General features: G+C 45.0%; 1 protein-coding gene across 1 annotated transcript; it reads right to left on the bottom strand.

Annotated features, from left to right (window-relative positions):
- Positions 1-38,990: 38,990 nt before the first annotated feature.
- On the bottom strand, positions 38,991-137,948 carry LOC144892109 (uncharacterized). The gene is made up of 7 exons (XM_078777322.1): positions 137,861-137,948; positions 137,720-137,782; positions 135,426-135,539; positions 133,305-133,448; positions 96,456-99,309; positions 96,185-96,257; positions 38,991-39,230 (listed from the first exon to the last, which is right to left on the bottom strand). The coding sequence occupies exons 1-7, from the start codon at positions 137,946-137,948 to the stop codon at positions 38,991-38,993; spliced, it is 3,576 nt and encodes a 1,191-aa protein (XP_078633448.1).
- Positions 137,949-144,179: the final 6,231 nt, after the last annotated feature.

Raw genomic sequence — 144,179 nt, 5'->3', positions numbered from 1 at the left:
GATAAATGGCAAGTAAATTATATTGTGGAAAATTAAAGATTTCAAATAAACCTATTTAAAGTGTATTCGCACATAACTAATTTTAAAAAACGAAGAAATATCTCTCGGTAATTTCCTGAAACATATTTTACTTCCGGCTAATAATGTTGAATTAAATAAAAACGAAGAAATATATGTCGGCATCATTGTTGACGTTTTTGTGACGACTGTCATCAAACGAAAAAGTAATATATCTTAACGGAAAAGCAAAAGCGAATTTTTAATATATATCGACACGTTGCCGTCGGTGTCATGTTGGGCGGTGTATGATACACCATGACGCGATTTTAAAAAATATATCTGCCTTTTCCCGCGTGTGTGGAATGTTCTCAATTATTGCTGACACCGACTCTAAAACCATCGATAAAAATGAAATCATATGGTGAGTTAGATTGGAGATAAAGGCGTGAGAGAGACTCAATGGCCTTGAAGTTACAGGCATTTGAGAATTCATTTCGTTCTATAAACGGCAACTTTCATCGGATTTTCTTCTCGTTTTTTTTCAACCGAGTCTAAAACTATGTTAGCGACTGTGAAAAATGAAATGATATATCGAATTTAAAATAGATATCGACACATTGCCGTCGGTGTCATGTTGGGCGGTGTATGATACACCATGACGCGATTTTAAAAAATATATCTCTGCATTTTCCCGCGTGTGTGGAATGTTTGTGGAAAATTAAAGATTTCAAATAAACCTATTTAAAGTGTATGCGCACATAACTAATAAAAAAAACGAAGAAATATCTCTCGGTAATTTCCTGAAACATATTTTACTTCCGGCTAATATGTTGAATGAAATAAAAACGAAGAAATATATGTCGGCATCATTGTTGACGTTTTTGTGACGACTATCATCAAACGAAATAGTAATATATCATAACGGAAAAGCAAAAGCGAATTTTTAATATATATCGACACATTGCCGGCGGTGTCATGTTGGGCGGTGTATGATACACCATGACGCGATTTTAAAAAATATATCTCTGCATTTTCCCGCGTGTGTGGATTGTTCTCAATTATTGCTGACACCGAGTCTAAAAGTAAAACCATCGATAAAAATGAAATCATATGGTGAGTTAGATTGGAGATAAAGGCGTGAGAGAGACTCAATGGCCTTGAAGTTACAGGCCTTTGAGAATTCATTTCGTTCTATAAACGGCAACTTTCATCGGATTTTCTTCCCGTTTTTTTTCAACCGAGTCTAAAACTATGTTAGCGACTGTGAAAAATGAAATGATTTATCGAATTTGATTTGAAATAAAACTGGGGGAGAGCAAGACACCACGGGCCTACAAAACAGGACTCAAAGCTATGCGAGTTAATAAAATGGTGGATATTTGTTTATAGCCACTCCCAGAATGGGTGGAGCTATGGGTGGAGCTACTCTGCAAACCGAGTAAGCCACACCCCGGACAGACACCCAACAGATAGACAGACAGACAGACAGACAGAATCATCTACGGCTATTATAATATAGATGGAATTAATTGCTTTCAACAATGCAAAGGGTGACAAAATATGGGATTTTAATGGGATTTTTTAATGGGATATTGGTTTAGGAATGTTTAGAGGTCATTGCAATGTGATAATAACTTGTTGGAACTTGCTGTTGGCACTTGTTGGAACTTGCTGTTGGAACTTGTTGGAACTTGTTGTTGGAACTTGTTGGAACTTGTTGTTGGAACTTGCTGTTGGAACTTGTTGTGGGAACTTGTTGGAACTTGCTGTTGGAACTTGTTGTTGGAACTTGTTGTTGGAACTTGTTGTTGGAACTTGTTGTTGGAACTTGTTGTTGGAACTTGCTGTTGGAACTTGTTGGAACTTGTTGTTGGAACTTGTTGTTGGAACTTGTTGTTGGAACTTGTTGGAACTTGTTGTTGGAACTTGTTGTTGGAACTTGTTGTTGGAACTTGTTGTTGGAACTTGCTGTTGGAACTTGTTGTTGGAACTTGTTGTTGAAATGTTGGGTTTTGCTAACGTTTCCACAACGTCGCCACAACGTTTCACTTTCGTTGTTGCAACGTTTTGCTCCAACGTTTTGGGGACATTCGAATGTCAAGTGAATCGAATGAGAATTCAGGAATTATTTCATTATTAACGATTAATGAAGTACTTATTTAATTAATTACATTTCTTATTACATTACAGTAATTACATTACAGTAATTACCTGAGGTAATTACAGTAATTACAGTTCCGGTAATTACAGTAATTACAGTAATCATTACAGTAATTGCAGTAATCTTATTACAGTAATTACATTACATTAACTCAGGCACCTTTTGAGTAAGGAAGCTGATATTTGGACATGACACTGACCAAGTGATGTGGCTGTCAAGGAAAATATTGATTTATTGATTAATCATTTAATAAATTAACTCGTTGATTTATAAATGACTTATTTAATTAAAATTCCTGAGAGATACATCTTCGGATGAAATACTTGCAGATTGGTTATGCTATGAGCCAATTGATTAAGGAAAATATTTTGTGATGGCCATATTGGCAATTTCGTGGCCATATTCGTGGCAACTCAGTTAGTAACACCACACCTTTAAAATGCATCCCTGCGTTCATTTTTCGATCGATTGAGTTGAAATTTTGAACAATCGGATCTGGACTGTCGTTGTTAACGACTCTAGCACGCACTCGTCCAATCAGGATGGAGCGGTATGGTCCCCGGATCATCACTGCCCGCAGTTTTAATTAATTTTACTTTTTCTCTTGGTCATATAATTTTGAAGACATGCGTGTCATGATAGAGGAAATGTTTGTTCTGTTGAACGGAATAAATGTTGTTTATTTGTGTGGGAGTGTATTTTTGTGTATTTCTTGTGTATTTTGGATATATTTTCACGACTAATTCCAGTTAACATCCTGCAAAATTTGCTCGTTTGCTGGCCGAGTCGAAATTGCGTTGAGTTTCTATGGCATGCGCCATTAAAAGCGCTGTGTAATGGTTGAGCTCCTTTTATTTCGGTTTGGTCATGCGGATGAGCAAACAAAGTGACAAATGCTGCGGCTGGAGCAGTAGAAGCGATGTTTTTTTTAATGGAAACGATGTAATGAGTAATTAAAAGTGGGAGGGGGCAACACCACGCATACCTCTTTTAAGGTGTGTATAAACCCTGGAATATTTCAGCAATCAATACAATGCTGAAACTATGTAAGTTAAGTTAATGAGTAATTTAATGAGTAATTTAACGAATAAGTTAATGAGTAATTTAATGAGTAATTTAATGAGTAATTTAACGAATAATTTAATGAGTAATTTAATGAGTAATTTAATAAGTAATTTAATAAGTAATTTAATAAGTAATTTAATGAGTAATTTAATGAGTAATTTAACGAATAATTTAATGAGTAATTTAATGAGTAATTTAATAAGTAATTTAATAAGTAATTTAATAAGTAATTTAATGAGGAATTAAAAGTGGGAGGGGGCAACACCACGCATACCTCTTTTAAGGTGTGTATAAACCCTGGAATAAACGTGGGAGGGGGCAACACCACGCATACCTCTTTTAAGGTATGTATAAACCCTGGAATATTTCAGCAATCAATACGATGCTGAAATGATGTAATTTACTGTGTAAGAGGGTCGACCTTGGGTTTGTTTGGGTTTGTTGTTTATTTTGTGGATGTGTATTTTTTGTGTATTTTGGATATATTTTCACAACTAATTCCAGTTAACATCCTGCAAAATTTGCTCGTTTTCTGGCTGAGTCGAAATTGCGTTGAGTTTCTATGGCATGCGCCATTAAAAGCGCTGTGTAATGGTTGAGCTCCCTTTATTTCGTTTTGGTCATGCGGATGAGCAAACAAAATGACGAATGCTGCGGCTGGAGCAGTGGAAGCGATTTTTGAATTGTTCAATGATTATTCGATATTGTTATGATTTATTGTCAATAGGTATACTGAGTGGCCATGAGGTAGCCTGTTGCTATGTACAGTTTTATTCTATTGTTGATTATACCACATAATTGTGGTGATAAAGGAAATGTTCGTTTTAAATAGATGATTATGATATGACCATGACTATAAAATCATGATGATTATTATGAATGATATCATAGGGTTCAAATGCAGAATGATTGCATGAACTTGGGAAAGAACTTTCAAGCCCTATGGGATAAATTGGGTGTTACAAGCAATGGAGCTTCAAAATTTAGCATGATTGAAGGAATTTTACAGTCTTATTTCAGTAGTTTTACGAAATTTAAATTGCCAAGAGATTTTGGGTACTATTAAAGAAAAAAAAAAATGATGAGATATTTTTTCCAATGAACTTTAATATCTGCCATCCATTTTGGCTGTCTCACGAATGAAGGATGAGTTGCCTTTAGTGGTTGCAAAGAAAATTTGTGGAGACCAGGCAAAATGGGGAAATATGTCAGATATGACCCTAGGACAGGACGGTGATTCATCAATTGACATGAGGTACGAACCAGAGGTGACGACCGATGAGTCGATCTCAGTCAATGGATGGACCTGTCCTGACATCATTGGGGAAAGGGCTTATGCAAGGAGTCATTCAAAATGATTAATTTGATTTATTGATGAATATTGATGAATTAATTGAAATTGAATAATTGATTGAATTGTTAATTGATTGAATCTAATTGATTGAATTTAATTGCATAAATTGAACTGAATAAATTGAATTGAATATATTGATTGTTTGATTGATGAAAATGCGGTCTCAAGAAAGAAGCTTTGATATATTTGCGAGATATTATCAATGTGGAGACAACCTGGGAAAATTGAGCAAGGTGGTGAGTTTATATACAGATATATATGTGCGGTTACCATTGTGTGATTTCCCCGTCAAACAGAGCGGACACCTGAGGATTCACCCATTTCATACTGACCCTCCGGCTCATCTGCAAATGCTGATCTGTGAGATTGGATTGTGCAAAAGCCACAGCTGAGGGAGATTCTCTGGAAATCACCGTGTGAACAGGTGGAGAGATCCTTCCTGGAGGTACGAGTGAAGCTTTAGAGGAACCTGGAACAAGCTACAACACATCCAACGCTACTTTGATAAAAGGCAGAATGGGAAATGGAGCCTGCAAGAATACACAAGGACAACCAGAAATTCCACAAAAAGGTACTTGTACACATCATATGTACGACCGTTATGGTGCCGAAGCTATAAGACAGGTCGAGAATTGGTATTTGTGGACAAAGGGACATGATGAGGAGTTTCCAAGAGATGGTACATTCGAGCGAAGTCGATTGGAAAGATTGGAACAAAGATTGAAAGCCAGGAAGAGACAGAATCTAACGGTAGACTGGCTTGCATTCCATCTTTGGGATGGTGAATCCAGACAACGGGAACAGCAAGAACGGATAACGGATCTAGAACTTAAAATAAAAAGGATACAGGATACAGTGGAGGAGACAAATGCACAATTGCCCTCGAAATTAGGAACGAAAGTGACAGTTGTCCCATCAGATTTCCAGTTGTCTCCCCAAAAAGGACGGTACAGAGAATTTTTTCGTGTTTCAGGAGATAACGAGAGATTGCAGTGGCAACTCAGGGATGTAGAGATGCAGCCCAGCAATACAAGTGCACAGGTGCACAGATCAGACAACGACAGAAACCGGTGTTTCAAATGTGGACGGATGGGACATTGGAAAAGAGGATGTCCGTATACCAAAAGGAAGACAAGTTAATAGGGTAAACCAAGATCAAGGGTACCAGTGCTGACCGATACCTCAGACAATGATTAGGCCTTCATTGCTGCAAATCCCAAATGATGATTGGCCTCAACAGATTCGATTACTGGACAAACATGAATAACTGTCGATGATTCTTGTGTCTGAAAAGTTTTCAGAGCAAGAATGATTCATTTTTTCTTTTTGCTTGTTAACAAATTAATAATTAATTGATCAAATGCCAAAATTGGATCTTCTATTTTGGGCACAGCAATTTTAAATTTACAAAGTTTGGAACAATTGCGTTGCAATTTTTGGCAAACCAAGTAACAAGAGTCACATGATGATCAGGTGGGAATTTCGGACTATTGTTCCGCACGATTGATAGGTCAATGGTCGACTGACATGCAAATGGGTGTGTAGTCAAAATTTGGATAGATTATTGTGAAGGCAGAAAGGGTAATTTCAATGTGACATCATAAGGGTTTTCTAAGAATGGACTTTTGGTTTATTTGTCTATAAGCATTTTGAATTTGATTGACAAATTTTATGAAATTGAAATAAAATTGACACCCATCTGATCTGTAAATAATGGTTCCAACGCAAACAAATATGCATAATGCATGTGTGTGTGTGTTTTTGTGTATCAATCTTACAAGATTGTTGACACCGACAGTGTGCCTGTCTGGAAATGGATAGTTATATGTGGATGGGATTGGGATATGTGGATGGGATTGAATATCCAGAGAATCCGTAAAATAAAATAGAAATATAATTTGATTATGAGCATTATCTCTTTTGTCAAGGGAAATGGAATATAAAAATTTGATGTGCTGGGTTATGAGCAGCCATTAATTAATAGTAAAATTGTGAGTAATTTTGGGATTCCATTTTTGATAGAATGTATATGAGAATAACATCTATTTATGGATATGAGCTTCATAAAAGGAAATGAGGAAGTACAAAATCATCCAAATTTGGGAGAGGTCTTACACTGACTTCCCAGAATACTCTGCTCATGGATTTTATATATATAAACTTGAATTTTATCAGCATATAAATTGTGCTGTATGTATGGATGTGTTTTAGGCATAGATGATATGGGAAAAGAGTAAAGAAAATTTTGCTGGTTTGAACTATTGTGGGTTTTCAGTTCTGGAGTTTAAACAAAGTCACTGGTTAACAGATGAGAAAGGATAGTAAATAAATTATTCTCTGCTGGGCAAATTAAGTACGATATTACTAAGACTTATGAGAGCTATTGTTCCGCCTTACAGCAGTGGAAAATTATTGGAAAAAATTAGATCCAACATAATGAATCTATAAAAGAATGTGATAAGGATAATATCCTCAATTTGTACTAATTATTTGATTGTGGGTAAAGGAATTAAGTCATCGTAGTGGATTGTTAACAGCAGCCTGAAAATGTCCTGAGAGTGTGCATCCATGTAATCAGAAATCCCAGATTTGTTTTTACAAACAACATTTTGGTAGAGGTCTTGTGTGGAACACTTCCTTGGTAGATAAAAAACGGTACTGCATGCTGGCAGCCACTTTTGCGGCCAGTTAGGCCAAACAAATTGAGAGGAAATTGTAGTTAAATACGTAAGTTACACATGGCTATTTGTAAAAAGGAAATTTGTTGAGATGGGAAACATTTTTTCGAAGGTTTATTAAGGTGTTATAATATGACATGTGGCAAGGCAAACTATTGGATGGGAAAATTAGATCTGGCTATAGAATAAATTTATTGACCCCTTGAAGTTAATCCTTCGAATCATTGTTTCACTGGCATTTTTGTTCAAATTGGAAATAGTTTGGTAGAGCTTTGGTTAAAACCTTTGGTTGCGGTATCTTGGAACGAATTGATAAACCATAGGAGATTGATAAGAATAGAAACAAATATGGACCCAAAATAGAAAGTTGGATTCATGCCTCTCATTGCAAGCAAGCACATGGGGCTAAGGTGGACGATCCCACAGAAAATGAGGCTGCACCTAGCAGCCCAGCAGAACATTCAGTGGTAGAAAAATGATAGTCATGATTTACAGTCATTTGAATTACATTTTAACACCCCTTGCATTGATAAACATTACATTTTCAACATGTGATATTCCTACTTGGAATAGTGACATTTATTTGCCTACATGACATACAATTACCTGCTGATATTAATACAGCATGAGTGAAAAAAATGTATCACAACTACACCCATGATCAGGGGATTGAGTTCAACCCCGGGAGATAGGGGGATCAGGGTAAGACAAATAATCTGATTATGTTACATATTAAGGGATTTTCTTTATTTACCTTTTAGGAAGCTTGTTAGTTTGGTATATAATGTTAAATGTCATCGACATATAACTATGTCATAGATATGAATATATACAAGGAGTAGCAGACTTGTTTGTTGGTTTAGTAGTTATATTGGCAATTGTTTTAGTGGTGGCTTGCTTGAAAGCCTTAGTGACGGTGTGTTTGAATAAGGTAACCAACAACACGATGATAACACATGAAGTGACAAATGAGGAAAGAAATGTGGAACCAAAAAAGGAAGACTTTTATGGCGACATAAACAGTAGAATTAAGATAATGGCATAACGACAATGTTATGAGTTGTGTCAATTACAATATCAATGAACTCATATCACCACGAGTGACACACTGTTAGAAAAAAAAAAAAAAAAAAAAAAAAAAAGAGGGAAAAGAAAAAGTGGAGAGGAATTATGGTAATTATACATTATGCTTAATTTGTTGGTTTGGGAAAATTGTTGTTGGGAATTAGGTATTCCCGTTTGTGATTGTAATCATATACAATGCTATTCTTAGTTTAGTAATAAAATACATACCTGATTGAATATTATTTGTGTGACGCATATAAATGAATATAACTTTTTGTGTTAAGGAAAAACAACAAATTGTTGAATGTGAAACTGTCGGAAGATATACATGATTATGCTGATTTCATGGTAAGATGTACCCTATCTGATTCAGTGTGTGCGGAAAGCAGATTCAGATATGACTGAGCATAAGGATAAGACGAGATCACATTTTGGAGGGATTGCTAACGGAATTGGGAAGAAGAAAGAAAGAAAATTTGTGGCTAAAATATGAAGTTAATCGTGGCATACACCCTCTTTCTCAAAGAATGATGAAGACATTCTCCCGTGTAACTTGGAGATGGATGCTTACCTTCACCAAGGAAATTTATGTGACCATCTGCCTGGATCACACTGCAACATATGAAAGAAAGGCGATCACTTACTCTTGTTCGAAGGCTTGGAACATTCATCACATCAGAAGTTGCAGGACAACGACATTTTACCTGCAACCTCTGTGAAATGCGGGAACATATGTTATTACTTCACCAACTTGCGGGGAGCCAGCATGGAGCTGCAAACAAATGGCTGTGCCTTTTCACAACAGCTGTGCACAATTCCGCTGGTTGCTCATGGTATGGACCATGGATGACCTGAACACCATGGTCCCAACATCATTGTGGATGCATCCGGCATCCCTGTTCCACATCTTGCTGGCCAATCAACGTCACACCAATACTTGCTGCCCACTCATAATGAGGGAAGAGGCAAGTCGACTACAACTGGGCGAAGGCCTTGTTCAGGAATTATTATGGTTTACAGCAAAAGTGGCAAGAATGCTACATGGAGAGCAGGGTCAGTCTATGACTCCGCACTGTTACCACAACAGCGAAATCCTACACGAAGTAGTGCAGGTGTTATGAAGACAGAAAATGTTTCATACCTGGATTCAAACACAAGTGATCAGCCCTTCCTTTCAAACAAAGAGTCAACATTTGTGTGGAGGCAAACGTTTTTGCCAGATGTTGCAGATGCTTTACAAAACTTGAAAATGAAGTGAAATTGTTGTATCTTGGTGATGGTGAAGTGTTGTTTTGAAAAGATATTTGTGATGCAAATGCAATAGATTGAACAATATGGAAGGAGTCAATGACCAACGAAATGTTTTGTGATTCTTGCAGGATGACGGTGTATGCCCAAGGGAATGTAATTACCAAAGTAGTGGTTTGAGTACTTGTATTGATATTTACTTATACTTGTATTGATATTTACTTGTAGTGATTGATTATTTACTTATACTTGTATTGATATTTACTTATACTTGTATTGATATTTACTTGTAGTGATTGATTATTTACTTATACTTGTATTGATATTTACTTGTAGTGATTGATTATTTACTTATACTTGTATTGATGTTTACTTGTAGTGATTGATTGTTTACTTTTATTGATGTTTAGATTAATGGTTAATATAAACAAAAACACAAAGATGAGGGAATTGTGGAAATGTAACTCATTGATTGTAACTCAGTATAACTCATTGGTTGGAAGCAGGTACTAGCAGGTGGTTGTAAGAATGTCAGGAATGTATCTCGCTCTGTCGAAGCTGGGAGTCCTTTTGTCCACCTTTATTACGACCCCGGGCTAACACACATTCCCAAGCCCGCACTATTTGTTTTTGGACATCGGGATGCAAAGAGGGTGAAGAACCTCCCCAGCAGGGAGGCGGTTGTGGATGACCAAGGAGCTTCAGCGCACGGAGGATTAACATTCAGCGCACGGAGGATTAACTCCAATTTGCCCATATAAGCAAGAGCAAACTTTGAGTCAGGAGGACTTGCCACGAGAACATCTGCCCGACGGACGAACGAGTATGCAATGGGAAAGCAGCGCCAGGAGAGCACCGGCCAATGAGGAAGAACCAACGACTTGAATTACTAAATTCGTTATGGTATTGTAGTTCCTTATTATATTCAAACAAGTGAACTAGTAGTTAATAAAGTCTTGATCTTTTGTAAACCTGTTTCCGGTCATTGGAGTCTCGAGTCCCAAACACACTTCCACGACATAGGTTACCTGGTGGGGGGGGGGGGGGGGGGAGCGTACGGTAGGAACGTACAGTCGTACATGTCTCACCTGGTTCCCATGTGCCCCTAGTGTGCATTACCTTGTGTTGCGTGCACTTTTTCGCCCTTACCACCTTACTCACTTGTCTGCTTCTTTTGTCTCCCACCTCCGAGGATCTGGCTTTGGGGCAGAGAGAGAGGAGAGAGAGGTGCTGGCTCCGCAGTTGTGGGCCTGCACTTTCGCTGCTTGCTGCCTGGATCGATACACCATATGGACCGCAATTTTGGTGGCCACCCACAATGGACCGCAGTTCTTTTGCGGCCAAGCACCACCCGTGGATGGACCTATGGGTCAACGTGGCACCTATGCCATACAAGGTGAACCACTTATAGTTGGCCCCCTGACGGCCACAATACAGAAATGGACGCGGTTGGCGCCTTTCTTTATTTTTAAAGAAGTAAGAAGGCCAAGTGCACCACACGAAGGCAAGACCAGCGGCAGAACATCGGCCGGCTGCGACACCACACCATGATCATTAAACATTTTATTGGTGCACCGGATGGTGCTGACTGTGTGATGGGGTGGTGCTTTTGGTGCTTGGAAGGGGTGCTCTGCACATTATTAAAGGCCGTAAGGCCACAGAGCACTCGTGGGTTGGTGTATCGATGCTGGCATGCGTGCTCTCTCTATGCATAACATCTGCATGTGTTCCTCCAAAAACAGGTCCTGGATCGTAGTGTAAATATCAGCGTAGTCTTGTGTAAATAATGCTCCCTACCGGCTGTATGTTTAGTTTGCGAATTCTTTCCGCGATTCGGTTATCCTGTGGGCGTGTTTCTGTGAGGAGAAGGGTGCAGCGTCGCAGGGGGACATATTTACTCGTTTGTGAATATCTGTAAAACTGTCGCACTCAGGGTAGAGTTAATAGTAGAGGGAACTACATCTGAGTGCCACACTAAAATAGGTAAAAATTTATCGGGTCGGGACGCCCCGAGGGTAGAGAAGGGTGCAATGTTGCGGATATGGCATTTGGCCTCCATATCCGCTTGTAAATATTCCCCTATTTCCCCAATACTCCCCAACTATCCCCAATCCCCCATTCCCTAGTCCCATTGCCTGTAAATAACACTCTGTAGAACCGACCTTCCCCTTTTTCCCCCATTAAATGTCGTGCCCAGGTCCACCGCATCTCACGTAGACAACTTTCGGACATCTTGCTAGTTATTCTTAGTCTATGTCAGTTAAGGACTCGTTTCCATTAATTCTGACTCTTCGTTGCACCAGAATGTGATTGTATGGCACCAGTAGTGAGTTTAGGACCTCCCCTTACCTCCTCCCATCTTCCCCATGAAACAACAACAACAACAACAACAACTACAACTACAACAACAGAGGAGATTGGGGGCGGCGCGGCGCGGGGAGTGTGCGTCCTCACTCCGGCGTGGTTAGCCGCCATTGCCCATGCGCTCCACGGGGTTACCACGAAGGGGCTGGCTGTCAGCTCCTCGTCAGGGGCGGAGCCGGTAACCCCCCCGCACCCAATAAGAAGGGCGGACCGATTCCATCTGGGGCGGAGCTAACTAGCCGAGGGCGTGTCACTCCCCGCCGGATATACGCAGCGACTTACCGGACGTGACGTGAGATGCGCCCCCAGCTTGAAGAAGAGACCAGTCGCGACCTCCGAGTGCTGAGCGACCTCCCCGCATCATTGGACCGGACCGGGTCGATTCTGTCCTTGAGCCAAGAGTGCACCTTGAGCCATCGACTACCCGCTTTCCTTGCCATCAATCCCCGTGTGAGTCAGCCTTGTCCCGTTTATCTGTCGTCTGTCGGGGCTAAGATAAGACCGTGTTTAAGTGCCCACCTTACTATGCTGTACCTCTCATCGTTGTAATCTAACCTTCTGCAATATTATAACCTCCTCCGGAGGTCTTGAGAACCGTATCCCTGGTGTCGTGTCATTTTAAACCCAGCCGTTGTGTCCTGTCCTCAATTGATTTAGCGTAGCGCGACTCGGCCAAGGTTCGAGTATAATCGGGTAACTTGTGCGAACACGGCGGCCATTCCGCTCGCCCCACCATAACATCAAAGTCGTGTCCGTAACAATATTTCAACATCCAGCTCTTTGATCTTCATTTCAGCAATATTGAGAGATAAATGCTTGCTCTTGTTGTTCCGCCCCCCTTTTTTCTCGAGCCGACCGCATGGTCAATGGCGGCCAAGGCGAACGCTAACAAAGGCGCGTAACAGAATTGGGAGGGACAAGGCACCGTCTGTAGGGGCGCATAATGGCGCTGTTTGGAGAAAGCGATTGGGAAATGAGAGAATGGGGCCTACCTTATTTGATTAATGCAACGCAGATTCAACTATTGGGAACACGGCCTTATCTAGACACATAATAAGGAAATAACTGAGATTTCTAAGGTGACCTACGTGTTGCATATGGACTAATTAAGGGTGCGACCTTTAACCTTTTAATAATGGAATATTTACAAGAAGTATTTACAAACTGAGGGTTCTAAAACCGCAACACTGGTCAATGGTGTTTGGAGCGAGCGCTAAGGCGACGAAGGCTCAATGCAGCGAACGCTGCTAATCAAACCACGTGACAATTTGGGGAGACTGTTGGGGAGACCATGTGACTGTTGTGGATTTGGGGGTCGGCGCTCCCCTTATCAAGGTGGGGGTGGGGAAAAGGAAAGTGAGAGACAGAAAGACAGAGAGACAGAGAGAGAGAGAACAAATGATGAATTGCGATAGATGATAGGAATAGAGCCTGTGATTGATGCTGTGAAGAGGAATAGGTTGAGATGGTTTGGTCATGTGTTGGGGAAGGATGAAAGTAACTGGTTGAAAAGAGTGATGGAAATTAATGCAGAAGGAAGGAGAGGATGGGGAAGACCGAGAAAGACTTGGCTAAAGCTGGTCGAAGAAGAAATGCGGGCAAGGGGGTTAAACAAGGGGAGATGCAGAAAATAGGGCAAAATGGAGAACATTGTCATGGGGACCACAAGGCTAACCCCCACTCTTGCAGGGAAAATGGCCTTAAAATGTCTGTTGTTGTTGTATTTAAATTTTGTCATCCATTGTATAATTAAATAAACATAAATGCAAATTTCGTATGTGGAAAAAGTAAGTTCACCCTTGGCTGTAATAGGTGGTATTGCCCCCCTTTGGCAGAAGCAACCTCAAGTAGGCGTTTTGTACAACTGTCTGCCAGTCTCTGACATCGACTGGGAGAAATTTTTGCCCACTCCTCCATGCAGATTTCTTTCAGCTGCACGATGTTTGAGGGCTTTCTTGCATGTGCAGCTCGTTTCAAATCCCCCCACAACATCTCGATGGGATTTAGATCCGGGCTTTGACTTGGCCATTCCAGAACCCTCAATTTCTTTCTTTTCAGCCATTCCTTGGTGAATTTACTGGTATGTTTAGGGTCATTGTCATGTTGCGAGGTCCACCTTCGGTTGAGCTTCAACTTTCCGAGAGATGGCCTCACATTATCCTCAAGCACCCTCTGGTACAATGAAGAATTCATAGTGGATTCTATGATGGTGAGCTGCCCAGGCCCTGATGCAGCAAAGCTGCCCCAAACCATAATATTTCCACCACCATGCTTTACAGTTGGTATCAGGTTCTTGTGGTCAAATGCTGTCTTTGGTTTTCGCCAAACATGTCTTCTGGTACTGTGGCCAAATAGCTCTACCTTTGACTCATCTGTCCAGAGAACATTGTTCCAGAAGAGCTGGTCTTTGCTGAGGTGGTCATTGGCAAACTTTAGTCTTGCCCTGATGTTCTTTCTGGACAGCAAAGGTTTCCTCCTGGCACACCTCCCATGCAGATCAAATTTGTGCAGCCTCTTTCTAATGGTAGACTCGTGCACTTTGACATCGACAGTGGCAAGAGCTACCTGTTGGTCCAGTGATGATTTTCTGGGGTTCTTAGAGACTTCTTTCAGCATCTTGCGGTCTGCTCTCGGGCTGAATTTGCTGGGGCGGCCTGGCCTGAACAAGTTGGCAGTTGTTTGGAATCTTCTCCACTTGGAGATGATCTTCCAGACAGTCGAATGATTGATTTCAAATTGTTTGGAGATATTTTTAAATTCCTTCCCAGACTCGGAGGCATCTTCCACCTTCTTTCTGAAGGCCTCAGCGAGCTCTTTTGATCGAGGCATGGTGACGCCGCACACTTGTTGTTGTTGTTGTTTGTTTGTTTGTTTGTTTTTTTGTTTTTTTTTGGTATACAAGATCGAGGCTCGTGAAAGAGCGAACATTAATCACACAGAAAGACAAACCGACACATAAAACATATAACATCGGGAGCGGTAGACAAGATGGGGAGAGAGGAGGAAGGACACAAACACAACATATGAGAGCAGGGACCGAGAGACATGGAGACATCGAGAGATCTGAGAGAGGGCGAGGGCTTTGGGGGGGGGGGGGCATGGGAAGGGGGCGGTGGGAGAGGTATAAAACATAGCTCGTGCCATGGAACATGGACACTGCCAGGACTTCCAGGAAAGAAGTTGGAATTTCAAACAAGGTGGATCTGGGGTGAATTAGCGGGGGTAGAAAAGATCAAGGTTTTGGATGGGGGAAGATAAGAGATGGTGGTGAACAGCTGTTTTAAAGACCTGGAGGGAGGAGTGGGACTGAAGGGAGTGAGGGAGTTTGTTCCAGAGGCGGGAGAAAAGAGGAATGAAAGAGTGAAGGTGAGCAGCGAGCCGAGATTTCGGCAGTTTAACCATCAGAGGGTTGCTGGCAGATCTTGTGTGACCTGTAGGAATATTTGGGGGACAGAGCACAGAGAGAGCTGGGGGTGCAAGGCCGGAGAGGAGTCGGTAGACGACAGAAAGACCACCTACCTGCCTGCGGTGAGTGAGTGAAAGGCCCTCAGAGATAGCTTCACCACGGGAGATTCCAATAATTCTGAAAGCTTTGGTTTCAACAGCGTGAAGCCGAGCTAGGTGTGAGGCAGGAGCACCGGCCCATAGGGGAGAACAGTATTCCATTGAGCTGCGGATGAAAGCCTTGTATGTGGTGAGGAGCTCAGGTGTGCCGAGGACTTCAACAACAAAGAGCAAACCAAACTAAATGTCTGAGGTTTAAATAAGACAGGTTTCTCCAAGATCCTCTCCAGCGATGTTCTAATCATTTGCACCTGAGCTGGTGCACCCGATTCTAATTTTAGGTATTTGAAGTAGTGATAAATGACGGGGTGTATTTACTTTTTCCACATGCAAAATTTGCATTGATGTTTATTTAAATTATACAATGGATGACAAAATGTAAATGTTTCATGATATTTGTTATACTAGGGCATGCCCGTACTATATATATATATCTAAAAGTATATCCCCCCCCCCCCCTCTATTTACATGAAATGGTTTGGTCCATTTGCAAAGCCAAAGCGAACGGCTTGCGAGTACGGTGACAATCCCCCCCCCCCCCCTCTATTTACATGAAATGGTTTGGTCCAAAGTGAACGGCTTGCGAGTACGGTGACAATCCCCCCCCTCTATTTACATGAAATGGTTTGGTCCAAAGCGAACGGCTTGCGAGTACGGTGACAATCCCCCCCCCCCCCCCTCTATTTACATGAAATGGTTTGGTCGAAAGCTAACGGCTTGCGGAGTTTGGTAAAGAAATCGCCATATCGTGCACAAACGCGCAGGAAAGCGAAAGAATCGCAAATTAGTTTTAATTAGTTTTAAAACATAGTTTAACGCCCGAGCGAGTTTAACGCAATCGCAAATCGCATCGCAAAGCGAAAGAATCGCAAATTAGTTTTAATTAGTTTTAAAACATAGTTTAACGCCAACATAGCGCCAACATAGTTTGCCGACGGGAAATAAATGAATACGCTCTCAAATGTGCCGTCCGAGGCAGAGTCTGTTCGCCACGTTCGGCACACGTGATAGCTCGCTGCTCTCTGATTGGTTGAATCGTTTTTTGGACATAGCTCGGTAACTACTTCTCCGATTAATTTAAAACCTTGAAAAGGCACATCCTCGGGTCCCCAGCAATATACCTGGCAAGTTTCAAGTATATCGGACCGGTAGTTGTCGAGAAACAGCGGTCACAGACAAACATACATACATACATACATACATACATACATACATACATACAAACATACAAACATACACACAGAGATTGCTGGAATTATAGATAGATTATATCACCTTTATCTATCAATATTGTTGAAATGAAGATCAAATAGCTGTATGTTGAAATATGTTTTAAAAGTCAAAACTTTACATGGGGTGTACTTACTTTTTCACGTGACTATGTTCAGGATGATGTCATAGGTGCCTCCATTATGACGTTATAATTTAACAAGTCCAAAACCTCATCCGATCAAGATGAAATGCCTTGAGCGTCATCTCGGGATACATTGGTGGAGAAAAATAAATAAAATAATGATGACGTCATTGGTCACGTGGTTGGGCGGCCATATTTGTTTTCACACAAAAGCCTTAAAATCAATAAAAACATGTGTTGGCGAGGGTCTGCAATCTCTTCTTGCTGTTTCTTGTTGAGAGTTGCAATGCTTACCTCTCGGAGGACAATGGATGAGTTCAGGATCAACCATCAGCTTCCTATCAACATTTGTAATAACAAAGTCATGCCGTTGTGTTTTGATGTTATCTCCATCAATGGGATTGCAAGTTTGTAACCGCATGATTTCGTTACAGCCGTCAATAAGTGCATATTCCCCAGAAATATCTCGACAAATATTGTGATGTTTCATCGTGTTGAACGAATTTGGTTTAATATTGAGCTGGGTATTCAAGTTGTTAGACACCCTTTATGCAACCTTCACATACACAGATTATTCTTACAAGTCCTTACGGATCGCACAAATTCGTAAAAGTACACGGATCCTTACGATTTGGCCACTTTTAAGCGCGATTTAAGAGTTGTTACGAGTTATTACGAGCTATTTCCGGTTTATTACGGATTATTACGAGTTATTACGATGTATTTACGGAAAAATCCCACGATTTGTTACGAGTTGTCACGGATAACTACAAGCAACTTACGGGCATTTTACGAGCTTGTTACGAGTATATTACGGAATGTTATGATTCATCGAAGCTTTTGTAGCGGCTACCGCTGGGTTTTCACAATCGCCTTGCACCTATCAAGGACGCGGAGCGATCACCATGCCAGGCTCGTCCAGGACGCCCGGGCAGGCCCGCGTTCAACTTGCCAGGCCTCGGTCGGGACGCCCGGGCATGCCCGGGCAGGCTCGCCCTCAACTTGCCAGGCCGCAGCCAGGATGCTGGGCCACGCCCCCTCTCGCCTTTCCTGGACAAACGCTCCAGGATAATATGTCTATATATTGCTGCCCGATAAACGGGCTTTTCAGAGTGCCTGAGTGTTTGGTTTGATTAAAGCAACTCGGATGAATTCCAGCTTTTTGTCGCGTCCATTCTTCCGATCGACGTGGGAGCCCCAGCTCCTTCAATATTATACATATTATACATTATACATATTATATTATTTATTACTATATTCCTTATTTATTACTATTATTTTGACTTACTGCTGCAGTGGTCGTGGCAGTAGCTGTAGCTGCACCATCGTCCGAAGCATCACTTTTGGAGATCGAGGAGCCACGGTCACGTTCAGTGTCTTCTACATCATCAACAGGGTCTAGCTGCGGTGGTGGTTCAGGGGAACGCGAGCGTGTCCTCTTCTTCTTCCACGGAGATTTTCGAAGAGCAGGAGACTTCTTGTTGACTGCCTTCTTCTTTGGAGCCATGCTTGCAGATATTGTAGAGTAGATATGCAGAGATGTGACTTCTATGACTTCTTGATTACTGAAAATGAAGTGTTCGATTTTGCAGCTTTTATACCTTTCCCCAAATCGTAGACAATACGGAAGAATACGTAACACGATCCGAATGAAATCTTAAACAACACGTAAGTACTCACTCATAATAATCCGTAAATAATCCGTAAACTAACCGTAAAAAATATTCTTACGAGTCATTTACGGATTCTTGCGAGCAGTTACGGATGGTTACGTGTTGTTGCGAGCGGTTTACGATACTTACGGATTGTTACGAGTTATTTATGGAAAAATCAATCCGTGGACAATCGGAAGATGATTTTTGACATGTCAAAAGTTGTTGCGAGTTGTGATGAGTTATCTACGGATACCAGCGAGTTATTTACGGATGCTTGCGATTGACTATGAGTTGGCGATCCGTAAGGACTCGCAAGAATAATCCGTGTATGTGAAGGCACCCTAAGGCAAGTAGATAGAGGGTGGGGGGAGGTGGGGGTGGGGGAAAGGAAAGAGTGAGACAGAAAGACAGACAGAGAGACAGAGAGAGAGAGAACAAGCTCCCATTCAATGTGCACTCATCAATGTCTGCCAATGGGACAAGCAGAATGTTGTTGTGGTTCAGACCTGTGTCTTGAAAAGTTGATTCATCTCCAGACTCAGACTTCACCTTCACTTTCACAATAAAACCTGAAACAAAAAAATCTCTTTAAAACCAAACAACGGTTCGACTGAAACAAAATATATTTTTATAAAAATGTTGAAAATAAATGAGAAATTATTTCAAACTCGAGAGATTCTCATTGTAGCACACGCAGTGCTGGATTTTACTATATCAAGTCATTTTCAGGATTTTGATGAAAGCATCAACATAATTAGAGACTGGTCGACACACGAAAGGCTTACAGTATATCTCTGGATAGCCAATCATTATGTCACGACGCTCTTACAGATCAATTTTAAAGGTCTGGTAAAACCATGTCATCACAACCGAGTATATTGTGGTAAATCATCTCCATATTAATAGGCTAATGCCGTCTATCTGTCCCACCCTGAAACATGGAAACGTTCTTCGGAGAGAGAGAATACAATGATAAAGCAAAGGTCCAAAACCTTTTGTTTCAAATTAATCCAAATTTTTGGAAAATTCAATTTTTTTTCAAAGAGACAAAACATTGAAGCCAGGTGGTGAGGAGGCAACAGGGTGGGTGCTGCAAGGCCGGTGGGAACCCCGGTGGTATCCTCACCTAACCGGAAGGTATTGCAGAAAGCGTTGAATAAAGATTATAGGGGAACATGAACTTTATAAAAAAAACCAAAAAAAAACCACCTTTAGAGGCCATTTTTCCCCACAAGCGGGGGTTGGCCTTTTTCGGGAACCGTGGTTGTTGTTGTTTTTCGGTCCCCTTTTTGAAGCAATGTTTTATGGCCGGATGCCCTTCCTGACGCCAACCCTTTTTGCCGCCTTTAACGACAAGCAGGGAATTACCAGTGAACTGGTACTCAATTTGCCGACCTCGGAAGGATGACAGGCTGAGTCAACCCCCCTGGCGTTAATTCAGCGATTGACCGGGATTCGAACCCAGGATCCTAGGATCCTAAGCCGGCACCCTAGCCGCTAGCCCAACACCAGGGATTAACTTTATAACTTTATAACACCAGGGATTAACTCTAATGAACTTTATAACATAAACATAAATACAAATCTTTATAAGAATAAAGATTGTCAACCAAAATAAAAGGCTCAGAAAACAATATTTTAATAAAATGTTGGAAACTTTATTTTGAAATTCGTTTTCAGCTCTCCTGGACTTTCGTCCACATTAGTTTGTGAGAAACTGCAGTGATCTGAAAAGTATTGGGAGCGACCGGAAGCGAAAGAGAACTTGTCGATCTCATGCTGTCGAAGTGGCCATGATGAAGTGGATCAAAGACGTCACAGAGAAGGACGCTCCACTGTCTGGACCTCTTATCTGACAGAAGGCAAAGGAGTTCGCAGAGAAGCTGAACAACAAGTTCAAGCCAATGAACAGGGGGTTCTGTCGGCTTGTTAGAGGAAGACAGCGATGAAGAAGGGGTGCATATTCCAACTGGGATGGAGATGATTGCGGCAGCGCACATTCTGAGGAATGGGATGATGTTCTGAGGCTGCAGTGACACAGCATTTCTACATCGTATCGAGTCCCAGGTGCAGAGAGTTGCTGCTGATTCACTGAAATAATCTTCGATCGACTCATTTTTCAAAGTGTACATGTAATACCTTTTTTTTTTTTCTGTCAATGACCAAACTATGCTCGTTTTGTTCCTTGACCAATAAAATGCTTCATTGTTTGGTTTCCTGATGTGAAAATGACTATTTTTTTCCAGGAATGGGTGATCCCGTGTATAAGAATCACCCGCTTATTCGTGGGTGCCACTTCAGTACCATAGTGAACCCTCTTGAAGACGATCAATCAGTCACGGAAACTCTTGGGTCTCACTCTCAGCCATGTTCTCTCTTAGAAAAGCCACATTTCAAAGTTGGCCCCCAAAACCCAACCATGGACTGGCCATCTTCCATCGTGCAAAGTCCTTCCTTGGCACACCTCAGCTCCTATCCACCTACAAGTCTTTCATCCGCAGCTTGATGGAGAACTGCCCTCTCCCCTCTGGGCTGGCTCCCCTGCCTCACATCTTGCTCAGCTTGACGCCATGGAAACCAAGGCTTTCAAGATCATTGGAATCTCAGGCGATGAAGTCTATGGGCCTCTCACTTCGTTATTGCCAACAGGTCGAAGTCTTCCTCTGCCTCATTTCTGGTCTTGCACCCTCTGTCCTCTCCATGCTGTCCACCCCATACAGAACCACTGAAATACAGAACCAATGCTCAACTCCACTCTTTTATTTCACACCTGTGGGACCACCTTCCACACTCTTTTCAATCTCATTTTTCCCGCCAGGTCTTCAAGACAGCAGTTCTCCACAATCTCAACTCATCCCCCATCCAAAATCATGATCTTTTCCACCCGCGTTAACCACCTCCGCCACCTTCCTCCATCCAAATTTCCAGTTTCCCTCCTTAGATTTCCCTTCTGTATCCATCTTGTCCACCTCATGCATCCACTCCTGCTCCCCCCACCCCCTCTTTCACCATTCCTCCCCACACCTAATGCTTGTCCAAGTCTCCCTGTATCTTGGTCTTCTATTCTGCTGTTTGTGTTTCACCCCTCTTTCTACAGTTCCTTTTGCATCCTGTTATGTCCAAATATCATCAAAACACAAATATCATCCAAGACAAATGATGACTTGCGAAAGATGATGGGAATATTGCCTGTGATTGATGCTGTGAAGAGGAACAGGTTGAGATGGTTTGGTCATGTATTGAGGAAGGATGAAAGTGACTGGTTGAGAAGAGTGATGGAAGTTAATGTAGAAGGAAGTAGAGGACGGGGAAGACCGAGAAAGACTTGGCTAAAGATGGTGGAAGAAGAAATGCGGGCAAGGGGGTTAACAAGGAGAGATGGAGAAAATAGGGCAAAATGGAGAAGATTGTCATGGGGACCGCAAGGCTAACCCCCGCTCTAGCAGGGAACATGGCCTTAAAATGCATGTTGTTGTTGTTGTTGTTGTTGTATGTCCACTCCTGATCCATTCAGTGTATTAGCTTCCACGAACCCCGACCATGTACAGTCACGTGAAAAAGTAAGGACACCCCATGTAAAGTTTTGACTTTTTCAACATATTTCAACATACAGCTATTTGATCTTCATTTCAACAATATTGAAAGATAAAGGTGATATAATATAACAAATATCATGAAACATTTACATTTTGTAGTCCATTGTATAACTTAAATAAACATAAATGCAAATTTCGCATGTGGAAAAAGTAAGTACACCCTTGGCTCTAATAGGTGGTATTGCCCCCTTTGACAGAAGCAACCTCAAGTAGGCATTTCTTATAACTGTCTACCAGTCTCTGACATCAACTGGGAGAAATTTTTGCCCACTCCTCCATGCAGAATTCTTTCAGCTGCGCGATGTTTGAGGGGTTTCTTGCATGTGCAGCTCGTTTCAAATCCCCCCACAACTTCTCGATGGGATTTAGATCTGGGCTTTGACTTGGCCATTCCAGAACCCTCCATTTCTTTCTTTTCAGCCATTCCTTGGTGGATTTACTGGTATGCTTAGGGTCATTGGCATGGTGCAAGGTCCACTTTCGGTTGAGCTTCAACTTTCCGACAGATGGCCTCACATTATCCTCAAGCACCCTCTGGCACAATGACGAATTCATAGTGGATTCTATGATGGTGAGCTGCCCAGGCCCTGATGCAGCAAAGCTGCCCAAAACCATAATATTTCCACCACCATGCTTTGCAGTTGGTATCAGGTTCTTGTGGTCAAATGCTGTCTTTGGTTTTCGCCAAACATGTCTTCTGGTACTGTGGCCAAATAGCTCTACTTTTGACTCATCTGTCAGGAGCACATTGTTCCAGAAGTGCTGGTCTTTGCCGAGGTGTTCATTGGCAAACTTTAGTCTTGCCCTGATGTTCTTTCTGGACAGCAAAGGTATCCTCCTGGCACACCTCCCATGTCGATAAAATTTGTGCAGCCTCTTTCTAATGGTAGACTCGTGCACTTTGACATCAACAGTGGCAAGAGCTACCTGTTGGTCCCGTGATGATTTTCTGGGGTTCTTAGAGACTTCTTTCAGCATCTTGCGGTCTCCTCTCGGGCTGAACTTGCTGGGGCGGCCTGGCCTGAACAAGTTGGCAGTTGTTTGGAATCTTCTCCACTTGTAGATGATCTTCCGGACAGTCGAATGATTGATTTCAAATTGTTTGCAGATCTTTTTGAATCCCTTCCCAGACTTGTAGGCATCTATAACCTTCTTTCTGAAGGCCTCAGAGAGCTCTTTTGATCTTGGCATGGTGATGCCACACACTTCAACAACAAACAACAAACCAAACGAAATGTCTGAGGTTTAAATAAGACAGGTTCCTCCAAGATACTCTCTCACGATGTTCTCATCATTTACACCTGAGCTGGTGCATCTCATTCTAATTTTAGGTATTTGAAGTCGTGATAAATGTAGGAGTGTATTTACTTTTTCCACATGTGAAATTTGCACTTATGTTTATTTAAATTAGACAATGGACTACAAAATGTAAATGTTTCATGATATTTGTTGTATTATATCACCTTTATCCATCAATATTGTTGAAATGAAGATCAGAGAGCTGTATGTTGAAATATGTTGAAATATGTTGAAAAAGTTGAAACTTTACATGGGGTGTACTTACTTTTTCAAGTGACTGTATCCAAAAAAAAAAAAGGATGATGCCATTTAGCAACAACTTCAACGTGTTGCAGGTCTGCAAGAGCTTCACGTGGTTGTTGTTATTGCTCGTTGTTCTTCTGGACGGGGGTCGATTTTTGAAACGTGTACCCATTGGTCAGCCAGCTGCCGGACCCATGCACCTTTGTCACTTGACTCCACCCATCATGGCACTGTGGAAGTGTAACTCAGCGTAACTTATTAATTGGCACTGGTAACTTATTAATTAACCTGGTAACAAAGCAGATATATTTTACATGCAAACTCTGTGAAAGACGAGTTTGTAAATGAGTCAGGAATGCGCCCGAACATGATAATCTTTTGTCCACCTGGTCACAGCCCCTGGCTGAAGCACCCCCCTATCGTTTGGTAAACGGAACTCACAACAGGAGGGGAGCGAGCTGATACCAGGACTTGGTACATGCATGACCTCGGGGCACCAGCGGAGAGGGGATTAAAATCCAGTTTGTCCATATAACGGGAGCAAACGTGGAAGTCGGGAGGACTTGCTGCGAGGAGCTCTGACGAACGGGAGTGTCGGAGGAACATCAGCCGAACGAGAAGGACCATGCGAAAAGAGTTAATCTCAGCCATTGAATAATGCGGTATTATTTGGTAAATGCTCAGGTTTGTTGCGTTAAATTTCCATTGTCTTTGTTGGGGTTGAGTGTCAGTCACGATAAGGAGCCCCCAAAAATCTAATCAATGTCGAATATAAAATATTCATAAGATTTATGCAAGTCCATCAGCACGCAAGGTATGCGGCTCCCTAAAAAAATTGCGTTGTGTAATTTTTGAACAGCGCCATGTTTGGGTTAAGCGGTCCGTGACCATGCGACAAATCAGCTCGTTCTGATATAAACCTGGGGAGGCTGACATGGATGAGATGTGTCAAGATAATCTTTTATTGCGCTTTAAATGTGTGTTTCCCAATTGCGTTGTTCATCTTTTCAGAGTGCACTATTTTATCCAGTACTGTACAATAAAAAACAATAAAATTTTAATCAACAATTTTTGACTTGCTAAAGGGGCCAGATTGGGAACGTTTTTTTGGCCGTTCAACGATTACCATATTAATCCCTCATATACATTTTGTAAAGTGTATCCAAAAGTGATTTTAAAAGAAACGTTCAGGAAAAGCTGTTTGTCACATCTGAGCCACGCTTCAATCTACGTTATTGCACTGCATTGACAGTCCTCCATGAGCCTTGACAAAAATAAGTGACTCCACCAAAACCAAAACACAACCAAATACAACCATTAAAATACAACCAAAAAAAGATTCAGGACATTTTTAAAACAATTAAACTTGAGAAGTGGAAGTGGGCAGGACACATCAGCAGAAGAGCAGATAACAGATGGACAACAGCTGTGACTGCAGTTACACAAATCAAGGGTAGTAGTCGTCAAGGAAGAGAATTGCCCAAACAGTGCAGACATCAGCCAAACAGTGCAGACAAACACTGTGGGACAGTAAATTGGAATGAGAAGACTGGGGACCGGAACATTTGGCGTGCCGAGGTTTTCGTCCACCATTGGGCTGACAACGGCTGCTCTGATAAGCCTTGACGTCGAAATATTAAATCTCCTTAAATTTTTCCTTTCCATCCTCAATTATTGCCACAAGTGAATTCAAAATTCACAATCGATTGATATCTGTAGCATGTCACCTCTGCAAGATTTATTTTACTTCCACCTCATTTAGAAAAAAAACAAGTCATTCTAAAATTTTAACACCAAAGCAAACCGAGCATTCATGATTTTTTTTTTCTGAACATTTAGCTGAAAGTTTCTGAACATTTTAGAAGGAAAGGGTTGCAGCCAGAAGGGGATAAACCATAGAAAAAAGATTCGCTTTCTTTCCATCAAATGCTTTTTCCGAAAATGTTAATATATAGTAAATCTCATCGTAACACGAATCCCTTGGTAGTGACTGTAAAGTTACTGGAGGTTAAAATATATCATCTTCAATATATTAAAGTCGCGGCAGTTTTGTGTCCGTCCATCACACTACGTCATTATGTCTATGATGTCATTACAGCGTACGACATTTTCATTTACTCGTTCACCCGCTCACTACCAGAGCAACAATAGATCATTCCTCCTTGGTGTATATATATTACAGTCGATCTCTGGTCAGGTCTCAATAACATTGTGTGTGTGTTCATTTACCAAGTTTCTTGTGGAGAGATTGCAAAGTGGTTTAAGCATTCGAGCAAGCACTCCATTCAAAACCATGAAGAAACGGCTGGCTTGGCAAGTGCTAGCTCGCAGCTTGGTAAATGAGCATTGCGCACACCCCCATCTTCCTCCCTTTCAGTTTTGTGTTAAACAGCAGGAAAAGTGGGTTTTATTGGTCGTTTTCAAAACAAAACCTGAATTGGTGGGTTTCAAAAGGCCACTACGAAAAACGCCACTTTAGCGGCAAGGTCATGTTTTATACCCCATTGTGGGGTATATAGATTACAGTAGATCTTCGCTCATCATGTTCCCCCTTTCTCCCTCTGACCTGCTGTTCATGTTCCCCCATTCTATCTCTTCCCTGCCATTCGTATTTCCCCCATACTATCTCTTCCCTGCTGTTCGTCTTCCCTTTTTCTCCCTCTTCTCTGCTGTTTGTGTTCCCCCTTTCTCCATCTTCCCTCATGTTCATGTTCCCCCTTTCTCCATCTTCCCTCCTGTTCATGTTCCCCCTTTCTCCATCTTCCCTCCTGTTCATGTTCCCCTTTTCTCCATCTTCCCTCCTGTTGTTGTTCCCCCTTTCTCCATCTTCCCTCCTGTTCATGTTCCCCCTTTCCCCCCTCTTCTCTGCTGTTCATGTTCCCCCTCTGACCTGCTGTTCGTGTTCCCCCTTTCTCCCTCTGACCTGCCGTTCGTGTTCCCCCTTTCTCCCTCTGACCTGCTGTTCATGTTCCCCCTTTCTCCCTCTTCCCTGCTGTTCGTGTTCCCCCTTTCTCCCTCTTCCCTGCTGTTCGTGTTCCCCCTTTCTCCCTCTGACCTGCCGTTCGTGTTCCCCCTTTCTCCCTCTTCTCTGCTGTTCGTGTTCCCCCTCTGACCTGCTGTTCGTGTTCCCCCTTTCTCCCTCTGACCTGCTGTTCGTGTTCCCCCTTTCTCCCTCTGACCTGCTCTTCGTGTTCCCTCTTTCTCCCTCTGACCTGCTGTTCGTGTTCCTCCTTTCTCCCTCTGACCTGCTGTTCGTGTTCCCCCTTTCTCCCTCTGACCTGCTGTTCGTGTTCCCCCTTTCTCCCTCTGACCTGCTCTTCGTGTTCCCCCTTTCTCCCTCTGACCTGCTGTTCGTGTTCCCCCTTTCTCCCTCTGACCTGCTGTTCGTGTTCCTCCTTTCTCCCTCTGACCTGCTGTTCGTGTTCCCCCTTTCTCCCTCTGACCTGCTCTTCGTGTTCCCCCTTTCTCCCTCTGACCTGCTGTTCGTGTTCCCCCTTTCTCCCTCTGACCTGCTGTTCGTGTTCCCCCTTTCTCCCTCTGACCTGCTGTTCGTGTTCCCCCTTTCTCCCTCTGACCTGCTGTTCGTGTTCCCCCTTTCTCCCTCTGACCTGCTGTTCGTGTTCCCCCTTTCTCACTCTGACCTGCTGTTCGTGTTCCCCCCTTTCTCCCTCTGACCTGCTGTTCGTGTTCCCCCTTTCTCCCTCTGACCTGTTGTTCGTGTTCCCCCTTTCTCCCTCTGACCTGCTATTCGTGTTCCCCCTTTCTCCCTCTGACCTGCTGTTCGTGTTCCCCCTTTCTCCCTCTTCCCTGCTGTTCGTGTTCCCCCTTTCTCCCTCTGACCTGCTGTTCGTGTTCCCCCTTTCTCCCTCTGACCTGCTGTTCGTGTTCCCCCTTTCTCCCTCTGACCTGCTGTTCGTGTTCCCCCTTTCTCCCTCTGACCTGCTGTTCGTGTTCCCCCTTTCTCCCTCTGACCTGCTGTTCGTGTTCCCCCTTTCTCCCTCTGACCTGCTCTTCGTGTTCCCCCTTTCTCCCTCTGACCTGCTGTTCGTGTTCCCCCTTTCTTCCTCTGACCTGCTGTTCGTGTTCCCCCTTTCTCCCTCTGACCTGCTGTTCGTGTTCCCCTTTTCTCCCTCTTCCCTGCTGTTCGTGTTCCCCCTTTCTCCCTCTGACCTGCTGTTCGTGTTTCCCTTTTCTCCCTCTTCCCTGCTGTTCGTGTTCCCCCTTTCTCCCTCTGACCTGCTGTTCGTGTTTCCCTTTTCTCCCTCTTCCCTGCTGTTCGTGTTCCCCCTTTCTCCCTCTTCCCTGCTGTTCGTGTTCCCCCTTTCTCCCTCTTCCCTGCTTTTCGTGTTCCCCCTTTCTCCTGATGTTCCCTTTGTTATGTTGTGTTCTGATCTGTTCTGTGCCCGAGGTCTTCCATGAAATGAAATACTCTGTGCAAAAAAAATGAAAAACAATGAAAAGTACAAGTACAAGTACAAGTACAACTACAAGTACAACTACAACTACAGCAATGTTCGTTTGTGGTTCAAACCTTCATGTTGAGGGAACGAATCATCGACGAATTCGGACTTCACCTTCACCTTCACAATAACACCTGTAACAAAAACAATCCATTAAAACTAAACTTTCAGGAACCAGGAGAAGGTGCCGGTGCGGAGAGAACGACACGTACCTGGTCCCGGGTCTTCATCCTCGGGTGGTCCGACCCTGGACCCGCGATATGAGGAAGAATCTTCCGAAACGGAGAGATCTCGGTTCATGGCGCATCGAAGGGGACTAGAGAGTGTAAACACTGTAAAATGTAGTAAAGTACAGGGATTTAAGGTGGTGTGTAGTCGTGTGTTGCACTCTGACACACGAGTACAAACCACGTGTTCCGACTTCCGGTAAAAACGAACCACGACCACGTGACGCGTTCCCACGACAAACGAGACGATCTCATTCGCGATTTCCACACCACAGATTCTCCACGTTAATCACGTGATCGATACCGGGTACCCACGATGTCTTGTTTCCCCTTGTAAACATTTTTACATTACCTTTTATCATATTAACTAACTCCATATGTTTTATCCGTTTGTGTTCAATCATTGTCATTCCACAGAATAATTTTTCTCCATGTTCTGTGGTCCGTGTGTTCCGGAGCATTTGTGGGTGATACGATTAAAATGAAGTCTCACTCTTTGTCTCAGTCTCACGTCGGAAACGTCATTTCCTGCATTCTTGGAAGTTTTTCAGTTCCTTGTGTTCTTTCCTGGTTCAACAATTCAGCAGATTCGCGATGACGAATGGGTCAAAATGGCGACCTGGTGAGACACGTCCACATGGAATCCTTAGTTAAAACAAGCATTCTGAGTATTGCGCTGCAATACATGTCCCCTACCGGCAGTTTGTCGTCCGGAAAACTGTTGGGGAAATTAAAAAGGGTTATTTACCCACAGGTTCTGAATCGTTCCCAATTGCTAATTACCTCAGGATGGGCTCACCTGTGATTCGCACTCAGGACTTCGATCTATACACCTTGCAGCCAGGTAAGCAGAAGCACAAGAAAAAAAGTTGTTTTTTGGGGGGGTTTTTTGTATACTGAATCGAGGCTCGTGAAAGAGCTAAAAAGTTGATAAAGAACCTTTCAAGTCGATAAGTAACAGTAATTTATTATATTTTCCGGTTCACGATCAATGATCGATGTGTGTATATATGTTGCTCGGCTTGGCTCCGCCCTTCCCGAAAGCGCGCGCTGTGTCACGCTGTTGACGTTCACGAGACGAGGCTGAGGGCACGCGGTGCGGCTTGAGGAGAACTATAGAATAAACAAGTGATATCCTTTAAAAAATATATATTTTCGTTTAATTAACGATATCTGCCAAACCACGTGACCTATCGCAAATTCCAAAAGGACATTTTAGTAGACTGACATGCCGAACAGATCTGTGAAGTTTCCCCTCGATTGGATCAAAAATGAGGGAGGAGCTTGGTTTTAAAGGTTCTTGCTAAAAAACATCATAACTCTGAAACCATGTGACGCATGACGTCTTTTTTGTTCGTCATGGGTATGCGATTCTGCCTGCAAAGTTTGGCCTCGATCTGTTCAGCCGTTGCAGAGAAAAAGGGGTTTTCGTGTTTTCACGAAAACAATACGGCGGCCGAACCACGTGACCTGTGACGTCATAATTACCATTAAAATATTCTCCAGACCGAGTCCCCCCTAAGGGTGCAAATTTGATCTCAATCGGTCCTATTATTACAGAGAAAATCTTTTTTAAAGGAAATTAAAACTTTAAATGGCACTGAGTTAAGGATCATCAGAATTCCCAAAGTTCAAAGTGCCATAACTTTGTCAAAATTGATCGAAACGTCGTGAAGTTCGAACTCGATCTGTAACTTATCATGAGGAAACCATGTGCCAAGTTTGAAATCATTAGCATTCAGCGTTTAGAAAAAAAAGTCCGGAAAACTGTTCTTTGCGTGACGTACTGACGGACTGACGGACTGACAGACGGAGGGACGGCGTGCAAACCTATAGTCCCCTCCGGTGTACACCGGTAGGGGACTAATAAGAATGACTGCACTGTGGTCACAACCTGCGACAAAATCTGGTAACAGGCCGATTGGGAAATAAACATTTTTATTTTTGTATTTTTTTTGTATACATAATCGAGGCTCGTGAAAGAGCTAACATTTATCACACAAACAAATCAAACAGATAAAAAAGCAAAGTATATAAAAAGGGGAGCGGTAGACAAGAGGGGAGAGAAGGGGAAGCACATTTAAAATACTCTTAAAATATGAACAGCGTAAATGGGAAACACACCTTTAATGCGCCGTTGATAGATTTATTCGTCACCAGTCACTGCGTCAGCCTCCACCACGGTTATTCCAGGACGAGCCGATTCGTCACACAGTTATATCAGGACGAGCCGATTCGTCACACAGTTAAGCATTGTTTAACCCAATATGGGCCTTCAAAAATTATGTAACGCTCTATATTTTTCAGTAATGCAAGCTCAATAGTTAATTATTTGAATTCCCGGATCTTCTTGAAGGGACGTCCGGTGGTTATTTTAGGCGCGAAGATGGGACGGAATTGTGTCCTCAAGGTGTTTGAACTATTGGTGTGTGCTCCGCTCGCTTGTAGTATTTGGTTCGCTGTGCGGTTCTGATTTAATATGCTGTGTTGTGATTGGTACGACATACTGCGTAGTGATGTCTGGGGGCGTGGCTTCGGTGGTTGCTGGCGGCTCGCCATGATAGCCGTGTGTTCTGAGAGCTTGGCGTCTTTAATAAACAACTTGATTGAAGGAGAGTCCTGAACTTACTGCAGTTTGTGCTCCACCGAGTTTCATTCTAGTTTTTACTTCATTTGTGCACAACTAACTATTCTTCCACAATTCTTCCACAATTACACCATGTGATACAATAAACCTACTAGGTATTACCATAACTTGAAATCTATCCTGGAATCCACACATTACACAACGGATTATCCAGTTGATTGTTGCGAGCACCCCCACAGGATGATTTTCAAAAGCATCTGCTCGACCAGGAGGTCGGGTACGACATGGACCTGGTTTGAAGTGAGGGTCGCAAGTACAAAGCAATAGTAATCGGAAAGCAGGCCATCCAGAAGATGGAAGGACCTTAATCGTCTGTGAATGCCATGACACATCGACAAAAGTGCAAAAAGTGTGGACTATCACATCCACCACGGAACTGCCCAGCATACAATGATTATTGTAAGTAATGTGGTGAACTGGGATACTGGGCCCGTTGTTGTGAAAATCCCAAACGCTGATGGACACGAGTGGAGCCAGTAAATATGTCTCCAACTCGTCAATATTTTGCACAATGCTACTTCCTCTATTTCAAAACATGTTTACTTTTATACTCCAAATCAATTTGTTTCACCTTTCAATAAAAAAAAAATGCACCAATCCAACTAGTATTTACTCCTCCAATCGTTTGTTAGTTTTCTGAGCCCAAACCCCCATTGTGATGCTAGATAGCACCAGGCGAACAAAAACTTTATACTTTTACATTGGCCAGGGTGAGTATAGGATTTTCAGAACTACATCCAAGAGTGAAGTACATTGCTGGGTCTTTTCCCTCAGTAAACCCTTAAATGCGTGCATGAGTCTTTTTTAATCCGTCCACAAATTACGTATGCAATTTCAGTTTCAACCTTTAATTTTTGGAGGAAATAGTTAATTTATTTAGTTTCCAATCAGTTTAACTGTATAATTTCAACTTATCCAGTATGTCTTTGCTATAACTAGACCTTGCGTTTACAACGAATACAACCTGCAGACAACGTAGAACCGACGTTATTTTGTTCCGGTGGGTCAATGTTGGAAGGTAGCGTTGGCCCAACGTTGGAAAGATATATTTTCCCTGGTGTTGGTTTAACGGGTGGCTGGTTTAAGATTACAAGGTGCCACGTTAGAGCCCCTGTCATGCCGTTGTATTAACACCTGGTGGGTTGACTCAGCCTGTCATCCTTTCAAGGTTGGCAACATGAGTACCAGCTTACTGTGACACACAACTCCTCAAAAAAACAAACTCTACCAAGATACAACCTTGTAAACCCATGAAAGTAAAACAAGGGTTTTGCCGGCGCGGTCGTGTGTTTTTCCAAGCTCTCCACGCTCCCAAAGTTAAGAATTTTTGCCATTTGTATTTTTGTCAAAACTGTATTTTTTATTTTATGGTGTGTGTGCCTACTGTGTGTTTCTAGTTAGATATCGGTGTAAATCGTGCATACCATATATATATCGTCGGATGGTTCCTGCCGCGTTTTTCAGGCCTGGTTTTCCCAGGCCTCGAGGCTTTGCGTCTCCTCTCGAAGGTCGTTTGTGGTCCATTTACTTTCATTCTCTCACTGTTTTTTCCAGTATTGTTTTCACCCCACACTTCCCGAACATCTACCCTTTGTTTAAAGTCTTAATATAAAAATATAAACTAAAAAAAATCTAATTTCCTTCTCTGCCCGTGTTCGTTCGTTCTTCGACCACGTGTTTTGTCCCACCCGTTTTATTTCCCTCCTTCCTTCATAACTCAATTCTCTCCAGTCGACACCTTTTCAATTCCAGTTCTCACCATACTTCTTCAATTTTATCCTTCTTCCTCTGATCTACTTTCATCGAACCTTCAAAAAAACATATTAACGAAGAATTTAAAAAGTAGGCCTCTCCTCCTGTACAAACACATTTGCTTATACACCTCCCTGTTCCTTCGCTCACTGCTCTCCTGGCTGTCAATCTCCTATTCTTCTGTTCCTGCTTCTGAACCTGTGCTGGAATCCTTAAATCCCCCTTCGGAATCCTTCATGCCCTCATTTAAGGAATTTCCCCTTATAGTTTTCACGGTTTAGTTTAAAAATGTTTAAACTTTCCCCTGAACTGTTGTATTCTGTCATATATTATAACACATTTTTCTTCTTATTATTATTCTTCTTCAAAAGGTTGCTTTCGACTTGCTCACCAAACTTCATTTCAAATAAAAATTCCATATCTTACAATTCTTCCTTCCTTCATTCCCGAAACTCACCTGCATTCCACCCCTCCTCCAACGTTTTCAAATGGATCTCTGACTTGAAAATCACAAGAAACTCATTTTGCAATAAATGTTCGTTTTCCATTAATCGTCCAACACTTTCTTCTTCTTTCGTGTATCATCAGATGGCCAGCTCAGTGTCGTGCAGCCATGCCCTCGTCTCTGGTCCTACGTTGAAGAGGCCCGCTTCTGAAGGTGGTCTGTATAGGGGGCAGGTGGTAATTATGTGTTTGGCAGTCTGCCAGGCCCCACATCTTCAGCAATGATTTGAAACGGCCGACCCCCGTATGGAGACGGTTCAGCAAGGTCCATTGCAGGCATGGTAGATCTTCTCCTAGGACGCCACCTCCTGGGTCCCAGATGTAGCGGTGGATGCGGGTGGGCCCGGCCGTTTCCCACACCTGCTTCCAAGATGCTGCCAGCCATGCACTTCTAAACAGGTCCTCAGGGATAGAACTGAGCATCTCTTGTGCCGCCTTATTGTAGGGATGGTGACACTTTCTAAAATCCAAACTCTTCCTTCCCCTTCTCAACTCCTCCCTCACCCATCCCTTTCAAATCTCCCCCCTTGTCCCTTCCCTCCTAAACTCCCCCCTCCACTCCCAAACTCCCCCCTCATCCCTCCCATCCTAAACAACCCCCTCAACACTCCCCTCCTACATTCCCCCCTCACCCCTCCATTTCAAAACTCCCCCTTCCCTCCTCCCCTTCAAATCGTCCCACCCTCCTTTTTTCTCCAATTCTCCCCTCTCACCGCTCCCCCTCAAAACGTCCTCCCCACATCCTCTCCCTTCCAAACTCTAACCTCCATCTCCTCCAACCTTCTTCCTCGCTCTGCGCCCCCCCCCCCCCCCCTTCAAACACCTCACTGTGCCTCATCCAATCACCATCAAACCTTTTGTCCTCCATATCCTTCCCTTTCTCCAAGCTCTTCTGAAATCTCTGAAACACTATCAACAGCTCTCCCTACATCCTCCTCTTCCTCATCCTCATCTTACCCTAGACCTCCCCTGTCCTGTATCCGATGCTCACCCTTCCTCTTCCTTAACGGTATGGACCTCAAACATCCGGGGCCTTCGCTCAAACCTGATTGACCTCTCCATACAGGTTGCTTCTGACAAACCAGACTTGATCTGCTTAACAGAAACTTTCCTCCTTCAAGATGTCTGTGATTCCTTAATATCTCTCCCTGGTTACTCCCTCCTTCGGTATGATAGACCTGAGCCTCGTCCTGGAGGTGGCGTTGCTATCTTTATCAAAAACTTTCTTCCTCACTCTCCCTGCACTGCCCTCTCTCCACCTCACCCCCAGGGGTACCTCTGGCTACGGCTTCCCCTTCGCTCCCACCTTTTGTTCATGTGTGTGTTGTACCGTCCACCAAACAGTGAACACTCCATATACATCTCGCTGTCTGATAACATGGTACAACTTCTATCTACTCCCTCCCAACTCTCTCTCTTCCTCATATGTGGTGATTTCAACTGTCATCATGCCATTTTGTTAAAATGCTGTTAGTGTTCCCCCTTTCTTATACTTCGTGTTCACCCTGCTGGGTGTGGGTTCCTCGCTCACCAGCCATGGCACGGCAGCAAAGGACTTCTGCGACTCACTGGGACTGACACAATCTGTCAATTTCCCGACCCGTATATCAGTCAATGGAGCAACTTCTCTTCCAGACTTGGTTATGACAAACTTCCCTGCAAATGTCTGCTGCTCTTCTTCTGCTCCAATCGGTTCATCTGATCATGTGCTTGTTAAAGTGGACATCTCTCTGGCCATTCTCAGAGGGCATCCTCAGCGTCGCCCATTCTGGTATTTCAGTCAGGCCAACTGGCACGGTCTTCAAGCAGCCATCAATCATCTGGACTGGTCTCCCATCTCGACTGCCTCTGACATCAACTCATCCTGGGAATTCTTCCAAAGTAAACTGCTCTCTCTCATGCACAGATTTATCCCATCTCGTCTTCAGTTGTCATACCCTTCCTCCCATCCATTGTACACGGAATCTTGTGGTGAGGCTGTTGCGCAGAAACGACTTGCCTTCACCTCTTGGAAAGCAAATCCAACGGAAGGCAATCTCAGTTCCTCTCACATAGCTCGGAACAAGTATGTGTCTACCCTCAGGAGAGCCAGGAAACAATATCTCTCCACTCTCAAGAGTGAACTCTCAAACCTGTCTCCCTCTTCGAAATGCTGGTGGCATCTGGTCAAATCTGTTTCTGGTGTTTATTCCCCCTCTATCCCCTCCCTCACCTCAAACGGCTACACAGCTGACTCCGCACATGAAAAAGCTGAATGCCTCAACTCTGTGTTTGCCTCAAAATCTTGTGTTACAAACTCGGCTCTCTCTGTACCCACCATTCCCAGTCGTAACCAGCTGCTCCTGGACTCTGGGTCCTTCTCTCCTGACAAGGTGGAGAAGTTTCTGTCAATCCTCGACTCTGCAACTGGACCAGGCGGCATCAGCCCACGGTTCCTAAAATCCTGCTCTGCTGCTCTTTCACACCCTCTCTCTGTTCTCTTTGTGATGGAATTCAATCACAAACTCTTCAACGTATTGAGCTTTATTGTAATCAATTCTCCACATCATCCACAAAAAGAATAATCACATATTTAGAATGCGTTCATATAATATGCTCCATGTAAAGCAAGCCATAAAAGATGCATAATTTTAACTTACCAGCTCAAATTCAGTCACAAGTAAAAAGCAATCCCCTCACTCTCAAGCCAACCTTCTTATAGGCACGTCTTACGCTAGAGAGGGAATTACAACGGATCTTCGCCTTTATTTCACCACATTCTCCCTCCAATTAAATTTCCAGCAAGCTCGCATTGGTATAATACAAAACTACAGAGTATAAAAAAGCACAAATAATCAAACGTTCACAAGCTGAGGATAAAGCAACCTACCATCCCAAACGAACCGGCTTTCGACTCTAAAATTGTTGTTTGCCTGACCTTGGCAAACATCTCCTGCAATTTCATTTCCTCTTGTTTTTATCTTGTTGTTGCATTCTCATCTTTCCCTGTCTAAAAATGTGTGGGTGAGACATAGTTTTCTTCTGAGCTGAAAGGCAGATGCCTTGTCTAGTTCCGTTCAAATAATCCTTGAGCATACTAAATGAACTATGGCAGGTCGTGTGTAGATCAAGGAAGAGCTGTCATGGACGGAGGGTTGCTGGCCGAGACCCACGCAACTTTCCTTCCATGTGCATGTTATTGTCCTCTCTTTTATAATAAATTCTCCTGTCCGAGTCTGGTCAAATGATCATTCCTGAGGGGTTAAATCTCCGACATACGCATATAGGTACAGTAAAAAGAAATAATCGATAATGGCACCAAAAATAAATACCAGGGTTCACACAACAATGGGGAAAGAGCGCACGCTTGAGCAAGGCACCAGCTGGTTTTGGGTCCGAAATGGCTCGTGCGCGCTGGTGTTTCACAAGGCACGGAATTGGTGTTGCACGGGGCTGGTGCTGCATGGGGATGGTGCGGCACAGGGCTGTAGAGCATGTATGGGATGAAATGGAATGCTTTCATCAATATCCACAGCACCTGCCCCAGAACAGCCATGATTTGGCCACATACAGACGTTGTTGATGAATAACTTTAAAAGGATGGCGTTTCTTTAAAAGACCACGATCACCAGTCTCATCAAACCTTCCCAATGGGTCCCATGCCCAAAGTCTTCTTGCCATACACGAAAAAGCACGAGGCGGTACCATGCCGATGATTATGTAACTGATCTTAACTAGTTGCCCTAGCAGATCCACTTGTTACGGAACTACTTCAAGCGCTTACCAACCAAGATTGAACCTCATTTATCCGATGCCGCAATCAGAACTGCCCGAATAAATCAGCAGACAGTTTCTTAAGAAAAGGGCTTTTAGTACACACAAATTAGGCAAATTTTACAATGGGAGAAATAATGGCAGGTATATTCACAAATATGTACGGGACATATAAATCCCAATTTCCCCAATATGACAGACCCACCCTCAGAACCTTAACAGTGACTTCGCAACTCTCCATTGGCTGGTGCCGCATACATCCAGGAAAAGAGAAAGAGGTCGAAGAGGTCAAGGGAGTGGAAGAGAAAGGGGAAGCTGGTGTGTCCTGGTCCCTCACACCTTGTGCCAGCTCAGATGAGCGTGTGCCACCAATAATTATGATGATTGTCTGGTGTCCGGAGCCACCACGCTCCACTCATGCTCCCTCCTCACTGTCGCCCACATGCTGCCTTCTCCATGCGCTTAGGTGGTTCATTTGCAGGAAGAAATGGATGCGTTTTTCAGCAGGAAAGTGCAGGAGGCAATCCATTTTGTCGGGGACACTTACCCAACCATCAGTATCAAAAGGCGCAGCGGGAGTTGGTCCATTCAGGTGGCGCAGCTTAACGAGCCGGGTTCGACACAAAGATCCAAGAGGTGCTGGAAGTGTAAGAGGAATAAAGCGTGAGAATGAGAGAAAATGAACAAAGAAATGAACGGAGATGGAAAGCAGACTGTGAACAAGAAAGGAAGGCAGAGTTGTAGAGAGAAAGCAGCAATAAAAGCCGGTTGTACGAGATTATGCACAAGGGGAATTCACAAAAGGTTTGAGATGGGCTGGTGCCTCGTAACGTTCACTCCACTCAATGTCCCGTCATCTGTTCGATAGCTTGGCCTTCACTTGCTTTTTCATAGAATATGTCCCCACCTGCCCGAATCCACCCCCTTCAGTCTGAAGGAGGAGTTCGCCCACCAATAGATCCTCCCCCTCATACCTGATTGGTGTTTCAGTCCCCAAACCTCTGGTGATTGGCCTTTACAGTTCTGGCACACTATCTCCCTTGAGATGATCGATTTGTCTCAGGTGTTCACCAAACCAGGTTGGTGCAGCTGTATGAAGGCACTGTACTTTCTGAAGTCTCTGCAGTCTGCATGTTATCCAATTTTGTTGGTCTCCCTCTGCTGAATTTAGCAGCATTTTACACGTTGTCTGAATACCATTTTACCAGTTTTAATGGTTCTGCCAATTTTCCGTCATTTGGTGTGAAGAGCTTTAAATCATCGATATACAGTAGATGGGTCACTTTTCCTGACCCATTGGACATTATACTGTTCGATGTTAGGTGTATCCCTGTCCTTGATCATCAATGAGTTTGCTCAGTAGGTCCAGAACTGGGCAAAACAAGAGGGGCAGAGACAGTCACCCTGGAAGAACATATGTTGTATCTTCACTTCTGGGATTTCGATCTTTCTGTCTGAATGCTGTAACATCAATGTGGCATTCCAGAGCTCCGTTGCTTTATCAATGAATTGAGTTTGATTAATTCGGGGATTTATCTTGGCAGGGACACTAACATTGGCAGGGCATTTTACCATCCAAAAATGAGGACACCAGCAAAAGCTACTTTGCTTTATCTATCCTTCGATGCATTTTATATCATGATAAATGGGTAAATCCTTATTACAAGCAGAACACAAGAACGGCTTCTCTTGTTTGTTGGAATGTCCATGTGCAGCTTTCAGAAGGTGGAACGGAGTCCTCTCAGGACTCAAAGTAGCCACCTCCAGTTCGATAAAATATCATGTTTCACAATCCAAGTTGTGAAAAGGTCTTCTCAATGTTTTCTTCTGAGGATTATTTCCAGGATTGTCATTGGACCACAGACAGCCTCCAATTGTTGTTAGTTTGTCCGACTATTCCTGGGGACTGTTTTGAAGATCAAAGAGAGGTTCTTTATCAATCCCATTTTGTCAGAACCCTTCAGCTTCCAGGTTCTCTTGGCCTCATTTTTCAGATGCCGATTACTTGGTCATTTTCCTGATTTCCACATTATTTCGACCAAAGTCGCTGGGTACTGCTACTGACCCCTCGATGAGCAATACCATCTTTTCCTTTTTGTGCAAAAGTGCAATGTCCTTGTGCAATGCTTTGTTTTCTCTGTTCACGATTGATGGGATGATTTGATCATCAGTGAGGACTGCATCCTCATGTTCAACAATCGCTTTTGGTTCATGCTTCCTTGATTTTTCTGAGACTGAGATCTTGAATTTTTTACAGATGTCCCAATGGTGTACATTGCACACAAATACAGTTATTCAGACAGTTGTTTTTCATACCCGAAAGAAGGTGACCGCTAGCAGAACCTAGGTGACCGCTAGTTCTACCTTGCAGAACCAACGCTTTTTTGAATAAACGTCAAGATTTGTGGAAAAACTGGATTACTGAATGGATCAGGAAGCAGAAGAACAAGAGGAGCTTTGGGAAGAGAGAGGTGGGAAGAGAGAGGTGGGAGGGAAACATCATCAGCAGTGGTGAAGGACAAACTAAAGGAAGAGTTGAGCAAGTAAGACGAGTATGAAGGAGAGGTAGTGGTGGATGCATTGGGTAGACAAGATGGATACAGAAACAAACTCTCAGGAAATTTGGAAGGAGGTGGGTTTGTAGTGGGTTGTTAACAGGGGTACAAAATCACAGATTGGATGAGGGGAGAAGCAGAGTGGAGTGACTTGAGATGGTGGTGAATTGGTTCATTCGTGCTATCTCCTAAAGACTTGTAGCGTTTAACCTGCAAGTCTTCTCTCCTTTATCTCTTGTGCGTGGATCCATTGATGCCGCTTCACCTTTGATTGATGAAAAAATGCCTTGGTGCAAACAGAACACTTGTGGGGCTTCCCTCCTGTATGTATTTTTGATGATGAGATAAAGTTGATGAAAGAGCAAAACTCTTGTCCAGATGCCATGTTTTCTCCCGCCTCTGGAACAAACTCCCACACTCTATTCAGTCCCTTTCCTCCATTTATGCGTCCGTTTGTTTTTTTGTCATTAATGTAAGCTCTTACACGAGCCTCGATCTTGTATACAAAAAACAAAACAAAAAAAACTCTTGTTGCATTCAGAACATGTGCACGGCTTCTCTCGTTGGTTGATGTCCCCATATGCGAGTTTCAGGAGGAGGGAGGAAGTTCTCCCAGAACTCAAAATCTCCACCTCCTTTTTCGGTAAAAGATCATTATTTGTGAACCAGATTGGGAAACGTTATTCTCATAGTTTTGTTCCAAGGGCTCTTTTTAGAATGCTCACTGAACCTCTGACAGCCTGTACCTGCAGCTTGTTTGTAGAGATATTCCCTGCTTTTTAAGTGATCAGTAAGGGTTTTCTTGATCATCCCTGTTGCTCCGAGTATTACGGGTACAATTTCAGCTTTCTTCAATTTCCAAGTCCTCTTGACCTCATTTTTCAGCTCCTGGAATGAGCATTTTTCTGATTTCTGTAGCATTTAGTCCAAGGTCATTGGGAACTGAAAACTCAATCAACAATGCTGAATTTTCCTTTTTGTGTTTGAGCAATATGTCCAGATGCCATGCTTTGTTTGCAATGTCGACAATTGACGGGATCATCTTGTCACGTGTGAGCACGATATGCTCATTTTCAAGGATAGGATTTGCTTTCTGTTTCCGTGATTGTTCTTGAAAGAACCGGAATGTTGAAATATTTACAGATGTGCCAGTGGATTACTGTGCAGACGCTGTCATGTCATTCTGTGTTCAACTGTTCTGACACGAGTTTTTTACATCGCGAAAGGAGGTGACTGGTACTTTCTGTTTCTCCCACACAAAACCTGCCTTTGGAAGACGTAAGAAGCTTTTTGTAGTTTTCCTTTTTCTTCTTTGCTATCGTTGGGGCTGTATTTCTTTGTTTCGTTTTCCAGTGTAATATCGTGCACTTGAACTTGTTTTTGGAAGTTTGTTGCTGAATGATTAAGGATACCTTTTCCGATTGGTTGTTTTCTTGCTCATGTACAAATCTCATGCAATAGTCTGTTGAGATTTTTTATATACTCTTTGATGCATTTGTAAAGTTGATGAACAAGCAAAATCCTTGCTGCACACAGGACATTTATAAATCTTCTCTCATGTGTGTTTTTACTTTGTGATGATTCAAGGATTCTAACCAAGAAAATTCATTGTTGCACACAGTGCACTTGAAAGGTTTCTCTCCCGTGTGAATCCGTTGATGTATTTTCAAATGTGAAGCAAAAGGAAACGCTTTGTTGCACACAGATCACAAGAAGCACTTCTCTCCTTTATGTATTTTTTCATGTGTTTTTAAATGTGATGAATGAGCAAAATCTTCGCTACACACAGGACATTTATAAGGCTTCTCTCCTGTATGTATTTTTTCATGTCTTTGTAAGTTTGATGAATGAGCGAAATCCTTGCTGCACACAGGACATTTATAAGGCTTCTCTCCTGTGTGTTTTACTTGATGATGTAGCGGTTACCGCTGGATGCACACAATCGCCTTGCACCGGCCAGAACACGGCCAGACGCGCCTCTCCCGGGCATGCCCAGACTCACTGTTCCCGGGCACGCCCGAACCTCCCGGGCACGCCCGGTCTCGTCTTTCCCGGGCATGCCCGCTCTCGCCTTTCCAGGGCTCGCCCAGAGCGTCCGGGCATGCTTGCTATCGCCTTTCCAGTGCTCGCCCAGAGCGCCCGGGCACGCCCAGCCTCGACTTGCCAGGCCGCAGCCAAACACGCCCGGGCAGGTCCAGACTCGCCTTTCCAAGGCTCGCCCTTGACACCCGGGCATGCCCGGTATAGCTTTTGCCGGGCAAACTTCCCGACATAAATGTGTATATATATTGCTGCCCGATAAACGGGCTTTTGTCAGAATACCTGAGCTGTTTTGTTTCAATAAAGCAACTCGGACGAATTCCGTCTTTGGTCGCGTCAATTCTTTCGACTCGCATTGGAGCGCAGCTCCTTCACTGGTGACCTACCGACATGGACACGGCAGTGACTCTTAAACTGCCTACCTTCTGGGAGGCTCACGCGGCTGTTTGGTTCGCCCAGGCGGACTCCCAGTTCGCCCTGCGAGGCATCACCGCGGACGACACCCGCTTCCACCACGTCATGGCATCACTCGGTTCCGCCACCGCGGCCCGCGCCCTGAGCCTCCTCGAGCACCCGCCGGTTGCCGACAAGTATGACGCGCTGAAGATGCTCCTCCTCGACGCTTTCGCCCTCTCACCGGCGGCACGCGCACGGCGCCTGCTCGACCTGCCCGAGCTCGGCGACACGCGCCCGTCCGAGCACATGGACTATATGCTCTCGTTGCTCGGTGAGCACTCTCCGGATTTTCTGTTCCGCGAGTTGTTCCTTCGCCAGCTGCCTCACCCGGTACGCCTCGCCCTGGCTGGCACGTCGATCACCGATCCCCGCTCCCTCACCAGGGAAGCCGATAAGATCTCCTCGGCGGGCCAACACATCGGCGTGGCTACCTGGAGCCTGCCGCCGTCCGAGTCGACGCCCACGATGCCCGAGCACCCTGCGCGGTTGGAGGCCGAACTGCCGGTGAAACTGGCGGCCGCCACGCCACACCGACCGCTTCCGACACGACGGCCTGGGCCTCCACCTGACCATGCGTGGTGTTATTGCCACGCCAGGTTCGGACACAAGGCTCGGACGTGCCGACCCCCGTGCACTTTCGGCAAGTCGGGAAACGGCCGGGCCGGCGTTCATTCCCAGCCATGAGCACCGGCCACTCGGGCAACTTGCTTTTTATTCGGGACAAAGCCTCCGGGCGGCGTTTCCTTTGTGACACCGGCGCCCAACTGAGCGTCATACCCGCCTCCGAGCAGGACAGGCGGGACGCCGTTTGCGGCCCCTCTTTGGTCGCTGCTAGTGGCTCGGCCATACGCACTTTCGGCCCGCACAACGTCACCCTCTGCTTCGGCAGCCAGCGCTTTCAGTGGACCTTTGTGACCGCCTGCGTCCCCATGGCTTTGCTGGGCGCCGACTGCCTCTGCGCGCACGGGCTGCTGGTCGACGTCAAACGTCGTCGCCTTGTCAACGCCGAGACCTTCAGCTCCCTGGCGTGCACGATGAGCAGCTCCGCGCCGACCGAACTGGCATGCGCCCTCCCGACGGCGAACGAGTTCGCTCGCCTGCTCGCGGAATTCCCGGCCCTCACACGGCCGACGTTTTCGGCCGTCGCAGTGCGGCATGGGATCGAGCACCACATACCCACTAAGGGCCCGCCGGTCTACGCCAGGGCCCGCCGCCTCGACCCGGCCAAGCTCGCCGTGGCAAAGGCCGAGTTCGACGCGTTGGAGCACCTCGGCATCGTGCGGTGCTCCAATAGCGCGTGGGCCTCACCACTGCACATCGTGCCAAAGCCGGGGGGCGGATGGCGCCCGTGTGGTGACTACCGCCGCCTCAACGACACTAGCACCCCCGACAGGTACCCGAACCCGCACATCCAGGACTTTTCCGCCCGTTTGGCGGGACGGGTCATATTTTCCAAAATTGACCTGATACGGGGATACCACCAGGTACCTGTCCGGGCGGCCGACGTCCCGAAGACGGCCGTCATCATGCCGTTCGGCCTGTTCGAATTTTTGAGGATGCCGTTTGGCCTCAAGAACGCGGCCCAGGCATTCCAGCGCTTAATGGACGGCGTGCTGCGCGACCTGCCATTTATTTTTGTCTATCTGGACGACATCCTCGTCGCAAGCACGTCCCGCGCCGAGCACCTCCTCCACCTCCGAACACTGTTCGGTCGCCTCAGCGAGCACGGCTTAATTGTCAACCCGGCCAAATGCCACTTCGGCACGACGACCGTTGACCTTTTGGGCCACCGCATCACCAAGACCGGGGCCGTGCCGCTGCCGACCAAGGTCGAGGCCATCACCACGTTCCCACGTCCCCGTTCCATCAAGGCCCTTCAAGAGTTCCTCGGCATGGTGAATTTTTATCACCGATTCGTGCCACGCGCTGCTCAGCTCATGCGGCCCCTTTACCAGGCCCTCCGGGGCAAGCCGGCCAAGCATGACATCGTTTGGTCCGCGGCCATGGACGCGGCCTTCGCGAGCGCAAAACGGGCCCTCGCCGACGCAACGCTGCTGGCTCACCCGGTGCTCAACGCACCCATCGCCCTCACTACGGACGCCTCCAACTATGCGGTGGGCGCCGTCCATGAACAATGGGTGGACGGGGTTTGGCAGCCACTCGCTTTTTTCAGCCGGCAGCTCCGGCCGAACGAGTTAAAATACAGCATGTTCGACCGCGAGCTGCTCGGTCTATTCCTGGCCGTTCGCCATTTCCGACACCTCCTGGAGGGCCGCCCGTTCACGGCTTTCGTTGACCACAAGCCGTTGGTCTACGCAATGGCCAAAGTCACGGAGCCGTGGTCGGCCCGCCAGCACTGCCACCTCTCCGCCATGTCGGAATTCACCACGGACATCCGGCACGTCGCCGGCAAAGACAACGCTGTGGCCGACTGTCTTTCTCGGGCCAGCGCGAAGGCGGTCCACCTCGGCGTGGACTTCGTGCTCATGGCGGCCGACCAGACCACCGACACCTCGGTGCAGGCCCTCCGGGCGGCGGACACGGGCCTCCGCCTGGCCGACATCCCCTTCGCGGGCACCGTCCTGCTCTGCGATGTCTCCCAGGGCCAGCCTCGCCCCATCATGCCCGTTTCCTGGCAGCGCCGCATCTTCGCCTCCATCCACGGCCTTTCTCACCCGGGCCGGAAAGCTTCTCAGAAGCTGGTGTCGGCGCGTTTCGTCTGGCACGGCCTTCGACGGAACGTCGGCGACTGGGCCAACGCCTGCATGGCCTGCCAGCGGGCCAAGGTCCACCGCCACACCCAGGCCCCGCTGGCACCTTTCACCGTGCCTGCACGGCGTTTCGACCACGTCCACGTGGACCTGGTGGGTCCCCTGCCCCCATTGCGGGGGTTCACCCACCTGCTCACCATGGTGGACAGGACCACCAGGTGGCCAGAGGCCGTGCCCCTCACCTCCACCACCACCGCCGACGTGGCGCAGGCGTTCATCGCCACCTGGGTCGCGCGCTTCGGCGCACCGGCGGACATCTCTTCCGACCGCGGCCCACAGTTCACGTCCGAACTTTGGGGCGCGGTCGCCCGCTCGTTGGGGGTCACGCTGCACCGCACCACGGCCTACCACCCCCAAGCCAACGGGTTGTGCGAGCGGTTTCACCGCTCCATGAAGGCCGCACTCATGGCCGGCCTTCAGGACGACGGTTGGACCGACCGGCTGCCGTGGGTCCTTTTGGGCCTCCGCACGGCCCCCAAGGAGGACCTCCGGGCGTCCGCCGCCGAGCTCGTCTACGGCCAGCCGCTCCGCGTCCCGGGCGAGTTCGTGCCCGACGCTACCAGTCCCTGGTCCGCCGCACACCAGCGCTCCAGGAGGCCGCCCGCCGATTTGCCCCCGTGCCAACGTCCCGCCACGGTGGCCCCCAATCCTACGTCCCCCCGGCGCTTCGCACAGCGGAGTACGTCTTTGTGCGTCATGACGCGCACCGGGGGCCACTCCGGCCCGCCGTACGACAGGTCCTTCCGGGTCCTGCGACGGGGCGACAAGTCCTTTCTCGTCGACGTTGGCGGCCGGTCGGACCGGATCTCTGTGGACCGCCTCAAACCGGCGCACATGGACGTCGACCGACCACCACGGTTGGCCCTTCCTCCGCGGCGAGGCCGCCCCCCATCCACAGTTCCCCCCGCTCGACCACCCACCACCACGTCGGACCCCTCCCCACGACCCTCCAGGGGTCGCTTCGGCCGGGTCATCCGGACCCCCCTTAAATTGACCCTGCCGGTGCAGGTCGATTCTGGAGGGGTGTGTGTAGCGGTTACCGCTGGATGCACACAATCGCCTTGCACCAGCCAGAACACGGCCAGACGCGCCTCTCCCGGGCATGCCCGGACTCACTGTTCCCGGGCACGCCCGAACCTCCCGGGCACGCCCGGTCTCGTCTTTCCCGGGCATGCCCGCTCTCGCTTTTCCAGGGCTCGCCCAGGGCGTCCGGGCATGCCCGCTATCACCTTTCCAGGGCTCGCCCAGAGCGTCCGGGCATGCCCGCTATCACCTTTCCAGGGCTCGCCCAGAGCGTCCGGGCATGCCCGCTATCGCCTTTCCAGGGCTCGCCCAGAGCGTCCGGGCATGCCCGCTCTCGCCTTTCCAGTGCTCGTCCAGAGCGCCCGGGCACGCCCAGCCTCGACTTGCCAGGCTGCAGCCAAACACGCCCGGGCAGGTCCAGACTCGCCTTTCCAAGGCTCACCCTTGACACCCGGGCATGCCCGGTATAGCTTTTGCCGGGCAAACTTCCCGACATAAATGTGTATATATATTGCTGCCCGATAAATGGGCTTTTGTCAGAATACCTGAGCTGTTTTGTTTCAATAAAGCAACTCGGACGAATTCCGTCTTTGGTCGCGTCAATTCTTTCGACTCGCGTTGGAGCGCAGCTCCTTCAATGATATTTTAAAGGTTCCAACCAAGAAAATTCCCTGCTGCAGAGCGCGCACTTGCATGGCATCCAACGTCTGGGTATTGCTTCACATCTGTTTGAAGATTTTAATGAGCTAATTGTTTTCTTGCAAGTGGAAGACTCATGTGGCTTCTCATTCCTTTCAATTTTCTTGAATGGCATAATACAATTGTTCTTGGTCAATACAATGCCATATTTGTTAACTTCCTGACAAGTCTGTGTCATGTTCTGATTGAAGGAAACTTCACTCTAAAAAAACTGGGAACTTGACTTAGAATAAGAAACCTCTGCAAAGACAATTCATAAAAGCATCAATAAACACCATTGCTGTGAAACATGCATCATATTAAACTAGAACGGCACTCTTCAGCATCACGACGTTGATCGATATGCCTCCGCCCACATTATTACGTCATGATACAAACTTGAACCAAGTTTGGTTTAAATCCATTCAGCTGTTCTCAAGTATCACATTTGGACCTGACATGACCTCTGAAAAATCTTTGACAGCAAAATCGAATACGTTTATCTTTACATCATTTTACAAACCTGAACCAAGTTTGACTTCGTTCCCTTCAGTTATTCTTAAGTTATCATGGTTATGAAAACCTATTGTAGACTCTGACCTTTGACCTGTTGATGCCAAAATGTAATCAGTTCATCTTGACGTCATAATATATACTTATACCAAGTTTGGTCAAAATCCCATCACGGGTTTATTTTATTTTTTTGAATACTGAATCGAGGCTTGTGAAAGAGTTCACAAGTTAGCACGGTAACATAATTTTTACCTCATGTCTTTTGACCTCTTGACCCAAAAATGTAATCAGTTCATCCTGACATCATTATACATATATGACAGTTCATCCTGACATCATGATATCTCCACCAGGTTTGGCTTGGATAACTTCAGCCATTATTTAGTTATTGCAATAACAAAATATTTTTACTTAACATGACCTCTGACCATGAAACTCTTCACCCCAAAAGCCAATCAGTTCATCTTTACATCATTCAACGTACTTGCACCAAGTTTGCCTTTGATCCCTTCAGCAATTCTTAAGTTATCGCGGCAACGAAAATCTATCACGGACGGACGGACAACCCAAACACATAATGCCTCAGCGACTTCATTGGCAGAGGCATAATAAGCACAATGTACAGTACTCCATTTTCATCGAAAACCTCTCTCACCAGCCATGGCACCTCAGCAAAGGACTTCTGCGACTCATTGGGACTAACACAATCTGTCAATTTCCCGACCCGGATTTCAGTAAACTGCACATTGTCTCTTCAGGACTTGGTTATGCCCTACTTACCTGCAGCCATCAAACTTCTGGACCGGTTTCCCATCTCGACTGCCTCTGACATCAACTCATTCTGGGAATTCTTCCAAAGTAAATTGCTCTCTCTCATGCCCAGATTTATCCCATCTCATCTTCAGTTGTCATACCCTTCTTCCCGTCCACAGTACATTAAATCTTGTGGTGAGGCAGTTGCCCTGAAACAACTTACCTTTGCCATATGGAAGGCTAATTCAACTGAAGGCAATCTCCGTTCCTTTCAAAATGCTTGGAACAGGTGTGTGTCTACCCTCAGGGGAGCCAGGAAACAATATCTCTCTACTCTTCAGCCTGAACTATCAAACCTGTCTCCCTCCTCCAAGTCCCGGTGGCATCTGGTCAAATCTTTTTCTGGTGTTTGATCCTCTTCCATTCCCCCCCTGCCCCCCCTTATGGCAAGCACCTACACAGTTGACACGACACTTGAAAAGCTGAATGCCTCAACTCTATGTTTACCTCCAAATCTTGTGTCCCATGATCTTTCCTGGGAAAACCACATTCCCAAGCTGGCCTCCAAAGCCAGTGGCCGACTGGGCATCCTCGGTCATACGAAGTCCTTCCTTGGCACAACTGAGCTCCCCACCACAAACAAAGCTTTCATCCGCAGCTCAAAATGGAATACGACTCTCCTCTCTGGGCTGGTGCTCCTGCCTCACACCGAGCTCAGCTTCACGGGGTTGAAACCAAAACATTCAGAATCATTGGTATCTCCTGCGATGAAGCTAATTCTGAGGGCCTTTCACCCTCTCATCGCAGGCAGGTTAGGTTGATGGTCTTGTTATGAATTTTGGGGTAGGGGCATATATAGATTTAGGTAGATCTACAGAAGTAGGTGTCCGGCTGTCATGACCAGGAACCTCACCTGTAATAAGTTCTGTCTAGCCCGAATGTCGGAGTAAGCTGCGTATCTGTGTCCCCGCCATGAGGGGGCGGGGCTTGGCAACTAGAATTAGGGAATAAGATTAAGATTCCATTGTGTGTCATTCCCGCTCTAGCAGGGAAAATGGCCTTTAAAATGCATGTTGTTGTTGTTGTTGTGGTGCGTCATTCCCTCTGTGATCATACCTTTGACCCGTATAGCAACGCACAGTAGACATTAGATAGGCCCAATAGTAACACCACACAAACACTACTTAAATCCCCCCTCCGCCACAATAACCATAAAACCCACAGGAAGCCAGTTTGTGGCACAGCCGATGCGGCTACAGCCAGCCACATCACCAGCTTGCATCGTAACACTCATTGCTCAGGCAGGCTGAGGCCATGCTCACCTTGCGAAGGATTGGCAGAAGGAAGACACCACAGGACGAGGGCCGCCGATTGGCGGAGTGGGAGAGGACTGGTGATTGGTCAGGGCAAAAGCAAGAAGCAGCTCACTCAGCTTGGTCAAGCAAGAGCAAAGAGAGCGGCATACTGATTGGCCACCGATGAATGGGATGAGAGAGATGTGACGCGGCCATTGGTGGAGAATTGAGCCTGTGATGTTGGCCGGCAGGGATTGGCAGAGAGAGGGAGGTGACGTATCGAGGGATTGACAAAAAGAAGAAGAGGCTGACATTTTCTCTCTCTCGTCCCTGCTCGTTGAGGTGGACGTTGGTGTCTGGACATCGCTCGTTCTTGCCCTCACGCCTTCCTTCACCTCGACTCTATCCTTTGCGACCCGAACGTTGGGTGTACCGCTGCTTCGTGCCGAATTCGGGAGGACATTCCACCGCTGGTGAAGCGGGTTGCACGCCCGTTCGCTCACTTGGCATGAGGTTTTATCGAGGCCTTGTGAACAGGGGCGCAGCAAGGCCTTTCTTCCCGCCGACCGGAGCTATCCATCCAACCCAGAACCACCATCTCAGAAGATCCCTGACACACGAGCTAGTTGCGCGATAAGTACAATAACCATACGCATTTTATTTTGGAGTTTCTTTCATCCTTTTGTCTGTGTTGTTGAAGTCTGGTGTGGGGACGTCCCAATTTTGGATTATATTTATTTACCGGCGCGTTTCTTTATATCGGGTTCCGTAAAATAAACGTGTTTCTTTTTGTACATTTAATTCGATGTTCGCTTGATTTAATCTCCACAGGGGTGAAGATTGCGTCAGAACCGTGAGGTAAGGCACTTCAGCATCCTCTCCACCCTCCTTATCCTCCCCCTCCCCACATGTATGAACTCTGCCATATTTGAACTGAACGCCTTCGGAGTTAAAGCTTGCTCGGTTAATCCGTTTCCTTTGTCGGTTTTTAAATCGCAAGGAACACGACAGTCTTTATGTCTTCCACTGATTCCTCTCCGGCCGAGCTCACTCTGCTCTGCCTGTGCTCTGTCCCCCAAATATTCCTTCGGGATGCACAAGATCTGCCAGCAACCATCTTCTCGTGAAACTGCCAAAATCTAGACTCCCTGCTCACCTTCACTCTTTCATTCCTCTTTTCTCCCGCCTTTGGAACAAACACCCTCACTCTCTTAAATCCCACTCCTCCCTCCAGGTCTTTTAAACAGCTGTTCACCTTGATTTTTTCTCTACCCCTGTTCATACAACCAAAATTTCAAATTCCCACTTCTTTCCTAAAAGTCCTTGTTGTGTCCATTTGTTTTATATATCTTAACCCCTCCCCCCCCCCCCCTCGTCCTCTCCTTTCCACAGATCTACCGATGTCCCTGTTCTCTACTGTTGTTGTGGTTGTGTGCAGCCCTCTCTTTCTCCATCTTGTCTCCCGCTCCCTATTTTTAAATATGTTTCATGCGTTTCTGTATTTGTGTTTTATGTGTTACCTCCAACACGAACCTTGGCTTTGTATACAAAAAAAACCCAAAAAAAAACACGAGCCCAATGTCTGTGCTCATCTGTCACGAGGCGGCACCGAAAGTAGAGGATCAATGTGTAGGTCCCATGATAAGAATGCGGGGACAAAGCTTTGAAGGTGGTTTCTATATAATTGAAGGGCGTTTCTATATAATTGAAGGGCGCTGAACAAAATGGGTGGGAGTTATCCTCTCAAGAATGCTGGCATTTTTGGGTCCGTGCCAAATCCAACATGGCTGCTGCCAGAATATAAATTGGCCCTGCCATACCATACGTGGCCCTTATGATTTTTCCTCTATTTTATCGTTAATGGATGTCACGGAATACATTTTTATCACAAAATTTAAATTTTTATTTCAATTCACATTTAAAGTACTCGTGAGGTACCCGTGCCTCACACGGGTGGGAGGCCAGAAGCAAACAGACAATGCAGAAACGGCGAATGCGAAAGCATGAAACCAATCAATTCCACATTCCTGCAGCACCTTCAGTCGCACGTCAGACATGGACAGCAAGTTCGTGAAGGGCTTCCATGAAAAACGTACCCGTTCGCAAACAAACCGGTACGTTTGTTCCATACCCAGTCAATGACGAATCTGCATATGGCGCTCTGTGAATTCACGTTTCGAAAGTAGAAACCGTCATGGCATTTCATCATTCACTTGAACTCGATATCTCTTTTTTCATTCCAAACAGCATAATAGTCAGGTTCACTATGTCAATAAATTATATTTCGTTCAAAATCATGGTAGATTAGCAAACCTATACATTTTTGGAAAGGTTATAGCATAAGGAAACTAAAAATCAATGTTTACATTTTGAGAGATACCTGTATGGCGGCCATTTTGGATTTTCAAAATGGCCACTGTAAAATACATATTTTGTTTTATTTCTGCCTCTAATTACCCTAAAAACTTTTAAAAATATACTAAACCTATATTTTCAGGGACAAGGAATCCAATGAAAGTATCAAATTAGTGCTATTAGTCCGTGGGCTGAGTAGGGTTTACATGCACCCCCCCCCCCCCCCACAACTTAACTTCCCGGGTATGTCCATGTACCCCCCACCCTAGGGGTTAGGAAAAACCATGTTAACAGAAAAAAAAACTCATTCCCTCATAGTTTGACCTCTGGTGACCTCATTTGCATATAACACATATCATTGTAAAGTGTCCCAGGACCAACATTTTGAGGGGTCATATGCAACCATAGGATGACTAGGTAAAAAGTTATGGCCATTTGAATTTCGCCTACCCCTAATTTTCGGAAATCACTGACACAGGGGGGGGTAACATCAAAATATGCGTGGGAGGTACCTTGGGAATGAGTTTTTTTTCTGTTAACATGGTTTTTCCTAACCCCTAGGGTGGGGGGTACATGGACATACCCGGGAAGTTAAGTTGTGGGGGGGGGGGGGGAGGGTGCATGTAAACCCTACTCAGCCCATGGACTATATGGGGAATGGTAAGACACGAATCAAAGGTTTTGAATTGCAAAATACTGTCTTTATATTCGGGAAGATACGCTTTTTTTTGAGTTTGAATGTCTACAATATTGATCAACTCAATCAAGCATGGCATCTGCATTGGTAGGTCTGCCGTCGTGGGCCTGGCTTGGTTTCTGACATCATCCCTGAGGACACGAAACACATGATTCGTCCAGCACAGCTTGTGGTATCTCACATCGATTGCATGGGCATCACTTGGTGAGATTGCATTGTTAAACCTTGTCATCGGCACCGGGTCTTGGGTAATTTGTATCGCTTGCCTAAGTGCATTCCCAGAGTTTCCGGTTCGGACAGTGAAGAGACGCTGGCCGTCATCCACTTGACAGAAGAAACATTGATCTTTCGACAAAGGTTCTGTTGCAGATCGTGTGAATGTCGTTGATGTGGTTGGTGTGTTTGCTTCCATTTCTGAGCTTGTTCTCTTATGGCCACGTTTTTGGACAGCATACCTTTGTAGAAGAATTTGTAGCGTGGGACTCAAGACTCCAATGACCGGACACAGGTTTACAAAAGGTCTCGTTTATTAACTGGTTATTCACTTCATTCCATTTACCAAATAATACCGCTTAATTCAATGGACCAAGTTAACTCTTTTCGCATGTGGTTCTTCTCGTTCGGCCGATGTTCCTCCGCCACTCCCGTTGGTCAGAGCTCCTCGTAACAAGTCCTCTCGACTCCACGTTTGCTCTCGTTTATATCGACAAACTGGACTTAATCCCCTGTCCGCTGACCGTTAATCCTTTCTCCGCTAATGCCCCGAGGTCATGCATGTACCAAGTCCTGGCATCAGCTCGCTCCCCTCCTGTTGTGAGTTCCGTTTACCAAACGATAGGGGGGTGCTTCAGCCAGGGGCTGTGACCAGGTGGACAAGAGATTATCATGTTCGGGCACATTCCTGACACTCATTTACAAACTCGTCTTTCACAGAGTTTGCATGTAAAATGTATCTGCTTCGTTACCAGTTTAATTAATAAGTTACCAGTGCCAATTAATAAGTTACACTGAGTTACACTTCCACAATTCCCTCATCTTTTTGTTTTTGTTTATATTAACCATTAATCTAAAACATCAATATAAGTAAACAATCAATCACTACAAATAAACATCATTACAAGTATAAGTAAATAATCAATCACTTTGGTAATCAAATTCCCTTGGGCATACACCGTCATCCTGCAAGAATCACAAAACATTTCGTTGGTCATTGACTCCTTCCATATCGTTCAATCTATTGCATTTGCATCACAAATATATTTTCAAAACAACACTTCACCATCACCAAGATACAACAATTTCACTTCATTTTCAAGTTTTGTAAAGCATCTGCACCATCTGGCAAAAAACGTTTGCCTCCACACAAATGTTGACTTTGTTTGAAAGGAAGGGCTGATCACTTGTGTTTGAATCCTGGTATGAAACATTTTCTCCTAATGTCTTCATAGCTCCTGCACTACTTCGTGTAGGATTTCGCTGTTGTGGTAACATTGCGGAGTCATAGACTGACCCTGCTCTCCTTGTAGCATTCTTGCCACTTTTTGCTGTAAACCATAGTAATTCCTGAACAAGGCCTTCACCCAGTTGTAGTCGACTTGCCTCCTCCCTCATTGTGAGTGGGCAGCAAGTATTGGTGTGACGTTGATTGGCCAGCAAGATGTGGAACAGGGATGCCGGATGCATCCACAATGATGTTGGGACCATGGTGTTCAGGTCATTCATGGTCCTTACCAGGAGCAACCAGCAGAATCGTGCACAGCTGTTGTGACAAGGGCACAGCCGTTTTTTGCAGCTCCATGCTGGTTCCCCGGACGTTGGTGAAGTAATAACATATGTCCCCGCATTTCACAGAGGTTGCAGTTAAAATGTCGTTGTCCTGCAACTTCTGATGTGGTGAATGTTCGAAGCCTTCGAACAAGAGTAAGTGATCGCCTTTCTTTCATATGTTGCAGTGTGATCCAGGCAAATGGTCACATAAATTTCCTTGGTGAAGGTAAGCATTCATCTCCAAGTTACACGGGAGAATGTCTTCATCATTCTTTGAGAAAGAGGGTGTATGCCACGATTAACTTCATTTTTTAGCCACAAATTTTCTTTCTCGAACTTCTTCCCAATTCCGTTAGCAATCCCTCCAAAATGTGATCTCGTCTTATCCTTATGCTCAGTCACATCTGAATCTGCTTTCCGCACACACTGAATCAGATAGGGTACATCTTACCATGAAATCAGCATAATCATGTATATCTTCCGACAGTTTCACATTCAACAATTTGTTGTTTTTCCTTAACACAAAAGTTATATTCATTTATATGCGTCACACAAATAATATTCAATCAGGTATGTATTTTATTACTAAACTAAGAATAGCATTGTATATGATTACAATCACAAACGGGAATACCTAATTCCCAACAACAATTTTTCAAAACCAACAAATTAAACATAATGTATTATTACCATAATTCCTCTCCACTTTTTCTTTTCCCTCTTTTTCCTAACAGTGTGTCACTCGTGGTGATATGAGTTCACTGATATTGTAATTGACACAACTCATAACATTGTCGTTATGCCATTATCTTAATTCTACTGTTTCATTTGCAACATCACTTGATTTAATCTTTTAATCTCAGTATTTATTCATATCATCATAACAATCTTTCTATTTTAGGTCCATATTTCTTTCTATTCTTATCAACCTCCTACGGTTTATCAATTTGTTCCAAAACACTGCAACCAAAGGTTTTAACCAAAGCTCTACCAAACTATTTCCAATTTGAACTCAAAATGCTAATTAAACAACAATTCAAAGAATTAACTTCAATGGGTCAACAAACTCATTTTATAAACAGATCTAATTTTCCCATCCAATAATTTTCCTTGCCAAATGTCATATTGCAACACTTTAATAAACCTTCGAAAAATGTCTCCCAAATCAATAAATTCCCTTTTTACTTCCCAAATACTCATCTGTAAATTACATATTCAATTACAGTTTTTCCCTATTTGTTCGGCCTAAATGGCCACTGAAGTGGCTGCCAACATGCAGTACCGTTTTTATCTACCAAGCAAGTATTCGTCCACATAAGATCTCTACCAAAATGTTGTTTGTAAAACAAATCTGGGATTTCTGATTACATGGATGCACACTCTCAGGACATTTCAGGCTGCTTGTTAACAATCCACTACGATAAATTAATTCCTTTACCCACAATCAAATAATTAGTACAAATTGAGGATATTATCCCTATCACATTCATTTATAGATTCATTATGTTGGATCTAAATTTTCTCCCACTGCTGCAAGGAAGAACAATAGCTCTAATAAGTCTTTGTAATATCTCACTTAATTTACCCAGCATCGAAGAATTTATTTACTATCCATTCCCATCTGTTAACCAGTGACTTTGTTTGAACTCCAAAACTTAATTTGATGAATCCCATGTGTACAGCTACCACTTATTGAAACCCCTACTTTTGTAGAAAATATCCAAGTCAGTGTTTTTTACACCCCCTTAACTGTTGCTCATCCATTTCTATGCACCCAGTGAGTACTACTGACACCAGTATGCCAATATAGGTGTGCAAGATTAACAAATATGTTGCAGGTACACGTAACAGCGCGTTCTGAGTATAAATAACGTAACAGCGCGTTCTTGTCTGCCCCTTGGTTTTAGATTCACAATGCATTCCGTTTTAAAACTCACAATAGTTCAAATCAGCAAGATTTTCTTTACTATTTTCCCATATCATCTATGCCTAATACACATCCATACGTACAGCACAATTTATATGCTGATAAAATTCAAGTATATATATATATATATATATATATATATATATATATATATATATATACATATATATATATATATATAAATCCGTGAGCAGAGTATTCTGGGAAGTCAGTGTAAGACCTCTCCCAAATTTGGCTAATTTTGTACTCCCTCATTTCTTTTTATGAAGCTCATATCCATAAATAGCTGTTATTCTCATATAAATTCTATCAAAATGGAATCCCCAAATTACTCTCATATTTCTCTCATAAATCTCTCATTTCTCTCAAATCTCTCTCAAAATCTCATTTCTCTCATAAATCTCTCAAATTACTCTCATAAATCCCCAAATCTCATATCAAATTACAAATTCTCATATAAATTCTATCAAAATGGAATCCCCAAATTACTCACAATTTTACTATTAATTAATGGCTGCTCATAACCCAGCACATCAAATCTTTATATTCCATCTCCCTTGACAAAAGAGATAATGTTAATAATCAAATTATATTTCTATTTTATTTTACGGATTCTCTGCATATTCAATCCCATCCACATAAAACTATCCATTTCCAGACAGGCACACTGTCGGTGTCAACAATCTTGTAAGATTGATACACAAAACAATAAAAAACACTAACATTGACACACAAAAATACACACACACATGCATTATGCGTATTTGTTTGCGTTGGAACTATTATTTACAGATCAAGATGGGTGTCAATTTTATTTCAATTTCATAAAATTTGTCCTTCAATTTTTTAGAAATGCTAATACACAAATGGACCAAAAAGTTTATTCTTAGAAAACCCCTATGATGTCACATTGAAATTACCCTTTCAGTTCCCACAATAATTTATCCAAATTTGACTACACACCCATTTACATGTCAGTCGACCACTGACTTATCAATCATGCGGAACACTAGTCCGAAATTCTCACCTGATCATCATGTGACCCTTGTCACTTGGTTTCAAAAATTTGCAAAGCAATTGTTCCAACTTTGTAAATTTAAAATTGTGTGCCCAACATAAAAGATCCAATTTCGGCATGTGATCAATTAATTACTAATTTGCTTACAAGCAAAAGAAAAAATGAATAATTCTTGCTCAGAAAACTTTTCAGACCCAAGAATCATCGACAGTTATTCATGTTTGTCCAGTAATCTAATTTGTTGAGGCCAATCGTCATTTGGGATTTGTCGCAATGAAGGCCTAATCATTGTCTGAGGTATCGGTCAGCACTGGTACCCTTGATCTTAGTTTACCCTATGAACTTGTCTTCCTTTTGGTATACGGACATCCTCTTTTCCAATGTCCCATCCGTCCACACTTGAAACACCGGTTTCTGTCGTTGCCTGGTCTGTGCACCTGTGCACTTGTATTGCTGGGCTGCATCTCTACATCCCTGAGTTGCCACTGCAATCTCTCGTTATCTCCCGAAACACGAAAAAATTCTCTGTACCGTCCTTTTTGGGGAGACAACTGGAAATCAGATGGGACAACTGTCCCTTTCATTCCTAATTTTGAGGGCAGTTGTGCATTTGTCTCCTCCACTGTATCCTGTATCCTTTTTATTTTAAGTTCTAGATCCGTTATCCGTTCTTGCTGTTCCCGTTGTCTGGATTCACCATCCCAAAGATGGAATGCAAGCCAGTCTACCGTTAGATTCTGTCTCTTCCTGGCTTTCAATCTTTGTTCCAATCTTTCCAATCGACTTCGCTCAAATGTACCATCTCTTGGAAACTCCTCATCATGTCCCTTTGTCCACAAATACCAATTCTCGACTTGCCTTATAGCTTCGGCACCATAACGGTCGTACATATGATGTGTACAAGTGCCTTTTTGTGGAATTTCTGGTTGTCCTTGTGTATTCTTGCAGGCTCCATTTCCCATTCTGCCTTTTATCAAAGTAGCGTTGGATGTGTTGTAGCTTGTTCCAGGTTCCTCTAAAGCTTCACTCGTACCTCCAGGAAGGATCTCTCCACCTGTTCACACGGTGATTTCCAGAGAATCTCCCTCAGCTGTGGCTTTTGCACAATCCAATCTCACAGATCAGTATTGCAGATGAGCCGGAGGGTCAGTATGAAATGGGTGAATCCTCAGGTGTCCGCTCTGTTGACGGGGAAATCACACAATGGTAACCGCACATATATATCTGTATATAAACTCACCACCTTGCTCAATTTTCCCAGGTTGTCTCCACATTGATTAATATCTCGCAAAGATATCAAAGCTTCTTTCTTGAGACCGCATTTTCATCAATCAAACAATCAATATATTCAATTCAATTTATTCAGTTCAATTTATTCAGTTAAATTTATTCAATTAAATTCAATCAATTAGATTCAATCAATCAACAATTCAATCAATTATTCAATTTCAATTAATTCATCAATATTCATCAATAAATCAAATTAATCATTTTGGATGTCTCCTTGCATAAGCCCTTTCCCCAATGATGTCAGGACAGGTCCATCCATTGACTGAGATCGAATTTCATCGGTCGTCACCTCGGGTTCGTACCTCATGTCAATTGATGAATCACCGTCCTGTCCTAGGGTCATATCTGACATATTTCCCCATTTTGCCTGGTCTCCACAAATTTTCTTTGCAACCACTAAAGGCAACTCATCCTTCATTCGTGAGACAGCCAAAATGGATGGCAGATATTAAAGTTCATTGGGAAAAATATCTCATCATTTTTTCTTTTAATAGTACCCAAAATCTCTTGGCAATATAAATTTCGTAAAACTCCTGAAATAAGACTAAAATTCCTTCAATCATGCTAAATTTTGAAACTCCATCGCTTGTAACACCCAATTTATCCCATAGGGCTTGAAAGTTCTTTCCCAAGTTCATGCAATCATTCTGCATTTGAACCCTATGATATCATTCATAATAATCATCATGATTTTATAGTCATGGTCCTATCATAATCATCTATTTAAAACGAACATTTCCTTTATCACCACAGCTATGTGGTATAATCAACAATAGAATAAAACTGTACATAGCAACAGGCTACCTCATGGCCCCTTAGTATACCTATTGACAATAAGTCATAACAATATCGAATAATCATTGAACAATTCAAAAATCGCTTCCACTGCTCCAGCCACAGCATTCGTCATTTTGTCTGCTCGTCCGCATGACCAAAACGAAATAAAGGGAGCTCAACCATTACACAGCGCTTTTAATGGCGCATGCCATAGGACCTCAACGCAATTTCGACTCGGCCAGAAAACGAGCAAATTTGCAGGATGTTAACTGGAATTAGTCGTGAAAATATATCAAAAATACACAAAAATACACACCCACAAAAATAAACAACAAAACCCAAACAAACCCAAGGTCGACCATCTTACACAGTAAATTACATCATTTCAGCATCGTATTGATTGCTGACATATTCCAGGGTTTATACACACCTTAAAAGAGGTATGCGTGGTGTTGCCCCCTCCCACTTTTAATTCCTCATTAAATTCCTCATTAAATTCCTTATTAAATTACTCATTAAATTACTCATTAAATTACTTATTAAATTACTCATTAAATTACTCATTAAATTACTCATTAAATTACTCATTAAATTACTTATTAAATTACTGATTAAATTACTCATTAAATTACTCATTAAATTACTTATTAAATTACTCATTGAATTACTCATTAAATTACTCATTAAATTACTTATTAAATTACTCATTAAATTACTTATTAAATTGCTCATTAAATTACTTATTAAATTACTCATTAAGTTACTCATTAAATTACTCATTAACTTAACTTACATAGTTTCAGCATTGTATTGATTGCTGAAATATTCCAGGGTTTATACACACCTTAAAAGAGGTATGCGTGGTGTTGCCCCCTCCCACGTTTATTCCAGGGTTTATACACACCTTAAAAGAGGTATGCGTGGTGTTGCCCCCTCCCACTTTTAATTACTCATTACATCGTTTCCATTTAAAAAAACATCGCTTCTACTGCTCCAGCCGCAGCATTTGTCACTTTGTTTGCTCATCCGCATGACCAAAACGAAATAAAGGGAGCTCAACCATTACACAGCGCTTTTAATGGCGCATGCCATAGAAACTCAACGCAATTTCGACTCGGCCAGCAAACGAGCAAATTTTGCAGGATGTTAACTGGAATTAGTCGTGAAAAATATATCCAAAATACACAAAAATACACACCCACACAAATAAACAACATTTATTCCGTTCAACAGAACAAACATTTCCTCTATCATGACATGCATGTCTTCAAAATTATATGACCAAGAGAAAAAAGTAAAACTAATTAACACTGCGGGCAGTGATGATCCGGGGACCATACCGCTCCATCCTGATTGGACGAGTGCGTGCTAGAGTCGTTAACAACGACAGTCCAGATCCGATTGTTCAAAATTTCAACTCAATCGATCGAAAAATGAACGCAGGGATACATTTGAAAGGTGCAGTGGCACTAACTAAGTTGCCACGAATATGGCCACGAAATTGCCAATATGGCCATCACAAAATATTTTCCTTAATCAATTGGCGCATAGCATAACCAATCTGTAAGTATTTCATCCGAAGATGTATCTCTGAGGACTTTTAATTAAATAAGTCATTTATAAATCAATGAGTTAATTTATTAAATGATTAATCAATAAATCAATATTTTCCTTGACAGTCACATCACTTGGTCAGTGTCATGTCCAAATATCAGCTTCCTTACTCAAAAGGTGCCTGAGTTAATGTAATGTAATTACTGTAATAAGATTACTGCAATTACTGTAATGATTACTGTAATTACTGTAATTACCGGAACTGTAATTACTATAATTACCTCAGGTAATTACTGTAATGTAATTACTGTAATTTAATAAGAAATGTAATTAATTAAATAAGTACTTCATTAATCGCTCATAATTAAATAACTCGTGAATTCTTATCCGATTTACTTAACATTTGAGTGTCCCCAAAACGTTGGAGCAAAACGTTGCAACAACGAAAGTGAAACGTTGTAGCGACGTTGTGGAAACGTTAGCAAAACCCAACATTTAAATGTTCACAAAACGTTGGAGCAAAACGTTGCAACAACGAAAGTGAAACGTTGTGGCGACGTTGTGGAAACGTCAGCAAAACCCAACATTTAAATGTTCACAAAACGTTGGAGCAAAACGTTGCAACAACGAAAGTGAAACATTGTGGCGACATTGTGGAAACGTCAGCAAAACCCAACATTTAAATGTTCACAAAACGTTGGAGCAAAACGTTGCAACAACGAAAGTGAAACGTTGTGGAAACGTCAGCAAAACCCAACATTTAAATGTTCACAAAACGTTGGAGCAAAACGTTGCAACAACGAAAGTGAAACGTTGTGGCGACGTTGTGGAAACGTCAGCAAAACCCAACATTTAAATGTTCACAAAACGTTGGAGCAAAACGTTGCAACAACGAAAGTGAAACGTTGTGGCGACGTTGTGGAAACGTCAGCAAAACCAACATTTAAATGTTCACAAAATGTTGGAGCAAAACGTTGCAACAACGAAAGTGAAACGTTGTGACGACGTTGTGGAAACGTCAGCAAAACCCAACATTTAAATGTTCACAAAACGTTGGATCAAAACGTTGCAACAACGAAAGTGAAACGTTGTGGCGACGTTGTGGAAACGTCAGCAAAACCCAACATTTAAATGTTCACAAAACGTTGGAGCAAAACGTTGCAACAACGAAAGTGAAACGTTGTGGCGACATTGTGGAAACGTCAGCAATATACTAGGTTGTGGAAACGTCAGCATTTATATATACTAGGGCGTGCCCGCACGTACGTGCTTGCCCGTACGTGCTTGCAAAAAAACATGCGTGCGAACAACAACAACAAAAAAACTTTGAAACCACGTGGCAGTAACGACCACAGAACCCCCCCTCTATTTACATGAAATGGTTTGGTCCATTCGCAAAGCCAAAGCGAACGACCACAGAACCCCCCCTCTATTTACATGAAATGGTTTGGTCCATTCGCAGAGCCAAAGCGAACGGCTTGCGAGTACGGTGACCATACCTTGGGACCCACTTGTCCGATTAATTTTAAACCTTGAAAAGGCACATCCTCGGGTCCCCAGCAATATACCTTACCAGGACTAACCTTACCTTACCTTACCAGACTAAAATTACCAGGACCATTATCAAACATTTATCAAAATATTAGGACCATCATCACACCAATGAATGACTCAATCCTTTAATGACTACATCCAAACCCACACATTTTGAGTTCCGTAACTTTAATACTTCAAATTTTCCATTCCTTCCCTTCCTGATCTTTCGATGTAGGGATGGGTTCTTTTTAGGATCATGTTGCATCGAGCATTATTTTCCAAAACAGTGTGAACATTAAACCACACCAAAACCTCTGACATCCCACCATTAACACCTATTGTAAGCGTGCCGAATCAGTAAGCATCACCCCTCCTATGAGCCTCGACCAGAGGGTGGTTGTTACTCACAAACACTCGTCGCTAGCTGTTCCATTGTCTGCCGATTCCCACTCTGCTGTTTTTGTCTCATAATCACCAAACAAGAACAGTACACATTTCCTGTAATTATCTCTCACTAGGGCATGCCCGTACTATATATATATCTAAAATTATATCCCCCCCCTCTATTTACATGAAATGGTTTGGGTCATGAAATGTTTTGGTCCATTCGCAACGCCAAAGCGAACGGCGAACGCTTTACATGAAATGGTTTGGTCCATGAAATGTTTTGGTCCATTCGCAACGCCAAAGCGAACGGCGAACGGCTTGCGAGTACAGAACTGCTACCATCATCAAGTTGAAAGAGAAGAGAAAAAAAATGAAAAGGAAAAACATTCCAAACCGCGAGGGAAAACAACACGGCACGTCGACACAACAACGTGTCCTGTGATTGGCCGTACGTGGCTGCCAGTAGCTGCCCCCCAAAAAAAGCTTTCACCGTCCGGCGACTGAATTTAAGGGGAAAAATAAAACGCTCTTCGCTTAAAACAACGCCCTTCGCTCTGACTGAATTGGGACAATGTTTTTATGTTTTTAATTGAATTACTATCCGTAATGGCGCACGCTCTCACGGGAGCTCCGGAAGGTCGTATATCGCAGTTACGATGAATCGCAAATTAGTTTTTATTAGTTTTATTAGTTTTAAAACATAGTTTAACGCCAACATAGCGCCAACATAGTTTGCAAACGTGAAATAAATGAATACGCTCTCAAATGTGCCGTCCGAGGCAGAGTGTGTTCGCCACGTTCGGCACACGCGATAGCTCGCTGCTCTCTGATTGGTTGAATCGTTTTTTGGACATAGCTCGGTAAGTAATTGTCCGATTAATATGAAACCTTGAAAAGGCACATCCTCGGGTCCCCAGCAATATACCTGGCAAGTTTAAAGTATATCGGACCCGTGGTTGTCGAGAAACAGCGGTCACAGACAAACAAACACACAGAGATTACTGGAATTATAGATAGATAATCAGGATAAATTTGGAACAGCCCTTAAACTAACACCAAGCAGATCAATTTTTATATTTAGGTTGAGGTTTCACACAAACTGGTTAACCAAATAATACAGAATTATTATTATTATTATTATTATTTTTCAAAAGCACTTGTTCACCAATTTCCCCAAATTTCAGCTTCCTATCTCAAAGGATGGCTAAGATATCGCCCAGACGAACAAACACACAACTAGAACGACGCTCAGTAGAGAGCATATCTCCGCCTTGGTGAACAGTTTATGTTTTGTATCCCACTGATAGGCCGGATCTGGATTCGGACCTGAACCAAAAATGGAATCGGCGTGTTTTTGTCACTTTTTTTTTTTTAATATATGAATAATATTAAAATAATAACATTAATAAGTATATTATGTTAAATATCATGTATATCGCTTTTCACCCGATCTCTTTATGGTGAAGAATCACTTTAAACAATTCTCGTAGCCGGATTCGCACCTGGGTCTTCACCAAAATCCAATCATTTTGTCCGTGTCACCCATGCTATTTATCTGGCAAATTTCGTCAAAAAAAAACAACAGCACTGGTTTTGTTTCCTGGAAGCAGGGTGCCGGAATGGACATGAGGGACAATGAGGGACAGTGAGGGAGTGTTGGTATGCAATTTTTATCCAATCGCCATCTTTCACAGTAATTCTGGACCGGCATGAGGTGGGATTGTCTGTCATGAATTTATTTGTTGATCGAACGAGTTTTAATTTGTCTAAATCCGACCAGTCGTTCCAAAGATATAAGCCGTTTTGTCGCAATACCATAAATTGGAATGAGGTAAAAATATATATATATATAAATATAATTCCCTTTCCCGGTTCCCTGTCGCTCGCCGAGCAAGTCGAGTGCTTTGAACAAGTGCAAAAAAAAAAAAAAAAAAATACTTTACCGGCCTTACACGTCTTGGAAGCAAATGGTCGCAAGGTGCACGCATGCTCCGTTTGCTTCCAGGTCATAGTAAGGCCTTTAATGACCAGCGCCGACCTTGTGCATTTTATTTAGACAGTGCAAAAATACGTATTTACAGAAATCATTTAGGAAAACACGAATAAATAGAATCATTTAACACGTTTCATCCTTGTATTACCTATGGACAATCGCAAGTCCCACACAAATCCTCCATGTATATACAACATAACTATTCCCAAGTTCGTAAATCATACTGGACCAAAAACAAGACACACTCACCTTTTAAAGACTTGTTTGTGTCCAGTTGATGTCAGCGGTGCCTCCAAATTGTAGAAGAATTTGTAGCGTGGGACTCAAGACTCCAATGACCGGACACAGGTTTACAAAAGGTCTCGTTTATTAACTGGTTATTCACTTCATTCCATTTACCAAATAATACCGCTTAATTCAATGGACCAAGTTAACTCTTTTCGCATGTGGTTCTTCTCGTTCGGCCGATGTTCCTCCGCCACTCCCGTTGGTCAGAGCTCCTCGTAACAAGTCCTCTCGACTCCACGTTTGCTCTTGTTTATATCGACAAACTGGACTTAATCCCCTGTCCGCTGACCATTAATCCTTTCTCCGCTAATGCCCCGAGGTCATGCATGTACCAAGTCCTGGCATCAGCTCGCTCCCCTCCTGTTGTGAGTTCCGTTTACCAAACGATAGGGGGGTGCTTCAGCCAGGGGCTGTGACCAGGTGGACAAGAGATTATCATGTTCGGGCGCATTCCTGACACTCATTTACAAACTCGTCTTTCACAGAGTTTGCATGTAAAATGTATCTGCTTCGTTACCAGTTTAATTAATAAGTTACCAGTGCCAATTAATAAGTTACACTGAGTTACACTTCCACACCTTCCTGTGGACATGGAATGTTCAAAGCGTTCCCTGGCGTGCTGCAAGGATATCTGATTAGTGGCGTCAGAATAGCAGCTTCGATGCCACGTTGTTTTCGCTTCGAGCATCGTTTGTTTTGTGCAGTCCTGGAGACGTCTTTGGATAGCAACATATTCTCCATCCTGTTGGCTGGCTCTGTCGGCCACTATGTCCAGGAACTTCTGGTAGGATTCTGTCCTGGGATTTAGAACAACTGTCCCTTTGTTCGTGTTTTTCTCCTGGCAAATGATGCACAGTTTCCAGTCTACAGACTCCTTGGACGTGCCCAAAGACAACTTGCTTCCATCAGGATCCTCACTCATGATGAGTTATGCACTGAAAATACACAAGAAGAACAACCACCATAAACACCTCCACCAAGATAGTTAATATGTAAAATAAATATATTAACGGAATTTTCTTTGTATCAATGGCTGCTCCCTGGATGCATATTTCCTGAAAAAAGAAAGAACTGTTACAGTCAGAAGTCTGATTATGTCACCAATGGATTCCTTGTACCTGAAAACATAGGCTTAGTATATTTTAAAAAGTTTTTACGGTAATTAGAGGAAAAAATAGAGCAAAATAAGTATTTTTATGGCGGCCATTTTGAAAATCCAAAATGGCGGCCATACAGGTATCACCGCAAATGTAAACATTGATTTTCAGATTTTCCATGTAATAATGTTTCCAAAAATGTATAGGTTTGCTAATCTACCATGATTTTGAACGAAAAAACATAGTGAACCTGACTATAACTCCAATCACTATTGAAATAACATTAATATAAAAAATAAACTTTTAACAACATTCGTGACATAAACAAATATTTAAATCCTGATGTGAAGTTCCATACGGTTGGGTGAATACAATAACGAATTCAAAATCGTAATTGTATTCACTCAATTCCAATCATCAATTGATACTTTAACAAAACGATTAACACGATTAACGTTTAACGATTTAACGTTATGATTGAATGACGGGTCTTTGGATATTATCAAACCCGTGCATTGCCCTCATCTGTCCACTTCCGCATTTGCGGCAGGTTCATAATTGTCATCAAAATCTAAACAGTATTTGTAGAATTTCAATAAAAGCCACAGCACTGTTCATATCGCTAAATATTATTCCATCGTGTTTGGAAAATTTGGAAAAATAATATGGCCTATTTTACTCCCAGGGGTCCCAGGAATACACACCCAAAATATCGTCGATTGGTTGAGCAGTTTTTGCGGTACCTTCGAATGAACAGACGGACATTTGGTGAATTATAGTAAGATGTGTCCAAATCCAAAGAAGGCTGCCAAAGTTCAAGATGGCCACTAAAATCTGAGGTGGCTGCCATAAAAACTCTGAATAGATTCCAATACAGATGTTCTTGGCCGTGTTGTCGGTCTCGAGACCACATTTTGTCTGTCTTGGTCTTGATCTCGGACATGGTAGCTTCGACTTCAACAGTGGTTCTTGGTGTCAAAATATAGGTTTCTGGGTCAGATAATTCAGTTTGGTATGAAAAATATTCCTTCGGGGAAGGGAAAATACAAAATGGTTACCAAAATAATCTAACATGGCCGCTATTAATCTCGAAGTTAACATTTATTAAGTCATTATGCCTCAACAGACTGGTCGGTTTCTGTTCTAGGTAATCAGGGGTTTGTTTGGATGAGGAATTATTTTTACATGTTTGTCAGTTGAATCTCATCAACAAGATGACAACAAAGAAACGGCTGCAAAATAAATCCAAGAAGCAAGTATCCGACTCTATTTGTGTCACATCACGAAAGCATAAAATGGAGAGGACACCAAATAAAAACTTTCAGTTTGTATTTTATACTCAACATGAAATAATGAAACTTACATTTGGCATACAAGTTGTCTTATTGGGGAAGAGTTGTTGAATCGAGTCTGTTTAGTTATCCCCTTCGTCCTCAGTTTCAGTTTCTTCATCTGAGTCTGTATTTGGAAATCTGCATCTGTGTGTGGTTCCTGTACTTTTTGTTTGTGCAGCAAAATCTGTGAGATTCTTTGGAAGAGCCGGCTCAGTGAAACGAAATGGCACACATGCCCCATCCTTGGTGGTCCATTCATGGTTAAGTGATGGTGGAGCATGAGGGTTGTTGTAATTCGGAAGGACAAAGACTTGGGAGTTAACCCGATATACTTTCGGATTGTACGAGTCTTCATCCGGGGTGATCCTTCGGGTCGACCACCGTTTCATCTTGCCCCATTAGGCCATGAGCAGGTCTGAGCTTTCGTTCAGCTTCATTTCATCAAAAGGGTGCAACTTATCTTCGCTTGAATACATTTCAGAAACACATTTTCTCATCAATATAAAAAGTTCACATCATGAATTTTGTCCAACACGAAGTATTTGCCATTAATAATTAGCACTGTATTCTGATAGCGTATCTGCTCGCGGGGCAGTGAGTTGGTCACGTGGCGTAGTACAATTGACACCCAGCCAATCATCAGTCAGTATTCTCACAACAAGCACTATATTTATCCAGCAATGGCGTCTTCCAGAGAAGGGGTGAACTGCGACGATGTCGACACAAAAGGTGTCAAAAATCGCCACAACTGTGTGTCATGCACATATCATCTGTTAAGAAACAAGATATTCATAGCTTGACACAGATTCGGTTGGATAAGTACCGTGAATATCTAAGATAATTGGTTGGATGACACGTGTGTGTGTATATATATATATATATATATATATATATATATATATATATATATATATATATATATATATATATATATATATATATATATATATATTATAGATACAGTCACGTGAAAAAGTAAGTACACCCCATGAAAAGTTTTGACTTTTTCAACATACAGCGATTTGATCTTCATTTCAACAATATTGATAGATAAAGGTGATATAATATAACAAATATCATGAAACATTTACATTTTGTAGTCCATTGTAAAATTTAAATTAACATAAATGCAAATTTCGCATGTGGAAAAAGTAAGTACACCCTTAGCTCTGATCGGTGGTATTAGCTCTGACCTGATGCCCCCCTTGGCAGAAACAACCTCAAGTAGGCGTTTCTTATAACTGTCTACCAGTCTCTGACATTGACTGGGAGAAATTTTTGCCCACTCCTCCATGCAGAATTCTTTCAGCTGTGCCATGTTTTAGGGGTTTCTTGCATGCACAGCTCGTTTCAAATCCACCCACAACATCTCGATGGGATTTAGATCCGGGCTTTGACTTGGCCATTCCAGAACCCTCCATTTCTTTCTTTTCAGCCATTCCTTGGTGGATTTACTGGTATGTTTAGGGTCATTGTCATGTTGCAAGGTCCACCTTCGGTTGAGGTTCAACTTTCCAATAGATGGCCTCACATTATCCTCAAGCACCCTCTGGTACAACGAAGAATTCATAGTGGATTCTATGATGGTGAGCTGCCCAGGCCCTGATGCAGCAAAGCTGCCCCAAATCATAATATTTCCACCACCATGCTTTACAGTTGGTATCAGGTTCTTGTGGTCAAATGCTGTCTTTGGTTTTCGCCAAACATGTCTTCTGGTACTGTGGACAACTAGCTCTACCTTTGACTCATCTGTCCAGAGCACATTGTTCCAGAAGTGCTGGTCATTGCCGAGGTGTTCATTGGCAAACTTTAGTCTTGCCCTAATGTTCTTTCTGGACAGCAAAGGTTTCCTCCTGGCACACCTCCCAAGTAGATCAAATTTGTGCAGCCTCTTTCTAATGGTAGACTCGTGCACTTTGACATCAACAGTGACAAGAGCTACCTTTAGGTCCCGTGATGACATTCTGGGGTTTTTCGAGACTTCTTTCAGCATCTTGCAGTCTGCTCTCGGGCTGAACTTGCTGGGGCGGCCTGGCCTGAACTAGTTGGCAGTTGTTTGGAATCTTCTCCACATGTGGATGATCTTCCAGACAGTCGAATGATTGATTTCAAATTGTTTGGAGATCTTTTTAAATCCATTCCCAGACTCATAGGCATCTATAACCTTCTTTCTGAAGGATCAAACATGGCCACTATTAATCGCCGCTATTAATCGCTCTTTTGATCTCGGCATGGTGACGCCACAAACTTCAACAACAAAGAGCAAACCAAACTAAATGTCTGAGGTTTAAATAAGACAGGTTCCTCCAAGATCCTCTCTAACGATGTTCTAATCATTTGCACCTGAGCTGGTGCACCTTATTCTAATTTTAGGTATTTGAAGTAGTGATAAATGTCGGGGTGTACTTACTTTTTCCACATGCAAAATTTGCATTTATATTTATTTAAATTATGCAATGGACTACAAAATGTGAATGTTTCATGATATTTGTTACATTATACCACCTTTATCTATCAATATTGTTGAAATGAAGATCAAATAGCTGTATGTTGAAATATGTTGAAAAAGTCAAAACTTTACATGGAGTGTACTTACTTTTTCACGTGACTGTATATTGTTATGTCTGGCGGGTAGTGATATGTAGAGCAGAATAGAGCTGAATAGGTAACATGCTTCGAGATGTCGCGGTAAGGAAAACTACCCTGTAATAAGTTCATGTGTAAGCATTTTGTCGGTTAAGATGTATAATTGTGAATCTACCAGGAGGTTCGAGTGATAAGTAGTGTAGGGATTAAGGAGTAGCGCCCTTGTATGTCTCACCTGGTTAGCCAAAATAAAATAATCTAAAATAAAATTAAAATGGGAATTTGATGTGGAGCAGCCTTGGTTGGAGTTGGTCCCCGGGCTGCGGGATTTGGACCGGGAGAGGTCAATGGTGATGGCCTCGGGCAAAAGTTGCCCCTTTCGAAATTTGGTGATGCCAGCCAGCTGGGGGGCTGTGCTGGCGAGATTTGGACGTGGGGTCCAGCCATGGGTGGCATGGTACGACCTGGGCCCCACGGGGGGTCTGGTGGAGTGTGGCGTCCCTTGTCCGACAGGGCGCCGTCCGGGCATGTGGCTCGGGCCGACAGGGTCACTGGACCCTGGTGGGGATTAAGACCTCCAGGGGGGTCCGAGGTGGTTTCTCAAGCCTGGGATGGCATTTGTTGAGGACCACGAGGGGGAGGTGTTGTGGGTCGCGCTTTGGTGGTGGCACCGCGGATGGCCAACATGGGCCTGATGTAGTGACCACCCGGGCATGCGGCCTGACACCCTCTCCCTGAGACTTTGGGACAGCCAGCATGTGATGACGTGACATGCTGTGTTGCTCTATGGATGCCGGTCAAACCAAATGGACAGGGATGGACATAGCCTGCTGGACAACCATTGGGGCATCTGTGGAACGTGATGGTGTGAGAGTGACCTTCCACAGATGTTCCGTTATGATTTATGGACTCTCGGGTAGGGAAGAGAGCCATGGGGTTGGTGAATTTGGAATGTGTAACGAGCCAAGCATATGGGCCATGCTCGGCTGGCATGTGTATGGCAAAGCATCTTTCTTTGGTTGAGATGAGTGAAATGTGAAAAATGTTTGGCATGGGTAATCTGTGGGTTAGATGTAAATTTAAGGGTGAATTTTATGAAGATAAATGGTGGACACTGTACAGTGACGCCATTATTGATCCAGGTGTGCTAGACCAAAGTGTTGGAGGCTGTAGAAAAAATTGACAGGGTAGCAGGACAGCTTTCAACTGGTTGCGGGGGCGACTGCGCCAATATTTGGGACGCGGAGTCATGGGGATGTAGTTGGGTGGTCTGAGGGTCAACGTGGTGCTATGGGTGTCCGAGGCATGTGGACCATGTCTTCTGGGTGGGTCTCCTGGTGGAGCATGGCTGTTGACTGCACCTTGGTGTGGTCAAGTGTGGGTGAGCACTGGGGGGCTGCAGTTCTGCAGTCGGACCGGGGGATGATGTGGAGGTGCAGGGGACGTGGCTGTCGGGACGCCACGCACTGTGACCGTGCCCCCCAGGGCCGAGGTTGTGCGTGCGGTAGTGTGTTTTTGGCAGCAGGTGCTCACCACATTGGCCAGCTGGGGCTGGTGCAGCTGTGTTCCTCGCAGGGGGGCCGAAGGATGGATGGTGGTTCGCACCCTTATGGACACTCATGGGCCATGTTGGCGTTTTGACTCCTCACCTTGTCCCGATTACCCTTGCACGGTAGAGGTGCAGAGCTGTCGTGGCCACAGGTAGTTGTGTGGTGATGATCACCGTCGTTGGATGTGCATCCACATACCTGCCAGTGTAGTGGGGACAAAAGAGAAACTTGGAAGAATTTGGTAGGCCCAATGCGAAATTTTGGGATTGTAAGGGTGGATTGCACTTTGGACCTGACCAACCGGAAACTACCTGCACTTGAGGGGAGTGTTGGATGTGCACTGTCCTAGGCTTCAGGACTTGCCATGCAAATTGGGGACATGTAATTTGGAGTTGGGAAGCGGGTGAGAGTGATGACATGGCCGGTGAGGGGATGGAATGGGGGCCACACAGTATCTTGTGAGTGGCGTTTGTGTTTGTGTTGTGGTTATGTGTTTTGATGTGGTCGGGAGATTGGAGATAATGGAGAGTGAGTGATGATTATGGAGTTTTGGAAATGTGTAATGGCAAATGTGAATAGGGGATTTCACATGCAGCAGGCCATGGCAACCCTTGTAACATCTTTTACACCATCTTTGGAATTGTGCTGAATTGTGTTGAGAATTGAATGGCAGCGGGGGAGGAAGTGTGTTTGGGGTCTTGTGGGTGGGGAAGGTGTGTGTGTCCGCAGGTACGGATCAAGCTCTGAGGGGCGATGCCTGTGGCCCCCCTCGGCGGCAATTTCCCCTGGTGGCCAGTGGTATCTGGAAATTGGACCTCATCGGTGGAGGGTCTGGTTGGGCGCCGTGGGGTGAGGGAGTCCCCCGGCGACCCGTGGAGCTGCGCGGTAGCGGGAGGCAATGGAGCCCGGTGTGTGTGGAGACCCTCAACGGTGGAAAGGGGCTGTTGGGCTGTCACGGGGCCAAGAGGTAAAGGGGGGGGTGGGGGGGGCAATGAACTTGTAGTCGGTTGACTTGTTTTTGGGACTGCGGCCACCACAGCCTGAAGCGCCCCCACCATCTTTTAGTGCGGTACCTCCGCGCTGCCTCGTAGTAGAAATGGAATGCACACATGTACAGTATATGACATCAATGCCATGGTCCTGCAGGGGGGTGTATTGAAATAAGTGCTTGTTGACGTTTGAAATGCCTTGATGACTTATGGAATGTGTATGAGTGGATAAGGGGTTTGTGCTGCATGAATGTGGGCAAAATCCACCGAGCCATGTCACTCACCTGTAACATCTGGACAGGTCCCGTGGAAATTTAGGGGTGCATTGGGGATGGCCCCGCAGGTAAAGTTGTGTCTTGTGGCATCCACCGGGGGCCGCAGTCTGTCGATCGGGGTTGTAAAAAAAAAATGTTTACGAGTTTTTGGAATCTTGTAAGTTGGTTAAGTTTGTGGTTGAGTTAGTTTTGGTGTGTTGTTTGTTTCCTCCCTCCGCAGGAACAATGAAGACCAATGAATGTACATACTTGCATGATTGTTAAGGGGTTTAGCTTGTTAAGGAAGTGTAGGTAAGTAGTCCGACTCACTTCCCACAGCCCTTCCTGATTTATTTCATAGGTTAATTAAGTGTGTGACAGGAAGAGTTAAGACTGGGATGGTAGCGCCTGCAGTGAACCTTGCAGGAGCTACGGTTCCAAGGGGTGGGGGGGGGGGGGCTGTTATGTCTGGCAGGTAGCGATATGTCGAGCAGAATAGAGCTGAATAGGTAACATGCTTCGAGATGTCGCGGTAAGGAAAACTACCCTGTTATAAGTTCATGTGTTGGCGTTTTGTCGGTTAAGATGTATAATTGTGAATCTACCAGGAGGTTCGAGTGATAAGTAGTGCAGGGATTAAGGAGTAGCGCCCTTGTATGTCTCACCTGGTTAGCCAAACCTTTGTCCCTTTTGGCACTGCACACCACAGAGACATACCGACGGATCCTTAGTGCAACACCAAGTAACGCCCTCCCCTGACATGACTTAGGAAGAAACCAGGCCAGGACACCACCATATGGCCGCCGCCGCTTGCACCTCCGACAGGCCTATCCACCTTGAGTACCACACCCAGGAGGGCTGTGCTCGTTTGGCGCAAATGGATGCGGGAGGTGCGAAGCGGGTCGACAGAGGGCGGGAAGATACGAGGCTCTGATTGGTTGGCAGCGCGCCAAAGCTGACGTCACCAGCCGGGGAGATTAACAAGCGCCGAACGCCATTTTGGCAGTCGAGGAGAGTCATTCAGAGATCCCGAGTGAGTTACGCACGAGTTGAGCAGATGCGCACTAGTGAGATTCCTGGCCCTGGCAGTTTCGTGAGATCCCAGGTTGCGTTGGCTCACAGATTCCAGAGTTGGCCGTCCCGGTGAGATCCGAGTTGGCTTGTCGACCGTGTACGACGGTCGACCTCGTGGTGATCGGTGCTTGGTGCTCGGTGCTTTGGAACTTGGAACGAGGCGTGCCCCGGGACGAAAGGAGCTGCGTGTTGGACGGCAGCCAAAGCCAACGATGAGACCAGATAAGGCTGAGCTCCGTGTTCACCATAACATAACGAACGTCTTTATTTTGGTATTCATATCTCCTCGTCTTGTATTCGATATCTGGTGTGCGGGATCCCGATTTAGAATATTTCATTACCGGCGCGTGCTTTTCCTGTCCTTGGTTTTATTTGAATAAATCCTTCTATTATTTGCTGTACATACTTGAACGGAGTTTTCCGGGTGATTAATTCAATAGATAAGGCTGCGGGGGTCTCGCCGCTCCCCTCCATTCCGCGCGCCTTGGGGTAGCTTTTGGTTTTGGAATCCGCCACCGAGTTTTCGCCTCAGGGGTTAAAGCCTTCGCGATCGGCATCAGTGACCGCCTGATATTAATTTTGGCGGTTGCGCGACAATACATATATATTGTTACGGACCGCGGATAAGATGTTGGTTTGCCGAGCGGATGGCCCCGCAGCCCTAACAGTTACCCCGACTAACCCGATTCCCGAACGTTGGCCGGATCGCGCCACAGGTATTCAATAGGGAAAAGACAAAGGCGACACGGATGTGAAGAAGAAGAAGAAGAAGACAAAAAGGTTGGAAATACTACTAAATTTATTCCTACTATTTACACGCCCAAAGTAACCAAGGAGAAGGAAAGATAATAAAATAATATACAGAAGAATCAGAGACACAGTGCAATTATTAACTTATACAAGCTTACTTATACCCAGGGACAAGACAAAAGACAGACTACGAACACACTTACACGGGGGATGATGATAGGAATGGCAGGAGGTGGATGGCTGGAGGGGGAGGAAGGTCCAGCTGGAACCGCAGCACGGTCGGGTCGGGGATGAGCAGCCGCCGCCCTCTCTCGATCGGCGCATTTAGCAGCCGCCGTTCCTTTGCGGCTCCGCTCAAAACTGCCGTCAAGGCCCCCCAGCTGCTGTGGCTGAAGCTGCCGTGGCTGCTGCTGCTGTGGCTGAAGCTGCTGTGGCTGAACTTGCGGTGGCTGGAGCTGCTCTTTCAGGGATCCCTTACTCAACTCTTCTCAACTCCACTCCACTCAACTCTTCTCGTACTCAACTCCTGCTCAGTCCAACCACACCTTCTCTCTTGCTTGGTCCAACCACTCTTTCTCTCTTGCTTGGTCCAACCACTCTTTCTCTCTTGCTTGGTCCAACCACTCTTTCTCTCTTGCTTGGTCCAACCACTCTTTCTCTCTTGCTTGGTCCAACCACTCTTTCTCTCTTGCTTGGTCCAACCACTCTTTCTCTCTTGCTTGGTCCAACCACTCACTCGGTTCTTGCGCGCGCGCTTTTATAGCGCCTCAGACGATCAAGCCGCCGGCCTTCAGGACACGCCCCTCGGTGAGCTCGCTTCGGCCCTGATTGGTGGGCACAGGCCCTCTGACTCCACCCTTGATGACGATGGGCGGGCACGCCCTTCTTCCCCGAGCTGAGCACATGCTTAATGGCGGCTATTGTAGTTGGCAATAGAAGTTTTGGGAGTGGGAATGGGGCATGAAAGGGAATCTATCTTATTTCACTTGGTGCGATGGAGTGTCATCTTAATGGAAGACAAGGCCTTACCCTAATACACATAATAAGGAAATAAGCTACTGAACAGGGATATTATGGTGTCCTTCATGTATGCTTTATGGAACTATCTACGGGAACGCCCTTTGACCTTTATACAACACTGGAGCAAGGAGGGCGATATTTTAACAATTTACTATACAATTAAAAAAACCACAATAAAAAAACACAATCCTCATATCCACAACACTGCACCCTCCTCCTCTTAGGCACGTCCCGGGGATATGAACTTTAACTTTTAGTGTGACACGTAGGTGTAGTTCCCTCTACTTTTAACATGACCCTGAGTGTGACAGTTTTAAAACACCAATAAATATGTCCCGCTGCTCCATTGCACCCTACCTAACAGACTCACGCCCACAGCTAACCGAATTGCGGAATTGTCTTCAAACTATACATTTACGGTGGGGGCGCATTATTTACAATGGCTCTACTTTTATTTACAACACGTAACCCAGGACCTGTGATTGTTCTTTCTGAGGGGGGGGGGGGGGGGGGGGAGACAGTCTGCTCTGCATCAATGCACCATGAAAGCACCCATAAACACACCAAAACACCCTCAAGCACCAATCGGTGCACAGTCATCTCAGTTCATAAAAATAAAACCAACAAACCCTTGGTGGTGTCTTGCTCTTCGGCTCCCTCTGCCTGCTATTGCTATCTTCCTGGTGTTGTCATCTTCCTTTGCTGGCGGCCTATTTGTATTACAATAAAATGCACCCAATGTGTCCATTTTTATTTTATTTATGGCCCACAGGGGGCCGACTCGTGTGGTTCACCTGTGGGGCATCGGTGCGCTGTGGCCAAGGTCCGCCAGCAAGATTTCAGGCCTTCATGGCCGGTTCCAGCAGAGGGGCCATGCCCCAACCCATTGGGTCCATCAGTGGTGCTCAGCCACAGACATGTGGTCCATAATGTGGTGCATCGATGCAGACAGCTGGTTCTGGGAGTTCCGGTCGCACAATGGCGGACTCACGCACGCTCCCCTCGGCGCCCAGTGGCGCACAGGTCCTCATGTGGGAGACAAAGGGGGGAACGACAGATGAGTGAGGGGTAAGGTCACAAGGGTACACATCAATCAAGGCAATGCAAGGCGAAGTGCGTACGGAGAGCGAAGTGAGAAAAGCTCATCCCTACCGTACATCACCCCCCCCCCCCCCCCCCCCCGTCACCTACTCTACCCTTGCCGTTACCCCATATTTACAAAAAACTACACATTTACAAATTCGTCACTACTGTCACGTCTTCCCCATATTTCTCCTTTACCAAATTCGTTCCACAATCCCTCTAACCAAAATTTGCCATCACCCAATTCATCATCAATCCTCATAAGGAGGGAGAGATGGAACATCAAGCACAATGTCACACCCATGTCATGATGCGTCTCACAATCCAAAACATTTGCATCATAAAAATAACAAAAACCACCTGGCATGGTGTGGAGGTACGTCATCTCAGGTGAGTGGATGCAGATGGTGCGAGGAGATTTTCATCCTAACTACCTTCTAAATGACTAATACTCTTTACACTACCCGGGGTCTTTCCCTGCCAAACCATTGGCAATCTTACTCGATGTGGTTTTAAAAAGCAAATTCCCATTGACCAAACTGTGGTGCTTCTCAATTTGGGGTCTCACTCCCCCGATTCATCTCCCGGTACCCTTGCACAATTTCCGGGCTGGGTCGTGTAGCTCTCCCAGCAGGTCAACCCACCTGCACACCTCCACCACTGCAGTTGCCACCCGAGCTTACCTAGCTCCTCACCCTAACCTATCTAATTGGGGAAGGCCCCTCCTGGCTGTGTCACCCCTTGGTGCCCTCTGGCACTGGGCTACCCGGGTCCGTCCTCCGGATCCTCGGGCCCCATCCACAACAACTCTACCGGCTCCCAGAGCCCACCTGCGGCCTCACCTGGCCGACATCCTAACAGTGGCGGATTGTCAACCAACTACACACACTAACAGGCTACACGCCCAGCCATTTCCACAACACTAATGCACCCATCCAAATACCATTCTTCCACCACGCACCACAGATGCCAATATCCAACCACAATTTACCTGTACCCTCTACCTAACACTTACACTACCCTCCCCGGGTATTCGTGATGGGGTCCATCCTCCTTTCCCCCATCCATACCTTCGCACCATCCACTCCACTCCACAGTTTCCATCATACTCACTCCACGACCATCCATTCCAATACTCCATATATTCCACACTCCATGTATTCCACACAACTATTCTCCATACACCTGTTGTTGCACACCTGTGCAATCACACCTGGTGACACCTGCACCTTCCTCCTCTTCCTGGACCATTTGGTCAGCACAATACTCATCACTATCACTCACTCAAACACTGCTCCATCCACCTGTCCAGTTGCACACCTGTGCAATCACACTACAACTCACAATCATTTACTCATACCCTGCTCAATACACTTGAATACACCTCCAACACTCACACGGCATCATCTGAACTACCTGTTGCCCTGCTAACTTAGTGCTCCCCGTCTTCCCTTTAAACTAAGCACATACCACGTCATTATCATCCACACTAATCTACCCGCGTCCCCACTACCGGTATCATTGTCACTACCTAATCTTAACGTTACCTATTGTCATCTTCTCTAGATCCCTATCATTATATCCTAACCCTCCCGGGCTAGTTTTCACTGCCATAAACCCCATAACTAGTGCTCCTATGCCCCCTCATGTGAGAGATGGCAGAGTTGCCATCCCCCCACATCGGGTATCTTCCACTACCACCTCTCCAGTCCTCTGACGCTACGAGCCCCCGTCGCAAGAGGTACTGGGTCCTGCCTTGGCATCTAGAGCCGAGGCGATCCATGAGGGCGCCTGCTCGCCGGCATAAGGTCTTATCCGGTCGGCATGGACGATCCGAGGGGGGGGGGGGTGCGTGGCCCCATTTTGATCTTAATGACCACGTCACAGATTTGCGACAGGACGACTCCAGGGCCTTGCCAGGGGGAGGTTAGTTTTGGGCACCTTCCCTTCCGCCTCCAGGGATTAAAGAACCAAATCTTCATCCCCGGAGCGTACTGACTCCCCTGGCTCCGGTCGTCGTACCTGCGCTTCATCTTGGCCCCCGCCAGATGGATTTGGCGGCGGGCGAAGGCATGGACCCGCTCCATGCCTTCCTCCAGGTGACGTGCGTAACCCTCCCTCGGCGGTGTATCCGTGGTGTCTGGCACGGGACCGCATAGCAAGTCGGCGGGAACCCGTAACTCCCGCCCATACATAAGCAACGCTGGACTGCATGCGGTGGCCCCGTGCTGGCTAGTTCGGTAGGCCATTAACAGGTACGGGAGATGTTCATCCCAGTCATCCTGACGGATGGTGGTGAACAATGCCAGTTGTTGTACCAATGTTCTGTTGAACCGTTCCACCATCCCGTCAGATTGTGGCCGCAAGGGCGTGGTCCTGGTTTTCCGAATTGACAGGAGTCTGCACACATCTTTTAGTAATTGGCTTTCAAAATTTCGACCCTGATCGGTGTGCAGCTCCTGTGGAATCCCGTGCCGACATACAAATCCTTCCACGAAGGCCTGCGCTACAACCCTGGCTTCTTGGTTGGGGAGGGCGTAGGCCTCCGGCCACTTGGTGAAATAGTCCATTACAACGAGGATATACTTATTACCTTGGCGGGTGCGGGGCAGCAGTCCTAGAATATCCATAGCCACCCGCTCAAGGGGGGCCCCCACCTGGTGTAATTGAAGGGGGGCCCTCATCCTCCGTGCTGGTCCCTTTTTGGCAGAACAGGCGTCGCATCTCCGACACCAGTCCTGTATGTCACGCCCCATATTCACCCAATAGAACCTCTGGCGGACCCGAGATATTGTCTTTGTCCTGCCCAAATGGCCGCCGGAGCGGGTACCATGCACCTGTTGCAATATGACGTTCTTAAATTTGTCAGGGACTATCACCAGCCAGGAAGTTCTATCAGAGGGAACCTCCACCCACTTGCGATATAAGATGTTGCCTTTCAACTCCAGGGTCTGCCACTGAGCCCAATACGCCTTTGTTTGTGCCCAGAGGGGGGTGACCTCTTCCCCCTTTGGTCTTTGCCCCAATTTGACCCATTTGAACACCGGTCCCAGGACAGGATCCTCCTGCTGGGCCGTGCTCCAAGCCAAATCTCCAAATTCCTCATCCGCGGTTCGTGGCAAAATTGGCCCTCGCACCCGGTTTGCCCGGACGACGAGAATCGGGGCAAAATCGCCCAATTGCTCCCTCTCCTCGTGTCTCGCACAAAATTTGCAGTTTTCCCCCAGACAAGGACGCCGAGAGAGTGCGTCCGCATTACCATGGGCCTTCCCGGCCCTATGGGTCACATTGAAATCGTACTGCTGCAACTTTTCCAACCACCTTGCAATTTGGCCCTCCGGTTCCTTGAACCGAAGGAGCCATTGCAGGGAGGAATGGTCAGTTCGAACCGAAAATTTCCGCCCGTACAGGTACGGGTGGAAATGGTTCATGGCAGCCAGCATAGCCAATAACTCTTTGCGAGTGACACAATAATTTCGCTCGGGCCTACGTAAGGCCCGACTATAGTAACCAATCACTCTCTCCACGCCCTCCTGTGTCTGAGACAAAACTGCGCCCAATCCTTCCTGGCTCGCATCCGTGTCCAGGGTAAATGTCCCGTTACTAGTGGGGTAAGCTAGAAGGGGTGCGGATGTTAAACACCCCTTCAATTTTAGGAAGGCCTCGTGGCACTCCCTTGTCCAATTAAATTGCGTCCCCTTCTCCGTAAGCCGGTGGAGGGGATGGGCCAACTCCACAAATTTCGCCACAAAGCGCCGGTAGTAGGAGCAGAGTCCCAAAAATCCCCGCACCTCCTTGATGGTACGTGGTGCGGGCCACTCCTCTACCGCTTTAATTTTGTCTGGGTCCGTTTTTACCCCCTCGCGGCCGATCACGTGACCTAGATAGGCCACCTCTCTTGCAAACAAAGTGCACTTACTCGGGTTAAGCTTTAACCCTGCCTGTCTGAGGCACCCGAACACCTGGTCCAAATTAGCTAACGCCTGGGGGAAGGTCTTGGCATGTACTAGGACGTCATCCAGGTATACCAGGCATGATTGCCATGGCATGCTGCCTAGTACATGTTCCATCAATCTCTCAAAGGTGGCGGGGGCGTTACACAAACCAAACGACATCACAGTGAACTGATACAGCCCCTTACCTGTGGAAAATGCCGTTTTCTCCTTCCCTGCCCGATCCATCTCCACCTGCCAATACCCACTCTTGAGGTCTAAAGTTGAAAACCAATTTGAGCCCGCAACGGCATCGAGGGTGTCATCAATTCTTGGCAGGGGATATGAGTCCTTGAGTGTCACGTTGTTTAGCTGGCGATAGTCCATGCAGAACCGCGTGGTCCCATCCTTCTTTTTGACCAGCACCACAGGTGACATCCAAGGACTTCCCGAGGGCTCGATCACGCCTGCGTCGAGCATTTTTTCAACCTGCTCGTCAGCTTCCGCCCTCTTGCTCCAAGGGAGCCGTCGGGCGGCCTGACGAATAGGCCGAGCCTCACCGGTGTGGATCTGATGTTTCACCAGGCCCGTACGTCCAATATCCTCGGTGGACAAGGAGAAGAGGTCCAAATGGGACCCAACCAGTTTGTGTAAGGCCTCCCTCTGGGTACCTTCCAACTCTACACTACTACGATTTACCATCTCGCAAATGGGATCGGGCCAATTCCTAGTATTTATTGAAGGCTCCCCCTGGGGCCGGCTCGGCTGGACGTTCTCGCCCCTCACTGACGCGACTTCTCTAACTGGGGTGCAGCCAGCTATCTTCGTGCCCCTTACTATAGTGCGTGGTTCTGTACTCATGTTAATTACTCGGACGGCCACCACCGGCCCGTCCGTTTTTACGAGGGTGCGGCCCACGATTAAACCAGGTATGGATCGCGCTGCCACCGGTTCAACCAGGCCGCAGGATTCCTGCCATGTCGGGCGAGCTGACCATCGGGCCGGCACTATGGCCTCGGCCCCCGGAGGGATGGTCACGGCCTCAGGAGCCTCCAGCTCCACCCTCTCGGCCGTGCTCACCCCCTCCAATGGGAGCTCTTCCACCCCCCATTGCAGGATCCCCCGGCTCAAGTCGATTTTACAACCGCTGGCAGTCAACAAATCCAACCCTATTAAGCATGGGTCGCCCACCTCCGCCACCCAAACCTCTGTCTCTCTTTTTACCGACCCCAACTTAAGGGTTACAAAACCACGCCCTATGATCGGGGCCGTTACCCCAGTAGCCAACTGCAAACTATGATTTTCCAGACGCTGGATTTTACCCCAGCCGTCTGCACTCGAATTAAGGATCACGGGGCTGATGATCGTGGCGCTGGCTCCCGTGTCCACAACGGCGTCTACCCCCACGCCGGCAATTTTGCACCGAATTGTTAAGCTATCTGTTCCAATTTGGCCACAATGAATGACCTGTCGCGTCAACGAGGGCTTCTCTCCATCCCCTACTGCCGAACACCGCCCTGCATGCCTGGCACATTCTAGTTTCCCGGGCCCTGGCGGGGGGGGGGGGGGTGTCTGTGGTCAGCTAGGCCGATCGATACTGGGCGGAGTTGAGGGCATCGGCCGACGGGGAATGTCCCGGCGTGGAGCTCGACACTCCCACACACGGTGACCCATCCGAGCACAATTATAGCACCTCACCTGGTAAGGTGCTTGCCTCCGGTATTCCAAATCCCCCCCCCCCCCTGTATGTCCAAATTGGGGTAGGCCTACTCTGTCGGGGACTACCGGGTGCCACCACTGGAGCCGCCTGCCATGGTCCAGCTCCCGCTAGACGCCGATCCACCAGCCTCCGAACCATGCTCTCCAGGTCAGGGCTCCCGTCGGGGGCCGGCCCCCAGGGGGGGGCGACCCCCATCACGGGCCCTACCTGACGCACCGCCACTGCGTGCTCCCCGGGCCAGGGGCCTCGCTGCTTCCCAACGGGCTGCAGCGTCGGCCGCCTGACTCATGGTCTGCGGGCACCACATGGTGAGCTGTTGTCGGAGCTCCAGATCCGGGAGGGCCTGGATAAAGTGATCCAGCGCCAGGCTTTCCTGGGAACTCGCTGCCATGTCCGCGTGTGCAATCCCTACCGCGCGGCGAATATCGTGAGCAAGTTCCCCGATGGTCTCCTGGGGCTTGCGTTTACGCTGCGCAAGTTGAGCTTTAACAAGCTCGCTTTGCTGCTCGATACCGAATCGATTAATTAAAGCCGAACGGAGAGCTGACAGGGTGAGAGCACCCGGTGGTAAAGCTGTCAGCACCTCCGCCGCCGCACCGCGCAGCGCCCCTACCAGGTGTACTCCACCTTCGTCGGGACTCCAACCATTGCCTCGGCACACGTACTCAAACTGCGCCAGGTACGCCCTCAGATCACTCTTGCCGTCATACGGCGCGAGTGGTACCTTGTGGGCGCCCGAAGGCCGGACCCCGCGCGTCACTCCTGGCGGGATCAACGCGGGACCAAACCGTTCGGGCTCCCACAGTGCGCTATTCCCGGGGGGCTCCCGCGCGTCCCCCGTCCCTCCAAACACTAACCCTCTTGGTGTCGATGCCTGGGTCGCCCTTCCGCACCCCGCTACCCACTCCATACCCGCACATCCTTGCTCACCAGCACCCCCCTCACTCCCCATAGCCAGACCTCCTTGCACACCTCCTCTTTCCACACACTCCGGACCAGTCATACACCTCACTATTGGTCCCTCATGAACACCCGGGTCTACACCACCCCCCAAGCCGACTAAATCTCCCCTCACACCATATACATTTCCACGTATATCGTCACTCACCTCGGTACTTCGTCGTCGCACCTCCTCTGCCACCTGCAAACTCTTTATTTGGTTAGTGAGCACATAATCATGATTTGAACACAGACCTTGCACATACTCCATCACTTCCTCCCTTATCTCCTTTTTAGTTTCCCTCCGTCTCTTCTTAATTTCACTCACCCCTTCTTCCACCTCCTCTAATTTTTCCTTTACCTCCTTCATCTCCCGGTGCGCCCCCTCTATCTCTTCCTCTAACGCCACTTTAACCGTTTCTATGTGCGTCCTCACCTCTCGGTCCTTCGTCTGCATTACTTCTGTCACCTCTTCCAACTTCTTCGTCAACCCTTCATGTACCATCTGACATTCCTTCTGTGTCGCTATTAATTCATTTTTAATGTCTTTTTGTGTCGCTTTTAACCCCCCGATTATTGCAGTGTTCTTTTCCACTTGGTCCACGAGTTCCTTTTGTCCCACTGTCAGCTGTTCTACTCCCCTCGTCAGACCCTCTATTCCGCCCTGTAACCTAGCCGTATTATTCCTCACCTCTTTCTCCATACGCTTTACCTCCTCGCGTACCCCCGAGACCTCCTCGCTTACACCTCGTCGTATTTCGTCCTTCATCTCCTCCATCTCTTTTGTAGATGCCACCCTCATCTGTCCCAATTCATCCCTCTGAGCATCCAATTTACCTTCTAACCCGATTTTCACCTCCTCTATCTGGTTTCCCATCCGTTTGATTTCCCGGGCGGATTGCTCCCCTACTTCCCGCAATTTGTCGTCCATTGTGTTTTCTAACCCCCTTAACCCATTTTTCACCCCCTCTATCTGATTCTCCTGGGCAGCCATTCTATTTTCCACCCCCGTTAACCCATGTTTCACCCCTTCTATCCCATTGTCTAACCCCTCAAATTTCTTGTCTAACCCCTCAAATTTCTTGTCTAACCCCTCAAATTTCTTGTCTAACCCCTTTAAATTGTTGTCTAACCCCTCAAATTTCTTGTCTAACCCCTCAAATTTATTGTCCATGTCCCTGCTGGATTTTTCAGCCATTTTTTTCATATACCCCATCATCTGCGCTGCGAAGAGGTCCAATTTCCCCAGCGCTGCGGTCTCGGCTGCCGCAGCGCCGCCATTTTGTGCCTCCTCAACCTCGTGCGCGAGGGCGCCATTTTGGCGCCTGAAACCTCCTCAACCACCTCATTGCTCTCCTCTATTTCTTCCCTCTGATCCTGAGTTACCCCTAACCCCTCTTCTAGTTCCCCCACCGGCATCCGATCGCCTTGACTAGCCATGGCGCGATTTCAAAATTCGGGTTTTTTAAAACAAAACAAATTTCAGCAGCTCGTAATTTTGAGCGCGTTAAGCGCGCTTCGGGTCCGATCCTGCTCCCCACACCAATTGTTACGGACCACGGATAAGATGTTGGTTTGCCGAGCGGATGGCCCCGCGGCCCTAACAGTTACCCCAACTAACCCGATTCCCGAACGTTGGCCGGATCGCGCCACAGGTATTCAATAGGGAAAAGACAAAGGCGACACGGATGTGAAGAAGAAGAAGACAAAAAGGTTGGAAATACTACTAAATTTATTCCTACTATTTACACGCTCAAAGTAACCAAGGAGAAGGAAAGATAATAAAATAATATACAGAAGAATCAGAGACACAGTGCAATTATTAACTTATACAAGCTTACTTATACCCAGGGACAAGACAAAAGACAGATTACGAACACACTTACACGGGGGATGATGATAGGAATGGCAGGAGGTGGATGGCTGGAGGGGGAGGAAGGTCCAGCTGGAACCGCAGCATGGTCGGGTCGGGGATGAGCAGCCGCCGCCCTCTCTCGATCGGCGCGTTTAGCAGCCGCCGTTCCTTCGCGGCTCTGCTCAAAACTGCCGTCAAGGCCCCCAAGCTGCTGTGGCTGAAGCTGCTGTGGCTGCTGCTGCTGTGGCTGAACTTGCGGTGGCTGGAGCTGCTCTTTCAGGGATCCCTTACTCAACTCTTCTCAACTCCACTTAACTCTTCTCGTACTCAACTCCTGCTCAGTCCAACCACACCTTCTCTCTTGCTTGGTCCAACCACTCTTTCTCTCTTGCTTGGTCCAACCACTCTTTCTCTCTTGCTTGGTCCAACCACTCACTCGGTTCTTGCGCGCGCGCTTTTATAGCGCCTCAGGCGATCAAGCCGCCGGCCTTCAGGACATGCCCCTCGGTGAGCTCGCTTCGGCCCTGATTGGTGGGCACAGGCCCTCTGACTCCACCCTTGATGATGATGGGCGGGCACGCCCTTCTTCCCCGAGCTGAGCACATGCTTAATGGTGGCTATTGTAGTTGGCAATATAAATTTTGGGAGTGGGAATGGGGCATGGAAGGGAATCTATCTTATTTCACTTGGTGCAATGGAGTGTCATCTTAATGGAAGACAAGGCCTTACCCTGATACACATAATAAGGAAATAAGCTACTGAACAGGGATATTATGGTGTCCTTCATGTATGTTTTATGGAACTAACTACGAGAACGCCCTTTGACCTTTATACAACACTGGAGCAAGGAGGGCGATATTTTAACAATTTACTATACAATAAAAAAAACACAATCCTCATATCCACAACAATATATATATATATATATATATATATATATATATATATATATATATATATGTGTGTGTGTGTGTGTGTGTGCGTGTGTTTGTGTGCATATGTGTGTGTGTGTGTGTGTGTGCGTGTGTTTGTGTGCATATGTGTGTGTGTGTGTGTGTGTGTGTGTGTTTTGTTTTTTGTATACAAGATCGAGGCTCATGAAAGAGCTAACATTAATCACACAAAAAGTCAAACCGACACAGAAAACACAAAATAAAGGGAGCGGTCGACAAGATTGGGAGAGATGGGGCGCCTCCAATGCCCCAGGCCTGCATTAGTGTTGTGAATGAAGAATGAAGCTTTTCCCAACAAACCTGAATTAAAATTTTCATATTTTTGTCATTGAATTATTTGTAACCAAGTTATAGGAGTGTGGAAGTGTAACTCAGCGTAACTTATTAATTGGCACTGGTAACTCATTAATTAACCTGGTAACAAAGCAGATATATTTTACATGCAAACTCTGTGAAAGACGAGTTTGTAAATGAGTCAGGAATGCGCCCGAACATGATAATCTTTTGTCCACCTGGTCACAGCCCCTGGCTGAAGCACCCCCCTATCGTTTGGTAAACGGAACTCACAACAGGAGGGGAGCGAGCTGATACCAGGACTTGGTACATGCATGACCTCGGGGCACCAGCGGAGAGGGGATTAAAATCCAGTTTGTCCATATAAACGGGAGCAAACGTGGATTCGGGAGAAGCTGCTGCGAGGAGCTCTGACCAACGGGAGTGTCGGAGGAACATCAGCTGAACGAGAAGGACATTGGAAAAGAGTTAACCTGATCCATTATATTATGCGGTATTATTTGGTAAATGGAATGAAGTGAATAACCAGTTAATAAACCAGACCTTTTGTAAACCTGTGTCCGGTCATTGGAGTCCTGTGAGTCTCTCAGCTACAAATTCTTCAACAATCTGGAGGCACCGCTGGAATTTCGAGTGGACGTCGTCAAGGGTCAAGGTGAGCATGACCTCTTGGGGATCTGTCCATTATGAAATATGAATTCTGAAGATGGAGGATTTGGTGTGTGGGACTGGCAATTGTCCATAGGAAATACAAGGATGAAACGTGTTAAACGACTGTAGCAATTTATTCGTTTTTTTTCTCTAAATGATTTCTGTAAATACGTATTTTTGCGCTGGTCATTAAGGGTCTTACTGTGACCTGCGAGCAAACGGAGCAAGCGTGCACCTTGCGACCGTTTGCTTCCAGGACGTGTAAGGCCGGTACACTCGTTTACCCACCCGTACACGTATAAAGTACTTCTTTTTTTTTGCACTTGTTCAAAGCACTCGACTTGCTCGGCGCTCGGCGAGCGACAAGGAACCGGGAAAGCGAATTATATTTATATATATATATATTTCCAATATGGTATTGCGACAAAAAGGCTTATATCTTTGGAAACGACTGGTCGGATTTAGACAAATTAAAACTCGTTCGATCAACAAATAAATTCATGACAGACAATCCCACCTAATGCCGGTCCAGAATTACTATGAATAAAATGTAGTGATTTAATAAAATAGTTGACGGATATATAAATCCCATTCGAATGTAAAGTGAATCGAATGAAAATGAAGGATTTTTCAAATTGTTGTGGACTTTGGCCTATGTTGAATAAAATGTAGTGATTTAATAAAATAGTTGACGGATATATAAATCCCATTCGAATGTAAAGTGAATCGAATGAAAATTAAGGATTTTTCAAATTGTTGTGGACTTTGGCCTATGTTGAATAAAATGTAGTGATTGAATAAAATAGTTGACGGATATATAAATCCCATTCGAATGTAAAGTGAATCGAATGAAAATGAAGGATTTTTCAAATTGTTGTGGACTTTGGCCTATGTTGAATAAAATGTAGTGATTTAATAAAATAGTTGACGGATATATAAATCCCATTCGAATGTAAAGTGAATCGAATGAAAATTAAGGATTTTTCAAATTGTTGTGGACTTTGGCCTATGTTGAATAAAATGTAGTGATTTAATAAAATAGTTGACGGATATATAAATCCCATTCGAATGTAAAGTGAATCGAATGAAAATTAAGGATTTTTCAAATTGTTGTGGACTTTGGCCTATGTTGAATAAAATGTAGTGATTTAATAAAATAGTTGACGGATATATAAATCCCATTCGAATGTAAAGTGAATCGAATGAAAATTAAGGATTTTTCAAATTGTTGTGGACTTTGGCCTATGTTGAATAAAATGTAGTGATTGAATAAAATAGTTGACGGATATATAAATCCCATTCGAATGTAAAGTGAATCGAATGAAAATGAAGGATTTTTCAAATTGTTGTGGACTTTGGCCTATGTTGAATAAAATGTAGTGATTGATTGAACTAGTTGACGGATATATAAATCCCATTCGAATGTCAAGTGAATCGAATGAAAATTAAGGAATTATTTCATTATGAGCGATTAATGAAGTACTCATTTAATTAATTACATTTCTTATTAAATTACAGTAATTACATTACAGTAATTACCTGAGGTAATTACAGTAATTACAGTTCCGGTAATTACAGTAATTACAGTAATCATTACAGTAATTGCAGTAATCTTATTACAGTAATTACATTACATTAACTCAGGCACCTTTTGAGTAAGGAAGCTGATATTTGGACATGACACGGACCAAGTGATGTGACTGTCAAGGAAAATATTGATTTATTGATTAATCATTTAATAAATTAACTCGTTGATTTATAAATGACTTATTTAATTAAAAGTCCTCAGAGATACATCTTCGGATGAAATACTTACAGATTGGTTATGCTATGAGCCAATTGATTAAGGAAAATATTTTGTCATATTGGCCATATTGGCAATTTCGTGGCCATATTCGTGGCAACTCAGTTAGTGCCACTGCACCTTTAAAATGCATCCCTGCGTTCATTTTTCGATCGATTGAGTTGAAATTTTGAACACTCGGATCTGGACTGTCGTTGTTAACGACTCTAGCACGCACTCGTCCAATCAGGATGGAGCGGTATGGTCCCCGGATTATCACTGCCCGCAGTTTTAATTAGTTTTACTTTTTCTCTTGGTCATATAATTTTGAAGACATGCATGTCATGATAGAGGAAATGTTTGTTCTGTTAAACGGAATAAATGTTGTTTATTTGTGTGGGTGTGTATTTTTGTGTATTTTGGATATATTTTCACGACTAATTCCAGTTATCATCCTGCAAAATGTCTGCTCGTTCTTTTTCCTTTGAGTCGTAAATTCCTGTTGAACTCTCATTAAAATGCGGAATTAAGTACGCTGTGTGATGATGGAGATCCTTGATGACGAATCAGGAATAGTGAATGAGCAAACAAATATCATGGATGGTACACCGAATAGGGAAAATGTAGATGAAACCCCTTTTGCTCAGGTGCTGTGTAGCGCTGCACAAAGATCCATATGAGCGGGGCCTGGGTGCTGTGTAATTAGTACACAAAGAGCCAATTACTAGGGTGCTGAATAAACACAAAGATCCATTTTTTGGAGCTGGTTCTCCCGGTGCTGTGATTTATTCAAAGAACCAAAATCTTGTAAGAATTAAGATATGATTTGTCGACATCATAAATACTTTAATATATGTAACGATTTTTGTAACGATCATCCTGCAAAAGGTCTGCTCGTTCTTTTTCCTTTGAGTCGTAAATTCCTGTTGAATTCTCATTAGAATGCGGAATTAAGTACGCTGTGTGATGATGGAGATCCTTGATGACGAATCAGGAATAGTGAATGAGCAAACAAATATCACGGATGCTGCGGCTGGAGCAGGGGAAGCGATTTTTGAATTGTTCAATGATTATTCGATATTGTTATGACTTATTGTCAATAGGTATACTAAGTGGCCATGAGGTAGCCTGTTGCTATGTACAGTTTTATTCTATTGTTGATTATACCACATAGCTGTGGTGATAAAGGAAATGTTCGTTTAAATAGATGATTATGATAGGACCATGACTATAAAATCATGATGATTATTATGAATGATATCATAGGGTTCAAATGCAGAATGCTGCATGAACTTGGGAAAGAACTTTCAAGCCCTATGGGATAAATTGGGTATTACAAGCGATGGAGTTTCAAAATTTAGCATGATTGAAGGAATTTGACAGTCCCATTTCAGGAGTTTTACGAAATTTATATTGCCAAGAGATTTTGGGTACTATTAAAAGGAAAATGATGAGATATTTTTCCCAAAGAACTTTAATATCTGCCATCCATTTTGGCTGTCTCACGAATGAAGGATGAGTTGCCTTTAGTGGTTGCAAAGAAAATTTGTGGAGACCAGGCAAAATGGGGAAATATGTCAGATATGACCCTAGGACAGGACGGTGATTCATCAATTAACATGAGGTACGAACCAGAGGTGACGGTCAATGGATGGACCTGTCCTGACATCATTGGGGAAAGGGCTTATGCAAGGAGTCATCCAAAATGATTAATTTGATTTATTGATGAATAGTGATGAATTAATTGAAATTGAATAATTGATTGAATTATTAATTGATTGAATCTAATTGATTGAATTTAATTGAATAAATTTAACTGAATAAATTGAACTGAATAAATTGAATTGAATATATTGATTGTTTGATTGATGAAAATGCGGTCTCAAGAAAGAAGCTTTGATATCTTTGCGAGATATTAACAATGTGGAGACAACCTGGGAAAATTGAGCAAGGTGGTGAGTTTATATACAGATATATATGTGCGGTTACCATTGTGTGATTTCCCCGTCAACAGAGCGGACACCTGAGGATTCACCCATTTCATACTGACCCTCCGGCTCATCTGCAAATACTGATCTGTGAGATTGGATTGTGCAAAAGCCACGGCTGAGGGAGATTCTCTGAAAATCACCGGGTGAACAGGTGGAGAGACCCTTCCTGGAGGTACGAGTGAAGCTTTAGAGGAACAAACTACAACACATCCAACGCTACTTTGATAAAAGGCAGAATGGGAAATGGAGCCTGCAAGAATACACAAGGACAACCAGAGATTCCACAAAAAGGTACTTGTACACATCATATGTACGACCGTTATGGTGCAGAAGCTATAAGGCAGGTAGAGAATTGGTATTTGTGGACAAAGGGACATGATCAGGAGTTTCCAAGAGATGGTACATTTGAGCGAAGTCGATTGGAAAGATTGGAACAAAGATTGAAAGCCAGGAAGAGACAGAATCTAACGGTAGACTGGCTTGCATTCCATCTTTGGGATGGTGAATCCAGACAACGGGAACAGCAAGAACGGATAACGGATCTAGAACTTAAAATAAAAAGGATACAGGATACAGTGGAGGAGACAAATGCACAACTGCCCTCGAAATTAGGAATGAAAGTGACGGTTGTCCCATCTGATTTCCAGTTGTCTCCCCAAAAAGGACGGTACAGAGAATTTTTTCGTGTTTCAGGAGACAACGAGAGATTGCAGTGGCAACTCAGGGATGTAGAGATGCAGCCCAGCAATACAAATGCACAGGTGGACAGAGCAGGTAACGACAGAAGCCGGTGCTTCAACTGTGGAGAGATGGGACACTGGATAAGGAGATGCCCATATCTGAGCAGAAGACAATTTCAACAGGGAAACCAAGGACAAAGAAACCAAGGACAAAGAAACCAAGGACAAAGAAACCAAGGACAAAGAAACCAAGATCAAGGGTACCAGTGCTGACCGATACCTCAGACAATGATTAGGCCTTCATTGCGACAAATCCCAAATGACGATTGGCCTCAACAAATTAGATTACTGGACAAACATGAATAACTGTCGATGATTCTTGGGTCTGAAAAGTTTTCGGAGCAAGAATTATTCATTTTTTCTTTTGCTTGTAAGCAAAATGATAATTAATTGATCAAATGCCGAAATTGGATCTTTTATGTTGGGCACACAATTTTAAATTTACAAAGTTGGAACAATTGCTTTGCAAATTTTAAACCAAGGGACAAGGGTCACATGATGATCAGGTGGGAATTTCGGACTATTGTTCCACACGATTGATAAGTCAGTGGTCGACTGACATGCAAATGGGTGTGTAGTCAAATTTGGATAAATTATTGTGGGAACTGAAAGGGTAATTTCAATGTGACATCATAGGGGTTTTCTAAGAATAAACTTTTTGGTCCATTTGTGTATTAGCATTTATAAAAAATTGAAGGACAAATTTTATGAAATTGAAATAAAATTGACACCCATCTTGATCTGTAAATAATAGTTCCAACGCAAACAAATACGCATAATGCATGTGTGTGTGTATTTTTTGTGTGTCAATGTTAGTGTTTTTTATTGTTTTGTGTATCAATCTTACAAGATTGTTGACACCGACAGTGTGCCTGTCTGGAAATGGATAGTTTTATGTGGATGGGATTGAATATGCAGAGAATCCGTAAAATAAAATAGAAATAAAATTTGATTATGAACATTATCTCTTTTGTCAAGGGAGATGGAATATAAAGATTTGATGTGCTGGGTTATGAGCAGCCATTAATTAAATAGTAAAATTGTGAGTAATTTGGGGATTCCATTTTGATAGAATTTATATGAGAATAACAGCTATTTATGGATATGAGCTTCATAAAAGGAAATAAGGGAGTACAAAATTATCCAAATTTGGGAGAGGTCTTACACTGACTTCCCAGAATACTCTGCTCATGGATTTATATATATATATATATATAAACTTGAATTTTATCAGCATATAAATTGTGCTGCATGGATGGATGTGTATTAGGCAGAGATGATATGGGAAAATAGTAAAGAAAATCTTGCTGATTGGAACTATTGTGAGTTTTAAAACGGAATGCATTGTGCATCTTAAACCAAGGGGCAGACATGAACGCGCTGTTACGTTATTTATACTCAGAACGCGCTGTTACATGTACCTGCAACATATTTGTTAATCTCGCACACCTATATTGGCATACTGGTGTCAGTAGTACTCACTGGGTGCATAGAAATGGATGAGCAACAGTTAAGGGGGTGTAAAAAACACTTACTTGGATATTTTCTACAAAAGTAGGGGTTTCAATTAGTGGTACCATACACATGGGATTCATCAAATTAAGTTTTGGAGTTCAAACAAATTCACTGGTTCACAGATGGGAATGGATAGTAAATAAATTCTTCGATGCTGGGTAAATGAAGTGAGATATTACAAAGACTTATTAGAGCTATTGTTCTTCCTTGCAGCAGTGGGAGAAAATTTAGATCCAACATAATGAATCTATAAATGAATGTGATAGGGATAATATCCTCAATTTGTACTAATTATTTGATTGTGGGTAAAGGAATTAATTAATCGTAGTGGATTGTTAACAAGCAGCCTGAAATGTCCTGAGAGTGTGCATCCATGTAATCAGAAATCCCAGATTTGTTTTTACAAACAACATTTTGGTAGAGATCTTATGTGGACGAATACTTGCTTGGTAGATAAAAACGGTACTGCATGTTGGCAGCCACTTCAGTGGCCATTTAGGCCGAACAAATAAAAAAAAACTGTAATTGAATATGTAATTTACAGATGAGTATTTGGGAAGTAAAAAGGGAATTTATTGATTTGGGAGACATTTTTCGAAGGTTTATTAAAGTGTTGCAATATGACATTTGGCAAGGAAAATATTGGATGGGAAAATTAGATCAGTTTATAAAATGAGTTTTGTTGACCCATTGAAGTTAATTCTTTGAATTGTTGTTTAATTAGCATGTTGAGTTCAAATTGGAAATAGTTTGGTAGAGCTTTGGTTAAAACCTTTGGTTGCAGTGTTTTGGAACAAATTGATAAACCGTAGGAGGTTGATAAGAATAGAAACAAATATGGACCTAAAATAGAAAGATTGTTATGATGATATGAATAAATACTGAGATTAAAAGATTAAATCAAGTGATGTTGCAAATGAAACAGTAGAATTAAGATAATGGCATAACGACAATGTTATGAGTTGTGTCAATTACAATATCAGTGAACTCATATCACCACGAGTGACACACTGTTAGGAAAAAGAGGGAAAAGAAAAAGTGGAGAGGAATTATGGTAATAATACATTATGTTTAATTTGTTGGTTTGAAAAAATTGTTGTTGGGAATTAGGTATTCCCGTTTGTGATTGTAATCATATACAATGCTATTCTTAGTTTAGTAATAAAATACATACCTGATTGAATATTATTTGTGTGACGCATATAAATGAATATAACTTTTGTGTTAAGGAAAAACAACAAATTGTTGAATGTGAAACTGTCGGAAGATATACATGATTATGCTGATTTCATGGTAAGATGTACCCTATCTGATTCAGTGTGTGCGGAAAGCAGATTCAGATGTGACTGAGCATAAGGATAAGACGAGATCACATTTTGGAGGGATTGCTAACGGAATTGGGAAGAAGTTCGAGAAAGAAAATTTGTGGCTAAAAAATGAAGTTAATCGTGGCATACACCCTCTTTCTCAAAGAATGATGAAGACATTCTCCCGTGTATGGAAGGAGTCAATGACCAACGAAATGTTTTGTGATTCTTGCAGGATGACGGTGTATGCCCAAGGGAATTTGATTACCAAAGTGATTGATTATTTACTTATACTTGTAATGATGTTTACTTGTAGTGATTGATTATTTACTTATACTTGTAATGATGTTTACTTGTAGTGATTGATTATTTACTTATACTTGTAATGATGTTTACTTGTAGTGATTGATTATTTACTTATACTTGTAATGATGTTTACTTGTAGTGATTGATTATTTACTTATACTTGTAATGATGTTTACTTGTAGTGATTGATTGTTTACTTATATTGATGTTTAGATTAATGGTTAATATAAACAAAAAACAAAAAGATGAGGGAATTGTGGAAGTGTAACTCAGCGTAACTTATTAATTGGCACTGGTAACTTATTAATTAACCTGGTAACAAAGCAGATATATTTTACATGCAAACTCTGTGAAAGACGAGTTTGTAAATGAGTCAGGAATGCGCCCGAACATGATAATCTTTTGTCCACCTGGTCACAGCCCCTGGCTGAAGCACCCCCCTATCGTTTGGTAAACGGAACTCACAACAGGAGGGGAGCGAGCTGATACCAGGACTTGGTACATGCATGACCTCGGGGCACCAGCGGAGAGGGGATTAAAATCCAGTTTGTCCATATAAACGGGAGCAAACGTGGAATCGGGAGAAGCTGCTGCGAGGAGCTCTGACCAACGGGAGTGTCGGAGGAACATCAGCCGAACGAGAAGGACATTGGAAAAGAGTTAACCTGATCCATTATATTATGCGGTATTATTTGGTAAATGGAATGAAATGAATAACCAGTTAATAAACCAGACCTTTTGTAAACCTGTGTCCGGTCATTGGAGTCCTGTGAGTCTCTCAGCTACAAATTCTTCAACAATCATATAATGAGGCTCATATCAAGAAAATAATGATATAACATAGTCGTACAACAACATTTATGCGGGACCTCAAAGCCCCCAGGCCTGCATTCGTGTCGGATTTTCGGGTTAAAAGTGAAGAATGAAGATTTTCCCATGAGCCTGAATGATTTTTTTTTTTTAATGTCACTGAATTTTGTGTAACAACATCAAAGTCGGCAAAAATGAGGCTCATTCCAAAAAACAATTGTACAACATATTTTTTGCAACCAAAAAAACTGTGGGCCTCCGAGGCCCAATCACTGCATCGAAGGGTTCAATTTCTCGGGAATGCGATGTTGCGCCTCGCATCTCAATCGACTATAAAATTTGGACACCCTGGTACTACGATTACCTCCCGCTTGACTAGAGAAAGACAATCATGAAAAAAAAATATTGATTCTGAAAGCCGAGCGCAATTTGCACCCAGCGGGTGTCAAACTCACAACCTTCGGACACCGTGTCTCCACGAGGTTTGAATCCCACTCTCCTGACACCAGTTTTTGCGTAACTACCCTTGGTGAACACCGCAGGGTAACAGGGATGACCAAACGAGCTTAATGCGTACAGTTCAATGGCGGAGATAATACATTCATTCAGAACAGAACCTTCAGAACATTTATAAGGCTTCTCTCCTGTGTGTATTAAAACCCTGGTGTTGGGCTCGCGGCTAGGGTGCCGGCTTAGGATCCGAGGATCCTGGGTTCGAATCCAGGTCGATCGCTGAATTAACGCCAGGGGGTTGACTCAGCCTGTCATCCTTCCGAGGTCAGCTAATTGAGTACCAGTTCGCTGGAAATTCCCTGTTTGTCGTTAAAGGCGGCAAAAAGGGTTGGCGTCAGGAAGGGCATCCGGCCGTAAAACATTGCTTCAAAAAGGGGACCAAAAAACAACAACCACGGTTCTCGAAAAAGGCCAACCGCCGCTTTGTGGGGGAAAATGGCCTCTAAAGGTGATTTTTTTTCTCCTGTGTGTATTACTTGATGTGTTTGCAAAGTTGATGAACGAGCAAAATTCTTGCTGCACACAGGACATTTATAAGGCTTCTCTCCGGTGTGTTTTACTTGATGTGTTTGTAAAGTTGATGAACGAGTGAAATCCTTGCTGCACACAGGACATTAATAAGGCTCCTCTCCGGTGTGTTTTACTTGATGTCTTTATAAAGTTGATGAACAAGTCAAATCCTTGATTCACACAGGACATTTATAAGGCTTCTCACCTGTGTGAGTTCTTTGATGTGAGTTCTTTGATGTGTGAGTTCTTTGATGTGTTTGTAAATGTGATGAACGAGTGAAATCCTTGCTGCACACAGGACATTTATAAGGCTTCTCTCCTGTGTGTGTTCTTTGATGTGTTTGTAAATGTGATGAATGAGCAAAATCCTTGCCACACACAGGACATTTATAAGGCTTCTCTCCTGTGTGAGTTCTTTGATGTGTTTGTAAATGTGATGAACGAGCAAAATCCTTGATACACACAGGACATTTATAAGGCTTCTCTCCTGTGTGAGTTCTTTGATGTATTTGTAAATCTGATGAACGAGCAAAATCCTTGCTACACACAGGACATTTATAAGGCTTCTCTCCTGTGTGTGTTCTTTGATGTGTTTGTAAATGTGATGAACGAGCAAAATCCTTGCTGCACACAGGACATTTATAAGGCTTCTCTCCTGTGTGTGTTCTTTGATGTGTTTGTAAATGTGATGAACGAGCAAAATCCTTGATACACACAGGACATTTATAAGGCTTCTCTCCTGTGTGTGTTCTTTGATGTATTTGTAAATCTGATGAACGAGCAAAATCCTTGCTGCACACAGGACATTTATAAGGCTTCTCTCCTGTGTGAGTTCTTTCATGTCTTTGTAAATGTGATGAACAAGCAAAATCCTTGCTACACACAGGACATTTATGAGGCTTCTCTCCTGTGTGTGTTCTTTGATGTATTTGTAAATCTGATGAACAAGCAAAATCCTTGCTGCACACAGGACATTTATAAGGCTTCTCTCCTGTGTGAGTTCTTTGATGAGTTTGTAAATGTGATAATTGAGGAAAATCCTTCCCACACACAGGACATTTATAAGGCCTCTCTCCTGTGTGAGTTCTTTGATGTGTTTGTAAATGTGATAATTGAGGAAAATCCTTCCCACACACAGGACATTTATAAGGCCTCTCTCCTGTGTGAGTTCTTTGATGTGTTTGTAAATGTGATGAACGAGCAAAATCCTTGCTGCACACAGGACATTTATAAGGCTTCTCTCCTGTGTGAGTTCTTTCATGTCTTTGTAAATGCGATGAACAAGCAAAATCCTTGCTACACACAGGACATTTATGAGGCTTCTCTCCTGTGTGAGTTCTTTGATGTATTTGTAAATCTGATGAACAAGCAAAATCCTTGCTGCACACAGGACATTTATAAGGCTTCTCTCCTGTGTGAGTTCTTTGATGTCTTTGGAAATGTGATGGACGAGCAAAATCCTTGCTACACACAGGACATTTATAAGGCTTCTCTCCTGTGTGTGTTCTTTGATGTGTTTGTAAATGTGATGAATGAGCAAAATCCTTGCTGCACACAGGACATTTATAAGGCTTCTCCCCTGTGTGTGTTCTTTGATGTGTTTGTAAATGTGATGAATGAGCAAAATCCTTGCTGCACACAGGACATTTATGAGGCTTCTCTCCTGTGTGTGTTCTTTGATGTTCTTGTAAATGTGATGAACGAGCAAAATCCTTGCTGCACACAGGACATTTATAAGGCTTCTCTCCTGTGTGTGTTCTTTGATGTATTTGTAAATCTGATGAACGAGCAAAATCCTTGCTGCACACAGGACATTTATAAGGCTTCTCTCCTGTGTGTGTTCTTTGATGTATTTGTAAATCTGATGAACGAGTGAAATCCTTGCTGCACGCAGGACATTTATAAGGCTTCTCTCCTGTGTGTGTTCTTTGATGTATTTGTAAATCTGATGAACGAGGAAAATCCTTGCTGCACACAGGACATTTATAAGGCTTCTCTCCTGTGTGTGTTCTTTGATGTGTTTGTAAATGTGATGAACGAGCAAAATCCTTGCTGCACACAGGACATTTATAAGGCTTCTCTCCTGTGTGAGTTCTTTGATGTGTTTGTAAATGTGATGAACGAGCAAAATCCTTGCTGCACACAGGACATTTATGAGGCTTCTCTCCTGTGTGAGTTCTTTGATGCATTTGTAAATATGATGAACAAGCAAAATCCTTGCTGCACACAGGACATTTATAAGGCTTCTCTCCTGTGTGAGTTCTTTGATGCGTTTGTAAATCTGATGAACGAGCAAAATCCTTGCTGCACACAGGACATTTATAAGGCTTCTTTCCTGTGTGAGTTCTTTGATGTGTTTGTAAATATGATGAACAAGCAAAATCCTTGCTGCACACAGGACATTTATGAGGCTTCTCTCCTGTGTGTAACTTTCGATGTGTTTGTAAATGTGATGAACGAGTGAAATTCTTGCTGCACACAGGACATTTATAAGGCCTCTCTCCTGTGTGAGTTCTTTGATGTGTTTGTAAATATGATGAACAAGCAAAATCCTTGCTGCACACACGACATTTATAAGGCTTCTCTCCTGTGTGTAACTTTCGATGTGTTTGTAATGTTGATGAACGAGTGAAATCCTTGCTGCACACAGGACATTTATAAGGCTTCTCTCCTGTGTGTAACTTTCGATGTGTTTGTAATGTTGATGAACGAGTGAAATTCTTGCTACACACAGGACATTTATAAGGTTTCTCTCCTGTGTGTTTTACTTGATGACATTTCAATGTTGATAACCAAGAAAATTCCTTGCTGCACACATTGCACTTGTATGGCGTCCCCCGTCTGTGTATTGCTTGACATCTCTTTGAAGACTTTAATGAGATAAATGTTTTCTTGCAAACAGAACACTTGTACAGCTTCTCGTTCCTTTCAATTTTCTTGAATGTCAAACTACAATTGTTCTTATTTAATACACTGCTGTCGTTGTTGACTTCCTGATAAGAAGTCTGTGTCATGTTCTGATTGAATAAAACTTCACTGTCAAACAATTGCGAACTTGACTGAGAATAAAAAACCAATTTCAATTGATTCTCTGCAAAGACAATTAAAAAAACCATCAATAAATCACAATTGCTGTGAAACATCATCATTTTAAAAAGCAGAATGAATAGTACTCCATTACCATTGAAAACTGGTCCTTTGTCTCTGTTCATCTGCCATGAGGCAGAACAGAAAGTAAAGGATCAATGTTTAAGGTCTCGTGACAAGAATGCTTTGAGATTTAGAGGTGGTTTATATGTAAATGAAGGGTGCTGAACAAAATGGGTGGCGGTTATCCTTTCAAGATTGCTAACTTTTCTGGCTCCGTGCCATAAACCAATAAAGCTGCCGCCAGAATATAAATTGGCCCTAACGTCCCAGACGTGGTTCATGTGTTTTTTCATACATTTTATAATTAATGGATGTCAGGGAATACATTTTTACCGGAAAATAATATTTATATTTAAAGTAAATGTCCAAATCCCAAGAAGGCAGGCAAAATCCAAGATTAGCACTAAAATCTCTCCCACTCTCCTTTTCCCTCCTTCACCCTTCCTCTCCTTTCCTCCTCTGTGGTGGCCCTGAATTTGTGAAGGTGGGGGTGCACCATCGTATATTTGGGGGGTCTATGGGTCGCTCTTACGAGATCATCGGCTGTCTCCATGCCGCGGGCTTGTTCAACACAGAACTGAACTGTCTCGGGTATGCAACAACAACAACAACAACAACAACAATGTGCTGGCTGATGTACGGCTTTGTTGATACAGCGACAGTAACAAGTTTTAAAAAACCCCCACAACAAGCCATTGAATCAGAAGTTTACCGCCGTGGATGTACCCTCTATTACACCAGCTCATTTAACACGTCAAACTAGTTATTCATGCCCGTAGTTTGTGTCCTTTATGATGTCCTTAAAAACAGTACGTTTCGTGTTCAGAAGGATTTTCAATTTTGTTTGATTGGCAGACTAACAGACAGGCTGAAGTAATTCCGATATAGCAAGTGTGAATGCACGCTCAAGACGAGACTCCGTCAAATTTAGAGCCAACACACTCGTGTAGCAGCATAGCAAACCTGTTGTGCATTTTGTGATACAAGCACCAAATTTGGCACAAATGTACATTAATATGTTGCGAACATTTTCAGATATTGGGCCACTTGAAATTCCGTAATTTTTTTTTTCAAATTTTTTCAAATTTCGTAATTTCAAATTTTTCGGGTGACACCGTCACAATTTCGGTCTTCGAGGCCGGCCGATATAGTGCGGCGGCTTAGCCCAAATATTCAAAAGAATTGTGCATTTTGTGATACAAGCACCAAATTTGGCACAAATGTACATTAATATGTTGCGAACATTGTGTGGTCAGCAATGAAGACGATAGTCTGAATTACATGTATGCAAAAGACCTTGTGAACCAGTGAAGAAAATACACGGGTAAGCATGAATTAAATCTAGGGCATGATATAATTTCCATGATGTTTACCTCTACACTCAATGGTGGAAGGAGGTAATGTTTTGATCCCAGCTTGTCTGTATGTCTGTTTGTCTGTTAGTCCACAAAATTCCAGACAAAGCTTGTAGTAGTGGTAGTTGTAGTGGTAGTGGTGATAACAGAAATTGTTATATAGAACTGAACTTATATTATTATTATATGCAGAAAATAACTTCATTTCTATATGCCCTGCAGTGGACAGGTTAATTGGTTTATGCACTGAAGGGGTCACCCTGGTGTGCACTGCTGTGTTCTGCCTCACTGAGTTGTTCAGGTATGATGTACTCAGCACAAGCTTCCGGTCGGCCCGGAGGTGGGGGTGCGGGACCTGTCACGGAACGTCAAAACAAACGGCCTGCCGGGGCCGCCCAAAAGTCGGGCGTGAGGGGCGCGTCCACTAATGGAACGCCTCTCGCTTCCCAGATCTAGGGCCACGTGGTCAGGAGAACCTCGTCCCTTCCGGTCACACTTTGCCTATCGGCCGGCCTCGAAGACCGAAATTGTGACGGTGTCACCCGAAAAATTTGAAATTACGAAATTTGAAAAAATTTGAAAAAAAAAATTACGGAATTTCAAGTGGCCCAATATTTGAAAATGTTCGCAACATATTGTCACGCAACTGTGATTAACACCACAGTTACGGATGGCCGATTTGCGAGACTTTAACTCCCGAGGCGAAAACTCAATGGCGGATTCAAGCTCAACACAAAGTTAAGCGCGCGGAATGGCGCACGGCGAAGCTCCCCCCCCCCCCCCCCCCCCGCCGCCTTATCTATTACAATCAAACACCCAGGAAACTGCGTTCAGATATATATAGAAAATAATACAAGGATTTATTATGGAAAAGTAAAGCCAGTGAAAAAGCCCGCCGGTAAATCTAATAAATCGAATAAGCCTAAATTGGGATCCCAGACACAACAGATATCAAACACGATACGAGGGAGGTGAATACGAAAATAACACGTCTCGTCGTTCAAAATGTACGCGGATGCGGCTTATCTTGTCTGTCTTTCGTCGTCTTTGTGGCGGCCGTCCAACACCGCTCCTTTCGGCCTGATCGCACACCACGAGGTCCCTCGCTCCAAGTTCCACAAGGCCTCCTCCAAGCACCACGCGTCCGACGCAGGCCAGCGGCTCCACACGAGGCCGATCTCCACAAGGTCCGTGCACCAAAGGTTCGACGTAAGCTGCACAAAGCAAGCGAACTCCACTTGGCTCGACTCTCTTTTGGGAGTGCTGGCAGCCAAGTGCCAACTGCCAACGAACTGCGACCAACGAACCTCGAACGGCTCACGAACTGTTGCGAACTCCGTGTGCTCTGTGTGCTACCGAACTCTCTCTCTGCGAACTGCCCCAACTCTCAACTCAACGAACTCTCTCCAACTCCGAACTGCCCGAAATGGCGTCCGACCGTCGCTAATATTGGTGGCCGATCACGTCACATTGGCGCACTCCTCAGCCAATCAAAAGCCTCCCAACTCGCCGGCTCGCCCAGGTCACGCCCTCTGCACAACCACTCCTGACATCTCTTGTTACGCGACCCTGCGGTCCTTGTGTAACACGTGCCAGGCGAGGTTTGTAGGCCTTGGAGGTGTAAACGGTGGCGGTGTTTTTGGCCTGGTGGTGTCCATTTATTACGAAGTCATTGTCAGGGAAAGGAATTATTTAATGTTGCGCTAAGGACCTAACTAATGTTTATGTGGTTTGCAGTGCCATAATGGACAAAGGTTTGACTACTAGGTGAGACTCACAGGGGCGTTACCTTTAACCCCTCACTATTTAACACTCGAATCTCCAGGTAGATCCACAATCATACATCTTACCCCGACAAACGCCTAAACATCAAGAACTTATTACATGTAGAGTCCCTGTCACGACAGCCGAATACCTACCTATTCAGATCTACCTAGCTCTAGATGTTGCTCTACCAAATTCATAACAATATTAATGTACATTTGTGCCAAATTTGGTGCTTGTATCACAAAATGCACAATTCTTTTGAATATTTGGGCTAAGCCGCCCCACTACACTGCTAAGCTGCACGTTCATATTCCGATTAGTGAACGATATTCAAAATATGAAATTAAAAGGAAAGTATGTCGTTCCTCAAACACAGACTGACAGTGACATTTGTCAGACAGATTGAGTGAACCAATTGTGTCACCCCACTTTCCGCTACGCACGCAAGACAAAAGGAAACGTCCCAATAAGCCGAGGATATCTTCGTTGAATGATCTTATGACAGGGTTTTTTTTTTTTTGAGGTCTGCAGGGCCACCAAATAGTCCATGGGCCAAACCTGAAAATTTGACCCATCGGTACCATCTCTGGTGGCAAGGCCTCACTGTTTTTTTGATAGCTTAGGGCCTACAGATGATGAATTTAGGTGACAGCAGTGTGAAATTGGCAGCTTTCTGGTAGTTATCACCTCTCAAACATCACCCTACCGCTATAATTTGAAGCCCAAAATTTGGGGGTAGGGGAAACTAAAATGACTGTAGTTTCGCTCTGGATGGGTCAATCTTAACAATATACCACTCATAATGTCCGTCTATGTACCCGCTATCTTAATCAAGAAGATTTATGCAAAATATTTCATTATGTAGGTCGCCAATTTTAGGGGTTGCCCAAAATTGACCATCGGGCAAGTCATGTTGCTAGAATAAAGTAACAAATCACCCAATGGTGATTTAAACACTTGGAATGCATATTTTAGAGGTCTTCAGATGATTCTAAGGGGACAGTATTGAGTTGCTTTTGCAAAATTTTATTTCAAAACAATTGATTTTGAACCATTTCTTGTAAATACCTAAAATCCAGGGTTTCGGGGGTAGGGGAAACCATAATGACTGTAGTTTTTGAGTGGATTGACCAAAATTGAAAATCTGATACTCAAATTGTATGTCTGTGTACGCTCTATCATAATGACACTAGATTATGCAAATTATTTCAATGTGTAGGTCATCAGAGGTCAACCAAATGTCACAATTCTAGAGATCACAAAAATAGACCAGAAGAAAATGTATTTGACTAAAACACAAGTAATGAATGAGGGAATGGTGTCTCAATCGTTATAGAATGCCCATTTCTGAGGCTGTGTGAGACGATTCTGATGTTTTTATTGACTCATTTTGGTTTATAAATGTGATATTGACATAAAATCTGCTTATGATTTCCAGGGTTTCAAATTACCGCATGCTCCTCTTAGTTTCGAGTTTACTCAATAGATAGCAATATTAAAGCTTTTGTTTTAAGTTTCATCTTGAGAATTTGATCATCAATGTAATCCATCTTTTCACATCTTCTAGTTGACATACGATCAAACAATGCAGGTAAGATTGTAAGGACAACTTCCGAGATCTAAGTCAGGCTGCATTTTGTAACCTTACATGTCATAATATAAACAGAAAGGTGTAATTAACAGCATTAATTCAATTAATTAATTCAACATGTGTTATTCTCTGTGCATTGCATCATTTAGGTCGAGGTAGAGGGAGTAATCATTATTTGTTGTGCATTCAGTTTTAAATTGGACTTTTTTTTTCTTTTTTTTTCAGTTTTAAATTGGACAACTTTTCCATGTTATCAATTCCTTCTTTCATGGTGTCTTTTAAATGGTTTAATGGTATGTTTCACCTTTAGTTTTCTTTATAACGTTCCAACAATTGTCGCCCAAGATTTAAGCTTACAATTCCTAGAAATATTGAAAATAAATTTATAACAACCCAACACTATTTGCATTGGGTAGTAAATTTTTGCTTCGCTTGTCACAGATTCTTCATTGAGAATGACCCAGCAGTCACAACATCAAAGAAACAATGGACGCTGGCCCTACCTTCCCACCGAAGAGAGCTCGACGAGACCCTTCCACTGCCGTTTGTCTTCTAAACTGTGATGAAAAAGACCCTGGCGCCAAACTCACATCGCCACAGGACCTCGTGTCATGGGAAACGCTTTTGAATGCTGCAACTATCAGAAAATGTATCCCAGTCTTGGACTTAGCAAAGGACCTTCCTGCTGGGGGAATTCCCCCAATACGGTATCATTGCCGATGTCGGAGTCTTTTTACAATGAAAAGAGACCTGGACGCAATAGTAAAAAAAGAAACTACGAAGGAAGAATCTGCTGCGGACATTTTTTCGAGGCAGCCGCGGAGAAAAAGCGTTAGTACGGGCAGAGTATATGATGCCATGTGTATATTCTGTCTGAAGGTTAAGTATCTTAAAGGACAAAATACAAGAGAACGATTCGTGCAATGTCGAGAGCTGCATGCTGACCAAACAGTACGGGATGCTGCTTTTCGAAAAAAGGACACTAGGATTCAAGCCCTCCTTGATCGAGAACTAGTGGCAGCAGAAGCTCATTACCACCACACATGCTATCGTTTTTACACAAAGGTGGATCATGAATTTTCTCAAGGGGGTAGGCAAGACATTGATGACCCTGAGACTAAGTATGCGTCACATCACACAGAGGTCACACACAGTCACATCATCACATCGTCATCATCACACAGAGTAAGACATCACACAGAGGCTGCATGAGAGCAGGCAGAAATTGAATTGTTTTCTTACATTCAAAATGACTTCATCCTTAACCCAGATATCATTCCTATGACACATCTAACATCCAATTCTTGCTCATGGCATCAAAGAAGTGAAACCATTAACAAAGAAACACTTACGCAGAAAGTTTGGCGAAAGTTTGGCGAATTACAAGAGTTTGGCGAAACTCTCCGGTTTGTAAATGATACAAACGGTAAACTTCTGGTTTATCCAGCAAGCCTGAAAACTGGCCAGCTTGCAAAGGAACACTTTTCCATGAGAGAGGAATACAACATAGTCTCGTCCCAGGAGGAAGACAATGTCTTGACAAAAGCAGCCTCACAACTTCGGAAAATTGTCAGAGCGCAGGAGATAAGTAAGGAGTGGCCTCCGGATACTGAAATAAAGAACTGTTGTGTTCCCGAGCCTGTTAAAAGTTTCTTCTGCACACTACCAACAGGAGCTTTTGGCAATAACTCAAATTCAGAGAGGGTAGAGAGACTGGCAATTTCATTTGGGCAAGACCTAGTGTCTAATATTACGAACGGCAGGGAAAAACCACCTCAGCATGTTCTCTTACCTTTCGCGGTAAAATCATTGACAGGAAATGTCGAGTTAATTCAGACATTAAATCGTTTAGGGCACGGTGTATCATATTCAAAACTTGAGGAAATAGACATGGCTCTTCGTCTGCAAAAGTTGTCATGTGGTGAAGACACCCCACTACCAACTGACATTCATCCAGGTGTCTTTATAACATTAGCTTTGGATAACATTGATCGTCTTGGGGAAACATTGAGTGGAGGGGGGACATCACACAGGGTAAATGGCACAGCTGTTCAAAGAAAACTAATTGGGCCACTCCCGGATAGACACACTCCCATAGTTGAGAAATCGAAGAAGCGAAGCATTACATCAGAGACAGATACAATACCATTGTATATTGCTCGTAAGAGAGTTGGTCCACAGTTGATTTTTACTACTGAACATGATACAACAGCTGCTGTAAATAGCACCACACTAAAAAATATAGCTTGGGTCTTGGCACGTCTCTCTGACACTAATTCTCAGGATGTGAGCAGTTGGACCGGATTTAACATAAAAATCCGAGACAACATTGTTGTAGTTCAGGATACCATATCATACATCCGCGCTGTTCCGCGCTGTTCGAATGCACAAACTCATGTACGAAGCGTTGATGAGAATTGTGTGGAATGGATTCTTACAGTGGTTAGGTCAAAGAGAAGATGATTGTCTGAGTGAAGCTTTAACTGTTCGAAAAGACTTTGCCAGTGATGTATCTCATGAGACACTAGATGATGCCACGTCTAATGCTTCATGCATTCGCATTATTCACCTTTTCCCACAGTACCGCACCTTCCTCAAGAATGACAATGGCAGCCTATCAACATTTTGGATATCTTATATAGATATGGCCGAGGTTGTGCTTGGTTTGTTGCGGGCAACAAGAGAAGGGGATTGGCTTTTGCACCTGGCCTCAATCAGAGACATGAATGATCCCATGGTGTTTCGCGTATGACCGTTTAAACTATGCCAGATATTTGACATTCTACTATGTGCAAATGTCGTCGTTAGATATTCATCATCCTGAAATGTATGAATACTTCATGAGCGGAGGATTTTCTGTTCAAATAGGAGCTGATAATCCGTTTGGCAAAATACCAGTGGACCAAACAATTGAAGAAACAATAAATAAGGATACCCAGACGTCAGGTGGCACAAGAGGCTTTAGCTTAAACCCAGGTGCAATTTGTGGTTATTACCTAAATGCCGAATACCACAGCATGTTTCTTCATCACCGAAGAGCAATGCGAGGAACTCGATCCTCCACTTCGTGCCATCCGGATTTGCAGAAAAAGAGAATTGAAAAAGACGAGTCAGCCGTCCAATCACTCACTGATCTTATTCAGAACTCTTTAATAAATCCCGACAGATCAGAAGAGGACTCTCTCGTGAACATTTCTACCGGCGCATTGGCCCCAGCAGATGTTGAGAAGGACCTTTTCACTGCTCAAAGCATTGGCGAAAAGGCATACCAGAAGTTCAAGATTGATCGTCTTGAAAAGGAAGCACCGGATGCCGTAGATTTCCATGCAACTATTAAGAAGCAAAAGCTAAAGACATTTGCAAATGTTTGTACAAAAAAGTGCAATGCAAAGGGAAAGAGGTCATCCGACGAGCAGATCGCAATATTTTTGCCAGAATGATTGTTATCGCACAAGGTCATGAGCTGGACATGCAGGAGGTTCTGTCTCATCCACGAGGCCCATTACCATGGGTGTTGGCAAATCAAGATGGGTCGCTAAGGAAGACTGAAAAAGCAGCACTAATGACGAAAATTGGGGAAAAAGTACCTCCTGTAGAAACCCTCCCACAGAACTCAGCATGCATTATCGATGGCATGAGCGTTGTGCAGAAGTTAAATGTGCAAAATAGCACATTTGCTGAAGTTCTTTCGTTGGGTGAGGCAAAACAGGACCACTGGACAAAATGCGATCAAACAGTGAATTCCAATGTGCCTTCTCCAACCTTGGAAGTGCATGGGAGATATCAGATCAAATGTTTGATGCCTTGCAACATTTCAACGTCTCATGTATGCGTCGTCCACAAAAACTGTACAGGTAAATCAACTCCGATACGAGGTGTTCTTTGCCAAAAGAGGGTAAATAGAGTCAAACCTTCTTCCACCTTGTAAAGATAGTCTAACAAAGCATGCTCTCCGTGCCAATTACTAAGCAGGAATTAGGAAGCGAAGCCTGGAGACAAAACCAGTAATTCCTGATCCAGAGGGAAATGGATGGGTAAAAGATGACAGCAGTTCAATTGCCATCGACTGGATGGCCGGAACTCCGGCACCTGAAGCTGTGTTGGAAATGATGGCCTGCCAGTGCAAAAGAGTTTGCAAAAAGGGAGAGTGTGGCTGCATAGACAATGGGTTGAAATGTACGCCGATGTGTAAATTACAAACTTGCGAAAACCAGCGAAATGAGGAGGATGAACTAGAGATGACAGTTGATATTGAATCAGATTGCGATGATGATGATGATGATGAAGAATGAGAACTCAAAATACTCAGGTTACTTTCCAAGCCCTCAACATTACCTAAAGACATCTAAAATATAATTTCTGGAAGTTGATATTACTTTTTGTTCATTTTTACTACTTTGTTTTCGTAGAATAAGTTGTGCTAAAGACGATTTTGGCAGCCTCTAAAATTTGTGACCTTTTGACCTCTGGTGACCTACATATGGACATAATTTGCATAATCTAGTGTGATTATGATAGAGGGTACACAGACATACAATTTGAGTATTAGATTTTCAATTTTGGTCAATCCACTCAAAAACTACAGTCATAATGGTTTCCCCTACCCCCGAAACCCTGGATTTTAGGTATTTACAAGAAATGGTTCAAAATCAATTGCTCTGAAATAAAATTTTGCAAAAGCAACTCAATAATGTCCCCAGAGAATCATCTGAAGACCTCTAAAATATGCATTCCAAGTGTTTAAATCACCATTGGGTGATTTGTTACTTTATTCTATCAACATGACTTGCCCAATGGTCAATTTTGGGCACCCCCTAAAATTGGTGACCTTTTGACCTCTGGTAACCTACATAATGAAATATTTTGCATAAATCTTCTTGATTAAGATGGAGGGTACACAGACGGACATTATTAGTGGTATATTGTAAAGATTGACCCATCCAGAGCGAAACTACAGTCATTTTAGTTTCCCCTACCCCCAAATTTTGGTCTTCAAATTATAGCGGTAGGGTTTTTTTTGTTTACATAGTCGAGGCTCGTGAAAGAGCTAACATTTATCAAACAAACAAATGCAACAAACAAGCAAACAAAGTATATAAAAAGGGGAGCGGTCGACAAGATGGGGAGAAAAGGGGAGGAAGCACACAAACACAACATTTGAGAGCATGGACATCGGGAGATGTGTGGGAGGGAGAGGGCCTGGGGGGAGGCAGGATAGGCATAAAACGCAAGGACACCAAGGACTTCCAGGAAAGAAGTTGGCACCTCAAAAAAGTGGCTTTTGGGTGAAATTAGCGGGGGTAGTAAAGATCAAGGTTTTGGATTGGGGACGATAAGAGATGGTGGTGAACAGCCATTTTAAAGACCTGGAGGGAGGAGTGGGATTGAAGAGAGTGAGGGAGTTTGTTCCAGAGGTGGGAGAAAAGTGGAATGAAGGAGTGAAGGTGAGCAGAGAGTCTTGATTTTGGCAGTTTAACCAAAAGAGGGTTGCAGGCAGATCTTGTGCGACCTGGAGGAATATTTGGGGGACCGAGCCCAGAGTGAGCTGGGGGAGCAAGACCGGAGAGGAGTCGGTATAAGACGGAAAGACCACCAACCTGCCTGCGGTGAGTAAGTGAAAGGCCCTCGGACGTAGCGTCATCGCGGGAGATTCCAAACGCTTTGGTTTCAACAGCGTGAAGACGAGCTAGGTGTGAGGCAGGAGCACCAGCCCAGAGGGGAGAGCAGTACTCCATTGAGCTGCAGATGAAAGCCTTGTATGTGGTGAGGAGCTCAGGTGTGCCAAGGAAGGACTTCACACGACGGAGGATGCCCAGTCGGCAACTGGCTTTGGAGGCCAGCTTGGAAATGTGGTTTTCCCAGGAAAGATCATGGCAGATAGTGAGACCCAAAAGCTTGAGTGACAGAACTTCTTGGAGAGAATTATTCAGAAAGTGGATGGGAGGGTTGTCCAGTCGGTCTTTTCGGAGAGACATAGTAAGAGTGTGGGAATTGTCAGGATTGAAAGACATGTTCCACTTGTTTGACCAGTCTGTGATTTTGTCCAGGTCTCGCGAGATCTCGGAGACGGTGGGAGGGATTTTCGAAGCTCCACACGGTCTCCACGTTTTTCGAAATTAAGTCTGTTCACAATTGTATTTTGTCGAAACTGTATTTATCCTTCGGTGTGTGAAGTTATTGTGTGCAACTTTGGTTGTTTCTCGGTGTTTATCTTTCATAAATTGATCGTCTGTTTGCCGTGTCGCGAACAAGGCCTTTGCCGCGTCGCGAACGATTTGAAATCGAAGTTAAGTGATTGTTCCCATTTGTATTTTCGTTAAAACTGTATTTATTTATGGTGTTGTACGTATATTGTGTCCCGACGAAGATTTTTCGGTGCAAATCTTTCATACCTGTATTGAAAATCGTGTTAATTCGTGTCGTGTCTTGAGGCCTTGTACAGTGTGCACTGTACAACCTTGAGGCTTTGTTTTTCTCTCAGTGGTCCGTCGTTTGTGATCCAATAACTTTCGTTCTCTGTATTCCCAGTCTTTTCACCCATAGCCTACTTCCTTGTGTAAATCTCAACTAAAAAAAAAACAACAAAAAAAAACAAAAAAAAACATTTCCTTCTCCGTTCTCATTCGTTTATTCATTCTTATTCGTTCGTTCGTTCTTCAACCACGTGTTTCTCCCCCATTTCCCCAGATAGTTTTCACTCATTAACCTTCAATGTTTACACTTTCCCCTCAAGTTATGTATTCCGTCATATTTTATAACACCTTTTTCTTCTTCTTCTTTAAAAGGCTGCTTTCGACTTGCTCACCAAATCAATTCATCCCAAAAAAAATATCCATCTCCTATAGTGCCTTTTTTCTACATTCCCTAAACTCTCCTGCACTCCATCCTCCATCCAGCGTCCTTAAACGTATTTTTAACTCGAAGGTCACAAGAAACTCATTTTGCAATAAATGTTCGTTTCCCATAAATCGTACACTTTCAAAAATCCAATCTCACCCCTCCCCTCCAAATCTTCCCCATAACCCCTCCCCTCCAAATCTTCCCCATCACCCCTCCCCTCCAAATCTTCCCCATCACCCATCCCTTTCAAATCTCCCCCCTTGCCCCCTCCCTCCTAAACTACCCCCTCACCCCTCCCCGCCAAGACGCCCCTCGCCCCTCCCCTCCTAGACTCCTGCCTCACCCCTCCCCTCCAAATCTCCCCCATATCCCATCCCTTTCAAATCCCTCCCGTTGTCCCTTCCCTCCCAAACTCCCCCCTCACCCCTCCCCTTCAAATCTCCCCACCCTCATTGCTTCTCAATTTCCCCCCTCTCACTCCCCCTCCTCAAAGCGTCCTCCCCGCTTCTTCCCCCTTCAAACTCTCACCTCCATCTCCCCCAACCTTCTGCCTCGCTCTTCCCCCTCCTCAAATAACACCTCATTGTGGCTCACCCAATCACCATCAAACCTTTTGTCCGCCCCATCCTTCCCTTTCTCCGAGCTATTCTGAAATCTCTGACACACCTTCAACAGCTCTCCCTACCTCTTCCACCTCTTCCACATCTTACCCTACCCCTCCTCCCCCCTGTTCTGGATCTGATGCTCCCCCTTCCTCTTCATTAACGGTATGGACCTCAAACATCCGGGGCCTTCGTTCAAACTTAACTGATCTCTCCATACAGGTTGCTTCTGTCAAACCAGATGTGATCTGCTTAACAGAAACTTTCCTCCTTTATGATGTCTCTGATTCCATAGTATCTCTCCCGGGCTACTCCCTCCTCCGGTATGATAGACCTGAGCCTCGTCCTGGAGGCGGGGTTGCTATCTTTATCAAAAACTCTCTTCCTCACTCGCCCTGCACTGCACTCTCTCCACCTCACCCCCAGGAATACCTCTGGCTACGGCTTCCCCTTCGCTCCCACCTCTTGTTCATATGTGTGTTGTACCGTCCACCAAACAGTGATGACTCCATCTACATCTCGCTGTCTGATGATATGGACCAACTTCTATCTACTCATCCCAACTCTCTCTTCTTCATATGTGGTGATTTCAACTGTCATCATGCCAGTTGGCTGGGTGTGGGTACCTCTCTCACCAGCCATGGCTCCTCAGCAAAGGACTTCTGCGACTCACTGGGACTGACACAATCTGTCAATTTCCCGACCCGGATCTCAGTCAACGGAACATCTTCTCTTCTGGACTTGGTTATGACTAACTTCCCTGAAAATGTCTGCTGCTCTTCTTCTGCTCCAATCGGATCATCTGATCATGTCCTTGTTAAAGTGGACATCTCTCTGACCATCCTCAGGGAGCCTGCTCAGCGTCGACGAGTCTGGCATTTCACTCAGGCCAACTGGCACGGTCTTCAAGCAGCCATCAATCATCTGGACTGGTCTCCCATCTCTACCACCTCTGACATCAACTCATCCTGGGAATTCTTCCAAAGTAAATTGCTCTCTCTCATGCACAGATTTATCCCATCTCGTCTTCAGTTGTCATACCCTTCCTCCCGTCCATGGTACACGGAATCTTGTGGTGAGGCTGTTGCCCAGAAACAACTTGCCTTCGTCTCCTGGAAAGCAAATCCAACAGAAGGAAATCTCATTTCCTTTCACAAAGCCCGAAACAAGTGTGTGTCCACCCTCAGGAGAGCCAGGAAACAATATCTCTCCATTCTCAAGACCGAACTCTCTTATCTGTCTCCCTCTTCCAAATCCTGGTGGCGTCTGGTCAAATCCGTTTCTGGTGTTTGTTCCCCCTCCATTCCCTCCCTTACCTCAAACGGCTACACAGCTGACTCCGCACGTGAAAAAGCTGAATGCCTCAACTCTGTGTTTGCCTCTAAATCTTGTGTCCCAAACCCATCCCTCTCTGTACCCACCATACCCAGTCGTACCCTGCTGCTCCTGGACTCCGTGTCCTTTCCTCCTGACAAGGTGGAAAAGTTTCTGTCAACCCTCGACTCTGATTCTGCAACTGGACCCGACGGCATCAGCCCACGGGTCCTAAAATCCTGCTCTGCTGCTCTATCTCACCCTCTCTCTGTTCTCTTCACCCTCTCTTTTGCTCAAGGTCAACTGCCATCTGCTTGGAAATCAGCCAACATCACCGCTTTGCACAAAAAAGGTGCAAAAACAGATCCTAGCAACTACAGACCAATCAGCCTTCTCCCAATTATCAGCAAAGTCATGGAATCCATCATTGCTTCGGATATGAAATCTTTCCTCTTCTCCAATGGCTTGATCTCTGATCATCAATTTGGTTTCAGACCAGGTCATTCTACTCTGGACATGCTGCTTCTGCTGTCTCAACAATGGATGGAGGTCCTCAATGCCAAACAGGAAATTAGAGCTGTCTCCCTCGACATATCACGTGCCTTCGACACGGTCTGGCACCCCGCTCTGCTCACCAAACTCTCCTCCTTTGGTATCCATGGAAATCTCCACGCATGGCTGGTGGACTTCCTCTCTAGTCGTCGTCAACGTGTGGCCCTGAATGGGTTTCTCTCATCTCCTCTTCCTGTTCAGGCTGGAGTTCCCCAAGGCAGTGTTCTGGGCCCCATGCTTTTTCTGGTCTTCATCAATGATCTCTCTGACTCTCTCGAAAATCCTCTCTATCTCTTTGCTGATGACTCCACTCTCTGCCGCTCCATTCCTCTTCCCTCAGATCGGCAGTCTGCAGCCTCCTCACTCTCTGAAGACCTGGACAAAATCACAGACTGGTCAAACAAGTGGAACATGTCTTTCAATCCTGACAAATCTCACACTCTTACTATGTCTCTCCGAAAAGATCGACTAGACAACCCTCCCATCTACTTTCTCAACAATCCTCTCCAAGAAGTTCTGTCGCTCAAGCTTTTGGGTCTCACTATCTGCCATGATCTTTCTTGGGAAAACCACATTTCCAAGCTGGCCTCCAAAGCCAGTCGCCGACTGGGCATCCTCCGTCGTGCAAAGTCCTTCCTCGGCACACCTGAGCTCCTCACCACATACAAGGCTTTCATCCGCAGCTCAATGGAATACTGTTCTCCCCTATGGGCCGGTGCTCCTGCCTCACACCTAGCTCGGCTTCACGCTGTTGAAACCAAAGCTTTCAGAATTATTGGAATCTCCCGCGATGAAGCTATCTCTGAGGGCCTTTCACTCACTCACCGCAGGCAGGTAGGTGGTCTTTCTGTCTTCTACCGACTCCTCTCCGGCCTTGCACCCCCAGCTCTCTCTGTGCTCTGTCCCCCAAATATTCCTACAGGTCGCACAAGATCTGCCAGCAACCCTCTGATGGTTAAACTGCCGAAATCTCGGCTCTCTGCTCACCTTCACTCTTTCATTCCTCTTTTCTCCCGCCTCTGGAACAAACTCCCTCACTCCCTTCAATCCCACTCCTCCCTCCAGGTCTTTAAAACAGCTGTTCACCACCATCTCTTATCTTCCCCCATCCAAAACCTTGATCTTTTCTACCCCCGCTAATTCACCCCAGATCCACCTTGTTTGAAATTCCAACTTCTTTCCTGGAAGTCCTGGCAGTGTCCATATGTTTTATACCTCTCCCACCGCCCCCTTCCCATGCCCCCCCCCCCCCAAAGCCCTCGCCCTCTCTCAGATCTCTCGATGTCTCCATGTCTCTCGGTCCCTGCTCTCAAATGTTGTGTTTGTGTCCTTCCCCCTCTCTCCCCATCTTGTCTACCGCTCCCGATGTTATATGTTTTATGTGTCGGTTTGTCTTTGTGTGCGATTAATGTTCGCTCTTTCACGAGCCTCGATCTTGTATACAAAAAAAAAAAAAAAAAAAAAAAAAAGGTCTGCAGAGAGTGAGGAGGCTGCAGACTGCCGATCTGAAGAGTGAGGAATGGAGCGGCAGATAGTGGAGTCATCAGCAAAGAGATAGAGAGGATTTTCCAGAGAGTCGGAGAGATCATTCATGAAGACCAGAAATAGCACAGGGCCCAGAACACTACCTTGGGGAACTCCAGCCAGAACAGGCAGGGGAATGAAATAAACTGAATGAGCGTTTTAAGGCCATTTTCCCCGCTGGAGCGGGGGTTAGCCTTGCGGGCCCCATGACAATCATGGTTCCCTGTTTGAGGCAATGTTTTTATGGCCGGATGCCCTTCCTGACGCCAACCCTTGATCGCCTCTTTCGATGTGCAGGGATACGGTGTACCTATTCTAAACCGGGGTACACACCGTGATCATTCATCCCAGCAAGCTGGTACTGAATTTGCCGACCTCGGAAGGATGACAGGCTGAGTCAACCCCCCTGGCGTTAATTCAGCGATCGATCAGGATTCAAAACCAGGATCCAAGGATCCCAAGCCGGCACCCTAACCGTTAAGCCAACACCAGGCTTGTTTCCAACTGCATGCCTCCATTTCCAACTGCATTGCTCCATTTCCAACTGCATGCCTCCATTTCCAACTGCATTGCTCCCTTTCCAACTGCATGCCTCCATTTCCAACTGCATTGCCCCATTACCAACTGCATTCGCCGCCATGCCATGTGCTCTAACTCGGGGAAGAAGGGCGTGGCCCCACCTCGTCATCAGGAGGAGGAGTGAGCCAGCCCTGATCAACCAACCGAGAAGGAGTGGGTTTGGCTTGAGAGGGCGGAGAAAGAAACATCGAGGAGGTTCAAGAAGATTCTAAGGTGGGGCCTATAAAACCCAGTGTGGGAAACCCCCACCTCAGTTCTGTGGAGGGAGGTGCTTGAGACGAGTGAGAGTCCGCAGGGACAGAAACCGTACAAGAGTCCCATGGGTGTCGACGGAGTTTCACAGACGCAGGACGTGGAGGACGCTGCCGGTGAAGCCGAATACGTGGAGCTGCCGGCTGCTTGCTGCCAGCCCGGAGCGGAGCTGTTTGCCGGGTTTTTCGCCTCGACCCCAGAGCGTGGACCACGAGCTTAAGCCGGACCTAGACGCTACCATCTGCCTGGACTCTTCTCTCCCTTCCCATACCATCCCTGCCATTCATTTCATCCATTCGTGCATGTGAGTTTGTCTTGTTTGTCTTGTCTGGGATTTTAAGTAAGTTTGTATAAGTATAAGTTGCTCTGTGTATATCTTTCCCTGTAAATTACTTTTATTCCATTTCTTTTCTTTCTTCTTTGGTTGTATAGTAATAATAAATATTTGTTCTTCCTTACTTTGGCTTCTTCTTCCTCGTCCGATCGTCCTTGTCTTTTCCATCATTGAACACCTGTGGCACGATTTGGCCAAAGCTCACGAATCGGGTTAGTCTTTGCTAACGGCGCGGATTCCGGATTGCTAAACCGCTCGGCAAATACCATCTTATCCGGGGTTCGTGCTGAGCTATCCACCGGCTTCGTGGAGAGATTGGCGGAGGTGTACGGAACTCCCTTGACCAATCACCTTGGCCATTTTCACCCCACGAAGAAGCGGGATAGTTCCAGGACTCGGACGGCCAGCTTAAAAGACGAGGGGATTAAACCACCCCTCGGTAAGGGGAGTGCCGAAACCGAGGTCCGTAACAATTGTTACTGATCTCAACGTCGGCCCCTTTTCCCCTTACCAAGGGGGGATTAGTCCCCTTGTCTGTGACTGACCGACGTGAGTCCTGGGGGTCCCAACGCTCCTTCCAGTCGGGAGCAGCCAGGGTATTTGGTGGATGAAAAGTCCCAAGGACCTGGGTGCCATTCCTGACCGCGAAGCAGGGGAGGGACTCCCGCTCGAACTACGGTTTTAGATGTTCTAATTGCCGAGCGGTTTTAGCAACCCGGAGTTTGAGCCATTAACAAAGACTAACCCGATTATAAAGCGGTTGGCCAAATCGTGCCACAGGTACTCAATGGGGAAATCTCTAAAACGACTGAATGAGAATGAAAGAAGGCAAAGGTAAGGAAGAACAAATATTTATTATTACTATACAAAACTAAAGGAGAAGAAAGGAAATAAAGTAATTTACAGGCAGATAGACACAGTGCAAATTAACTATACAGGCTTACTTATACCACAGACAACACCAAAGACAGACGACAGGCAGACTTACACGAATGGGGAATGAAGGCAGGAATGACTGCAAGGAGAGTAAGGTTCAGGTCCGGGCAGAATGGCAGGCTGGAGGCTAACGGCCGCCGACTCCCCCGCAATCTGGTTCACACAGCACGGCGTCTGCTCGCAGCAGCGCGTCAGGGCTTCACGCGGCTGGTGTAACGGGGCTGGTTGAGCGGGGCTGGTGGAAGCGGGGCTCTCTGCAGTACTGTTTGCCATGGAACTCTCTTGTGCAGGGCTCAGCGGGGTCACGCATCTGTAGAACTTCCCGGGTGGATTGCTCCCCCATCTCCCTCAATTTGCCTCCCATCTTGTCTTCTAACCCCGTTAACCCATTCTTCACCCCTTCCATTTGGTTCTCCTGGGTGGCCATCCAATTTTCCACCCCCGTTAACCCGTCCTTCATTTCCCCAATTTGGCTTCCCAATTCCCCTATTTGACTTCCCATCCCATTTCTTTATCCACCAATTTGGCTTTCTAATCCCCCAATTTGGCTTTCTAATCCCCCAATTTGGTCGCCCATATCGTTCCTCAATTCATTTCTCAATTCCCCAATTTGGCTTCCCATTTCAGTTTTCAATCCCTCGAAGCTATCCCCTGTTTTTTGCCACAAAGGCCATCATCTTGTGCACCTGAGAACAGGAAGGGAAGATGAGAGAAATCCATTCAGGGCCACACGTTGACTATGACCAGAGAGGACGTCCGCAAGCCATGAGTGGAGATTTCAATGGATACCATAGGAGGAGAGTTTGATGAGCAGAGCTGGGTGCCAGACAGTATCAAAGGCACGTGGATATGTCAAGGGAGTCAGCTCTGATTTCCTGTTTGGCATTGAAGACCCCCATCCATTGTTGAACAGCAGAAGCAGCATGTCCAGAGTAGAATGGCCTGGTCTGAATCCAAATTTATGATCAGAGATCAAGCCATTGGAGACTAGGACGGATTTGATATCCGAAGCAATGATGGATTCCATGACTTTGCTGATAATTGGGAGCAGGCTGATTCGTCTGTCGTTGCAAGGATCTGTTTTTGCACATTTTTTGTGTAAAATGGGAATGTTTGCTGATTTCCAAGATGCTGGCAGATGACCTTGAGCAAAAGAGAGGGTGAAAAGAACACACAGAGGATGAGATAGAGCGGCAGAGCAGGATTTTAGTACCCATGGGCTAATGTCGTCTGGTCCAGTTGCAGAATCAGAGTCGAGGTTTGACAAAAACTTCTCCACCTTGTCAGGAGAGAAGGACACTGAGTCCAGGATCAGTTGGGTTCGACTGGGAAAGGTGGGAACAGAGAGAAATGGGTTTGGGACACAAGATTTTGAGGCAAACACTGAGTTGAGGCATTCGGCTTTGTCACGTGCGGTGTCAACTGTGTCGCCATTTGAGGTAAGGGAGGGGATGGAGGGGGAACAAACACCAGAAACAGATTTGACCAGATGCCACCAGGATTTGCAGGAAGGAGACAGATAAGAGAGTTCAATCTTGAGTGTGGAGAGATAGTGCTTCCTGGCACTCCTGAAGGTGGACACACACTTGTTCCGAGCTTGGTGGAAGGAACTGAGATTGCCTTCAGTTAGATTTGCCTTCCAAGAGGCAAAGGCAAGTTGTTTCAGGGCAACTGCCTCACCACAAGATTCAGTGTACCATGGACGGGAGGAAGTGTAAGACATTAAGACAACTGAGGACGAGATGGGATGTATCTGTGCATGAGAGAGAGAGCAGTTTGCTTTGGAAGAATTCCCAGGAAGAATTGATGTCAGAGGCAATAGAGATGGGAGACCAGTCCAGATGATTGCTGGCTGCTTGCAGACCGTGCCAGTCAGCCTGAGTGAAATGCCAGACTCGTCAGCGCTGAGGAGGCTCTCTGAGAATGGCCAGAGAGATGTCCACTTTAACAAGCACATGATCAGAAGAACCAATTGGAGCAGAAGAAGAGCAGCAGACATTTGCAGGGAAGTTTGTCATAACCAAGTCCAGAAGAGAAAATACTCCATTGACTGAGATCCGGGTCGGGAAATTGACAGATTGTGTCAGTCCCAATGAGTCGCAGAAGTTCTTTACTGAGGTGCCATGGCTGGTGAGAGAGGAACCCACACACAGCCAGCTGGCATGACAGATGAAGTCGCCAGATATGAGGAAGAGAGAGTTTGGATGAGTTGATAGAAGTTGGTCCATGTTGTCAGACAGCGAAATGTAAATTGAGTCATCAGTGTTTGGAGGACGGTACAGAACACATATGAACAAAAGGTGGGAGCGGAGAGGAAGCCATAGCCATAGGTACTCTTGGGGGTGGGGTGGAGAGAGGGTATTGCAAGGAGAGTGAGGAAAGAGTTTTTGATAAATATAGCAACCCCACCACCAGGACGAGGCTCAGGTCTATCATACCGGAGGACGGAGTAACCAGGAAGAGATATTAAGGAATCAGAGACATCTTGAAGGAGGAAAGTTTCTGTTAATCAGATCAAGTCTGGATTGTCAGAAGCAACCTGAATGGAGAGATCAATCAGGTTTGAGCGAAGGCCCCGGATGTTTGAGGTCCATACCGTTAATGAGGAGAGAGGGAGAGCATCGGGTGCAGGACAGGGGAGGGGAGGGGTAGGGTCAGATGAAGGATGAGAGGGGGATGTAGGGAGAGCAGTCGATAGTGTGTCAGAGATTACAGAAGAGTTACAAGAGAGGGAAGGATGAGGAGGATGAAAGGTTTGATGGTGATGGGATGAGGCACAGTGAGGGGTTGTTTGAGGGGGTGGGGGGGCAGAGGAAAGTAGAAGGTTGGGGGAGGTGGAGGTATGAGATGGAAGGGAGACGAAGTGGGGAGGAGGCAGCTTTGAGGAGGTGGGAGGGGGGAGAATTTGGGAGAGATGGTTGGGGGTGAGATTAGAAGGGGAGGGGTTGGGGGGGAGTTTTGAATGGGAGGGGCATGGGGGGAGTTTAGGAGGGGAGGGGCAAGGGGGGAGTTTAGGAGGGGAGGGGCAAGGCGGGAGTTTAGGAGGGGAGGGGCAAGGCAGGAGTTTAGGAGGGGAGGGGCAAGGGGGTTGTTTCAGAGGGAAGGGGCAAGGGGGGAGATTTGGAGGAAAGGGGCAGGGGGGGGGAGTTTACAAAGTGGATGATAAATGAAAGACGAACATTTATAACAATTTGGGTTTATTGTGATTTTCAAGTTAGCGATCCGTTCAAGAACGATAGAGGAGGGGTGGAATGAATGTGAATTTAGAACACTAGGGCGTGCCCATACGTGGGTGCAAAAAAACATGCGTGCAAACAACAACAACAAAAAAAAACTTTGAAACCACGTGGCAGTAACGACCACAGAACCCCCCCCCCCCCTCTATTTACATGAAATGGTTTGGTCCATTCGCAAAGCCAAAGCGAACGGCTTGCGAGTACGGTAGAACCCCCCCCCCCCCCTCTATTTACATGAAATGGTTTGGTCCATTCGCAAAGCCAAAGCGAACGGCTTGCGAGTACGGTGACCATACCTTGGGAACCACTTGTCCGATTAAACGTGTACTACAATCGATCGTACCTTACAACAATCAACACAGATTGCAACTTGAAATAAATGAATACGCTCTCAAATGTGCCGTCCGAGGCAGCGTCTGCTCGCCACGTTCAGCATTCAGTACGTCGTCACTATGACTATCCGTAAGTCCGGAAGTGACGTCCTCATTTGACTGTCCGGAGGGTCGCATATCGCAGTTACGATGAATCGCAAATTAGTTTTAATTAGTTTTAAAACATAGTTTAACGCCAACATAGCACCAAAATAGTTTGCCAACGTGAAATAAATGAATACGCTCTCAAATGTGCCGTCCGAGGCAGAGTCTGTTCGCCACGTTCGGCACACGTGATAGCTCGCTGCTCTCTGATTGGTTGAATCGTTTTTTGGACATAGCTCGGTAACTACTTCTCCGATTAATATGAAACCTTGAAAAGGCACATCCTCAGGTCCCCAGCAATATACCTGGCAAGTTTCAAGTATATCGGACCCGTGGTTGTCGAGAAACAGCGGTCACAGACAAACACACAGACACACACACACATACAAACACACATACACACACACACACACACACAGAGATTACTGGAATTATAGATAGATGTTGTGATTTAGAGTTACAAGAGATTGAATATTTTTTTGAAATGGAATGAGTTGAAGAGGAAATTGAAAGGAGCCTTTTGAACAGGAAGAAAAACAGCGTGTTGTCATAAACCACTGAATAAAACTGCAGCGGAAAGTTTAAACATATTTTAACAGAACCGTGAAGAACAATCTAATATTCACAAAAATACCAATGGGGAGACGGAGCCGAGAGGGGCAACCACAAGTCACGTGAACAGGGGAAAAGGTGAAAGGCAAGGAGATAATGGGGGCGGGGCGAGACAGCGCATGTGGGCAGAATCACACGATGAGCCAACTTCACATGTGGAGAATGGGAAATAAATGTTTGTTTTTTTGTTTTTGTTGGGGAGGGAGGGGTTAAAACGTCAGACAAAGAGTAGATGTACAGGGAAGTTTGGGGGAGAAAGGAAAATCTAAAAACCTAGCAAAAACAGCGAAGGAAGAAACAAACTTCGACGGGGGACAGGGGAGGCCTGAGGCAAGGCCGCAACACGCTCGGCAAACAGAAACGATTAATTTATGAAAGATAAACACCAAGAAACTTCCAAAGGACACTCAACAGGTTCACACACCGAAAGATAAATGCAGTTTCGACAAAATACAATTGTGAACAATGACAACTTTGAAAACGTGGAGAACGTGTGCAGCTTCGAAAATCCCTGCCGTCGTCTCCAAGATCTCGCGAGATCTCAATGGCTTTTATTGAAATTCTACAAATACTGTTTAGATTTTGATGAGAATTATGAACCTGCCGCGAATGCGGAAGTGGACAGATGATGGCAAATGCACGGGTTTGATAATATCCAAATACAACCATCATTTAAAACATCCCTGGTGTTGGGCTAGCGGCTAGGGTGCCAGCTTAGGATCCTCGGATCCTGGGTTCGAATCCCAGTCGATCGCTGAATTAACGCCAGGGGGGTTGACTCAGCCTGTCATCCTTCTGAGGTCGGCTAATTGAGTACCAGTTCACTGGTAATTCCCTGTTTGTCGTAAAAGGCGACAAAAAGGGTTGGCGGCAGGAAGGGCATCCGGCCGTAAAACATTGCTTCAAAAAGGGGACCAAAAAACAACAACAACCACGGTGCCCGAAAAGGCCAACCCCCGCCTTGCGGGGAAACATCTACAACAGCTTGACCACCGCCGCACCCGCTCCCCCTCAAACCACCTGCCCCCCCTTATCCTGCCATTCCCCTGTCTCAATTCTCCCCAGTCTCCCCTACTGACCTCTCTGAACTCCTCATCGGAATGAAAACTGCCACCTGCACTCTTGACCCCATCCCCTCCAGCTTTGTCAAGGCCTTCCTTCCTGCTCTCTCTCCACTTATCATTGCAACAATAAACTCCTCCCTGTCTACAGGCATCGTCCCACCATCCCTCAAAATTGCTGCTGTTACCCCCATTCTGAAAAAACCTGGACTAAACCCTGACACCCTAAATAACTTCAGACCCATCTCCAACCTACCCTTTCTGTCAAAGGTTTTGGAACGCGCTGTAGCCACTCAACTCAAACAGCACCTCTCTGCCAATAACCTGTATGAAACATTCCAATCCGGATTCCGCTCCAACCACAGTACTGAAACTGCTCTCCTCAAAATCGCCAATGACCTTCTCCTCTCCTCTGACGCTGGCAACCTCAACATTCTCATCCTCCTCGACCTCAGCGCCGCCTTTGACACCATCGATCACACCATCCTCCTCACCCGACTTGAAACCACCTTTAACATTACCGGCACTGCCCTCTCTTGGATTAAATCATACCTCTCTGACAGACGTCAGTTCATCTCCATCAATAACTGCAAATCCCCCACTGCTCCCCTCCCCAAAGGTGTCCCCCAAGGTTCAGTTCTTGGCCCCCTCCTCTTCATCCTTTACCTGTCCCCCCTCGGTCACTTAATCCGCCGTCATGGTCTCCAATTCCACTGCTTCGCCGATGACATCCAGCTTTTCATCTCCACCAAGTCCATCTCCACCGCCACCCACTCTATCCTGACAAACTGCATCACTGAAATAAAATCCTGGCTTCAAATCAACTTCCTCAAACTTAACTGTGATAAATCTGAAATAATCATCATTGGCCCAAAAACGCTCACCAAGTCCACCCATAACTTTGCCCTCAACATCGACGGTTTCCCAGTATCCACCTCCCCTCACATCCGGAATCTTGGCATCATCTTTGACCAAACCCTCTCCTTCGACAAATACACTAAACAGATCACAAAGACAGCCTTCTTTCACCTGAAAAACATCGCCCGTCTCCGTCCATCCCTCTCCTCCACGGCTGCAGAAACCCTCATCCACGCCTTCATCACCTCCCGTCTGGACTACTGCAATAGCCTCCTTTATGGTTCACCCTCAACAATCACCAATAAACTCCAATACATTTAGAACTCCGCTGCCCGTCTACTCACCCATTCCCGGACCCGTGACCACATCACCCCCGTCCTTTACAAGCTTCACTGGCTCCCCATCTCCCAGAGAATCCAGTACAAAATCGTCCTCTTGACCTACAAAGCCCTCCATAACCTGGCCCCATCCTACCTGGCTGACCTCCTCTCCAGACACACTCCCACCCGCAACCTCCGCTCTGCTGGTACCAACCTCCTGACCCCCCCCCCATCCGGACCAAATTTAGATCCTGGGGGGACAGGGCCTTCTCCATCGCTGCTCCCACCCTCTGGAACTCGCTACCTCACACCATCAGAGACTCCTCCTCACTCACCACATTCAAAACATCACTCAAGACCCACCTGTTCAACACTGCATTCAACATTTAACCCACAGCATCTAACCCCTGACTATCTCCTCTCCTTCTCCCTCCTTTGTGCTTTGAATATTTCCCTATTGATTCTTCTTTTTTTGCAATTGTTTTTATGTTTTGCTATGCATTATGTTTTGCACTCTGTCAAAGCGTCTTTGGGCTTCCTGAAAAGCGCCATATAAAATAAATGCATTATTATTATTATTATTAAAAGTGGCCTCTAAAGGTGGTTATTTATATATATTATATATTTAAAACAGTATTTTGTTGAAGTATCAATTGATGATTGGAATCACCATTGACTGGGTATGGAACAAACGTACCCGTTTGTTTGCGAACGGGTACGTTTTTCATGGAAGTACTTCACGAACTTGTTGTCCATGTCTGACGTGCGACTCAAGGTTGCTACAGGAATGTGGAATTTATTGGCTTCACGCTTTAGCATTCACCATTTCTGCATTGTCTGTTTGCTTCTGGCCTCCCACCCGTGCATAGCTGAGGGGACGGAGGGGTGAATGCATGTGAGCCATTGCTGACACTGGATCTGATGGATTGAGACAGGGCTTTGTGGGCAGACGTGGCTCCGATGAACAGCGGGGCATTCCAGGTGCCGGGGGTGAGGTATGGGGGAGGGTGGGAGTGGCGGGGCCGTGGCTGGGGTCCCCACGGGAGAATGGAGACGAGGAATGACGCGTGGTCTGCGCGTCTCTGTGATGGGCGGGTCGGGCGGCACTATGGGGCAGACCGTGGTGATACATTCATCGAGGTGCTCAGAAATGTTGGGGTGCCGACACTGACGGCAGATGTGGGTCCTGGCAATGGGGGTGGGAGTGAAACAAGCGGATTGCAATGCTGTGTAACTCATGCACGGTCCAGACTCTTGGGTGGGCTGCGCTGTGGGTCACAGGGGGAGGGGCCTTCAGTAGAATGGGAGGAGGTGATGAAGATGGGCACAGGGAAACGACGGAATATCTTACGTTGATAAAAAGAAGAAAAGTATCTCAAGCAAAGAGTCGCAGGCCTCCTATAGGGGAAACCCTATGCCTGTGCGGCCACTCTGAGCAGCAGGAAAGTGCGCTGTAAAAAATAATAACTGTACCTTCTCAAGCGAGGAAACAGATCACTTTGCGAAGAGACATGATTATTGATTACGCACCACAGCAAGAAGCTTCGAAAGTGCTGACTGTCTCACCACCATCGAAGACAATACTCCAGAGGAGGAAACGACAAACGGAAACCAGGAGTGTTGAGGTGAAGGAGATAATCCTCCAATGCAGGATGTATTCCAATTTCCATACATTAAGCATGGGGGAGTAAAGGTAAGGGTGAACGGTTCCGGAACCAGCTGAAAAAAACTGGCACGAGGGCGGAGACAGTCCCCCTTGATAAATGTGAGAAGGTCTTTTCAACAATTAAAGATATCTAGATAAAGATAGAATAGAAGAGATAACATCTCAGGCAAGGCAACAAGTGGCAGAAGAGATTAGAGCAGGGGTCAGGAACCTTGTTGACTGGGAGAGCCATAAAAGCCAAATATTTCTAAATATATTTCATTGAGAGCCATATAGTATTTTTAACGTATAATAAATTAAATATGTCTTACTTTTAATGCGACTTCTGGTGCTGCATGGTTTTGCTGATGGCCTTGTAGTCTGGTTCATACGTGGTGAGGTTGAGCTTCATGCAGGCGTTGAGGCTTCCATCAGTTAAATGTGAGCGTAGGTTGGTCTTAATGTTCCTCATATGCGAGAATGACTGCTCACATGCATATGTAGAGCCAAACATGGTCAATACGGCAATATTCACACGCTGCATTGTGTGGTATGTCACAGGAAGCTCGTTCCATGTTTTAAGAATCAGCTGGTCTTCAGGTTGAAGATTTTTCATTTCTGTCCACTTGTGTTCCCTCGCCAGCTCTGCTCGCTGTCGCGCAAGACTTTCCAACTCTCCATTAAGTGACTTGAACTTACTCATCCACATGTCTGATGCCTTCAGGTCAGCAACTTCCAGCTCAAAGTCTCCGATAGAGACCCCGGGGATGCATGTCAGGTCGATTTTGTCCACTGCACACTCATGTGGATGAGTGATGAACTTGAAAAGACCAGTGCGCGCACGAAATTCTCCAAAACGTGCTTTGAATGACTGCAGGAGATTGGACGTAAAGCCAGCTAGCTGCTGGAGATCCAGATGTTGAGTGGAGTCACTTGCTAAGCATGCATCTCTAAATTGTTGCAGTCTTTCAAAGTGCAGAAGACGACCTGTTTCAATGTCCCTGAGAAAGACTTCCAGCTTGCTTTCAAATGCAAACACTGCTTGTTGAAGGGATGAGATTGTATTTCCAATACCTTGCATTTTCACATTGAGCTGGTTCAGATGGCCAGTTATGTCCACGACATAGTGAAACTGCAGGAGCCAGTCAGTGTTGTCTAGCTCAGGATGCTTGACGCCTTTCATTTCAAGAAAAGTCCGGATTTCACTCAGGCAAGCTGCAAAACGGCTGAGCACCTTCCCCCTTGACAACCAATGCACGTTGCTGTGTAAAAGCAGACCGGGATAATGATTCCCAACTTCTTCTAACAGAGCTTTAAACTGGCGATCATTTAAAGCTCAGGCAACAATAAAGTTGACCACTCGAATGACCAGCGACATCACCTCACCAAGCTCCTGGCCACACGTCTGAGCGCAAAGCGCCTCCTGGTGCAGGATGCAATGAAAACTTAGGATGGCTCTCTTTTCATGTTCACGGAGAAGCGCTACAAATCCTTTGTTCTTCCCCAACATACAGGGTGCACCATCAGTACAGACAGAAATAAGTTTATCCATCGGTAGTTTTTTTTCTTTAGCAAACTCCATGAAAGACGTGAATAAATCCTCTCCTCTTGTTGTCCCTTTCATTGGCAAAACAGCCAAGCTTTCCTCACGCAGTGTGTCACCTGCAGCATACCTGGCAATTATACTGCACCGAGATAGATGGCTAACGTCTGTTGACTCATCTAACGCGAGAGAAAAGTATGTCCCGGCGTTTATGTCCTTAATTTGTGTTTCCTCGACTTGATTTGCCATCATGATGCTACGATCGTGCACAGTTCTTGCTGACAGGGGCATGTCTTTTATTCATTTGATTATCTTGTCTTTATTTGGGAAGTCATCAAACAGTTCATTGGCCACATCAAGCATGAATGTTTTGGCATACTCGCCATCTGTGAATGGCTTTCCATTCCTTACTATTGCCAAAGCACCCGCAAAGCTAGCGGAATTCCCGTCACCTTGCTTGGTCCACACACGTAGTTGCTGCTGACTCGTCTGCACTCTCTGCTGTAGCTCCTCGCATGCCCTTTTCCTGCTGTCCCCCGCTGGATATTTCGATGCAAATGAAGCATGGTGCGTATCGAAGTGCCGCTTTATATTTGACCGTTTCATCGATGCAATTTTATCATTGCATATTAGACATACCGCAGATCCTGCTCTCTCACCAAATGCAAATTCCTCTGTCCACGCAGCCTGGAATGCACGGTAATCATCGTCTTTTTTTCTTTTCGCCATCTTTTCCGTTACAAGGGTTGAAGCGGATAAACTAGTTGGCTATCTGATAAAATTGATTTCTTCACCTTTACAATGACGCGGACATGCTCGCGAGCCATTGGTTCCCAACCCGACCCACGGGTGACCCGTGACCCGTGAAATTTATCTTCAAAACTAATTTCTGTTTACTTTAAAATGACACAGTATTATTAAGAAATATCACAAGTATTTTAAAATCAGTTCCAAACTGATTTTTTTTTTTTTTTTCAACTCAAAATTGTCTGGGAGCCATATGCCGTCACCGGAAGAGCCATATATGGCTCGCGAGCCATAGGTTCCCGACCGCGGGATTAGAGTGAGGGGAGCTATGTGCATGCTTGAAGGTGAAGACAGAGATGGCAGGAGGGATTGTAAGAGGAAGGGGAAGGCCGAGCATGAAATGCCTACTTTGAAAGCAAATACCTATTTTGGGGGGCAATCGACCTCCCCCAAAGGGGCAGATTTTTTTCAATGCCGTGAACATACTTTGGTACATCACGGGTCGTGAAGGTTGTGGTCAAGTTTCATAGAAATTGTGTGTTTAGTTTCAGAGAAGAAAGCAAATACCTCTTTTGGTGGGGTCAAACCTGGACCCACTTTGACCCCCGAAGACCCTCTTAGACTTCGATTTTCTTCGTGCCGTGAACAAACTTTGGTACATCACAGGTGATGAAGGTTGTGGTCAAGTTTCATCGAAATAGTGGAAGAACGTTTTGGAAAAGAAAGGTTGAATCGGTCTCCACTCTCTTTGCTTGGATTTTTTTCCCAATGTTTAAAATCATTATTCTATTAAAATTGAAGCATCAACTTGATTGCTGCGGGGTTTTTTTTTGTTTGTTTTTTTGTTTTTTTTGTATACAAGATCGAGGCTCGTGAAAGAGCGAACATTAATCACACAGAAAGACAAACCGACACATAAAACATAACATAGGGAGCGGTAGACAAGATGGGGAGAGAGGGGGAAGGACACAAACACAACATTTGAGAGCAGGGACCGAGAGACATGGAGACATCGAGAGATCTGAGAGAGGGTGAGGGCTTTGGGGGGGGGGGCGTGGGAAGGGGGCAGTGGGAGAGGTATAAAACATATGGACACTGCCAGGACTTCCAGGAAAGAAGTTGGAATTTCAAACAAGGTGGATCTGGGGTGAATTAGCGGGGGTAGAAAAGATCAAGGTTTTGGATGGGGGAAGATAAGAGATGGTGGTGAACAGCTGTTTTAAAGACCTGGAGGGAGGAGTGGGATTGAAGGGAGTGAGGGAGTTTGTTCCAGAGGCGGGAGAAAAGAGGAATGAAAGAGTGAAGGTGAGCGGAGAGCCGAGATTTCGGCAGTTTAACCATCAGAGGGTTGCTGGCAGATCTTGTGCGACCTGTAGGAATATTTGGGGGACAGAGCACAGAGAGAGCTGGGGGTGCAAGGCCGGAGAGGAGTCGGTAGAAGACAGAAAGACCACCTACCTGCCTGCGGTGAGTGAGTGAAAGGCCCTCAGAGATAGCTTCATCGCGGGAGATTCCAATAATTCTGAAAGCTTTGGTTTCAACAGCGTGAAGCCGAGCTAGGTGTGAGGCAGGAGCACCGGCCCATAGGGGAGAACAGTATTCCATTGAGCTGCGGATGAAAGCCTTGTATGTGGTGAGGAGCTCAGGTGTGCCGAGGAAGGACTTCGCACGACGGAGGATGCCCAGTCGGCGACTGGCTTTGGAGGCCAGCTTGGAAATGTGGTTTTCCCAAGAAAGATCATGGCAGATAGTGAGACCCAAAATCTTGAGCGACAGAACTTCTTGGAGAGGATTGTTGAGAAAGTAGATGGGAGGGTTGTCCAGTCGATCTTTTCGGAGAGACATAGTAAGAGTGTGAGATTTGTCAGGATTGAAAGACATGTTCCACTTGTTTGACCAGTCTGTGATTTTGTCCAGGTCTTCAGAGAGTGAGGAGGCAGCAGACTGCCGATCTGAGGGAAGAGGAATGGAGCGGCAGAGAGTGGAGTCATCAGCAAAGAGATAGAGAGGATTTTCGAGAGAGTCAGAGAGATCATTGATGAAGACCAGAAAAAGCACGGGGCCCAGAACACTGCCTTGGGGAACTCCAGCCTGAACAGGAAGAGGAGATGAGAGAAACCCATTCAGGGCCACACGTTGACGACGACTAGAGAGGAAGTCCGCCAGCCATGCGTGGAGATTTCCATGGATACCAAAGGAGGAGAGTTTGGTGAGCAGAGCGGGGTGCCAGACCGTGTCGAAGGCACGTGATATGTCGAGGGAGACAGCTCTAATTTCCTGTTTGTCATTGAGGACCTCCATCCATTGTTGAGACAGCAGAAGCAGCATGTCCAGAGTAGAGTGACCTGGTCTGAAACCAAATTGATGATCAGAGATCAAGCCATTGGAGAAGAGGAAAGATTTCATATCAGAAGCAATGATGGATTCCATGACTTTGCTGATAATTGGGAGAAGGCTGATTGGTCTGTAGTTGCTAGGATCTGTTTTTGCACCTTTTTTGTGCAAAGCGGTGATGTTGGCTGATTTCCAAGCAGATGGCAGTTGACCTTGAGCAAAAGAGAGGGTGAAGAGAACAGAGAGAGGGTGAGATAGAGCAGCAGAGCAGGATTTTAGGACCCGTGGGCTGATGCCGTCGGGTCCAGTTGCAGAATCAGAGTCGAGGGTTGACAGAAACTTTTCCACCTTGTCAGGAGGAAAGGACACGGAGTCCAGAAGCAGCAGGGTACGACTGGGTATGGTGGGTACAGAGAGGGATGGGTTTGGGACACAAGATTTAGAGGCAAACACAGAGTTGAGGCATTCAGCTTTTTCACGTGCGGAGTCAGCTGTGTAGCCGTTTGAGGTAAGGGAGGGGATGGAGGGGGAACAAACACCAGAAACGGATTTGACCAGACGCCACCAGGATTTGGAAGAGGGAGACAGATAAGAGAGTTCGGTCTTGAGAACGGAGAGATATTGTTTCCTGGCTCTCCTGAGGGTGGACACACACTTGTTTCGGGCTTTGTGAAAGGAAATGAGATTTCCTTCCGTTGGATTTGCTTTCCAGGAGACGAAGGCAAGTTGTTTCTGGGCAACAGCCTCACCACAAGATTCCGTGTACCATGGACGGGAGGAAGGGTATGACAACTGAAGACGAGATGGGATAAATCTGTGCATGAGAGAGAGCAATTTACTTTGGAAGAATTCCCAGGATGAGTTGATGTCAGAGGTGGTAGAGATGGGAGACCAGTCCAGATGATTGATGGCTGCTTGAAGACCGTGCAAGTTGGCCTGAGTGAAATGCCAGACTCGTCGACGCTGAGCAGGCTCCCTGAGGATGGTCAGAGAGATGTCCACTTTAACAAGGACATGATCAGATGATCCGATCGGAGCAGAAGAAGAGCAGCAGACATTTTCAGGGAAGTTAGTCATAACCAAGTCCAGAAGAGAAGATGTTCCGTTGACTGAGATCCGGGTCGGGAAATTGACAGATTGTGTCAGTCCCAGTGAGTCGCAGAAGTCCTTTGCTGAGGAGCCATGGCTGGTGAGAGAGGTACCCACACCCAGCCAACTGGCATGATGACAGTTGAAATCACCACATATGAGGAAGAGAGAGTTGGGATGAGTAGATAGAAGTTGGTCCATATCATCAGACAGCGAGATGTAGATGGAGTCATCACTGTTTGGTGGACGGTACAACACACATATGAACAAGAGGTGGGAGCGAAGGGGAAGCCGTAGCCAGAGGTATTCCTGGGGGTGAGGTGGAGAGAGTGCAGTGCAGGGCGAGTGAGGAAGAGAGTTTTTGATAAAGATAGCAACCCCGTCTCCAGGACGAGGCTCAGGTCTATCATACCGGAGGAGGGAGTAGCCCGGGAGAGATACTATGGAATCAGAGACATCATAAAGGAGGAAAGTTTCTGTTAAGCAGATCACGTCTGGTTTGACAGAAGCAACCTGTATGGAGAGATCAGTTAAGTTTGTTTGAGGATGTTTGAGGTCCATACCGTTAATGAAGAGGAAGGGGGAGCATCAGATACAGAACAGGGGGGAGGAGGGGTAGGGTAAGATGTGGGAGAGGTGGAAGAGGTAGGGAGAGCTGTTGAAGGTGTGTCGGAGATTTCAGAATAGCTCGGAGAAAGGGAAGGATGGGGCGGACAAAAGGTTTGATGGTGATTGGGTGAGCCACAATGAGGTGTTATTTGAGGAGGGGGAAGAGCGAGGCAGAAGGTTGGGGGAGATGGAGGTGAGAGTATGAAGGGGGAAGAAGCGGGGAGGATGCTTTGAGGAGGGGGAGTGAGAGGGGGGAAATTGAGAAGCAATGAGGGTGGGGAGATTTGAAGGGGAGGGGTGAGGGGGGAGTTTGGGAGGGAAGGGACAAAGGGGAGGGATTTGAAAGGGATGGGATATGGGGGAGATTTGGAGCGGAGGGGTGAGGCAGGAGTCTAGGAGGGGAGGGGCGAGGGGGCGTCTTGGCGGGGAGGGGTGAGGGGGTAGTTTAGGAGGGAGGGGGCAAGGGGGGAGATTTGAAAGGGATGGGTGATGGGGAAGATTTGGAGGGGAGGGGTGATGGGGAAGATTTGGAGGGGAGGGGTTATGGGGAAGATTTGGAGGGGAGGGGTGAGATTGGATTTTTGAAAGTGTACAATTTATGGGAAACGAACATTTATTGCAAAATGAGTTTCTTGTGACCTTCGAGTTAAAAATACGTTTAAGGACGCTGGATGGAGGATGGAGTGCAGGAGAGTTTAGGGAATGTAGAAAAAAGGCACTATAGGAGATGGATATTTTTTTTGGGATGAATTGATTTGGTGAGCAAGTCGAAAGCAGCCTTTTAAAGAAGAAGAAGAAAAAGGTGTTATAAAATATGACGGAATACATAACTTCAGGGGAAAGTGTAAACATTGAAGGTTAATGAGTGAAAACTATCTGGGGAAATGGGGGAGAAACATGTGGTCGAAGAACGAACGAACAAATAAGAATGAATAAACGAATGAGAACAGAGAAGGAAATGTTTTTTTTTGTTTTTTTTTTAGTTGAGATTTACACAAGGAAGTAGGCTATGGGTGAAAAGACTGGGAATACAGAGAACGAAAGTTATTGGATCACAAACGACGGACCACTGAGAGAAAAACAAAGCCTCAAGGTTGTACAGTGCACACTGTACAAGGCCTTGCTCGCGACACGGCAAACAGACGATCAATTTATGAAAGATAAACACCGAGAAACAACCAAAGTTGCACACAATAACTTCACACACCGAAAGATAAATACAGTTTCGACAAAATACAATTGTGAACAGACTTAACTTCGAAAAACGTGGAGACCGTGTGGAGCTTCGAAAATCCCTGCCGCCGTCTCCAAGATCTCGCGAGATCTCTCTGTATCGTTTCTCTCTGTATCGGTGTATCGTTTTCTATGAACTCTCTCATTACTACAGCATGTCATCTACCCTTATCCCCGTATTCCCTTTTAATAAACCCATTTTAATTATACGAGATGTTTTCCCACCTTTTACCTCCAGCGTGCTGCCTTGTTCGGCCTCAGATCGATTCTTGGGTTTTGAAAATTGTAAAGAATATTTAATTGAACGCAGTATACATTTAGTAAGCTCAACGATCTTCTGGAGCAGCCAAAGCTCCTGATGCCTCAGCGACGTTTGTCTGAGCCATTTATGCGACACAAGCCTGACTGTGTGCACACTGTATAAACTGATCAATCCTTCGACATGATGTTGAATTCAAGCCTTTCATTCATAAATCAACCAAACCAAGTGGAGCTGTGCTGTGTGTTCTGTGCATGGTTCTGCTTACCTTCATGCATCTTAGGAGCATTCTTCAGCTCCCAGAGAGAAAAAGCACAAGGTTCCTGCTTTACACACTCATTGCTCAAAGCATCCTGGGAACTCTGAGAGAAGTCACTTTGAAAATCTTCCATCTTCACTGGATGAACCAGATCTGCAAACAATATGATCTCATGTTATTTAAGTAAAGAGATAAAATGAATACCAAAAAAACAAGGAGAAAAAGACATGAAATGTCGAAGTCCCTGCGGTTTTAGTTATTTTTCTGTGCAGAGTTAAAGGCCGCCAGTCGGCCATCTTTGCTCAGATTACAAAACAAAATCTTTTACATATGTATACTCTCATGTATTGTCTATGTCGCAAGTGTAAACAAAATTCATCCATGCATGTCCAAGAAATGGTTGGAGACACATTTAAGTAATACACTGGCTGAAAGTCGGCCATCATTGTTCTTATTTCGGAAAAAAAAGACATGCATATGTAAGCCATCATTCATGATCTGTGTGCCAAGGTTGAACAAGATCGGTAAATGCATGTTTGAGAAATGGTTGAAGAAATTCCCTTTTGATAAACCCATTTTAATAATGAGACGTTTTCCCCAACTTTTACCTCACGCATGTTACACCGCCTTGTTCAGCGTGATTATTGGGGTTTTCCACATCAGGTTTTGCTTTTACAACTAAAATAGCCACTAGCCGGACATCTTTGATCGCATTGTGAATCAAAATTATTTGCACATACAGTATATGTCTTCATGTGTTGCCTTTGTGCCAAGTATGAACAAAATAGGTCCACATATGCCAGAAATATGGTTGAGGACGGATGTATTGACGCGTGGATGGACGGAAAAGACCCAATGATATACAAATGTGCTTGTGATATACAAGGTGGAGGTAAAAAAAAAAAAAAAAACACCTTTAGAGGCCATTTTTCCCCGCAAAGCGGGGGTTGGCCTTTTTCGGGGACCGTGGTTGTTGTTGTTTTTTGGTCCCCTTTTTGAAGCAATGTTTTACGGCCGGATGCCCTTCCTGACGCCAACGCTTTTTGCCGCCTTTAACGGCAAACAGGGAATTACCAGTGAACTGGTACTCAATTAGCCGACCTCGGAAGGATGACAGGCTGAGTCAACCCCCCTGGCGTTAATTCAGCGATCGACCGGGATTCGAACCCAGGATCCTAGGATCCTAAGCCGGCACCCGAGCCGCTAGCCCAACACCAGGGTTGCCACCTTGCTTTTACAACTAAAATAGCCGCTAGCCGGACATCTTTGATCGCATTGTGAATCAAAATTATTTGCACATACAGTATATGTCTTCATGTGTTGCCTTTGTGCCAAGTATGAACAAAATAGGTCCACATATGCCAGAAATATGGTTGAGGACGGATGTATTGACGCGTGGATGGACGGAAAAGACCCAATGATATACAAATGTGCTTGTGATATACAAGGTGGAGGTAGAAGAAGCAATTTGCATCAAATGTTGTCATTGTGACAATAATGTCAGGCAGAATGTGATCATCACTCGTATAAGGGACCGTGTGGTAACTGTGATCTCATCCTATGATCAAAGCGTGTGTTTGCACATTGCATTTCGTTGATCTTGAGGAAGGCATCACTGGGCTTGTATGCCCTGAAGAAGTTTCTGGCTGTTAACAAATAGCAAGTGCAACCATTTCACCAGAGGAAAAATAAAGAAAGATAGAAGCGCAACCCACTCCAAGCACTTTGGCGCACCCTGCTACGTACATGGCGAACGCACAAATATTATTACCCTCGCTCGAGGGTATTGCATTTGAGTTAGTTTATCTGTCTGTTTGTCCACACACAATAAATATGATTTTCTCTGCAACCGTTAGTCTGATTGACAGGACATTTTCACCAGAGGTGCGTCTCCTCCAGTATAAGTTGGTTCTGCTTATAAGCAGAACTCCTCCAGCACAAGTTACAGATGAGAGAGAGAGAGGGAGAGAGGGAGAGAGGGAGGGAGAGAGGGAGAGAGGGAGGGAGGGTGAGAGGGAGAGAGGGAGAGAGGGGGAGAGGGAGAGAGGGAGAGAGGGAGAGAGGGGGAGAGGGAGAGAGGGAGAGAGGGAGAGAGGGAGAGAGGGACAGACAAGCTCCCATACAATGTACACTCATCAATGTCTGCCAATGGGACAAGCAGAATGTTGTTGTGGTTAAGACCTGTGTCTTGAAAAGTTGATTCATCTCCAAATTCAGACTTCACCTTCACTTTCACAATAAAACCTGAAACAAAAAAATCTCATTAAAAGGAAAACAATGGTTCGACTGAGACAAAATATTTTTTCATTACAAAGTTTGAAAATAAATGAGAAATTATTTCAAACTCAAGAGATCCTCATTATAGCACACGCAGTGCTGGATATTACTATATCAAGTCATTTTCAGGATTTTGATAAAAGCATTAACATAATTAAAGAGACTGGCCTACACTCAAAAGGCTTACAGTATATCTCTCGATCGCCAATCATTATGTCACGACGCTCTTACAGATCAATTTTAAAGGTCTGGTAAAACCATAATAATAATAATAAATCTTTATTGTCCCATTTTCAGGGAAATTATTCTTTGGTGACACCGTAAGTTGACCATCATTAAAACATAAAACACAAAGGGAATAAGAAAACACTATAAAAAGATGTAAAATATAAAATAAATATAAAATATGGAAGATTGACGAAACAGCAAAATGTCTAGGAATTTGAATTTAGCATTTGAATTGCACATGGTACAAATGACCTTTTGAAAATGTTCTTCTTCATCGTCCTTACACGAAAGCGTCTCCCTGATGGCAGTTTTTCAAAAAGCCCGTTCAAGAAATGACTTTCATCAGTGCACACCTGCACCGCCTTCCTTTTCAATGCTCGCAAGTATAGAGAATCCAGACTAGTTGAAGGCCCACCTACTTTAAATGCCAGTGTAATGAGCTTTCTCAATAGTGACTTATTCCGCACATTACGATAACTGCACCAGGAAATCAAATTAAATGACAAAATACTGATCGGTAAGGAATTTGTTAACATCCGCATCACACGAGAGCTAACACCAAATGAATTCAACTTCCTGAGAAGATACAATCTTTGCATTGATTTCTTGTACACAGCATCAGTATTTCCATCAAAAGTTAGCTTGTTATCAATAAAGGTACCCATGTGGCGGGCACAAGGGGCAATAATTCCGCGCACCAGTGGGTGGTGCGAGCGTCCAGGCGGGGAACGAGAGCACATGCCCCGCCTTTCGACCGATCGGCCACGCCCGGGGATTAGGCGTGGCCTCGGCACATATATGCGGGCTCTAAGCTCGAGCCCGCCCAGTGCTGAAGTACGAGCTTTGAATAAAGACTCTTTGTACCTTGCGTTGTGGCCTTCCTCTCCGGCAATCGAGTTGTGTGTGTGCAGCACCACACTACACCTAGGTATTTAAATTTGTTAACAATTTCTACCTTATCACCATTTATGGTTGCAGGCTCATGTCATTACAACTGAGTGAATGAATGAATGAATGAATGATCGTTTTAAGGCCATTTTCCCCGCTCGAGTCACCGCGTCATTACAACTGAGTAGGCTTATATTGTGGTAAATCATCCCCATATTAATAGGCTAATGCCGTCTATCTATCTATCTGTCCCAACCTGAAACATGGAAACGCTCTTCGGAGAGAGATTTTTTTTTTAAATAAAGCAAAGGTTATTTCAAATTAATCCAAAACCTTTTTGTTTAAAATTAATCCAAATTTTTTGAAAATTCAAATTTTTTTTCAAAGAGACAAAACATTGAAGCCAGGTGGTGAGGAGGCAATAGGGTGGGTGCTGAAAGACTGGTGGGAACCCCGGTGGTATCCTAACCTAACCGGAAGGTATTGCAGAATACGTTGAACAAAGATTATAGGGGAACTCGTGTTCCCCCTTTCTCCCTCTTCCCTGCTGTTCGTGTTCCCCCTTTCTCCCTCTGACCTGCTGTTCGTGTTTCGCTTTTCTCCCTCTTCCCTGCTGTTCGTGTTCCCCCTTTCTCCCTCTTCCCTGCTGTTCCTGTTCCCCCTTTCTCCCTCTTCCCTGCTGTTCGTGTTCCCCCTTTCTCCCTCTTCCCTGCTGTTCGTGTTTCCCTTTTCTCCCTCTTCCCTGCTGTACGTGTTCCCCCTTTCTCCCTCTTCCCTGCTGTTCGTGTTCCCCCTTTCTCCCTCTTCCCTGCTGTTCGTGTTCCCCCTTTCTCCCTCTTCCTTGCTGTTCGTGTTCCCCCTTTCTCCTGATGTTCCCTTTGTTATGTTGTGTTCTGATCTGTTCTGTGTCCGAGGTCTTCCATAAGCCTCGACCATGTATGACATTGAAAAGTAGTAGTAGTACTACAACAACAACAACTACAACTACAACAACAACTACAACTACAACAATGTTCGTTTGTGGTTCAAACCTTCATGTTGAGGGAACGAATCATCGACGAACTCGGACTTCACCTTCACCTTCACAATAACACCTGAAACAAAAACAATCCATTCAAACGAAACTTTCAGGAACCAGCAGAAGGTGACGGTGCGGAGAGAACGACACGTACCGGGTCCCGGGTCTTCATCCTCGGGTGGACCGACCCTGGACCCGCGATCTGAGGGAGAATCTCCCGGAACGGAGAGATCTCGGTTCATGGCGCATCGGAGGGGACTGTAGAGTGAAAACACTGTAAAGTGCAGTAAAGTACCGGGATTTAAGGTGGTGTGTAGTCGTGTGTTACAGACAAACGAGTACAAACCACGTGTTCCAGTAAAAACGAACCACGACCACGTGACGTGTTCCTTCCACAAGCGAGACGATCTCATTCGCGATTTCCACACCACAGATTCTCCACGTTAATCACGTGATCGATACCGGGTACCCACGATGTCTTGTTTCCTCTTGTAAACATTTTTACATTACCTTTTATCATATTAACTATCTCCATATGTTTTATCCGTTTGTGTTCAATCATTGTCATTCCACAGAATAATTTTTCTCCATGTTCTGTGGTTCGTGTGTTCCGGAGCATTTGTGGGTGATACGATTAAAATGAAGTCTCACAGTTTGTTTCAATCTCACGTCGGAAACGTCATTTCCTGCATTCTTGGAAGTTTCAACAGTTCCTTGTGTTCTTCCCTGGCGCAACAATTCAGCAGATTCGCGATGACTAATGGGTCAAAATGGCGAACTGGTGAGATATGTCCAGATGGATTCCTTAGTTAAAACAAGAATGACCGCACTGTGGTCACAACCTGCGACAAAATCTGGTAACAGGCCGATTGGGAAATAAACATTTAAAATAGTCTTCAAATATGAACAGCGTAAATGGGAAACACCTTTAATGCGCCGTTGATAGATTTACTCGTCACCAGTCACCGCGTCAGCCTCCACCACGGTTATTCCAGGACGAGCCGATTCGTCAGACAGTTATATCAGGACGAGCCGATTCGTCACACAGTCAAGCAATGTTTAACCCAATATGGGCCTTCAAAAATTACGAAACGCCATTTTTTTTTTTAGTGATGTAAGCTCAATAGTTAATTATTTGAATTCCCGGATCTTCTTGAAGGGACGTCCGGTGGTTATTTTAGGTGCGAAGATGGGACGGAATGTTGTCCTCAAGGTGTTTGAACTCTTGGTGTGTGTGCTGCGCTCGCTTGGAGTAATTGGTGCGCTGTGCGGTTCTGATTGAATATGCTGTGTTGTGATTGTGAGTGGTACTACGTCCTGCGTGGTGACGTCTGGGGGCGTGGCTTCGGTGGTCGCTGGCGGCACGCCATGATGGTTGTGTGCTCTGAGAGCTTGGTGTCGTCCTTGATAAACCGCTTGATTGAAGGGGAGTCCTGAACTTATTACATGCTGTCATTGGAAGAAACCCATCCCCTCGTCCTTTCGTTCATCCATACAGCCACAAACATAAATCGGGTGTTGCGGTAATTTGTCTAACGCAACGTAACGTTTATTGTCGTGCGTTCTGACGGGATTATTGTGCGTTCTGACGGGATTATTGTGCGTTCTGACGGTATTATTGTGCGTTCTGACGGGATTATTGTGCGTTCTGACGGGATTATTGTGCGTTCTGACGGGATTATTGTGCATTCTGACGTGATTATTGTGCATTCTGACGGGATTATTGTGCGTTCTGACGGGATTATTGTGCATTCTGACGTGATTATTGTGCATTCTGACGGGGTTATTGTGCATTCTGACGGGGTTATTGTGCGTTCTGACGGGATTATTGTGCATTCTGACGTGATTATTGTGCATTCTGACGGGGTTATTGTTCATTCTGACGGGGTTATTGTGCGTTCTGACGGGGTTATTGTGCATTCTGACGGGATTATTGTGCGTTCTGACGGGATTATTGTGCATTCTGACGGGATTATTGTGCATTCTGACGGGATTATTGTGTGTTCTGATGGGATTATTGTGCATTCTGACGTGATAATTGTGCGTTCGGACGTGATAATTGTGCGTTCTGACGTGATAATTGTGCATTCTGACGTGATAATTGTGCATTCTGACGTGATAATTGTGCGTTCTGACGGGATTATTGTGCGTTCTGACGGGATTATTGTGCGTTCTGATGGGATTATTGTGCATTCTGACGTGATAATTGTGCGTTCGGACGTGATAATTGTGCGTTCTGACGTGATAATTGTGCATTCTGACGTGATAATTGTGCATTCTGACATGATAATTGTGCGTTCTGACATGATAATTGTGCGTTCTGACATGTTAGTGTGTTCTGACGTGGTTGCAGTGCGTTCTGACGTGGTTGCAGTGCGTTCTGACGTGGTTGCAGTGCGTTCTGACATGGTTACAGTGCGCTTACAGTGCTTACAGTGCGCATGGTTACAGTGATGACGCCATTTACATCTCGTTGTCTGACAACATGGACGAACTTCTATCCACTCATCCCAACTTTCCCTTTCATATGTGGCAACTTCAACTGTTATCATGCCAGCATGATGGGTGTGGGTACCTCTCTCACCAGCCCTGCCACCTCAGCAAAAGACTTCTGCGACAAATTGGGACTGACACAATCTGTCAATTTCCCGACCCGGATCTCAGTCAACGGTACATCATCTCTTCGAGACATGGTGATGACGATGACGCACTTCCCTGCAAATGTCTGCTGCTCTTCTTCTGCTCCAATCGGTTCTTCTGATCATGTGCTTGTTAAAGTAGACGTCTCTCTGGCCATTCTCAGAGAGCCTCCTCAGCGCCGACGAGTCTGGCATTTTACTCAGGCCGATTGGCACGGTCTTCAGGCAGCCATCAATCACCTGGACTGGTCTCCCATCTCCACTGCCTCTGACATCAACTCACCCTGAGAATTCTTCCAAACAAAATTGCTCTTTCTCATGCACAGACTTATCCCATCTCGTCTTCAGTTGTCTTACCCTTCCTCCCGTCCATGGTACACAGAATCTTGTGGCGAGGCAGTTGTCCAGAAACAACTCGCTTTTTCCTCTTGGGAGGATAATCCAACTGAAGGAAATCTCAGTTCCTTTCACAAAGCCAGGAACAAGTATGTGTCGACCCTCAGCAGAGCCAGGAAACAATATCTCTCTACTCTCAAGACTGAACTCTCAAACATGTCTCCCTCTTCCAAATCCTGGTGGCATCTAGTCAAATCTGTTTCTCGTGTTTGTTCCCCCTCCATCCCCTCCCTTACCTAAAATGGCTACACAGCCGACACTGCACGTGAAAAAGCTGAATTCCTCAACTCTGTGTTTGCCTCAAAATCTTGTGTCCCAAACCCATCTCTCTCTGTACCTACCTTACCCAGTCAAACCCAGCTGCTCCTGGACTTTGTGTCCTCTCCTGACAAGGTGGAGAAGTTTCTCTCAAACCTCGATTCTGATTCTGCAACTGGACCAGACGGCATCAGCCCACGGGTCCTAAAATCCTGCTCTGTAGCTCTTTCACACCCTCTCTCTGTTCTCTTCACCCTCTCTTTTGCTCAAAGTCATCTGCCATCAGCTTGGAAATCAGCCAACATTACCGCTTTACACAAACAACGTGCAAAAACAGATCCTTGCAACTACAGACCAATCAGCCTGCTCCCAATCATCAGCAAGGTCATGGAATCCATCATCGCTTCTGATATTAAATCCATCATTTTCACATCTTCTCCAATGGCTTGATCTCGGATCATCAATTTGGATTCAGACCAGGTCACTCCACTCTGGACATGCTGCTTCTGCTGTCTCAACAATGGATGGAGGTCCTCAATGTCAAACAGGAAATTAGAGCCATCTCCCTTGACATATATTGTGCCTTTAATATGGTCTGACAACCCGCTCTGCTCACCAAACTCTCATCCTAGGGTATCCATGAAATATCCACGCATGGCTTGTGGACTTCCTTTCCGGTCGCAGTCAATGTGTGGCCCTGAATGGATTTCTCTCATCAACCCCTTCCTGTCCAGGCTGGAGTTCCTCAAGGCAGTGTTCTGGGCACTGTGCTTTTTCTGGTCTTCATCAATGATCTCTCCGACTCTCTGGAAAATCCTCTCTATCTCTTTGCTGATGACTCCACTCTCTGCCGCTCCATTCCTCATCCCTCAGATCGGCAGTCTGCAGCCTCCTCACCCTCTGCAGATCTGGACAAAATCACAAACTCGTCAAACAAGTGGAACATGTCTTTCAATCCTAACAAATCTCACACTCTCACTATGTCTCTCCGAAAAGACCGTCTGGAAAACCCTCCCAACTACTTTCTCAACAATACTCTCCAATAAGTTCTGTCACTCAAACTTTTTGGTCTCACTATCTGCCATGATCTTTCCTGGAAAAACCACATTTCCAAGCTGGCCTCCAAAGCCAGTCGCCACTGGGCATCCTCCGTCATGCGAAGTCCTTCCTTGGCACACCTGAGCTCCTCACCACATACAAGGCTTTCATCCGTAGCTCAATGGAATACTGCTCTCCACTCTGGGCTCGTGCTCCTGCCTCACACCTAGCTCGGCTTCACACTGTATAATCCAAAGCTTTCAGGATCATTGGAATCTCCTGCGATGAAGCTGATTCTGAGGGTCTTTCACTCTCTCTCACCGCAGGCAGGTTGGTGGTCTTTCTGTCTTCCACCGACTCCTCTCTGGCCTAGCTCTGTCTGTGCTGTGTCCCCCAAATAGTCTTGCAGGACGCACAAGAACTGCCAGCAACCCTTTTCTGGTGAAACTGCCAAAATCAAGACCCTCTGCTCACTTTTTCTTTCTTTTTTTTTTGTATTCTGAATCGAGGCTCGTGAAAGAGCTGACATTTACTTCACAAACAAATCAACCAGACAAACAAAATATATAAAAAGAGGGAGCAGAAGACAAGAGAAGGGGAAGCACACAAACACTTGAGAGCACACAACATTTAAGAGTAGGGAGATGTGTGGGGGGGAGAGGGCTTGGGGGGAGGAGGAGTGGGAAGGGGGGGGGGTGGTGGGAGAAGCATAAAACACAAGGACACCAAGGACTTCCAGGAAAGAAGTTGGTATTTCAAAAAAGTGGAATTGGGGTGAAATTAGCGGGGATAGAAAAGATCAAGGTTTTGGATGGGGGAAGATAAGAGATGGTGGTGAACAGCTGTTTTAAAGACCTGGAGGGTGGAGTGGGATTGCAGAGAGTGAGGGAGTTTGTTCCAGAGGCCGGAGAAAAGAGGCATGAAGGAGTGAAGGTGAGCAGAGAGTCTTGATTTTGGCATGTTAACCATAAGAGTGTTGCAGGCAGATCTTGTGCGACCTGTAGGAATATTTGCGGGACATAGCCCAGAGAGAGCTGGGGGGTGGGGGGGGGGGAGGCAAGGCCAGAGAGGAGTCGGTAGAAGACGGAAAGACCACCAACCTGCCTGCTGTGAGTGAGTGAGTGAGTGAGAGGCCCTTGGAGTTAGCTTCATCGCGGGAGATTCCAATGATTCTGAATGCTTTGGTTTCAACAGCGAGAAGACGAGCTCGGTGTGAGGCAGGAGCACCAGCCCAGAGGGGAGAGCAGTATTCCATTGAGCTGCGGATGAAAGCCTTTTATGTGGTGAGGAGCTCAGGTGTGCCAAGGAAGGACTTCGCACGATGGAGGATGTCCAGTCGGCGACTGGCTTTGGAGGCCAGATTTGAAATGTGGTTTTCCCAGTAAAGATCATGGCAGATAGTGAGACCCAAAAGCTTGAATGACAGAACTTCTTGGAGAGGATTATTCAGAAAGTGGATGGGAGGGTTGTCCAGTCGGTCTTTTCGGAGAGACATCGTAAGAGTGTGAGATTTGTCAGGATTGAAAGACATGTTCCACTTATTTGCCCAATCTGGGATTTTGTCCAGGTCTGCAGAGAGTGAGGAGGCTGCAGACTGCCGACCTGAGGGCTGAAGAATGGAGCGACAGAGAGTAGAGTCATCAGCAAAGAGATAGAGAGGATTTTCAAGAGAGTCAGAGAGATCATTGATGAAGACCAGAAAAAGCACAGGGCCCAGAACACTGCCTTGGGGAACTCCAGCCTGAACAGGAAGAGGAGATGAGAGAAACCCATTCAGGGCCACACGTTCATTATGACTAGAGGGGAAGTCCGCCAGCCATGCGTGGAGATTTCCATGGATACCAAAAGAGGAGAGTTTGGTGAGCAGAGCGGGGTGCCAGACTGTATCGAAGGCACATGATATGTCAAGGGAGACAGCTCTAATTTCCTGTTTGGCATTGAGGGCCTCCATCCATTGTTGAGAAAGCAGAAGCAGCATGTCCAGAGTAGAGTGACCAGGTCTGAAACCAAATTGATGATCAGAGATCAAGCCATTGGAGAAGAGGAAAGATTTCATATCTGAAGCAATGATGGATTCCATGACTTTGCTGATAATTGTGAGAACGCTGATTGGTCTGTAGTTGCTGGGATCTGTTTTTGCAC

The sequence above is a fragment of the Myxine glutinosa genome, chromosome 5 (genome assembly GCF_964187855.1).
Source record: "Myxine glutinosa chromosome 5, kmMyxGlut1.1, whole genome shotgun sequence".
Taxonomy (NCBI): domain Eukaryota; kingdom Metazoa; phylum Chordata; class Myxini; order Myxiniformes; family Myxinidae; genus Myxine; species Myxine glutinosa.
The sequence above is the reverse complement of the archived record's forward strand: the minus strand, read 5'-3'. Positions and strand labels throughout refer to the sequence as shown.

Coding starts and splice junctions, on each gene's coding strand:
- LOC144892109 (XM_078777322.1), bottom strand. CDS start 137,948: ATGAACCGAGATCTCTCCGTTCCGGGAGATTCTCCCTCAGATCGCGGG. Junction 135,540..137,719: donor TTCGTTCCCTCAACATGAAG/GTTTGAACCACA, acceptor TTTTTGTTTCAG/GTTTTATTGTGAAAGTGAAG. Junction 96,258..96,455: donor ACACATCAAAGAACTCACAC/ATCAAAGAACTC, acceptor AGTAAAACACAC/CGGAGAGAAGCCTTATAAAT.